This window comes from Panicum virgatum, chromosome 2N, assembly GCF_016808335.1.
Source record: "Panicum virgatum strain AP13 chromosome 2N, P.virgatum_v5, whole genome shotgun sequence".
In the NCBI taxonomy this organism is placed as follows: Eukaryota; Viridiplantae; Streptophyta; class Magnoliopsida; order Poales; family Poaceae; genus Panicum; species Panicum virgatum.
This window is the reverse complement of record NC_053146.1, coordinates 8422030-8554170: the sequence shown is the minus strand read 5'-3', so window position 1 is coordinate 8554170 and position 132141 is coordinate 8422030. Positions and strand designations below refer to the sequence as shown.

The following is a 132141-nucleotide window of genomic DNA, read 5'->3' as shown; positions in this document are numbered from 1 at the left end:
TGAGAAAGATTTCCTAAAAAGAAATATACTTTCTCAAATGGTATGCTTTAGTAAATATGTGTTAATTATAGATTAATTAAACTTGATAGATTCAACTCTAATACATTCATTCCGTGAATTAGCTTTGATTTATGCAATTAATTTATTATTAACTCATAATTAATCCTCTTAATTAACATCCAAACACATACATATTAAAATTTTTTTGAAGCCTCTCATTTAGGTATACTACAGTTGTTCATACATACACGCACACCTACTCACTCTATAGTCTACACACGCACACCTTACTCACATCAAATATGTACAAACCTATAACTACACACAGGTTTAGTAATCCGTCGCAATCGTTTTGTGACTTCACGTGTGAGAGGCTGCAGATTTCATCTGAGAATTAATGAAGGGAACACTATTCCCGTGTGTAGCCCCGGAATGCTGAGTTTAAGGTCGACCGTAACTCCAGCAACTTACGGTCGATTCTTTTTCCTCCCCCTTCCCCTTCCCCGCACCTTTCCCCTTCCTTTCCTCCCCATTCTCTCACGACGGATCGGGATCTCGCGCCTCCCCGCTGCCGACTCCCCGCCGACCGCCGCTCTCCTTCCTCCCCCGGAGCCGCGCTCTCTTCCCTCCCCCTGAGTCCGCTCCCCTTCCTCCCTGGAGCCGCCGCACCTCTCCCGCGGCCGCCGCCGCCTCCATCGTTGGACCGCCTCCATGGGACGCCGCGCGCTCCCTCGCCGGCGGCGGCGCCGGATCCGCCTCCCTGGGCCGCCGCGCGCTTGCCCGCCGTCGCCGCCGCCGGATCCCGGCTCCTTGCGCTGTGCGGCGGGGGATGGGCGGCGTGGTGGGCTGCTGCGCGCTCGCCCGCCGCCACCACCGCCGGATCCGGCTCCCTGCGCTGTGCGGCGGGGGATGGGTGGCGCGGTGCACCGCCGACGGGCCGGCGGCGTCGGCGGGGAGGTAGTTTTTTTTTATTTTACAAATTTTTTTACCGACCAAAATTTTACCCAATTTTTTTCTTTTTGATTTTGATTCAAATTTTTTATTCTAAGTATTTTTTTTCGGATGCAAAATTTTTTCTATTCTGGATACAAATTTTCTCAATTTTTTGTCTCTCAAATTTTTGTTTCTAACTTTTTCTCGTCAAAAAATTTTCTCTCTCCAAAATTTCTCTTAGAAAAAAATTTCTGAAATTGGAAAACGACAAAAAAATTACTAAAAATGGAAAGAAAAAAAAAACCGTCGGAGATCGACCGTAGAGAGTCCCTCGCTACGGTTAACCTTAAACCCGTGTAGCCCTACCCGTGTGCGTGAACCCGCATCGAGCGAACGCGGGCGGCAGGCGCTCCTCCGAGCCGCCTTACCAACACGCTACGCGCGCGCTCGCATGCGGATTAAAAATTAATCCCTGGATCGCTGGATCAAACACATCCGGATTAAAATTAGTGCCTGATCGGCGGATCCGATCACAGCCTAGAGATCGCACCACCATCACCATTGACAATACACAACACCCAACCAAAAGCCGCGACCACGCGCTCGAACGGAAACGGAAAAGCTTCCGCATCCCCTTGCTTCGCGCCGCTCGCATGGAGTCCACGGCGGCTGCTGCGATGGCGCTGGCGCCGGTGCTGCTGGTGACGAACGACGACGGCATCGACGCGCCGGGGCTCCGTTTCCTCGTCGAGCAGCTCGTCGCCGCGCGGCGCTACCGCGTCCTCGTCTGCGCGCCCGACTCGTAAGTGTCCCCCCCCCCCCTCTCGCGATCCATCCCAGCTCTTCTTGCTCGCTACCTTTCGAATTCTTGCTTGCTTGGTTAGTGCTCTTGGAGATTGTGTGGTTGGATCACGGGATTTGGTCAGTGACTTGGGTGGAAGTAGTATGCGAGGAAAAGAACAAGGATTTAGAGGGTAAAATTTTGTTTTTATCCCTTCTCCTTTGGCATTCTCTTTTCTTTTTTTTGAAAGTTTACCTTTGGCATTCTCACCCATGAAGACGAAGAAGAGGAATGGTCACAGAAAAAAACTTTTTTTTTTTTTGTAAATTTCTGGATTTGCAGGTTACAGCAGTTGGTGCAGTTAGTTACTGTTCTCCCTGTTGACCATTGGTGTCAAATTGCGGGTGCTACAAGTAGAGTAAACAAGTTACTTGTACTTGGCCAGCTGGGATTGGTGGGAGGGTGGAGAGAAAAGTTAAAAAAAAAACGCGCCTGCGGAACGGACCCACCGTTTTTCATTAAGAGGAAGCGACTTTGGCTTCTCCCGGCCGCGGAAAAACAACCGAACCCTGGCCCATGGCCGAGAGGGCCAAGCCTTGCGGCGAGCACAGCGAGAGGATTTTTTTAACCCACGAGTGGAAATTCGTCCCAGCTGGGATTCGAACTCACGACCTCGTGGGAGCGACGCTACCGGGCTGGGCTAGCCAACTCGGCCGCCTAACCTTTCGCTGTGGAGAGAAAAGTTAGATGATGATTTTTTTATTTAGCTGGGCACCAGGCTAGGGGAGGCTTCACGCTGGAGCAGAACAACTTAAACTTTACCTTCGTGACATGTCCTTGGTGCTACTTAGCCAAACGGATATACGCTGCTGCTCTTATACTGTAGAAGAAATAAAAAGAAATCCTGATATTGAGAAGTATTTTTTTCAACCAATCTTGTTTTCTGTGAAGGTTATAGTTGTTTCCGCTGTGGTTAGAATCTTTTTTTATATATAAAAAGAACGGAATAGTGAGCTTGCCCTTGCATGATGAATCTAGAAAAGCAGTTTGGAAGACAACAAATAATAAATTTAATCACTAGTGTACGGAAGCATCAGCTTTGCAAGATGCTATGTGCATAACACGGAATCGGGTCTGTTGTGGAATAATTTTCACTCATTAGCTGCAGATGCAGTGAATCAGTGATGCACCATCCAAGTGGCCAAGTTGCTTTCAGTGGAAAATGTCTGTTAGTATACTGTGATGTGAAAGTTATGATACGGACATCCCTAAGAGAAAAGATAAAAAAGAAACAAGAAGCAACTATATATCATTTAATCAATGGTTTTCTTAACAAAATTGTGGTTTGTCATTGATCTTACCTATACACATGGTTGTTGAGAATGAATCTGAAAAAAATATGGGTGTTTTATGTATTCATGTCAAGGAAAGAAAAACTGTCATGTAGTCTTTAATTAGTTGTAGTTGGCCAAGGGTTCTTCAGTTTTTATGGCACCAGTCCTCTTCCAGTCTTCCTAACTGTTTTTATATTCGTCTACTTTTCATCGAAAATTCAGAGACAAATCGGGCGTTAGCCACTGCATCACATGGCAGCGTGCACTCTTCTGTAAACGTGTTGATATAAGTGGTGCTACAGCATTTGGAGTTTCAGGTTTGTCTGCTATTGATTCCTCAACTTTTTCATATGAACTTTCCTATATAAGATATTTGGATTCATATTAAAATTTTGAAGATATTGCATGCTGAGTGCTCTTATTTTCTCCTACTAATGCCAGGAACTCCTGCCGACTGCACCTCTTTAGGCATCTCCGGGAAGCTCTTTGATGGGTGGTTCCTGATCTGGTGGGTTGTGAAGTATCTTGATAGATATACGGTTTTATTCTAAATTCTAGTTACGAACAATTTCTCTATTTACCTGTCCTCTTGTCATAAACAGTACTTTATTTCCATTCCTGCATGATCCTTAATGCAGGTACTTAGTGGAATCAACATTGGAAGCAATTGTGGATACCACGTGTAAGTGTGTCTGTCTCGGTCAATACATATGTATTGATGATCTTAAACATATTGCTGGAGTTTAAATTATCTGTTGGAAATTGTAACAACTGATTAGTATTAGATGTCTTGTAATTCTAGGTTAAAAGAAATATATGTATGTACCAGTGAATCATGAGTGTTTTCTGCTTTAATTTGCAGCATTTATTCTGGAACAGTTGCTGGTGCTAGGGAGGCATTTTTATATGGGATTCCTGCAATAGCTATGTCATATGATTGGTATGGAAAGATTCTTCTTCTTGCTGTACTAAACCACATTTTTCACATTCAGCAGCTATTGGTGACCAAAAAATATGATGTATGTTTGTATAAAATGTTATAGAGCTGTGCATTTCATGTGAATGATATGTTGATGGGCTCTCCGGTTTTACTGCTGATCAAACCATAAGAATACTGGCTTCAGTGATGGTTATATCCATCCTTCAGTACATGCTGCATGCTGTCATTGTATAACATGTCTGAATCAAATCCTGTTAGACAAAATGAACTGTAATGTTGAACAAGGTGGTTCCAATACATTGTCTGCGAAGAAACAGTCGTTGCCTACTCTGTTGTGTCCTTTCAGTTTTAATTGAATCCTATGAAGCGTCCAACAAATGGTATGATACAGTCTAAAGTATGAAAACATAGAAGTAGTTGACTAATATTTGGCGACACCAACTGCATTATAGCTTTTGCCTTTCAGGAAGCCTGTTGTTCAGCCAGTGGTTGATCTAGAAAATTATTGACCAATGCCTCTAAGAAACATTTTTGTGTGTATGCGTGTGTGGAATAACTATATTTCTTCTTTGGGAAGTTGAAATAATTCCAGTTTCATATAGAACCTTATAATCCTATGTTCAGATTATTTGAGCATTTCTGACTCTTCTGAAATTTCAATAGATCTCAGAACCCCAGATTCCAGACAACTACTGCTATTCATTGATGAATATGCTCCATATTTGCATATTCCAGCTCTCAGCCATGACATCCTGTCTGCTGAATCTATGCAAGTCAGTCAAAACTGAGAACTCTATTTGATCTCCCAATTGTTCAGGGTTAAGGGTCAGAGCAGTGTCAATGACCTCAAGGTGTTCGCAGAGGTCTGTATGCCTCTGATAAATACCATCTTGACTGAGATCAAGAATGGAACATATCCACAAGGATCATTCTTGAATGTAGATGTACCAACAGATGCTGCACACCACAAGGTAAATCACCAACAGTGATCTGAAGTAAAGTATTGCACTGTTGGCCCAAATGAGTAGTTTTCCATTTCTCTCTCTCAAGCCCAATCGATGGCAGTCTTAGGTACATATATAGGCCAAACATGAGTAGGTGGCTTAGAAGCTAAGCAAAGCAGCTAAAGAGCATCTAAGGTGCACATAGGCAAAGCATAATTGGTGATAAGGTGCATGTAGGCACTACTAACAGATTATTCTTATTTACCATCAGTAGTTAATTCTATCATGCACTGCGATTTTTAGAGTTGTATGGAGAAGCAGACCTAAACACGTTAAGCTATACATGTACATCTCGACAAACTATAGAGCATGGCCCTGGACATGCCAAAGTGCTAAGAATTGTTATATTTCTGCTGAGTTTCACTTAATGTTCAATATTAATGGATTTCACTTCAGAGCATTTCTGAAACATTTATGTTTGAATCTTTGTTTATGAACAGATGGGAACCTAATTTTTTTTACTGTCCTGTTCTTGGCAATAGGGGTATAAAATTACAAAACAAGGAAAATATATGGCGGCCAGAATTAGTTGGGAGCAAACTGTTTACAAGAAGCCTGCTGTAGAAAGGTACCAGACTGCAAACATAGATGTTGATGGTGAAAAGGACAGTGAACTAGTTACTCCAGCAGAGAATGACCTACTTTTTAAGGCAGCGGTAAGTTAGCATTTCTATACTTCATGCTAATCTCTCAATCACATTTGAACTGGATCTCATAGGTATCTTTGAAGAAAAATAGTTTTCTAAGATTAAACCATCAAATGTGTACCAGAGAATTAGAACCTAATCTCATCTCTTGAGGTCATTCTATTCTACTTTTCTCACTTTCTGTGGTTCAATAGTGGTCTGATGCAGCCAGCTTCTAAGTTATTAAGTTTAAATGGTGTTGCATTATTGATATTCAGCAGTTTTAAATAGGGAGTAGCTATACAAATGATAACTGTTTGTCTGTGTCATTGTGGATCTTTGGACATTTTGTTCTCACATTTTGTTATTTCTGTTTATGGTAGCTAAACTAAAACATGTCACTTTGTGAATCAAAATTGATGAGTTAATGTGTATTAATGGTTTTCGTTGATGGAATTCCAAACAGATTGTAGCGAGAAGTTCTGATGAAGTGGAAGAAGAGGAGGACATGGACCGCAAGTCCCTAGTTGATGGATATGTAAGGATGACCTAGCTATAATACAACTTCCATCATTCATATAGAAAAATATTTATAATAAATGTCTTGTTTACTACTTTATTCCAGATTACTGTTACTCCTTTGGGCGCTCTTTCCCACACAGATCCAGAGGCCATACCCTACTTCAAAGCTTGTGTCACGCCTGGTTAGCAATTTCTCTTCTCTCGGTTCTTCATTTTCTAGAAGCAGAGTAGCATGAGCCAACGAAATTTCTAAATCTTTATATTCACCACCTTGATCAAATTTCATGTTGCCTTTTCTAATAAATAAACTTTGTTACCCTGGTAGCACGTTTACCACTCTTACTGTTTGGCATAATGCAACAATCACTATGCATTTACAAAGAGATGCCCTGCTTCTTCACCATCATTTGACTCTTCTTTCATGTGATGCTTCTCAGTGACCAGGATGCTTAGCAGGCCGGCCGGACAGAACCTGCTGATGCAATCGCCCGCGGTGCCGTGAATAAATCCACATTGATTTCAGGCATTCTGTTTATTGCTAATGATGCACTGCCACACTATGTAGTACAGTATTTGTGGCGTACGTATCACATAGCTCCATGTTTTCGTAACTGTGGTTCAATAATTCATTGTTCTTGTAATTCTATGGTTCCTCTTTGCAGTGATCATAATATCTTGCCATTATACTCTGCGGTGAAGTTATTGTCAGTTTTTACCAATCCTGGATGCGTAGCTCGGGAATAATTTTCTTGGGGGAAAATAATATTACCAAAATACCCCTACAAGTTATAGCTAAGGACATCATGGGAAACATGCATCAGTACATGTTTCGAGCAGAAGTTTTGATTAAACATGTCTAGAATTTAAATAGAAGGAACTTATATTATGTTCTGCAGTTGCATATCTGTTTGTGGCCATATTATTGGAGATTTATGATTCATAAAGGCACCAAAAAAATGTCTCGTTCAACAGTATATTGTTACTAAAAGGTGAATTTACACTAGACAGTTTGCTTTTGCACCAAAGGTGTGGTGTCCGGCAGTGGGTCCACCTGCCAGGAGGCCAGGTCTAACCAACCCGAATTGCTACTGATGCAAATTATAGTGGACCATATAAACATGTTAGAAAAATCCGTCGGTAGGTGAAAGTATAGTTAAACAAGACATCCTTTTGAAACAAGAAAAATCTGGTGTCTGTTTAAAACTAGTTTCAAGATATGCTTATATAATTTGATTCAACACACATATTTGCTTCAAAATTTGCTCAACAACTCCTGTAGAGGTAACCCCATCCCAGAGTACACCTTTGCCTCCACGACACCCTCTCACACAAGTGTCGGCAATGCCTGCTTTCGCTGAAAGATATTTGCTCCTATTCTTGCAATTTCTGATAAATAAATAAATAAATACAAGCCATAAAGCCAAGTTGTCCTCTACGACTTTGGATCCCATGCGTTGAGAAACAATTGATAGATACACTTTGAACACACACATATTCTAGTCGAAAATGAATGGGCATCACCACTTGGCAGCCATTCTTGCGAGAGAGAACGAGAGCAAGGGACACCTCAGGATACACCAAGAAACTGACAGGCGGTTTAATACAAAAAAAAGCAGGGACAGATACACCCTAACAACCAGCCTCCCATACAAACAAGTACAATACTCCACAACCAAATCCAAGGTAAGGCACTTGAGCAAATCATGTGTCTATGTACAGAGAGCTCAACCTCACACTCATTTTTCAAGCTCAAACACACACAGTACAGGTGGGAGGCATCTCAACCTCACTGGGACATTTCAAACCAAACACAAAGGGGGGGAAAATCATACAAACCTCTCACTCTCTCTCTCTCTTCTTCTTCTTCAACCTCTGGATTTTTTCGGTTCTTCGGGTTTCGGAAGGCGAAGGCGGTAATGGCCAGTGGGGACCCTCGTCGAAGCCAAACAATACCATAGGATGAGAACTCTAGGGAGGCCTAGGCAAGGGAATGGTGCTGCCCTCACACATAAATACACGCCATTGCTGGCTGCTCCTCCAGAGTTTCAGAGCTTGAGCTTGAGGAGCGCCGGGTGGCGGTGCGAGTCGATGAGGATCGACCACAGGACCTGCACGTCCTCGTCCTGGCAGGATTGCACGTCCTTGTACAGGAGGTGCATTCCCCTCCCTGCCAAAGAAAAGCATCAGATACAGCACCACCACTGAACCATGTCACCGAATGCAAGAGAGTTCAGAGACAAGTTCTCAAAAAAAAAAGTTCAGAGAGAAGGAAGACAATATTCTAGGAATGAAGAAGAAACATGTTTGCAGTGCACCGACACCATGACAAAGATCAAATGCCGGATGCGGTGGTAGGAAGGTGATCACAAGCAGAGATGGACAGAGGACTTACGGTTCCGGCGCTCGGAATGCGCCCGAACCCACATCCTCCTGAGAGGGGAGAAGAGGGAGTGGAGCCACCCCATTGAGCAATGACAACGAGGAACGCTGTGGCTGCCGGGCTCTTGCGCCAGAACGCCCGGAGGAAATAGGCAGGTGGAGGAGGAGGACGGGTAGAGAGGGGGTACCCATCAGGTGGCGTTGCTTTTGGCACGGGGTAGGGGTGAAGTCCATTGCACTGTACCGTCACCCCGGCCACATTGTGGTTGCTTCGTTCCTTGCAGCCCAATGGTGGTGTCCCCTGCAATGTATTCTGGTATCTTGTCCCTTTCTGCTCCTCACTCCTTCCTACCTCCCCCTCGCTTTCCCCATTGGAACTCTGATTTCGCACCCTTTAACCTAACCTCCAAAAAAGAATTCTAATTTTGCAAGTAAGGTAGTACCACACAGGAATGTTATATATGTGGTTATGTGTGTGTGATTCTGATTTTATTATTGTGTGATCTTCTGCAGGCTACACACTTTATAATTTTGGTACTTTGAAGGTGGGTGCCGTTTGATCAGTCTTTGCCGCCATCCTTGTGTTTTATGCGGTATCTTGGTCTCCCCTTTGTTAAAGGAAAGAACAATGTCTTTGAACAAGCACTTGTGGTCATAGCTTTTGGTTTAATATTCGCAACACTACGGGTTTTGGTGTGATTTGGGACTATTATACAAGCTAGTGCCCGAAAACAATGCGTTAACAAATTAAATACTACATGTCAGTAGTGACTTATTTGTTTTATGTGATCATTAATGTTTTGAATAGATATTGTACTCTCATACCTTTGTGATGCTGTCTGTTGTGTTGTTGGTATGCTGCTCTTGTCAGTGTGTATTTGTACAGCCCTTGACGAAGACTTGCAGTGGCTTCTTCGTACTGCAAAGAAGAATGCATGAGGTGGTGCTCTGAATGCTTGTTGATGAGATACAAACAAGTGAATGGCCGTCCCAAATTACATAAACAAATTTTTTTGAAGCCATGAGTTAGAATATACATGTAAGATCAGGAAGGTAAAACAAAATTGAGCTAGTGAGATTTTAAAAATTGTTTGAATAGGGTAGGAACACAAGGGAAACCGAGGAGAACAGTAAAAAGGTTCGATCAGGTTCATCAATCAAAAAAGGAAAAGGTCTAGATGTCGACTAGCAGGGGTCTCTGTTCTGTGTTTCAGTGTTTGCTTGTTCTTCTAGAATGTCGTGTAATAGCAACGAAATGCAAACTACTCGACTTAGCATGTAAGCAAATGCAGTTCACTCGTTACAATTACTGATTGGGTTAAACTCAACCTTACCAATTACAGTTCTTGTCCATTGGTGTTCTTGTTTTTGAACTTATTGGGCACGTGTGCTGTTGATGGTTAATCTGAACAGGCACACAGCAGTACCATCAGTTTACGTCTGTCTGGTCCAGACTAGTGCAAAAATTTCAAGGATTTTGTGTTCCATCACCATCCCAGTACATGAAACTTCGTGAACAGCAGTAACAACTAGTAACAACCAAAAAGAAAGAAAAGAAAAGAAAAGGAAATGACTGTGTTTTCAATGGGGAGTCAGTACTGTTCTTAGAGCATCTCAGCATTCTCCCAGTAAACATCTCCCAATATGGTGTTATTGGGATGTTCCAATATCATTGTCATGAATTATTGTGGGAGATGCTTTTACAGTTCTCTCCCAATACAACTAACATATTGGGAGAGTAAAATTTCTCCCTTTATTTGAGGAGTGCTGGGATAAAATATTGGAATAACCCAATAATTATTGGGGAAAGGGAGAAGTATTGGAGAACTAATGGAGCATATTTTTTTCCCTGATATTGATAGTTTATTGGAAAAATGGAGACTGCTGGAGATGCCATTAGGGAGGTGACAGGGGAGGCTTCTTTGTGGTCTGGGCTTAGGCTGTTAGCCTTGTGTTAACATGGCTGGGTTTGAATTAGTACGTGGTGCGTACTACGTAATTTTTATAATGGCTTCTATTGGTTCTGCATCATATTTTTCTTCTTTACTGATATTGTTACAGGCATAAAGCAGCTCTGTTGCGTATTAGAGAAAAACAAAGAAAAGGCACGGTAATTTCTTTTATCTTTCAATATCATTCTGAACAAATGAGAACAGGTCCAGCAAAATCATGATATCCAATGTCGTAATTATAGTAATTCTTCTTGCTGCACATGAAAATCAACAGCAGGGATTGATTTGGCACTGGCAAATTATGCTTGAAAAATGAAGTGTGCATTAGTGGAAAAATGCCAATATTATCACTCCTTAGTGTTTTGTTGACAAATTAGGAGCTGATCCCTGGCTCATATGAAAAATACATTGTTTATCCAAACAGAAATTTGAAATTATAGTGCAACTTGAAGATATATTTTGCTGCTGATAAGTGAGAACATGGGCTCAGGGTTCATCAAACAAACTGTTACAAAACCAGTTATTTGATTTCATCAAATGCAGGTTTCAAAGCCATTGTAACAGCCATGTTTATGGCATTAATTATCTTTATTTCTGCCATTAGAAAGAAGAAACTGATGTACTTATGGCTAAGAGTTACACATTCTTGCAATCTCCCTATATATGGGAAACTTGAGATCAATGAGAAATTACACAGAATTCACAATCCATTTGTCTTCACAAATTCTGTTACAACACGTTATCAGCACCTGACAACTGAGCAAGAAGAGAGGATTACCAGTTTGACAAGGGTAAGAATGGCTCCTCATTCATCTTCTTTTGAAGCTGGTTCATCTCTGCCAAGAAACCTCCGTGCTCGTCTCCTCCGTTGCCTGCTGGACGCACTCCTCCAGGCTCCGGTGTGTCAACCTCGCCGCAGCAGGGGCTTCTTCACTCGTGGAGGAAGATGCCGCAATGGCAACGCCACTGCCCAGAGAGCTGCCAACAGCAGCAACTCCATCATTGCCGCAACTCATCGCGGACAGGAAGGACCCGTCATGGTGACGGCGTACTGCCCTCGCCATGGCCCCTCGTCCTATCCATGCGGCAACGATGGTTCTTCTTCACCGGAGCACACGCCGGCAACGCCACCAAATTCTCCAACTCCGGACATGCCGCCGGAATTCCTCCTCAGAGGAATGATCACCGCACACCGTGGAGCTCCGCACTTCTCAATGACTGCGGGTAGCTCCAGCGCGATAGCCCCGGCAACGCCGCCTCCACCTCCACCACCGGCACTCTCGACTGCCGGATTGCGGAGCTCCACGGCATGCGGCGATCATTCCTCTGAGGAGGAATTCCGGCGGCGTGTATTCCGGTGAAGAAGAACCGTCGTTGCCGCAGGGATAGGATGAGGGGCCATGGAGAGGGAAGTACGCCGTCACCATGATGGGTCCTTTCTGTCCGCGATGAGTCACGACAGTGCTGGAGTTGCTGCTGTTGGCAGCTCTCTGGGCAGTGGCATTGCCATTGCGGCGTCTTCCTCCACGAGCGAAGAAGCCCCTGCTGCGGCGAGGTTGACGCACCGAAGCCTGGAAGAGTGCGTCCAGCAGACGACGGAGGAGACGAGCACGGAGTTTTCTTGGCTGAGATGAACCAGCTTCCAAAGAAGATGAACGAGGAGCCATTCTTACCCTTGTCAAACTGGTAATCCTCTCTTCTTGCTCAGTTGTGTCAGGTGCTGATAACGTGTTGTAACAGAATTTGTGAAGATTACAACACAAACCTTAACATTTGCATATTGAATAGGCACTCTATAGTGCCGACATCATTGGTAACTCGACTGCTTGCCAGTAAGTAGTAACAAGATCCTGAGATAACAACTGCATGGGCAGAATCATTCTTATATGCTACCATCTGGTAGTCGCTTCTCTGGAAAATGATGTCTAGAATCTAGATACAACTACTGAGACAGTATGATCTATGAAGAATTCTGTACTTCAGGCTAGCGCTACCAAAAACTTTACAAACATTATTGGATTTGAATCCTGTTCCATGGCAACCATTATATAATCACTGCAGTCAGTTAGCCTGTCCGTTTCAAATGTCAGGATCCGAGATGGTCATACAGTTTCTTCAGTGACTTAATCATGAACTTGATCAGAACTTTTAAATATAAGAAGCTAACTGAATTTTAGGATGTCTAGTTACATGAATGAAAAACAGGTCAGACACATCAAACAGACTAATTAGAATTTAAGAAAATCCATCTTCAGGCAGCTCCGCAGCTGATTATGTAGCCAAACTTTGCTCTGGCCATATTAGCAGTGATAACAACGATCCTATTGTGTATGAATTTAGCATGTTTCAAATATGCTTTAAGATGATCTGACGAAGAATATGTAGGATACACATTCAATCAAACAACTTCAACCTTAATTCAGTGACTCCAAGGTAGATACTCCAACCGAGCAGATTGAGCGTTTGGTTATGCAAGAGGCTCAATTCTTGATTTGCCTGTGAAGTAAGATCTGAGATTCAACAAACAAAACAAATGAGTTATAATGCAGCTCATACGTTTCCAAAGATGTTGAAAACTTAATAATTATTCTGTCACCCACTGACTTGATCGACTAGTTTCAACTAATGTTTATATACCTCAATATGTTGTCTTTCACTGAAACATGTCAATTGAAATATCAACCTAGAGAAGTATATACAAAAGGACACAATGCAAAATATAAGACCAAAAAAAAAAACAGAGAACAGTACAGTACCGTATCAGGAAGGGCAACTAGTGGTCAGAAGAAGTCATCTTTGATTATGCAAAGGTAACACCTTAGGTCCTCAGCTATCCTCCACAGGAATAAACCGCCAGTGAGAAATTAGTGGAGCATTCTGAATACGTTTTTAAATTCTGTTGCCATTTGTCGACTGAAGCATGATGTATGTCCATCATACCCTCTGTCTGAATGAATAGCCAAGCAAAATAGAAAATTAGTAGAAAAGAAGAGAACAATGAAGCCACCAAGCAGAGTAGTTGTGTGAGGAAGGAAAAGTTTCGTGACAAAATATTTACCTTGTAGAAGATCTACTTGATATATATCCACACAGTATGTTGCAATTGGTCCAATCAATTGGACATACCCTGATTTGGACTTACTCCTGCAAGGAGTTGGCATATTCAGATTCAGGGATTGTTAGGAGTATGGAGTCCTTCATGTATACATTAGCAGAGTCATTTTCTGTACGCACTCATACACTCATGCTATTCGTAAATCATAACATGGTACAAAAGAGATAAAAACACATGAAAGAGATAATGTGTGTAGCTATAGGCCTATATGCAAAGTAACAGCTCTTACAATACTGAGTATTGCCCTCCAAAAATAATGTAAACAAGCTAGTACCTCCAATCTATAAGGAACCTAAAAACAGTTTGGTGAAACTTCTTGCCGCTTTTCATCATTACAGTATTATGATGCCAGCGAGTAGCATGCTTATAAACTTTGAGCACAGAGACAGACAATCCCCTCCAGGACATGGGAGAAGGGATTAACAACATTAACAAAAAATCATATAATCTTGAGAAAATAGCCAACAGAGTTCATAGGGGGTGGCAACACGCACTACTAAATCATCTTACTAACACTTGGAAGTTGAATATATGTGGCAGCCAATTCGAACCTGCACACTCCTACTCAACCTTCCATGCATGTATTATCAAGGAGAAACCATGCCCTTGCAACTGATGCTCCTTAAAAATCTGCAAGTACGCCCACGGCATGGACTTCTCAGGCGCTTGGCATGTCTGGAACATGAACACCGCGCTGGTCGCCGCCGCCGGGCCAAAGAGCCAGCCATGGACATCCCAGAGCACCTCCACAGGCAACCCGTCCACCAGAATCGTCTGGTTCCCTCTGAACTTCCATGGCAGCCGCCTCACCCGCATGACCGGCCGCCTGTCGATGTGGATCACAAGACAAGGGTCGTTCGCCCTGGCAGTGTCGCACTCTATCACGATGTCATGGCACCGGCCATGGTGGCAGAATTGAGCCTTGGCGGAGAAGACCTTCTTGCCGACAACGTGCTCCCGCCTGGCCACGAGCAGCGCGTCGCCGGCCGGCCGGCCGGCGCCCGTCTTGCGGTACGCCTCCTTCCTCATGTCGCCGAGCAGGAGCACCATCTCGCCGCCGCACACCACCGCGACGTAGAAGCCTTCCAGCGGCTCGGGCGCGGGGCCGAACCTGGCGCCGGACAGGTCCCAGAGCACGTCGACTTTGGTGCTGCCGGCGGCGGCGACGTCGAGGCTCTTGGAGCCCTTGCGCTTGGCGAAGAGCCACGGCTTGATGTCGGCCCGGCACAGGCGGTCCCCGGACGCGGCGTCGACGGCGACGACGCTGACCGCCGCTGCCTGCCCCGCGAGCCCGCCGGCCCTGGTCCACGTGACCGAGAGCTCGCAGGGCCGGCCGGCGAGCCGCGCGTGGTAGAGGCACGTGACCCGGCTCCGCGCCGCCGCGGGGGCCTTGCCGCGGCCGCCGCCGCCGGTGCCCGAGGACGAGGACGCCGCGTCGGCGATCTGGACGCTGGCGTCCCCGAAGCAGCCCAGGTCCCGCATCATCGTCTTCCCTCCCGGGCCTTTCCACGAACACCTCGCGCGCAATGCGCCACGCAACGCAATGGGGGCGCGCTGATGGGCCCGGCGTCTCCTCTCCCGTCACTCAGGGATCCTTCCTTCGTCGCCGGCGCGCGCGCGTGTGCAATGGCAGCGGCGGGGCGGTTGCAATGGCAGTGGCATGGTGGCAGTGGCGAGTGGAGACAGAGCTGCGCGTGAGGCGTGAGGGAGCGTGCCGGAACGAGAATGCCAGCTCGAGAGCGAGACAAAGGCGAGCAGCAAAAGCGACGCAACGGCACCGGCACCGGCACGGCGGCGCGTGAGGAGAGAGAAAGGAATTTGCTGGCGCTGTTACCTGCTGTCCCCTTGTCGTCGCCTCGCTCTTGCTCGCTCGTCGCCATCCTTGGCAGCTTGCCTCGCCGCCGGGGGTACAGACTACAGGGAGAGGAGAAGGAACACCGCGGTACACGAAAATTATTTATCAGAGTGAAAAAAATACCACGTATACAACTATACAAGCCGCGGCTTGGCCTATCCGCAGGGTGTCGTTGCGTATACTACTGCCCTCAAACTTTTTGTAAATATAAATAGAATCGTTTTAGATATCGACGGAGTACACACGGAAATTCGACAATTGGACTAGCGATTTCTGTGAAAATATCTTGCATTTTTTAATTACACGGTACAACTCAGACAATTATAATGCGTGTACACTAACCTCTATGAATGCACGAGCATAAACTATATTTGTATGAGCATCTTCAAAGACTGAGCTGGAACATTCTCGAGATTGACGAACTCAAAAGAACTCATCGTAAAAGCATTGGACATGACGAATCTATCAACATGATTTGCACTGCCGTATGGCGATAATTCAACAAGGATTTTGTATGGTAACATGACATCTTGAATAAAATGAGTTGCGCACAATGAAACCTCTGTAAATGAGGATTGAGGAATGTAGGAAGATCAAGTTTACCTTGCCATTTGTTGTATTCGTCAATTTGAACTTTCTTTTTTTTAATATAATCGGCATCTCTCTTGCCCTGTCCATTAGTTTTTTAAAAAAAATTACTTTGCCAGTATAACATATAACATGATCTATTTTCCGTGACGCGTGATGGTTAGAAAGAATAGATCCGTGGGCGATGCATGGGCGCGAAGGAGGGCAGACAGACCAATTTGTGCGGTTGGGACTTGGTTTTCAGTTTCGCTGGCAGGCTTTGGCTCTCTCTCCTGCGTAGGGTTGAAAACGGTCGGAAACGGTAATTATTCGGTAATCAGTTTTTTGGTCGTTTTTCTTTGATTGCGAATAAATAGGATATAGAATCTTGTATACAAATTTGTATTCTTGTTTTGAGTATTGAGCTTGTAAAGATTCATAAAAGGTAAACCTCAAATTCATCCTATATTTTCTCAAATGATAGATATAAAATTCGGTATGGATTCGGAAATAAATTCGGTATTTTTTTCACTTTTTGTTGTTGTAGGGAGCAAATAATGCATAAAATAATTTATGCAAAATTTTATTCTTATTTGTAATAATGTGCTTGATAATATAAGAAATGATCACCATCCAATTTTATACATATCTATTTTAAAATATTAAATTTGTTCTAACAGTTTAGATTACCACTTTCATCCCTACTCCTGCGCATGCTGCGCAGGGTTGGGCAACCATCGCCTCACCGGGCTCAGATTGTAGCTTTGGGCCACTGCCTACTCTTCAAACAAACCTGACAATAAACTCCAAAATTTATGGTCCGTTTTGGAGTGTTCAGCCCAAAATTAAAGAGCTGTTCGTTGCAGGTCCAGCCTAAATACTCTTACCACACGTTTTCACTAGCCAGTCTCTTGTCACACCCGGTCTTAAGAAGAAAACCGAATGCATAACTATATGTATGCCAGGATCGAGTTTCATACATATAAAAACATTATAAATGAATAATCAGTAACAATATCACGTAAAAGAGAAAATAAAACAATTAAAAGACTATCAGAGTTATACAGCTTATCCTGGAAATGATGGCTTCAAATTCACATGCAATCGACTGGGGGTTGCGCACGCCTAGAACTCAGCATCATCTTCAAATACTTCAACTTTCTCTTCTGAGCAGCAGTAAGTAAGGGTGAATACACTTATGGTTGTTACTCAACAAGACCACAAGAAATAACTAGAAAATGATTTAATTCCATCTTTAAGTTAAATTAATCATGTGAGGGTCCAAGCCGCTCTTGACCGTGAGCACGGCTAACCGGTTAGTTTTAACTCTGCAGAGGTTGTACATTTTCACCACAATTCGCGTAAAAATTCCGAAGAACTTTGAACCCAACCATGCAAGTGCGGGCCAAGCACCATATCACACTTCCTTAGGTATGACTGTATAGGGACGCTACGAGCCTTTTCCAAAAAATCACTATATGTACGCACTGGTCCCTTGCTTTCTGCGGTACCTCAGAAGACGAAGCTTCCTTTACCCGCTCCTCAAAGCTTGATAACCCAAAAAAATCCACCAATCAAACGCCCCAGGCACGACATATAGATCATCTAGTTACTTAGCCAAGACCAGAGCCATATAGTATTGTGGTTGTACTGTTTTCCTGTGTGGTTCTCCATGTTCCGATTAAATCATATAATCTTGTAAAAAGCATAGATAGAAGTATGGTTAGGGTCACTTGCCTTTATCCAACGATAAGCTACTCTTACTGCTCTTCAGCTCTTGCTTATACAAAACTTCTTGATTCTTCAAGCTTCGAACAACGATCCTTCTACTCGAAGCAATCATCGAGTAAACATACAAAGCAAACAATAAACACAACTAAGAATAATACACCAAAACAAAAAGAAGGTCTAGAAGAGCATATGGGAGGATAGGGCTCTTTGCTATGGTTACGGGAACGCAAGAAACACAGAAAATGAAGCTACGGTTGAAAAGAAACAGCTATCAGAAGATTTGTATTATTATTGAACAAAAGAACTATTAACTTCATTTATTTTAATTAGAAACCATATGCAAAAGATATTTTTAAAAAATATCTTTGGTTCTAAGTAACTCATATTATGTTTTTATTTGCAAAGCGAAATAGAACTTAGTCCAATTTTATTCAATTATCTATGTACAATTTACTAATTAAACAATTAACTAAAAAGAAACTTGTGAGAGCATCTAAGCGCACAACCTTATATGATTCTTATTGAACTAACAAATTATAATTGAAAACATATTTAAGTTGGTGTTAATCAAATTAACAATGATTACGAAAAATAGAGTAAACATCTTATTAGCTTTTAATTAGGAAAACTAGATGAGAGGATATTAATCAAATTAAATCTATACTTAATTTTAAAACAGGAATCTATGGTGCAACAACACTACTAAACGATAGCTTATGTGAAAAGGAAACTAACGCAACAAGAATGGACTGAAACGGAGCTAAAACGCAGAAACTATGGAAGAAACAAGGTTGTAGGGACCTAAATGTGATTAAACAAGGAGTTAAGGGCTAGCAGAGAAGATTTGCAGAGGATAACAAGGTGATAAAGCTATTTCACACGTTGCAAGGATCACGTGAGCGCAAGAATTGATGAAAACAGAGTTAAAACGGAGAAGTTATGGCTAGAACAAGGTTCCAAGGACTTGTTTGCAATAGATTTAAACTTCCAGGGGCTAGCTCTAAAGAAACTAGGGACTAAAATGAGATTAAACCTAAGCTACAGGGGTTAGCTAGCAAAACTACAGGCTAAGGACGGTGGGTTCTATTTTAGAAAAGTCCAGGGGTTAAAACAGAAAAGAAAGGACTGTCTTGTAAATAGTTTTCAACTGGCTCGGATGGCGGGTAAATTTTGATAAAACCGAGGGGCTCTTTTGCAAAAGTATCATAGTTGACCGGTAAGGGTTAGGTTTGACTTGAGTTGAATCTAATCTGGGCCACCCGATCTCGATCGGACGGCTGGGACGAGGCGGGCGGCGCTAGCGGCGGCGCAGAGCGCCGGCGGCGAGGTCGGGGCAGCGGCGCTTCGCCGGCGCAGGCCAAAAACGGCCATCCGGCTAGGATTTGACGCGCGGCTTGGACGAGGAGCATGCGCGCGACGCGGTGAACGCAACGGCGGGGCTTTCGCGTGGCGCAGACATGGCGGAGAGCGGGCGCAGCGGCGGAGCAGCGACGCGGCGCTCCGTCGAGCATCTCCGGGCGGAGCAGAGCGAAAGAGAGGGCGAGAACGGGTTGAAGAGAATCCGCACCTCAACGCGAAACTCTGGGCGGGCTCGAATTCGTGAGGGGAGTGACGAAACAGCGGTGCGGCGGCGACTCCGAGCTCCAAGCTCAACAATGACGCGGCTATGGCTCGGGCTAGGATTTTGGCGAGCGGAAAAAGGCGGCGGCGTCGATGGAGGTCAAGGGGGCACGTGAGGCGCCCTTTATAGGCTGGGCCGATGCCCTTGGCGTGCGGGCCACGCCGAGACGGTGCGGGCGACGCGAGGTCGAGGCGGACTCGGCAGAGTCCTGCCCGCGCACGAGGAAGGGGATGACCCGGACATGCGGGCCTCGTGCGGCAGTGGAGGGGAGAGAGAGGGAGGCGGAGCGGGTCGGGCTGCTGGTTGGGCCGGGGAAGGAAGAAGAAAAGGGAAGTGTGGGCTGAAAACGTGTAGGGAAAGAGAAAAGATTTTCCATTTTCTTGAGAAGAAACAAACACATTCAATTAAAATTCGAATTCAAGGAATTCAAATTCAAATTGAAACTAAAACAAATAAACAATGCACTGCAGCATGAATGCAACACAAACAAAAAGACCTTATTTAATTTTGAAAAGCAACCACTATATTTTCTTTTACACTAAATTCCCTGTGAAGAAAAAAATGTTGGGAAAAATTTAAAATTATGAGAAAATTATTGTTTTATTTTTAATTTTAATCACATCCTGAAATTCAAAAATTTCAGGGTGCGACATCTCTTGTGACAACGCTCTGTTCAGCTGGTTTGTCAGCTAGCTAGTTAGCAATATTTTTTTTCATATCAAACCAGCATTAGCCGTCAGCCAGCAGCCATCACGAGCCCCTTTTCTCTTACAACAAAGTAGAGTTGGAAATGAATCTGATAGAAATGTTTGCTCTATTTTTTGTGACACTGCCCCCGACAGTAGTACGGCTAGCTACTTTGATGATGAAAATGTTGAGGGTGTGTTTAGATCACTTTGCATTTTGTATTTTTATGTTTTTGGAAGAGAATCTTCAATATTTGAAGTATTAAATGTAGACTAATAACAAAACTAATTACAGATCTCGTCTGTAAACTACGAGGCGAATCTAATGAGCCTAATTAATCCATCATTAGAGCATATTTACTGTAGAATTACTGTAGCAATTTAGCGTCCAATCACGTCATAATTAGGCTCATTAGATTCGTCTCGCGATTTACAGTCCATTTGTGTAATGCAATTTATTTTTTGACTATATTTAGTACATCATGCAAGTGATTTACAAGAGTTTTATATTTTGCATTTCGGGATCTAAACAAAACCTGAAGCACGCTGATGTGTTCAGTACTTCAGTGTTCTCATCAAAGACAAGGATGGAACAAACTCACGTGCACTGGCCACAGTGATTCCTGGGCCTGGCTGGGCGCGCGCGTGGATTGGATTCCCAGGACAGAGCTGCGAGCGTGTAGTATTTGCTGACAGAAAAAGAACAGCCGGCAAGGTAGAAAGGGACAAAACGGGCACTGGAATCTAGTACTCATGACGCAGGTGATCGATAACGGATCGGTCGTGTAGCGGCCTCGGTGCGTGTGGCGACAAGATCTCGGGACTAAAATGTGTATGGTACATGTAACGACACCACCTTGGGACTAACATGTATGTACGTACGTACACGGTATATAGGTACCGAACATACTCCGTACAAGACATTCAGCAGGATGTGGTGCCAACCAAGGAGAGGTTCGGAGCTTACACTTTCTATGGTGCCAACATGGTCATCCCACTTGATGAATCTGATCCGATTCGCTTGAATAAAATTTGACCCGATCCCTTTCAAATAAAACATCAACAATCGGAACTTAAGTTTCGATTGTTGTTTCTTAAATTCTGGTTGGAGTTTCTTAAGTTTTGATTGGAATTGAACTTTTGTGTTAATTGAGAAATATGTCTATTTTTTCTGTGTCTAAGACCAGTAATTATTGAAATTGATTGGGCTTGAAATTGAAATATCGGACCAGACATGGGTTAATTTTTTTTAACATGAAATCTGACTCAAACCGATCCTCCCTAAAAATTATACACGAAAAAATTAGATTTTACCCGAACCAACCACGTGCCAACAGAGAGGGGATCCGGCAAAAAATCCAGCCCGATAGTTGGATCAGATCGGATTCAGGTCTAAAAAAAACACACCAACTTTTATGACTCACCTCGACAAATGGTCATATCTATTTGTAAGTTTCATCCATGAGATTTCCATCCTACACAAAAGCTATGTTATCTTTGCACTAAAATATTAAAAGAAAAATTTTAGCGGAATAGCATCACTAAACTCTGCACTGATGGTCAATTTCATCCTCGACTTTAACATAGGCCATTTTAGTCCTATGGAACCTCGTCTTTATTAGATTTCCAGGTTCAATCTGCTCCCTCATTCTTACTGGCCATCCACACTAGTGTGCCGTGTCACCTAAGGCGTACTTATGGAAAATGTATCCCTTGTCTTGTGCATGCTTCATGCAATACAATCGAAGGATGGTTACTCCGTACGGACAACCAAAGGTAATTAAAAATCACAATTTTGTAGTCACTTTTTTGGCTGAAGCAGGTGACGCCACGTGAACAGCAAGTTAACACCCAAAAAAAACTTGCAAAATTTTTCCTGAGGAAACTGGCTCCTGTTCGCCAAATTTTATAGTCCGTTTCAATCCTGTGTGCACAAGCGTGACGGTCGCACCGCACCACAGCAGGCACGCACTGATGGAAAGAGTACCGGCAGGTGCTGGTACTCAGCATCTCGTCTCTGCTCAAACGCTCCTAGTCTCCAGCAGCGAGGTCTTGTTTAGTTCGTTTTGTATTTTGTATTTTTATATTTTTAAAAGAGAATTTTTAACATTTGAAGTATTAAATGTAGACTAATTATAAAATTAATTACAGATTTTGTCTGTAAACTACGAGACGAATCTAATGAGACTAATTAATCCATCATTACACTACAACCAAAGGTGTGGTCCATGACGGATTCTGGGTGACGGTTCTAAGAAACGTCACTATATGATATAATCTGTGACGATTCTCTAGTTACTGTCATGGATTAGGGATAGGCTCATTTTGCCTCCACCAATGGGCCCTTGTTTTGTGACAGAATTTTTGTGACCGTCGTAACATGCAGCATAAAACGTCATGAATTGGCTGAAATAATTGTGATGAATATAATTCGTCATTTTGTAGTGCTGTCATGCAAAAAATCGGGCCCAATAATCAGTTATGGGCCAACCAGGACAACCTTGGCCCATGTATGCTGAGTATAAATCTCAAAAAAACTGGCTATAGTGCGCCAAGGATGGTTCGAACCCAGAACCTTGAGGTTCTAGCACTCACTTTTTACCACTACGCTACTGCTTCAGTTTTGATTGAAGTGGATACATTTTTATAATAACTAATACGTAGGTTTTTGTACTCAACTCGGGGCTGGGCAAAAATCTATTGCACCCCCAAATCATCCCGTGCGTCCGCCACTATTCCGTCGTCCGAGCAGCCACCCCCGATGGCGAATCGAGCTGCGCCGCTGGCCGCCCCCGACGGTGAATCGAGCTTCGCCGCTGGCCGCCCTCGACGGTGAATCGAGCTGCGCCCCCGACGGCGAATCGGCTGCGCCGCTGGCCGCCCCCGACGGCGAATCGAGCTGCGCCGCTAGCCGCCCCCGACGGCGAATCGAGTTGCGCCGCTGGCCGCCCCAGCATCTAGATCTATGGATTAGGTCGGTGCAGCGGGATTGTCTGGTGCCCTCCATCGTCGCCCGCCATTGCCATGGCAAATCGGTGATGGGGAAGAGTGTTGAACTTCCTCCCGCAGCTTCAATCGCCCTCCTTCAGTTGTGCATTGCCAGCCTCCCATCTCCACCATTGGCACCCGACACCTCGTGGGACTTGCCCTGAGGCTCCTCCCCACCCGAGAATCACGGTATGCATGTAATCTTTGATTTTATTCAGTGTCGCATATGAACTGTGTGCAGGTTATTGATTCTTTTTTCTTCAATTCATGATTAGATGGATAGGAGCTGGTTGCACGGCACACTATTTTCCAATGAATATGTCAGTGGTGTCAAGGAATTTATGGACTTCATTAAAGAAAAATTTGGTGAGAATGATGAGATTCTCTGCCCATGTGCTAGATGCCTAAATCAAAAGTACCTAGATCAGGCCAATGTCAAGAACCACATATTGATGAATGGTATGGACTGTACATATACTCGATGGATATATCATGGAGAGGACCTTAATCTAGATGCTAATGAACTTCCTGTGCATGACAATGATGCTGGTTCCCTACATGGGTTGGGTTTCCCTGAGGATGATAGCAATGGTGACGATCGGCTTGAGGGGATCCTAAGGGACTTACAAAGTGCAGAAGAACAAGGTAGACCTGATGGTGAAAATCCAGATGGAAACAATGACGATGGAAACCTGATGGATAAAGACTCATTTTTGGATCATGTGATGAAGGAGGCAAAGCGTCAGCTTTATCCGGGCTGCAGCAAATTTTCAAGGTTCTCTTTTGTAGTAAAGCTACTTCATATGAAGTCATTTTATAGAATTACAAATACTGCATTTTCTGCAATTTTAAAGATATTGGCTGAAGCATTTCCGGATTTCAATACACTCCCAAAGTCATATAATGAAGCAAAGAAACTTCTAAAGGATTTAGGACTTGGATATGAATCAATCCATGTGTGCTATAACAACTGTGTTCTGTTTCGGAAGAATTATGCTAAGCATGACAATTGTCCAATTTGTGTTTTTTCGAGATGGAAAGACCCTGAAAGAAAGAAGGTTCCACAGAAAGTACTGCGTTATTTTCCATTGGCACCTAGGCTAAAGAGAATATTTGCTTCCAAGCAAGGTGTAGAAGATGCACAATGGCACAAGTTAAAGAGGGAGTCTAGTGAAAAGGAAATGAGTCATCCAGCTGATGGTGAGGCGTGGCAAGATTTTGATAGAGAATATCCAGATTTTGCCAAAGATCCAAGAAACCTCAGACTTGGCCTTGCTACAGATGGATTCAATCCCTTTGGCAATTTTAATACAAAGTACAGCATGTGGCCTGTATTTGTTGTTCCCTACAACTTTCCACCTTGGGTATGCATGGATGAGTCAAATTTAATGATGGCTTTGTTGATCCCAGGTCCAACATGCCCAGGGAAAGACTTTGATTTATTTCTAGAACCTCTTGTAGAAGATTTGATTAAGCTTTGGAAGGGTGTGTCCACTTATGATGCTGTTAGTGGCAAGAAGTTCAATCTCCGGGCTGCAGTTTTATGGTGTATTCATGACTATCCTGCTCTAAGTACTCTTTCTGGGCGGACTACGAAAGGCTATTTTGCATGTACTCACTGCGACAAGAATCCTCTTTCATATGCCCTAAGGAATAAAATTGCATATATTGGTCACTATCGTTTCTTGCCAAAGGGACATCGTCTGCGGAGAAACAATGAATTTGTTGGCCTTCATGGAACCAATGATCCACCAGGTAAATTTTCTAAAGAAGAGCTGCTAGCAGAATTAGAGAAGGTAAGCCATGTTAGGCCTGGGATCAAGCAACCAAGAAGCAATAAAAGGAAGCGTTCTGAAAAGGACAGGGGCAGCAGTGCTCATGTGAGAATTTGGAGCCGGAGGGTCTGTTTGTGGGACTTGGAATATTGGAAAAATTTGAAGCTGAGACATAATCTTGATGTCATGCACATTGAGAAGAACATATGTGAGAGCTTGATTTCCACAATTCTCAATATACTTGGGAAGACAAAGGACACAGTGAATGCTAGGCTTGACCTAAGCGATTTGGGAATCAAAGATGAGCTGCAGTTTAGAGAGGAAGGAAATTGTTCTGAGATGCCTCATGCTCGATATACCTTATCCAAAGAACACAAGATTGCCTTTTGTAAGTTTTTAGGGGAGGTAAAGTTTCCAGATGGCTATGCTTCAAACATCTCAAGATGTATAAATGCCGATGGTACCAAGGTACAGGGCCTAAAAACACATGACTGCCACATTCTTTTGCAAAGAATCTTACCTGCTGCCTTGAGAGGATTTGTGGACAAGGATATTTATGAAGCAATTGCTGAGTTAGGAAAGTTCTTTAGGGAATTGTGCAGCAAAACTGTTAACAAGGATGTGTTGGCTGAAATGAAAAAAGAAATCCCTATAATAGTGTGCAAGCTTGAGAAAATTTTCCCCCCAGCATTTTTTGATGTGATGCTGCACCTTTCTATACATTTGCCTGAAGAGGCCTTGCTCCGAGGTCCTGTGCAATATGGGTGGATGTATCCAATTGAAAGGCGGTTGTACACTTTGAAGCGCTATGTGAGGAATAGAGCACGACCAGAAGGTTCCATTGCTGAGGCATATATTGCGGATGAGTGCCTAACATTTTTATCTAAATACATGGATGGTGTTGAAACAAGATTTAATCGAGAACCAAGAAATGTAGGATTTTCAAACGAAGAAGCCTATGGTGTTGATGTTTTTGGGCATGGAGTTACTTTGACTTCAGCAGCGGATGTAGTATACGACGAAAATGAAATTGATCAAATGGTGTGGTATGTGTTGAACAACTCTAGTCAAGTTGAGGAATATATCAAGTATGTTCTGACCTCTATACTTCTGTGTCCTACCTTCCTCTTGTTCATTTGAGGCCTCTTGACCAAACTTTTATTTTTTTTATAGAATGTTCAGAGCTGAATTAGAGAGGGAAGGGGTGCCTAACATTGATAGAGCGCTTCGACAAGGATTTCAGACATGGTTCAGGAACCATGTTAGTTTTCATTCAGCCTCTTTTACAAATGGTTTGTAATTAATATTTCACTAAAGATTCTAATGTATATTATTGTGTGTGTGTTTTCAGATGATGACGCGACGATATACAAATCAAGAAGAGATAGATGATGATTTATTTTCCTTGGGCTGTGGTCCTGATTTTAGAGTGAGAAAATACAAATCATGCATAGTGAATGGGGTGCGATTTAATACTATTGACCGTGATATGAACAAGAAAACACAGAATAGTGGAGTAATGACACAAGGTACACATAATAATGAGGTTATGGATTTTTATGGAACACTAAAAGAGATCATCCAGTTAGATTACAATGGTGATGACATGTCAGTAGTTTTGTTCAAGTGTGATTGGTTTAAATTGGATGGAAAGATGACTCAAATGAAAGATGATGGGTTTTTTAAAAGCATCAATGTTGGCAGTCTATGGTACAAAGATGATTCTTTAATTCTAGCTACTCAGGCTAGAAAAGTGTTTTATTTGCCAGATACAAAGTTTGGTAAAAATTGGCAAGTTGTCCAAACGTTTGACCATCGACATCTATATAATGTACGTGAAACAACTGTGCCATTTAATGGACCTGCATATCAAGAGGATGAGTATTGTGAAGATGAGGGTAGGCGGCAAGTAGTTTCTGACTTTACATCTGAGCAGCCATTAAATAGAGATGATGAACCTGGAACCAGGTTTCAAGCTGCTGAGATTTCCCGTTTGAGGAATGAAAGGGCAAACTATGTGTATGAAAGTGACAGCGAAGACGACGAAGATGACACATATCTAGAGTACTGCAGTGAAGATGGAGGAGGTGCCACAATCGAAGTCGACAGTGATGATGAGTAGTTGTTTTTCTTAAATTTTTTTAGGACTATGATGAGTCATTGTTGTAAAGCGCCCAGACATTGAAACACTGTTATGTTTTGTAAGGGCCACAATATTTGAGATCATGTTGCCTTATGACTTATTTTTTGCTCCTGAACTGTTGTCCTTCTGAAACAAAACTGAAACCAACTTGCAGAGGAAATTGTGAACTAAATTTCCTTGCAGAGGTGCTGGATAAGGCGACCAGCTGAGGTGCTGACTGATGGGCCGTGGCACCCTTTTTCTTTTTCTTTTACAAATTTTCATCCTTTTTGGATAAATTTCGTGGAAAAACAAATTCATATCCATTTAAAATCTCTAATAATTAAGTTGATCAAATTAAAAGTAAATGCAATTCAACCATATATAGTTTGTGGCATAATGTTTGAAAATATCTTATACTTACAATGCAAGTAGGGTTGAAAACGGTCGGAAAAAATCCCGTCCCGTCCCATACCGTATTCCCATATAGTCCCGTTCATTTTTGTATTTCTCAATATTTCCGGAAAAATATAGTAACGGTATGGAAAACGGGACCGGGTTTCCGGGAACGGGAACAGAAACTGCTGAGCTATAAAGAAATATTGTAATATCAGTATGCACAAGCCATGGAGCTTGGTGATCGAACTTTGAAATTGTGCTTGTCAGCTTGTGTCATTGTGTGACTTGTGTGATTTTATCTTAAATTGTATTGTGAATTGTGATTGATATTCTGGTTAACTTTTCGGTTACCGCCCGTTTCCGTTGAGTTTCCGGTAAACTATAATGGTAACGGAAACAGTTTAGGGTGTTTCCCGCCCGTTCCCGTTCGTTTTCATCCCTAAATGCAAGAGAAATTGATGGTGTAAAAAAGTATTAGTATTTCAACTTTTATAATATAGATAGATATAGATATGCCCATTATAACGAAGTATTGAATTATACATATACAAATACTGTGAACAAAATGTACCCATGTACAAGTATTTTTTTTACCAATTTACGGTGTCACAAATAATATTATGTAGTCTAGCACAATGCTGTTCTAGAAGTTTCAGATGTGCCCCACAATGCAAAACATGCGCGGCAAGCCAAAACATTCGCAACCGCGCGTCTAACCCCAATTTTCGACCCACTGGCGCGAAGCCTAAAAAAGCCCATGGTAAACTTGACCAAACTACCTAGCCACGATTCTCATATTCACGATCCTGCTGCATATCGACATGCACCCTTGCGAAGGTTACCTTAGTACTTTTCCATGGTAGCCACCAAATATCAGGGTCTCCCCCCCGCCACCCCCTGCATAGAGCCAGCAAATCCCCCAAATCCATCTCAAACCCTAGGCTTGTCCTCCATTCGGCCGCCACCTCCTTCCTCATCTCCTCTGCCTTCCGCGGCGCCGTCGAACCTCTACTGCACCAGCGCACCACATCATCACCGAATCACATCGAGCAGACGCAAGTTCTCGTGATGCCAATTACAGGTGGACCGAGGAATGGCCACAGACGCAAGTTTGTAGGTACTGGGCTTCCTAACCTTTCTAGCTTTTGACTATTACTTATTGCTGCGCATGTGCTTCTTGGTAAAATATTCCGTGATTCTGTGCATGTGCGTCAGTAAGTCCAGTCTAGAGAGCATGAGTTCTCGAATATTCCTGTGTCAATTTGGTATTATCTGTCAATTTGCTAAGCTTCCTGTGTTGTTTGACAGATTATTTGTAAGCTTGTGGTTGCACAACATTAAATCGTGTGATGTTAATTTATTTTGCTAAGAACTGAAGTCCTGTTCAACGAATAGTAATTTGTCTATCATATTTTCACTTCACTTAGAAATGAATCCGTATGAAGCGTTGCGTCTACAACAATGCATGCGGAATGGTTCAAGGCTGCAACAGCTTGGACTTCCTGTTCCAGCCACCATGCTTGGAAAAAATGGAGGCATTCCTCCTTACAAGAATTTGCCAAAGCATAGTAATGGCCAAGACTCTGATTCTGATTACGATCCTGACCAGTGTGAAGGCGATTTGTGTGCTGCTAACAAAGCTAAGGTGCTAATTCCTCTATCTTGTGAGGGCTTAACATGTTACTTGTTTGCTAATGCAATTTAATTCTGTGCAAGCCTTGTTGATCGATCTATGTTTGCATTTATTTGTAGGAAGCATTGAAGGTCTCAAACAAGACTTGCAAGGAAACCAGTAGCAAAAGTTCTGCTGACATGGCTCCTGGTGGGGTGAAGCCTCGGCCTAAGAAGACAGTTGTTGCAGATCAGCAAACAACTAGAACTAAAAGGCCTAAGAGAAGCTTGGCAGCAAGTGACATTCCTGTGCCAACTCCAACTCCATCCGTTTCTCGTACCAGGCAAGATGAAGAAAATGTTGGCAACTTTGATGACCACCTACAGCCCTTTGTTCAAGGCAAGTTCTACAACCATGCTTGTTACCAATTTTATGTTTGCCTTGACTGGATGATTAGCACATTTTTACTGTCTGCCTATTTTTAGATGATAGTTTTGACCAGCTTAACAGCAACATCTCTGTTGCCAATGGAAGTGATGGCATTGACAACCAGCAATGTAATAGTACTTCCCTACCTGATGGGCACAACCTGGTGGCTATCGAAGTAGATCATTCTGCCCAACCTGATGCCAATGACATTGAAGGCATGTTTTTGCACTCCATTCCTGTTATCCATATTCTTTGAGTTCCATAGTGTTTGTTTGATGCATCCAAAATATGTCATGTTAATTGAATGTGCTGTGCTATATAGTAATAGTGTCTTTTCACTTTAATAACCTGATTATCTTGTCAAGTAGCCTTTTCATTATCACCATGGATCCAAGTTGTTTTCATCTGACTAGTTCCTATTTTGTGTACATGCACAACCAGAAGAGGAGACATGCATAAGGGGGTCTAATATGGGAAAAGCTCTCGAAAGGTTGTCACGGGCTCGGCGTGGCAAACTGGCAGTAGTCATTACTGAAGGGAAGAAAAGGCCAGTAGTACCTCTTGTTGCGGCAAAGTTTGCAACTGAATGCAATATTGCAGTGAGGAACGATATTCCTATATTGAAGAACTGGAAGGAATACAAGAAGCAACCTGGGCTCCTAAGAATATTGATGGGGAGACTTAAGGTAAGTGCATACTCAATTCCTTTGCACCTTGAATGTTTCTTTATTTAAAAATATTGAAGTTCATGTGAATGCTCTTTCATTTGAATAGATAAAGTTTGATATCGACATTAATGCTGCTCCTGTTAAAAAGGCTTGCTATGAGATGATGAAATCCGCAGTTCGCCAACAACGTTACAAGCTGAAGAAAAAGTACTTTAATCCTTACCCACTCCACTTAGTCACCAAAACTTCTCCTGTCAAGTCTATGACTGATACACAGTGGAATGATCTTGTGGAATTCTGGAAGACTCCCCAAAAAATTGTATGTTCTATGCTGAAAGCCTGAAAGTCAATATATTGCCTTCAAAGTTTATTTGACATGTATGCTGTTCTTGGTGTAGGAAGCTTGCGAAACAAACAAAACCAACCGAGGCAACGTTAAGTACCATCAAACAACTGGCTCTCGCAGCTACGAGGTCCACTTGGAAAATTTGGTAAGTTACATATGTCATTGTGCAACCATATAGTGTGATGAAGTAGTCAATATTTCAGTTGCACATGTTTTTTCAAATTTTAGCAAATGAAAAAATCAATATGATCATAAGGCCATGATCTGCTTCCAATTTATGCAGAATATTACTACATCTTGCACATATAATGAATGCCCTTTATGATGAAGTGCACGTGCATGTTGTTTCTTCATTTTCTCTTCTATGAAGTGTTGTGAACATGTGAGTTAACTGCACCTATGTATTGTTTCCAGGGAGACAAGTACAAAGATCAGGAACTTGATGCACTGGATTTATTCAAGGAGTGCCACTACAGCAACAAAAAAAATGGCTATACAGTTGTTGTCCAGTCTGCTATTGTAAGAAAGTTTTCAAACAAAGCTTATTGCAATGCTAACTTTTTACTATATCTAATAAACTGTATTTGTTGCCTACACTGCTAGACTCAAATGGAAACCAGGATCGCCGAACCTGCAGAAGAACAAGAAACAAGGTCTGTGACAGAGGTCGTGGCAGGCGTGCTTGCTCAGAACACTAAGAAGAACACATTTTTGCAAAATGTGGGGATCCACAACAACCAACCTATATCTGGTGGACAAAACCTTCAAGCTGAACTATTGGCACAAAGGGAAAATGCTGAGCTTCGATTGCTGGTCAACTCTCAGCGAGAACAGATGCATGAGTTGTCCACGAAGCTACAAGAAACAGAGCAAGCAAGGACTAGGGACCGTGAAGAGATGGCAAAGAAGCAAGCAGAGACTAATGCAAAACTTGAACTTGTGTTAAGTATGCTTCAGCGGCATTAGTCTACGGGGTAAGCTGGTCTCGGTCTCTTAGAAATATAGTTTCTGTGAAGCTATGTTAGCTAAGATGGAACCTATCTTTTGCGACTTCATTTGTTTTGCGGTTGCTGCCCTGTTGAGGTCATCCTTTTGCTGCTGCAAACTGCATGCATTCTGTGTTTCAACAGAATGCAAGCATTTTGCTGTTACTCCAGGGCTGGAGGGGTTGAAGTGTCTAGTGCAAACTGTGATTTGCTTGTGGACAAGAACTTGTGTTGTATCTGATGTGCAATTTGAAATCTGATGTGCTATTTGATCAGAACATATGTTTATGTTTATTTGCTGAATGTTGTATTTGAATCTGTCATGTTGACAAATCTGGGATGATTGTGCTTTTCTACTGTGGGTTGGGCTTCGTAGATGGGCTGTATTTATTTTCCTGGGCTGAAATGATCAGGCGAAAAATTATGGGCCATTTATTTTTGGCTGAATATTAAAGGCTGTTGTTATATGGATCCAAAAATTAATATGCCAAATTTAGCCTGCTACATTCTTGGGTTGGATTTGCTTTTATTGCTTGCATTAACTTGGCCCAAAGGAATAAAGACCGAAAGCTGTAGATAGGCCATATTTGGGCTGCCATGTAAATGGGCTCCATCTTAGTTGGCAAACACATCAGCAGGTTGTGACAATCAATTTCGTCACAAACCATTGGGCTTGAGTTGGGCCTGGGTCATGCTAAGTGGGCTTGAAGGATTTTATGACGATAGAAGAACATCATAGATAGCTGTGAATCTATGACATTTTTAGAGATTCGTCATCCCAGTTGATCTATGACGCGAGATACATGACAGTTTCAAATTTCGTCATAGATTCTGTTTTATGACAGTTTTTGGGATATTGTGACGAATTGTTTCTGTCATGTATCTCAACTATTCTTGTAGTGTTAGAGCATGCTTACTGTAGTAATTTAGTGTCTAATCACGTCCTAATTAGGCTTATTAGATTCGTCTCGCGATTTACAATCTATTTTTGTAATGCGGTTTATTTTTCGACTACATTTAATACACTATGCAAGCGATTTACAAAAATTTTGCATTTTGCGTTTTAGATCTAAACAGAGCCTAAGCGTGGAAGCATGGGTGCGCACTAGCTTGCAAAAGTTAACTGACCAAGCGACCATCGAGATGCTGAATTGCTGATGCACGCATTGATCGGAGCAAGAGGAAAAGACTTGCAACTTCGTTGCTTTTCCTCAAGCCTCTTTTTTGGTCTCCTCTTTATCCTGCTCGTTGCAGCCCTCTCCCAACCTCAATGTTGCTTTCAAGTGGCAGTGTGGCACCCTCCGCAAAGCAGCCAACTTTTGTGCTTCGCCTTGCCTGACATGAGGGCAGCAGCCAGCATTTGCTTCTTCCTATGAAAAACAGATGGAACGCCGCCTTGCATGAGGGCAGCAGCTAGCCTTTGCTTCTTTCTGTAAAAGAGATATTCTAAACTGAATACCTGATAAAAGAGATATTTTCAAACCCCCCCCCCCCCCCACACACACACACACAAAAAGAAATGGAAAATTGAAGGAGTAAAGCACAATGTGCTGACATCCCTCCATTATGGAGACTTGAATTCAAAAGCGACATTTTATCTTCGCGTTAGTTTCGAAATCGGAGTTCCACAAACCTGGCGGCCTTGTTTGCCGACCCGTGACTGATGCTAAGCAAAGCAATGAAGTAAATTAGAAAACAAAAAAAAATTGTTATGCGTTGTTAGCAAATATGGATACTCGGAGTATCCCTAAGTGGGGTTGACAGCTAAACACCGATAGATACTGAACTTTGTTCTATATACGGGTGTTCGAACTTTGAACTGCCTTTTATTTTTGTAATTTTGAATGGAAATATAAAAAAGAACATATCAGGTACAAACCAACATGTCTGTGCAAACTCTAGTCTGGACCACCGGATCAACATCCAAAGAAGGGTGCAGGGGGAGTGGGAGGGAGGATTTGCAAAAATATAATTACCTAATCCAAGAGCGGGCGGTTAATTGCAACATTATTCATTCCTTCCATGCCCCTTAGATGTAGATCCGGTGGTCCAGATGCACGGTTTGCACAGACATGCTGGTTTGCACCTGATATGTTCCCAATACAAAAAAAACATTTCCACTCCACTCAATAGTCATCAAGAACATATTTACAGGGCAGACTCAGAGACCAGAAATAACCAAATTACGTTATATAAGTATGGGAAAAGGCTATGTGAAACACTTCATCTCGATAAGAACTGACTAGTTTTACAAATGCACCGTGCACGCAACTATATGCAAGGTGCAGAAAAGAACAAATTTAAAATGTAACTAAACACGCAACAAACTAATAAACAATCTTTTCTTCTTCTTTTCACATGGCCTTCTTCCTTGTGTCGGCTTCACCGGAGCAACGATGCCGCTTGCCAAGTTCGTCTCCCTGGCTCGCTACAGCCCATTCACAGAGACTTGCTGGAGTTGGCTTCTTTTGACCACCTAATAGGGACGGCAGGTTTTTAACCCATGGTATACGTTGCATTACAAGTGAGATATTTCTTTTTTTTTCCTTGAGTTTTTTTTGCAATAAGTTGGGTTATTAGCAGTGGTAAGAAACCAGTGTGCCTTTGTTTGACAACAAGTTAACAATGATCCGGGAAATGGATTACTACTTTAAACTTGGGAAATGGATTACTACTTTAGTTTATCTGGCCTATGCCAGAAGCCAATTAGAAGCTCTACTTGTATATATATTGAGCAATTTTTGTTGAGATCTTCAATTTACACATATTATTTTTCTTCTCAAATATTGTCTTGTTTCATTTCTCGTAATCATTATTAGCATCCAAATTACCCCCTCCGTATAGGAAAAGAATGTCGTTTTAGACAAGGTTTGTGTTAAACATTGGAAATATAAATTATGAATAACTTTTAAGTTATTGAGTTTGAAAAAGTGAAAGTCATATGAATAGATTTGTCTTAAAAACACTTTCATAAAAATATACATATATCACTTTTCAACAAATATTTTATAAAAATAAACAGTCAAGTTATACTTTTGGAGACTATGTCACTATCCTAAACGTCTTTTATTTTCTATATGGAGTGAGTACGTCTAACCATCCAGTACCAAGAACGGATCCAGCGTGGGAGAATGGGGTTGGAGCCCCTTGTATCCCATGGAGCTCCCTAAAGCCCCCCATCATTTTTTAGCCATGGATGAAGTAGGGGAAGAGAAAAAGGAGTTGGAAGAAGGAAAAGAGAGGAAGGAGGAAGAAGAAGGAGAAATAAGCTCCCAATGTTTAATTCTTGAATCCGTCACTGTCCAGTACCAGTACAAGCTGGGTTACTCAACAGTGAAACGTGTCTCTTTGTAGATCCAGTGAACCTTTCACAAACGCTAGAAAAGTTTGTGATGTTCAGAACGGTAACGTTCCCGGTTAGCTTAATTTGCCGGCCGGGTGGTCGGACGCTTGCACGTTCGCATCACCTTGCACAATAGTGGCCAGATTGATGGCATGTCACAATGTGCTCCACGACACACAGTTGGCAGGCAGCGCCAAGAATTTCAGCTGAGGAGGAATTTTTGGGCAGATGTTGACTTTTGAATAGAAACTTCTTTGAGAAAAAGATGGCTAGGGCCAAACTGATTAGGTTACACTGTTAAAATATAGTGCCACGAGGCTCAGCGCCCTACTAATTTAATACTTTGTGTGTTAGTATATAATGTTTAGGACAAGCTAATTAGTTTATTTTAAACTGAATCGCATTGTACTAAATTTTATGAATTTAAAAATGAGGGAGAAACTGAAAAGAAATTCTTTTAATTTAGGTAATAGAAAACTACTCCTAGCCTGTTCACAAATCATTTGTTGAGTAAAATAAAAGTGTCATCCACATAGAAATCCCCTCTTGGAAAACCAAGGTCAAGAGGAGGAATTATTCATGTTCAGTTACTAACTTCTCCACTAAGCATTTCCTATTTCGGCATAAGTCAAATAATCTTTCTCTTATCTATCAGCTTGAACAAACCTAGCAATAATCCATCCTTATCTGTATGTAATAAACCAAGGTCTAAGAACCCAATTATTTACAACCAATACAAACTATGTGCAGGTACGTGGTAGTGTACATTCAGAGTTTCAGACCACTTGGCCGTACGCCGTAGCATATCTAATAAGTTGCTACCTATTACCATGGCAATTGGCAACTTGTGCTTGACGATGATACTCCACTCTGATGAGATCAGAACCCATCGTAGAAGCCACCAAATGAGATGTTGGCCCTTGTTGATGCTCCTCCTGCCCCCATCACGGATGACATGGCCTGGTTCAGCCTTGAGGTCTGCTGCACAACCTGCTGGATTCTCTGCACATCAAAGCATCTTCATCAGCCAAACTTCTCAGGGATAAGACGAATCGGCTACAGCTGCAACTTTCTGAATTTCTAAGAACAAATAGCTTAATAAGCCGGCGCAAGAATCTCCTAGTTCTTATTTTTAGCATAAGGCCAAGATTGGATGGCCGGCGAGTCCATTTAAAATGACAGGAAGGCCAAAGTTGGGCCATCATAGTTAATCCAAGTATACAGAGAACCACAAGTAAGATAAGTCTAGTAGCCTGTCAAGCTCAAACCTTGAATATTTTGCATTAATTAGGTCAAAAGACTCATTCTAGAAACAAAAGGGATTGTGGATTAGGTATACAAGGACAATACTGAATGAGTCATCGAACCTTACCTTATCATCGCCATAGAACTGCAGCTGGATCTTCTGTTGCTGCTGCCTGTGGTGGTGCTGCAGCCTGCCGCCGATCAGGAAGATGCAGACGGTGGCGGCGGCGAACCCGAACGAGCACAGCGCGCCGATCCCGTTCACCTTCAGCTTCCCCACGCTGAACACCACGCATTCCGGCCGCGCCTTTTTGTTTTCCTTCTTGACATCCTCTTCTTCCTCGGCAAATTTGTCATCGTCGGCCTCCTTGGCGTCAGAGCTCTCGAACGCCTTCTCTTCCTCGTCCTTGTCAGAGACCATCAGATCGGCAACACTAGGCACTGGCTTGGTCTCATCCAGCACGACGCCGATGTCCTTGCACTCGACGTCAGGCTCGTCGGCCACAGCAGCATCTCCTGACGGAGGCAGAACAATTTCCTCTGTCTCTTGAGCTGGCATGCAATCAATCACAAGAATAAGAGTCACTGCTGATCATGATCAGGATTAAGCAGATCAAGTGCTGAAGATTCTTTTTTTTTTTGAAAAGAAAGCTGAAGATTCTTACCATTAGGATGCATGCTGCCATGGCCCATGGAGAAGCTCCTGCGGTCAGGCAGGACCTCCCAGTCCCACAAATCCTGGCCTGCATCCATGGGAACACCTGCTCCTACTCTGTCCATGGCAAGCCGATGCAAGAACAAAAACTGCAGGATCTAGCAGTTACACAACAGAACGAGCTTAGGCAGCAAAGAGTAGAAGTATCAAGGGCCTATATATAACAGTTGCTTTCCAAGCATCAACCTTCAAATAGGATTGCTGTCTTTCCCCCTTTCTCTTCCTTCACTGCAGGGAAACAGGGTGCCAGTGGGAGAGAGGTATAGACGAGTGCAGGCACACGTCAGCATCACACTCACACGGCTTGGAGCTCCTTGCAGCAAGGGAGACGGCAGAGAGAGAGGAGCTTGTGTGTGGGCTTGTCCTTCCTGCTAGGTGACAAGGGTGAAAACAATGGCCTTTGGGGCCTACCACTCTGGACTTCTTCCTCCTTGTCACTCAAGCTCCTGCTAGAGGCGAACGAGCCGTAGCTCGGTTGGCTGGGTCCGCTCGGTGGAGCGCCCGCCGTCCGCGTTCGAGCGCCGCTCGACGCAGATTTCGCACCCGGAAACAGTAGGTTCCCTAAATAATCTCAGATGAGCCTCTCAACGCGTGGAGCCACAAAGGGACTGCGATGCGCCCGTCGCCGGAGCCTCGATGACTCTAGTGATCTCTCTAAGGACGTGTCTTGATATCTGTGTATAGTTGTAGGTCTGGTTGTATACTTGTGGTGTGTGTGAGGTGTGCGTGTGTGTGGTTGTAGGTGCGTGTCTGTATACGAACAGATGCTACAGCTGTATCCAGATGAGAGGTTTCAAAAAAAGCTCCTGCTAGAGCGTTCTAGCAGAGCTGTGTTGTGCATTATTCAAAGCAAATCCGTAACAGGAAAAGTAAATCTTGCATGGGATGAAAACAATGGGCGAATATCTAAACTCACTCAAGCTGATAAATTAGCTAAAAGGGAAAAGATACGAGGCCAAATTGTGTTTACCATAATAATCCATCACTGATTATTCTCAGTAGGAACGATTTTCTATGATGTTTTGGCATCTAATTCACATCAGAGTTACGTTCAATTCATCTGATGAGGAGTAGCTCAGAAGAACTATGCTGCCTTAGGTTGTTTCCTGTATCATAAAGCTCCCGTGTTTATCCCTTTTTAAGGGGACATGGCTAACCTTTGGCACAAAATTCAAGAACATTCCCAGAAAGTAAATCACAACTAGATGCTAACTTTAAACAATAAATTGAAATATTGAATACATGCCAATTTGATATGAAACAAAGTGTGGTTTACTGGTTAACCAATAGGCAGATCTGACGTTTTTTTTTTTGAGGGCATAGGCAGATCTGACGTTACGACACTACACTTTTTCCTTTAACGTAATTTCACACAACACATCATCACGAAGGAGTTGTGAAAAGGAAATAAATCCTAAAGAAAACAAAGACAGACCGGAGTACAAACCAGAGCACAGGCTATGACAACGAGAGGCACGGTCAGAAGCTTCTGTAGAAAACCACCTCAAAAAGTTGAGATCAAATCCTAGATAGAGATGGACATTGGACAATCATGCTGGAGTCAAAATCACAAACTGAAAATTTTAAGCCAGAGAGAGCGATTTTGTTCCTATCATGAGAGTTAGAGCTGCAATTCATTCCACTCTGAAGAATTTTTCTTTTTCAACAGTACATGTATTTCACAAGAATGGAAAAATCATGACAATATTTTGATAACAGGCAGGGAAGAAAAAAAACCAATTTAAAACTAGATTGGCATAATTTCTGACGTGGCTTGGCAAAACTACATTTTGATCCTTTTTAAGTATGAATAAGAGCGCAGCTGAACACGGTAAAGCTTCTGACATGGTTTGGCAAAACACGGTATTTTACCCCCACGGGATAGTGTTTTTCAAGTTTCAGAAAACTGAAACCTTACATTCCATGCAAGTTTCATAAACAGCAAATCAGATGTTCAAGAAAATATTCAGGATTCAAAGTAGGCATTCAAATTTGAAACATTTTTTTAAAAAAGAATACTTGGCAGGAGCTCTGTCTAATCACTTGAGGTAGTAAATCAATGTTTCAAACAATTTTCATCAAAAGTTTCACGGTATTTTGCCCAAAATCCAAAGGGATTTTATGAAGAAATGGTGAAGCTTCAGTCAAAGAAGAGTTAAATGAGACAGATTCAGACACCAATATGCAAGATATGGAAGACGTGCTAAGATAGCTCGTAATCGGAGGCGATTACTAGTCCTAGTTACCAGGTACTGTTGTACAAAGATGTATTTCTATTGTGGTAATGATTATAAACATGAAAAGAATACATTGATCTGAAGAAATCGAGGTATGCACGCACTGCGGATGAGCCCCCGGGATCAATGTGACCTAGAGGCTTGAATCCCGGCGACACTTGCTTCCGCCAGAGACGGACTTCGGGCACGCCGTGGCTGGCAGACCAGCTGCCAGTTGCGGAGGCGGCAGCGGCTGACGTCTTTTTTATTTTTATATTTTCAAAAAAAATTTTATAGAAATATATTTTTGATTTTAGATTTTGCAGTTCTATACCCCTACCGCCCGGCAGGGGGCGGTAAGGATCTATATATAAATAAAAATAATTTTTTTTATAATATATAGGCACCCGCCAAGGACCTCTACGCAAAAAAATATTTTTATTTATATATAAGTCCCTGCCGCCCCCTGCCAGGCGGTAGGGGTATAGAACTGTAAAATTTAAAATTAAAAATATATTTCTGTAATTTTTTTTTGAAAAATATAAAAATAAAAAAGACGCGCAGCGGCGGCTGGAAGGCGACGGCGAGTAGCGGAAGCAGGCCAACCTGGGCCTGTGGCTGCGGCTGTGTGTGGCGTAGCAGGCCAAGATAGGTCAGAAGCGGCCCACCAGCGTTCAATTCTCCGGCCCACCAGAGCGCACTTTTTTTTTTCTGTTCGCCTCCCCTCCCCGTCCGGGCCTCCTCCAGTGGCGCGCCGCCGCGGGGCCCGGCCGCGGCTGGCGCTGGGGCCGCCGCCCGGCCGCCTCGCCCCGCTCGCCGGCAGGGTGCGTGCCGGTTGCTGCTCGGAAGCCGGCAGGTCGTGGCGGCTCGACTCCCCTCGCTCGGCCATCCGTGGCAACTGTAGCCCGGGAATCCATCCAGCGACAGGCCAACGAGTTCTTCTCCGCGGGCGCACGCAAAGGTCCGGTGATCGAATTGAACCCCTTGCTAATCTTGTTCCTGCTGGTTCATCCTTCCCGACAGCCCCTGCTGCTCCTTTGCTTTTACAGTTACAGCGCAAACAGAGAAGAGATTACGCTTTAGCTTTGCTCGTCAGGTAGCTTTGGTGAAATCAAAGCTAGGAACGCAGCGTCCCGTGCGCCTCCTGTCTTTCCTTTTCTTTTATGCAAGGGCCAAAGTGATCACAAGGATCAGTAAGCTTTGTCACAAATGTACAGAGAAGATAGTTTTCTTTCTTTTTTTTTCTTTACCTCATCACTTGCAGCTGCTAATAGTATTGCCGACATTTCTTTAGAGCCCGAGTCACTTTCTTTTGGCCTGAGCCTTCAGCTCAGTGAGAAATCGAGAGGGCACAGGCGTGGATGTACATGTGCTTCTCTGCATTCGGTCATGTTATACCTGTGCTCAAGAGATGCCTCGCTGAGTCGCTGTCGCTAGTATGTCTTGGCACCCGGACACCGACCAATGTTTGGTTGCATCCTCTCCCAAACTTTCTACAGAATTTGGTGTACTTTTCGTGATTTGGTTATGCTGCAGGGTACTAGTAAAGGAGTGAGTTTTAAGATAAAAAGGAAAAGAAATTCACAGAACTATGAACTTTTTTTGGTCTTTATTGCTATAAACCCAAGGGTAACTTAATGCGTGGAAGATTGATCCCAAATAATATTGGGGCTCAATGTGGCTGAAATTTTAAGTGGCATAGTAACATAAAGATAAAGATTCAACTTCTCTTTGGTATATATCCTTTGAGTGTGCTAGCAAAGCAAGCTAGGATGGCGATGCATCTTCTCATCCGTTCTTTCCATCTCTCAGCCAAAGATATGAACTGATTCAGTTCTCGCCTGCAAACCAGAGTATATCTTCTCTTGCGTGCCTTGATATGATGGAAACGTCGTCAAGCTTGGTATCTATTAAAGACCATTGTCTCCAACCTATATAATCATTCTGACCGTTAGCTGTTCCATGCTCATTGAGCTCTTACGACATCCTCAACCTCAACTAGTTTGTCATAAGCACATTGTGTGTGAGAGAAGAAAAGGGTGGTCATGGAAGCAACATGATTGAGTCTGGGCAAGTCTGTGCTGGATGGAGCGCTTGGCTACGCCACATCCGCTAACGCGGAGGAGGTAGCTCTGCAGCTAGGTGTCCAGCGTGATCAGGCTTTCATTAGCGATGAGCTCGAAATGATGCTCGCTTTCCTGATGGCTGCGCATGAGGAGCGAGATGAGAACAAGGTAGTCAAGACGTGGGTCAAGCAGGTCCGCAATGTGGCCTATGATGTTGAAGACTATGATGTTGAAGACTGAGGGACCGAAAGGGCGACCAGAGGGGGGAGGAATGGGAGCCGATTCAAATTTCTTGCAATCGGAAAGAACGGCTTAGTCCCAAAGTACATGCCCAACCCTAGAGTCCTAAGCACAGTGTGGAGAAGCTATGGTGGAGCTACACCAACACAAGAAAGCCCTAGGAACAAACAAGATCCAACGCGGAAGCAAACACCGAAAAGCAGCACAAGAACCAGCACGGTATAACACACCAGTTGATCTGACGCACAATTTGAACAGCGTCGGTTCAACCAATGAGCAAAGCCGGCAACAGAGAGAAACGAGCACCGGTTGATCCGACGTGGAGAATGACACGGTGTCGATTCAACCGGTGTTAGCACACACCGGATGATCCGACAAAATCAAATCCTATCGCCGGTGCAGTTGTCCAGAGGGACTGCAAAACGTGCTTAACGAGCACCGGTTTAACCGACGTCTAGGAAAATCTATACGCCGGTCCAAGGAGCGAAAACGCAAATCCAGTAGTAGCACCGGTTGATCCGATGCATGTTGATTTTGATGCACCGGTGCAACCACATAAAACTCTAAAAACCCTAATACATGAAAACTTCACTCACCGGATGATCCGACGAAAAAGAATGTGATCGTCGGTTCAACCGGCGATAACGAAAAATCCTGCCCGAGCAGAACAGGGTTTTTCCAGCCCGCGATCTTTGAAAAACTTGACGATTGGACGATCAAATCAAGTCCAAAGGAGCTCAAATTTTGGGGTGATGAAGATGATGACTTCGAGAACACATCCCCAAAAGATTTCGACAAAAGTCCTCACGGATTGAGAGGAATCGAAAGAAATCGGAGCAAAAACGGGGTTTTCTCTGGAACGCAAAAACTTCGATTCGTGGAGACTCGTGATTCCGGGGGTTGTAGCACTAGGCTAGATGGATTAGGATCACTCCAAGGAGTTACGAAGTCATCAAGAAGTAGCCCATCATCTCGTGCTCAAGAATTGACAAAGGAAAATCGAATTTCAACCAAAATAAGCAAAAGATGAACGAAATTAAATCGAAGTCAAAACCCCGGAGGGCACAAGGAGGGAAGGGCCTCCTTTCCCATCAAATCTCAGTACAACAATCTCAACAATCCATACCTCTATTTCCTAGAGAGGAGAACGGAGGAGGAAGAGAGAAGGAGACAGGGAGAGGGCGCCAGGGAGAGGAGCGCCTGCTCTGTTCTTGCGCCCAGGGAAAAGGGGAAAAAAAGGGAGGGAGAAGAGAGAGGGTGAGGGGGTAGATATTTAAGCCCACTAACTCTCTAGACTAAAGACTAAAATACCCTTAGACTCAATTAGACACTAGAAAGCCCGTAGGGGCAAAACCGGAAAAAGATACAAGGACTTATCCGACGGTCGAGGTTCTTTCTTCGAGTCGAAGTCTTCTCCGCGATGCCGCCGTGTGGATGAAGATCCAGTTCGTGGTTTTGGGGGGTCCGCGAAACCCGGGTAGGTGGCCGGTTTTGAGAAAACCGCCAAAACTCCACGCGCGATAAGATTCCCGCCTCCACGCCGTGGCCCTGGACGCCGTTCCTGCCTCGGCCTTCTGACGGCCCTAGACGCTGCCCGACGCCCATCACCTCCTCGCCCGCAGCAAGGCCCTAGACGCCGTCGACGCCCGTCGCCTCCGTCAGTCCCGAAACCGACGCCCGTGCTTCTACGACTTGGCGTCTTCAACCGCCGTCCGCCTCCTTGGTTTTGTGGCGCAAACCAAGAAACCCGTCTTCCGTCGCCGCTTGCGCCCTCGATCCAGGAGTGGACGCCACAGCTGCCACCCGGCACAAGCTCCGGTCCCGGCTGCCATTCGCCGCCGTCCACCGCACGGTCCATCGGCCACAGCACCTCCACGGCAGCTCTCCGTCGACACTTGACGCCCGTGTACCTGCAATCCAAAGACCAAGCGCACAATCACACCGCACGGTTGACAATTCACTCATCACAAGCAGGATAGAGTACTGCACGTTCCTCAAAGGCTGCCTCCAAGATCTAGCCATTCGACTTGGGAAGCCGTCTCAGTGGTGCATCCTCCGGATGTTGGTTGATCGGCGCAAAGTGGCCACACGAATGAAGGAACTTAGGGCAAAGGTTGAGGGTGTCAGCCAAAGGAACATACGGTACCGTCTCATCAAGGGCACTGGCCCCAAGCCTGCAACTGGTGCTGGGCCATCAAGCATTTCTGTTGCAACAATGTTTGGCATTGAGGAAGCAAGGAGGCAGAAGGACAAGGTTAAAGTAGATCTTTCCCAACTGATCAACGAGGGTGACAAGGATCTTAGAGTGATTGTGTGTGGGGAACAAGTGGTCTTCTTGGTCAAAGCGTCATCATCAAAGGAGAGTACGATAATCTGAAGAGAAGCGAGAAGTTTGAACTATATGCTTGGATCAGGATTGTGCATCCTTTCAGCCCCCTTGAGTTCCTCCAGTGCATTATGAGTCAATTCTACCGAACTTCTTTTGAAAAAGCAGGGAAGGTACAAGAAGAAACAAACATTGGGACTCAAGTTCTTAAGAAGATGGCGGTGATGAAGCAAGATGATTTGGTTGATGCATTCAGTAAGCATGTGAATAAAAAGAGCTATCTGATTGTGCTTAATGACCTGTCCACCATTGAAGAATGGGATGTGATCAAGGAATACTTTCCAAACAAGAAGAAAGGAAGCCGAATCATCGTATCCACAGAGCACGGTGAAGTTGCAAGCCTATGTGCCGGCCAAGAAAGTGTAGTGTCAGAGCTCAAGCAATCGTCTGTTGATCAGAGTATTTTTGCTTCCTACAATAAGGTAATATCTATTGGAGGCTATAATCATCTAATTAATTTACCTCTTCATGTTCTTTTAAATCATTATTATATCTGTTATAAATAAAATCATTGGTAATTTCTGTTGCCAATATTCTTTAAACCATATTATCACAGTCAAGTCAAATAAAATATAATGTATTAATATTTAATCTACATTTGAAGAAGGATTCTGAAGACAAGTTCGATTGCACCGTAAGCATATTTGCACATGTATACGATAGTGCTTTCAGCTGGTCATGATTCTTGTCTAATTTCTCATTCATAATTGGGTCAGGTTTCTATTTTCTAAAAAATAGCAAATAGGCGATATATTTAGCTTAATTTATTTCTTTATGTATGTATTTGAGAAATTCTCAACAGGCGTAGTTGAACATGAACCCTACAACTGTTTGGAATGGATTGGAATGCTGAAAGAATTTGTAAAAGAGATGAGCGTATGAGAAAGACCATAAGTTTTGCATTATTTTGTGACATTATGCATTGATCCAAATGAGGGGAAAATGGACTATATGTCCACTACATCTCGTTGATCTATTTGGATCCGCCCTTGTGTCAATGTGGGCATTTGTACAAAAAAATATATTTTTAAATATAACTATGTTGTATATGTTCCAGCGATGTAGTTAAATTATAAGTATGAGACTACTAGAAAACCTGCTATTAATATCTGTTGAACTACCATTAGTAACGAATTCCTAACCGATACTATAAAATCGAGAATAGAAGTCTCAATCTTTAATACCGGATTGCTCACCCGGTAAAGCTACCTCTAACCGGTACTAAAGGGTAAGACATCCAAACAATTTCACACTTAGAAAAAGGACGCCACGCCCGAACCGTCGCAGGTGAAAAGTTATGCGAAATATACAAGCGGGCGGTGCATAGTCTTCGAACCCATGCATCTTGCTTTATACGAAGCTTTCTTACCATCTCACCTACACAACAGATCTATCCTTACCACGTCACCTACATAGTAGATCTAACTTGTAGATGCTTTCCTTTTGAATTAACACATCCAGTATTAAATGCCTCTAGAATCTTCTGTCCACCACAAATAAACCGCTAAGAATTGGACCCAGTACTAAATATAGCATTAGTACCAAGTCAGATCTCCATCGATATATTTATGTGGATGGAAGACACTTTCTCCAGTAGTGTTAGATCCTTGTAGAGAATGTAATTATATTGTTCAGACTTATCTGAGTAATTGTGCTTGTCTCCCTATTCTACACTATTCTTATTTAAAATTTCCCATATTCATTAGATACAAAGCATAAACTTGCTATGTAGCAAACTGAGTTATGTCTTGGCTCAAATTGAGAACAAGATTGCTCGTCCGATATAATTAATTGACTAAATATAATCACATAAATATATTGAATACGATGAAAGATCTTATTCTAGCAAGATGGTTTTACATTAATTTGGATATAAATTTTTGATATAAACATTGCAGGTACACAATTCTAAGAAGTTTGCTGCATGTTGCTATTTTTGTTTACAAACATTATGCTTTAAGGATTCCATGAAAAATGCTCATGCCAAATAGAAAATTGATGTCTATTGGATATGAAATCATTTGCAATAAATCTACAGCAAATACAAAACTAGGACCAAAATTGACTGTATATTAGTGTTGATAAAATCTAATCGGAAAAAATCAAGAACATTAAAGTTATATTGAAAAGAACATGAAATTTTAATTCATAATCCTCGGATAAAGAAACCCTTCACATTTAGATACGGCATGATTTCTAATGTGTACCTTGATAATTATTGTGATGATGTATGTAAAATCCAATGTAATATTGAAATTACAAAAAAGAAGTAAGACATATATGCAAACATATGATTTTGATGTTTCCAAATTAAATAGTTGAAAGATGTTGATAGCCAACTTGTCAAAAGTTCAACCGAGTCCTATCCATGATGTCAAGAATTTGTGATAAGCTAGAGGATATTCAAATTTCTAGCTATTTGTCTCAATTTTGTAATTATTAGGATTTAAACATATAGAAAGGGCGCCATGTCAAATAGGATTCTAAACTTTTGTTTGTTGGTGGGTACCTATATCTACTTAGAAACATTTTTAGTTAAAATGTGTAAAAACAATAATGTGATACATAAATATTTTTTTAGGAAAGTACTTAGCTAATTATGTTTACAAATACCTAGATTCAAAATATTAGAAAAATATTCCATGCAAAAAAGTTCTAGCATATTTTCTTCATATATGGATGACTAGAACAAATAGTAAAATTGGATTGATACACACAAAATAATTTCCCGTTGTTGTGTATCTGCATGTGAATTCATGTTTCAATTTAGAAATAAAATATAGGACTACATGTCTAGCGTAGGCTTAAAAGAATGATCTTAGGCAATAAGATCTAGATCGATTGCCTTAATAATTTGCATTTCATGTTTGTTTGATTGAGATGGTTAGGTAGGTTGTGATCTGAAAGATGTTTGCATCAAGATCATATAATTAGTAGTATATGAACATTTATGGATTGCATGCATCAATTCGGCATGCATCTAAATTTGTCAGGTTTTGCCTAGCCACTGCGCCATATCATGCAATACTCAAGAGCGATTAGATGAAGGACCAATGGTTCATAACAATGATTGAGAACTACTAAGCTCTCGGGAAATCCGCTTGAGTTGCGCACACACATACACTTGAACGAAATGTTTTGAGGAAGCTTTTCAATGTGAAAAAAGGATGAAGTCTACTATAAAAAAATGTTTTGAGAAAGCTTTTCAATGTGAACAAGGATGAAGTCTACCATAACTATTACCGAACAAAAAAAATGAAGTTTTCTCTATAATTCAAGAGAAAAAATAATCCAAGCCCTTCAGTCTATAGTTCTAGTAGTAATGGCTTAACCAAAATAAACATTCCATAACGGCAACTGGGTTTGGTTCTACAAAAGTAACCAGGCAAAAAACCTTAATTAGTTCATCCCTTAGAATGATAATTAGAATACTACTATGTCTTAATAGTTTGGTATTTGTGGTGTTGGACCTCTCCTTGTGATCAGGATGAAGTAGATGCCTCCCAGCAAGATGACGGATCAAATCTGAGTTTCCTTAGGTAGCCAGTGACCTATAGGTCTGCTTAAATTTTATGCTTGGTTTGTAAATTAAGGTATAATGTATGGGATATTAATTAAAGTGCATGCCATAATTTTCTTCCTGCTTTGTTATTCAATTGTCAAATGTTTGAGTTATTGAATCAGGAGCTTGCTATAGATTATGAGTAGATCCTATGGTCTGCTGGGATTCTCAGGAGCTTGCTATAGATTATGTGTATATCCTATGGTTTGCTGAGACTCTCATTTTTATAAAGAGCTACAAATTCATGTAAACATGTACAAGACTCATGACATTGTTTATTTGTGTCAGGTTCTTCAAAGTCAAACCACATTAATGAAGCTAGGCTCTGGCTCAATTGTAGTCACACATGGTGCTAGCAACATTGCGATGCCGACAATTGAGATTCTTCAGAATCAATTTGTAGGCAACAATGAGAAGATGGTTAGAAAGAGCCTTACTCGTATTGGGACAATCTCCTGTGCTTTGGTGGAATCTCAACTTGTGGGTCGTGAGAAAGAGAAGTCTGATCTTATCAATCTAATTTCAAAGCAAGACAACCAGCAATGTACAGTGATCTCAGTTTGGGGAATGGGAGGTCTCGGAAAAACGACTCTAGTCAAAGAGGTCTACCAAAGCCAAGAGCTAAGTGGTTTGTTTGAGAAGCGTGCTTGCATCACAGTCATGCGTCCGTTTGTTCTCGAGAAGGTCCTTGAGAGCTTATTTATGCAGCTAGATGAAAAATCCTCTAACAGGGCTGGCACAAGAAATGTAAAGGAAGCGTTGTGTAAGCTTTTGGAAAGAAAGAGGTGTCTAATTGTTCTGGATGATTTGTCTTCTGCTGCTGAATGGGACACGATAATACAAAGTCTACCCAAAATGGAGAATGCGAGCAAGATCGTAATCACCACAAGAGAAGAGAATATTGCAAAGCATTGTTCACCAAAACAAAAAGACATTTACAAGCTTGAGGTTCTTGATAATAGGGGCGCTCTTGATCTCTTCACCAAAAAGGTATACCATATGATCTTACTCAATTTTCTTAATTAATTACTTTTAGATTAAAAGTGCAACACTAACTAATATCTGAAAAATGATCTCGGCGGTGGGTGTGACCAAACACTAGAGACAATCAAGTGTGGAATACACTACATAGAAATGATGAAACGAGACACCTAATTAGTGATGCGAAAACAAAACATGTCACTGATTTAAGATTAGTGACGTGGTTGTACTGGACGCATCACCAATAGAGTGATCTTGCCCTAGTGCAAACATATCAGAGATGGGCCTAAATACAACGTGTCACTTATTACAATAACAAAATCATTGGAGACGGGTCATTTTGAGATGAATCACTAATAATGGGACATAATAGTGACGCATTGTTATACCTGCGTCACCAATGTGCTACATTATAACTATTTGCTATAATATAGGTCGTCGTTCATCCACTTGTTCATTCACATGCTCATCCACCGCTCATCCACGCACTTCGGCTGCCGCCGGCCCTGATGTGCTCTGGCCACCAGCCCCAACACGCCCCGGCCTCCAACCCCCAAGCGCTCCATCGTCATCGGCGCAGGCATGTAACAAAACTATGACGGGTCAAAAGGATGTGTCACCAGTATAGATGTCACCAGTGACACTGATGAACTTGGAGACGCCACTGATACACAACATTAGTAACGCGGACAGGTTAAAGCTGTCACCTTTGTGGTGTCATTAGTGATGGTGGTAAACATGTACCCGCCACAAATCAACTACATTAGTGACGTATATAGTCTTGATCCGTCACCTTTCTAGTGTCATTAGTGATGGTTTTTTCGCGGCACCGATGTGATTCACATGAACGATGAAAATTTAGTGACGCGGGATTCTGCCACCACTAATGTGTGCCTAGATCCATCTCTAAGTAGGGCTTTTTGACGTAGTGATATGCTGTGACTAGCATTGCACTCGGGTTGAACCCGTTGTACTATAGCCTTTTTTTTTGCTTAAGATGCACACATGGGGGCAACAATTCTATAGTGGCACAGTGATCATTATCTCCTCGCATTGCAATGAAACTAGTCATCAGAGCTGGATCAACAGTTCCGGTGGCCTCCGCTCATTTAAGGTAGGTCAGCACAGCCTCGCACACGGAGGATACGAAGTACACATCCCGCGCTATCAGCTTGTGGTGGCGCTTTGACTCGTAGGCAGCTAGCCCCCCAAGATCATGGGGCACCCCTCTGATCTGGGGAACTCAACCTCCTCCTTGTTTCCCTCCTCGGTCTCTGCTCACTTGCCCTTAGGGGCGGATGCAAGCTTGCCCTTGAGATACCGCAGGTGTGGTGCTGAACTCTCTCTAGCTAAAGTGCATATGTGGGGCATTCAATAACCGTATATAATTTCCTTTTTTCAGTTGGGCACCACCGATTCATTATACGTGCATGAGATTCTATATCACTACTACAAAACAGGCCTTTGTTCCTGGCCATTTGTCCCGGCAGCCTTTGGGCCCGGGACAATAGGTGGCTTTTGTCCCGGGTCCAACGGCTAGCCGGGCCAGCGGGGGGACGGGGGCCTTTTGTCCCGGTTGGAGACACCAACCGGGACAAAATGGGAGACTTTTGTCCCGGTTGGTGGTTCCAACCGGGACAAAAGGCCCGCGTAGCCTTTTGTCCCGGTTGGAACCACCAACCGGGACAAAAGTCTCCCCTTTTGTCCCGGTTCGTGCCTCCAACCGGGACAAAAGGCCTTCCCTTATCCCCTTCCCTCTCCCCCCGCCCGAGCCATTCAGCTCACTTGTTTTCTCTGTTCTTGGCTCGGGATAGAGGAGTTCTTGCTCATTTCTTCACCACATTTGTGAAGATCTTTGATTCCCCGTCCATCCATCTGCTCTAAAGGTTTGGGGCTTGTTTTTCTCTTCTTCCTTGGCTTGTATAGCTCATTTCATACTTTAGAAATAGAGAAAATGTGTAGCTAGCTCATTTGTTGGACATTATTTTGCTAGCTAGATTGCATATATATGTAGGCGTAATTTTCTTTTAGATTTAGATGAGTATATGGATAGTAGAAATTTTTAGAATGAGTGTAGATACTTCATGTGATGTACTTGTATATATGACCATATTGTGGATAGTTGATTTTTTTATTCGTGAATGAATTAATGAAATGAGTATATTATAGAATTTTTTGTATTATGAATGGATTATTTTGACACTCTAGTGATGTATTTAATCAGGCTCACATTGAAACCATCTAGAAGCTAAAAAAATCTTTATTTCGAAACAAGTATACGTCGTTAATCTCCATCCAACGGTGATGGCACTACCTTTCAGGGATACACGATGCGCTATAAGGACGTCGCAAATCGGTTGGTCGCATCACCAGCACTTCCGATTGATAAGAAGACAGCATTTGACGCAGTCAGCATGCCGTTGTTGTACTGAGAGCATATGAACGAGCATGCTGCCTGTGCCAAGTGCTGTGCCTATTAATCGTAAATGTTGGTGCTGCGACTAGCCGATTGGTGACATCCTTGTACCGCACCGTGTCCCCCCGAAAGGCAGTGTCATCACCGCAGGGTTGAGGTTACTGACATATACATTTTCAGAAATAAAGGTTTATTTTTCTTCTAGAGGGTTTCTGGATATTGAAAAGAGTGTACTCCTGGAACTGAAGGGTGTCAAAGTAATTAGAAGTTATAGAGATTTCTTTCAATTAATTAGAGATTTCTTGAGGATTAATGATACATTTCGTCTTTTTTTATATAATTTCATTGTTATTTGCAAGAGTTATTAATCTGATCATTGTAATTGTAATAGTAAATAATTTTTGCTTTGTAATGGTAAGAATTTATAATTTTGTGGAAAATAAAGGTATTTTTCAGTAAAATATGGCTTCAACAGCTGGAGGGAGTGGCGCCGGTGGGGGTGATCGTTGTCCTTCTGGAGAGAAGGGCACAACTCGAGTAGGTCGTCGGTCCAAAAAACCTAGTGCTTTTCATAGGGCAGCGCTCCGTTATTTGGAAAAAGAATATAGAGAATGCATGGCAAGGGGCGAGGAACCTCCGTTTGATCTTGAGGATTTATTGCGGCGTTACGGTTCGTCACCACCAAACTCGGAGGTTTCAGCTCCGCCATCTTATTCTGCGCCAGCAAGAAATCCGTTAGAACATTCTGCGTTCCAACGCAAGGACGGTTGAAAACCTATGTGTTGTTGACCGAATTTTTAAATTTCATGTATAGTACTCCTTTGTTAAGTTCTGTAATGGATTAAGTACCCCTTTTAATTAATCAAGATGTATGATAGATATTGCATATCTTTTAATTATTCATGTTATGTTACATTTAGTTTAATTTAGGTTTGATATATTTTATTTATTCGATACGTGTAAAGAATTCAAATCGATTTATTTAAAATGCAGATGGACCGGCAATGGATGTACAATGCTGACCGACGTTCGAAAGAATTCATTGATGGCCTGCATTATTTTTTGTCTGTGGCTGAGGCAAACAAGCAGAATGGTTTTATGTGCTGCCCGTGTGTTCATTGCAACAATAACAAGGATTACTCATCTTCAAGAATCCTACACAGCCACATTTTCGCAAATGGTTTCATGAAAAAGTATGTTTGTTGGACGAAGCACGGAGAACAGGGGGTTACCATGGAAGACAATGAAGAAGAAGATTTTGACGACCACTTTCCCGGGAATGCTGGAATCGGTGCATTCGATGACGATATTCCCATGGAAGAGCCCGAAGTAGATGTAGCAGAAAATGATCCCAGCGACGATCTGGGGCAAGCATTGCACAATGTGCAGGCAGACTGTGAGAGTGAAACAGAGAGGTTGAAGTTCCAGAAGTTGTTAGAGGACCACCATAAGTTGTTGTACCCAGATTGTCAAAATGGATTTAAGAAACTTGGCACCACCTTGGAGTTGCTGCAATGGAAGGCGACAAATGGTGTATCCGACAAGGGATTTGGTGAATTACTCAAACTTGTTAAAAAAATGCTTCCTAAGGACAATGAATTGCCTGCCACAACGTATGAAGCCAAACAACTTGTTTGCCCTTTGGGACTGGAAGTGCAAAAGATACATGCATGCCCCAACGACTGCATCCTCTACCGAGGCGAGTACGAGAATTTGGATGCATGTCCCGTATGCAGTGCATTGCGTTACAAGATTAGAAAAGATGATCCTGGAGATGTCGAGGGAGAGCCTCCCGGAAGAGAGTTCCTGCGAAGGTCATGTGGTATTTGCCTATAATACCACGTTTGAAGCGTCTGTTTAGAAATAAAGATAATGCTAAGTTGATGCGATGGCACAAAGAGGAACGCAAGAAAGACTCGATGTTGAGACACCCCGCTGATGGGTCGCAGTGGAGAAAAATAGATAGAACGTACCCTAAATTTGATTTGGATGCGAGAAACATAAGGTTCGGTTTGAGTACGGATGGCATGAATCCTTTTGGTGAGATGAGCAGTGGTCATAGCACTTGGCCTGTGACTCTTTGTCTGTACAATCTTCCACCATGGCTCTGCATGAAACGAAAGTTCATCATGATGCCAGTGCTTATCCCGGGTCCAAAGCAGCCCGGAAATGACATTGATGTGTACCTAAGACCATTGGTCGAAGAACTTTTATTATATATGTACTGTACAATTATATTTTATGTGTTCTTTATATTATTTTATATATTTTTCACTTAATTACTAGACTCAATTATAATTTTCATTCAATAATGGATTACTCAACTAATTTTATTTATTTCATGAAATTACATTCACATTAACACACTATACTCTTTCACTAACACACACAATCTCACTAACACACACTATCTCTCAAACTCACACACACTACTCATTAATATCATGAAATTGCTTAATTTTATCTAAAATTCACTTTTTAAACGTTAATATCGTGATAGAATCCACTTTCTATCGAAAAGCAACAGTTTGAAAAAAAATTTCACCTAATATATTTTTGCATGGTCAAAATAACAAATATGATTTCAAAAAAGTTAGATATTTCATTGACCCAATCACTTGAATGAAAATTAATTATTTTTGTTGCGTGTATCAAGTTTATATAGAGATAATAAGAAATTTTGTTCCATAATTTTTGGAATCATAATTTTATTATCTGAATTAACATATGAAAGCCAATTTTAAATGAGAAGTAAAAAAGAAACAAAAACAAACATAACATTAGGCGGGAACGAGGGAAAACGGGCCCCTTTTGTCCCGGGTGGTAGATCCACCCGGGACTAAAGGTGGGCCGCGGGCTGGGAATTTTCCCGGCCCGCCCAAAAACCCCTTTTGTCCCGGGTGAAGCCACCACCCGGGACAAAAGGTCCTTTTGTCCCGGGTGGTGGCTTCACCCGGGACAAAAGGGGGGGCCTTTTGTCCCGGGTGAAGCCACGACCCGGGACAAAAGGACCTTTTGTCCCGGGTCGTGGCTTCACCCGGGACAAAAGGCCCCCCCCCCCATATATTTCCTTCCTCCTTCGCCCTTCTCCTAACACTTGGTTTCTCATCTCTGCGCCCGTCCTGCTCCCCCCACCGCGCGAGCCGATCGAGCACCGCCGCCATCGACGTCGCCGCCGCCCAGAGCCCCGACCTCACGCCGCCGCCCAGAGCCACCGCCGCCGCCGTCCTGCTCCCCCCACCGCGCGAGCCGAGCACCGCCGCCATCGACGTCGCCGCCGCCCAGAGCCCGCCCCGACCTCACGCCGCCGCCCAGAGCCCGCCCCGACCTCACGCCGCCGCCAAGGTGCTCAAATTTAGTGCAAAGAAGTAGTAAAACTTTTGCATCGTTAAGGGAGTTAGAGGTTCAATTTCGGCACCTCATATTTTTGTACAACAATATTCTTATGCAAAAATTTTATTGTGATTTGAGCAAGATATTAAATTCGTGACGATTTCTACTTTCATTTTGTGATGTTTTCAGATGTTTGCCACAGAAACTGGGCCCAAACTAGAGTCCATATGGATTATTTGCAAATATATAATGAAAATTTATAAATTGTCATAGATCCTGTCTATTTATGGCAGTTTTCGTAAATTTCACCAAAAATCTATCATACATTTAAGGATTTCTTGTAGCAGTAGAAATGAGTTATTTTTTGATTCGCTCCTTAAAAAAAAGGGGTGTTCCTACAAATTATTTTTGTAGTAGTGATAAAAGGGTACACTAATAAGTCTTTAGATAGATGAAGTTTGAACAGGGGTGAAAAGACATATACTTAGGGTTCCACAAATTACTACAGAATATCAACAACGGTATTATGTAAAAAAATGAATAAATTAAAAGAGAGAAACAGTAAAGATATCAGCAGAAGCAGTGATTTGACGACTAAAGTACTAATTAACCCAGTAACGGAGACTAAAGAAATACAATTATTTTGTTGCAATTGGGTTCTCCAACGGAGAGTTAAAGAAGATGATTCATTATGTCGATTCACAAAGCAAATAGCCTTCTCTCAATCTTGAGGGGAATTTCAAAATAGCATCCGTACGAGATCAATACAAACACAGGTACATCATAAACTGGCCCAGCTTAGCTGGCACATGCATGACTCTTCAACAAACGCGCACACATGCAAACAATTCTCCGTTACTTAGTCAAATGCTCGCAAATATGTGGATTATTTAGATAATTTTTTAAGGGTTTTATTTGTATTCATATTTTAGTTACGATGGACCCGCGACACACAGACGCGGAAGACGAACAGTTCTTGTTGAATATGATTGGCGAAGGTCAAGGAGATGTCGCTGAACAAGCTGATGATGGCAGCAATACCGACATATATTTGAATATGTCCGGTGATGGAATTGAGGCACCATCTATTCAGGATGACGCTGCTGCTGAACAAAGTGCTAATGTACATATCACAACTATAATTATTTGTAGTGACAATCATATTTTCATCTGAATCTATATGAATACTATGAATGTTTTTTTATAGCCGTCTGGATCATCGTCGCAGCAGAAAAAGACGAAGCGAGGCCCAACAAAAAAACTGGAAGGGCGGTTCATTATAACGGAAGTTGGTCCAGATGGCGAACCGATCGCTCCAGAAGCTGCCGCCAAAAAATTCATAAGACAATCCGGATGTATTGTCAGGGACCACATCCCGATCAGCTTCAAGCTCTGGAAAGCTTCCAATCCAAGCGAGGAACGGGATGCGGTACCCGAAAGAGAAAAAGAATGGTGCTGGCGGGAGCTTAAGAAAAACTTCACGGTTCCAGCTGAATCCGAAGAGATATGCAAGCGCTGGACCCTGAGTAAGATGGCCGAACAACTGCGATCATTCAAGAAAATTTTGACGAAGAAATATATCAAGACCGGGACCACACCCGTATTTACCGGCGAGCTCGAAAAGCTCAGGGGTCACTGGGATGCATTTGTGGAATACAAGTCTTCAGAGCTTGGGCTTCAAAAGGTGCAGAAGGCCAAAGACAACGCCTCGAAGAAAGTGTACCATCACACTCTAGGCCAAGGAGGCTACAAGCTTGCAGTACCCAAATGGGAGAAGATGGAGCAGGATCTGCTTGACAGAGGCATCCGACCTGCGACCATGAACTGGCCTGAAAGGTCAAGGACCTGGTTTTATGGTCACGGGGGAAGCTTGGACCCAATGACTGGTGACTGCATCTATGGGCCAAACATCCAGCGAGCAGCCCAGAGACTACAGGAGGCCATACAAGCAGCGGCCGAGGGAACATTCCAGCCAGATAGAGAGAGGGACGAGCTGACTTACGCCCTTGGGAATCCAGAGCATCCGGGCCGCACAAGAGGCAAAGGCGTGGTTCCGTGGAAGTATGGGTTCAGGGATTACATTGATTCATATAGAAGCCGGCAAAGAAGAAAGAATGATGAGCGGGAGCACCTGCGAAGGCTAGAGGAACGGCTCATGTCACACGATCAAAGACTGGAGGAAGAGGTACAACGCCAAGTGGCCGTAGCAATGAGCCAGCAACAGCAAGCGCAAACGTTGCCTCCAGAGCCTAGTGTCGCAGCCGATCACCTGTCTCAGCGGAAAAGTAGCTGCGCTTCCACAGACGTCGCCGCTGCCGAGCCCACGGGGATCCAGGCCGCAGTTGAAGCGTCGGCCCCGCAGCGATTTCCAGTGGATGAGATCACCCACCGGACACCTTGTGACCTGCAGACTGCCGTTAAGAACTTAATGTTCACTGTTGCGTACGGTACCGCCATGCCAACCGAACCAGGCGACGTGTACCACGGGCAGCAAATTCCGCCTAGATACACAAGAGTTGGCGTGGAGCAGGTGTGCCAGGGTTGGGAGACGCTCGAGCTTGATATTCCTGGAGGCGATGGGGAGAGGACACTAGCAGAAGCCATTCATGGCTACATCCTATGGGATAAGCGCTACATTGTCCTAAAGTCGGATGATCAAACACCAAGACCGGCATCTCAGCATGCCTCTCCAAGACCGGCATCTCCGCAAAACTCCCCAAGGGCAGCACTGTCTCGGCAAGGTTCACCGGCACATTCTCCATCACCATCATCTCATGCGCCGATGAACACTCAAGCGTCACCGTCGCCTCCATGGTCACCCCCTCCGCCGCCGGCAAAGAAGCAGAAACGGCCGCCGGCAAAGAAGGTAGCTGCACCGGCTAGGGAGCCTCCAAAGAAGAAGGAAAAGAAGAAGAAAACCAAGGAGGCTCCTATTAAACCCTGGGACATGAGCCTTGAAGAATGCGATCGGATAACTCAAGAAAGAGTTAAAGAGCACTTCAAGCCGAAGCCGAAGCCGGAGCCCGAGAAAGTGATAAATCCGATAGATTTGAAATTTTTTAAGGGAATGTGCGAAGCAAATAAGAGAAAATTCATTCCGAGAGACCCCCCTTCAGACTACGAACGCACAATTATCAAAACTACTGAGAAAAAGAAGAGACAATCAAAGTCGTCGTCGTCCGACGTTCCACAGCTCGGAGCCCAAAAGAAACAATCAATAGAGCCTCTCGTAGTGGGACAGACGACGCAAGAACAAGACTTTGTTACATTTCTGAAAGAATCAAACCTGACGGCCGCTCAGATTGCAGGGGGAGAAGATATTCCAAAGGCCGATGTGGTCGTCAAATGGACGTTTGAGATCGGCAAAACTCTTGTACCCCCCGAAGTAGTGTCTGTGCTTCCAACGCAAATGTATAAGCTGCACCAGCACTACATGCGTGCGATGGCCGATTGCATCTTCATGCAGGGCGCAAAGATTAAAGATGATGATTTCTTACGGGGGGAGGCCATTCTATGGATAAACTGGGAAGAAATTTACCAACTATTACATCAGGAGGCCCTCGACATCTCTATGGTCGCCTTGTGGGTTCTGTAAGTATTTTACTCTCCTTACGTATTGTTTTGCATGATCTCAACATACTGATCTCTTGATTTATTCGGTATCATGTAGAATGGAGATACATACTTGCAGAAGAAAGGGATACTCTCACCTCGGCTTCATCGACCCAATTACTTGTAATTGGAGGCTTCTACGCGACAATACCGATGAGATATTCCAAATGTTGTTCAAGTACATAAGCGTTTATCACAACAAGCAAATGATATTGTTTCCTTACAACTTTGCGTGAGTGATTCCTTCCGTCTAACTCTTTCTATTCTGTAATCGAATTGTTTAAACCTTAACTACCAAGAACTGCCTCCGTATAATCTTGCAGTGAACACTGGATCCTAATTGTCATAATTCCCGAGAAGAGCCTACTCGTGGTTATGGACTCATTGAGGAGACCTCCAGAACAATACGAAAATCTTCTTAACATGATGAAAAAGTAAATCTACCACTACTCCGTCGGTGACTGATAATTTGAATCACTTTGTTACTTGACTATAATTGTTCTAATCATGCACAGGGTTTGGAAAGAATTCGCTAAAAATCATCCAGGCAAATTTGACAAGGAATTGAAGATCAAGACAGATTTTCCGGTACGCGCTTGGATGATTCGTTGCACGATTCATTAGTTTTATTATATATTCATGTAAATACCTGATAATTTCTTCTCTCTTAAAGTGTATGAGGCAGAAACCAGGCACTGTATTGTGCGCATACTATGTATGCGAGAACATCCATGGTCTGGTAGGTCCTCCAAAGGGCTGGACAGATTGGGAGGAGGAAGTAAGTAAAAAAACTTGTTAATATTTGAACTCGTATTTTAATTAGTCGAAATTAATTATCCCCTTTTTCCATAGGTCGGGGAGATGCGCGATAAACTCATACCGGAGGAAAAGGTTATGGCGATTCAAGAACAATTCTCCGGATTTATTGTTGAGCAAGTCCTCGATCCAAAAGGCGAATTCTACTATGATGGAATATCTAATATTGACAATCACAGTAAATATGACAATATACGCGTATATATGTAATTAAGAACGAATATAACTATGTAAATATATATGTGTGTCTATGTATTAAATTTCTATTTATGAGTATGTATGTATGTATTAAATTTCCAAAAGGCAAATTCTACTATGTAATTAAGAACGAATATACCTATGCAAATATGATGGAGTATGTATGTATTATATATATAAGCACTCCAATAATATATATGTGTATATATATATATTTATATAATATTGGTCCTAGACATTTTCATATGTAAAGGAATTCACATGTATAGATATGTGTATACATATATATATAAGTGAATTAATTTATATATGAAAACTATCTAGGACAAATATTATATAAGTAACTATATATATATGTATATATTAGTGGAGATCATACACACTGAATTCCAATACATAAGTTTAATTGAAATGCAAAAGTATAATTGAAATAGAAAAAGAATCGAGAAAAGAAAAACATGAAAAAAAAAAGAGACCTTTTGTCCCGGTTGGTAACACCAACCGGGACAAAAGGGTGCGCCAGCCACGTGGGCGCTGGCTGCACCTTTTGTCCCGGTTGGTGTTACCAACCGGGACAAAAGGTCCTCTTTTGTCCCGGTTGCCACAACCGGGACAAAAGGGCACCCCCTTTTGTCCCGGACAGGCGTTCCCGGTTGGGAAACCGGGACAACAGCGGTTTCCCAACCGGGACAAATCAACGTTTTTGTAGTAGTGTATGTAAAAAAGGGTTAAGATAATATTTGTACCATATATAGATACTCCAACACAAATTAGGAACTTTAATTTATTTATACATCATTTAGTATTACAATACTTAAGCATCTTGATTCAACTAATTGCAGGTATTTAAGGAAGCCATAGATTTGAATGAACATCCTGCACTGATTGAAGAGGCAAGAACAATTCTGAAGAAGTGCAATGGACTTCCCCTTGCAATAGTCACCATATGTGGCTTCTTGGCAAAGCAACCGAAGACTCCCATGGAGTGGAGAAAATTGAATGAGCATATTAGTGCTGAGTTGCAGATGAATCCAGAGCTTGGAATAATTAAAACTATCCTTATGAAAAGCTACGATGGTTTACCATATCATCTCAAGTCTTGTTTCTTGTATCTATCTGTCTTTCCTGAAGACTACAACATTACCCGAAGACGCTTGGTGCACCGGTGGAGTGCAGAGGGTTACTCAAGTGAGGTGCGTGGCAAGTCTATGGGGGATGTAGCTGATAGCTACTTCATGGAACTCATTGACCGTAGCATGATCCTACCTATCAAAGAACCAAATAGTAGTGGGAAAGGTATTTCCTCTTGCAAACTCCACGATCTCAAGCGTGAAATCAGCATCTCAAAGGCAATTGAGGAGAATCTTGTCTTTAGAATGGAAGAAGGCTGCAGCATTAACACCCAAGGCACCATACGTCACCTTGCTATAAGCAGCAATTGGGAGGGTGACCAAAGCGAGTTTGAGAGCACAGTGGACTTGTCACGGATAAGGTCTTTAACTGTGTTTGGGAAGTGGAAGCCATTTTATGTTTCTGACAAGATGAGGTTGCTGCGTGTGCTAGACTTGGAAAGCACCACGGGTCTTGTGGATCACCACCTCAAGTCAATTGGGAAGCTCGTGCACCTGAAATACCTTTCTTTAAGAAGCTGCAGAGGTATATTTCACCTACCAGATTCATTGGGTAACTTGAAGCAACTCCAGGCACTAGATATTACTGATACATTCATAAACAAGCTGCCGCAGGCCATTATCAAGCTTAGAAAGCTGCAATACATTCGTGCCAGCAAATATAATCCACGTGGCGCGGCAGTTCCAAGGGGGCTCAGGAAGTTAAAAGACCTGCACACTCTGGGTGCTGTGGACATCTCACGAGGGAAGGACATCCTACAGGACATTAAAAGGCTCACCCGATTGCACAAGTTAGCAGTGACAGGCATCAGCAAGAAGAACTGCCAAGAGTTTTGTTCCACCCTTGAACATCTCAACCACCTGGAATCACTGTCAGTGGATTCAATAATGGAGGAGGCAGATCTACGTGACTTCTTGGATGGTCTGCGCTCGCCTCCAAAAAACCTCCAGAGCCTCCAGCTGCTGGGCGCTCTGGGCAAATTGCCAGACTGGGTCGCAGGCCTCCAGAACCTTGTGAAGTTGATGCTAACATTCACCAGGCTAACGGAGGTGGATGGCACCATACAAGTCCTTGGCAAGCTACCAAACCTGGCCATCCTGCGTCTACGGTACAAGTCTTTCGAGGCTGAAGAGTCCGGAGGCATCATTCCCGAGTTTGACAGTGCTTGACCTGCTAGCTGGAGGGTCAGGCATCAGGTCGTTGGAGTTTCAGGAAGGAGCAGCACCCAAGCTTGAGCTGCTATGTCCCAGAGATGACGTCTATTTTTCTGGGCTATCATCTCTCCGCAGCCTCAAGGAAGTCATGATTAATGAGCGCAGTTTCTACAGCCCGAAGTGGTTGGAAGACGTGCGGGGCCAGCTTACCAGGAATCCAAACAAACCTGTTTTGAAGCGCGGAGTACCTCGGTGAGCTCCGTACACAGCCAGCAGTCGGTCCCCGGTGGTTTCCTTCACTTTGCTTGTTCCCTGCTGTCCCCTTTTCCATTATGTGTGTGTCTATATAAACGGTGAACGAGGTTACAATGTTTGTTTGGTGTATGTTTGCATTGTATTTCCATTTCTACCTCCTATCACCTGTGTGTCGATCTGATGGTTCCGGCATGCTGACTGACTGGGGCACCCTGCCGTTTTTTATTTCCTTTGTGTTATGTTATATATGAATCAGAATAACTGACAGGCATGCATGCTTCATCCTGCAGTACCAATTGCCAGATGTAACTAATAAGTGAAACGACATGTTCAGTCCAGAAATCGTCCTCAAGAGACTCAGAGGCAATAGCATGTAGTACTATTATTACGAGCTGTGCTTGTGTTGGCGTGCCGCATGCACACTGCACACAGGCGTCGGACATGACTTTTTGTTGCCGGTTTTTTTTTCCTACCCCAATGATCCTTGCATCTACGACTTGCAGTCTCCTTTTCTATGTAAACGTACTGATGATAATAGTTTCTCTTCTGACGAGATTTGCGAGTTGCGACGGATGTCCCCGTTGGGTGCCGTTCGTCATCTTCACAAGCAATTCGTCGGCGCCTCACCGGGGCACAGGTCATTTTTCTTTTCCCCTCTCCCGAGCGCTCCCTAGGGTTTCGTCGGGGATTTGCTTCGTGGTTCAGCCATTGGGATGCCTGCTACCTCATTGTCCGCCTGCGAATTCAGCCCGGGAATAGCGCGCCATGCAGGATGCCATTAGCCCGTCCGTATGTGGCACCGATGCCTCGAGGAGGCGCGATCACCAGTAAGCGATGCGGAATCTGGATCATCCGGTATGTCACTGCTCTGCTCCAGCATGGCCCTCTGGGAGCTCTGCCAAACAGGGCGTCACTGCTCCCCATATTAGAGAGCTTCACGTTGTAAGGGTAGTGTTTGTGAAAATGGTGGCTTAAAAATGACGGTATCATGAGTTAAGTAATAATTCTATTTAATTTAATAATAATAGAAGGTTAGATTTTTTCTCTAATGCATATGAGCTTTTTGGCAAATAACATAAAGGAAAAGGTCCATTTTACTCCCCACACAAATTCACTTTGTCCGCTTAACCCCCTAAACAAAACATATGCTCATTTACTTTCCTAAACTATTTCATTTAGTCCAATCCACCCCTAATGATATTTCTCTTTTTTATTTCGTTGTGTACAAGTGGAATTTTACTTCAAATTTCGCAAGGTGACTTATAGTATGATGCCCTATGCTAGAAAAATACATTATGGATTTTGTATAATTACTTTTCATGTAGAAATGTATCTCCAAGATCAATTTTGTATTAAATATTTCTAACCTATGAAAATAACTATGAAACATGTTTAATATAATTTTGTAACATATGGAATCATGTCCTCTATCCACTCACAAAATCTGAACTTAAAATTCATCTTGTACAAGGAGAAACAAAAAAAATCTCATTAGGGGTACATTGGACCTATTAAAATTGTTCAAGTGAACTGAGCCTAAATTTTACTCAGGGGGTTAAGTGGACAAATTGGATTGACGAGGGTAGTAAAATGGACATTTTCCTAGTATAAAATCAGTATCTTCATAAGTATTTCCACTAAACTTACCATCAAAGGAACCTTCGTTTGGTTGGTTGATAAATACTTGCAAATATCATTCAATATAAATTTGGCCTATCAAATCATAATTATTCCCCTCAGAACCAATATTCTGTAAAAAAAAGCTACTTTAAAGTCTGCAGATGTACCATGAAAATATCTCATACCTAATTTCTTTAAAAATCCACCACAAAATTTTACATTTATTGTTGCACATAGGAATGATAAAAACTCTCTGGTGGCTCTATGCCGTCCGGAGGTAACTTAAAAAAAACCTAAGTCTGTTCCCTGAAGAAAAGCAAAAGGAAAAAAAAAACAATTCTGTAAATGTCATTCATCTAGATGAAAACATATCTATCACATTGCTCTGCTCATAGTCACAAAGTTCCTGGGTCGACCGGGTCGAGGAACGGGGTCGAGGGTCGTCACTTTATAAAATTGTGGTACGAAGGGGGTATACCTCTATAGAACAATAAATTATTATGTGGAACGCGACCCTGATTCATCGGGGCCGATATCTTCGGGTCCATGTGTCTTTATAAAAATAAAAACTATATATGTGCTACTAATGAAGAAATTAATCTGTCCAAGCATATAAAAAACATATAAAAGAGTACATTTAGACCATGCTACACCTATTCAGCTCATTTTCTAACAAAAACCACATCAATTCACTGTCCTTAACCTCCTTATCCCAATTAAATCTGCAAACAATGGGGCTGCGACCCCTTTCAAACCGGGACGCAATCCAACCTTGAATGAGACACTGATTCCCTTCGACCCCGACCCTCAAATCGGAACATCGAATCCTGTACCGAATCCAAACTGCTGGCCATCATTTCTCGTACACTCTTTTTTTGTACGGAATTGGCTCCTAAGAGCAGAAAACGGACCCAAAAGGTAGGGACACCGAGATACGAAGCTGCAAAAATCTTCATCTAGTTTAATACATCAAAGACCTGCAAGACAGAGGGCAAATAGGTGGCAGATCCCACAAGGAGTCGGATCATTTCCGGTGTCAAACAACTCCTTCTCCTGAACTCTGTCCATGCCACCATTTGGGACTCTGTCTGTGTCAAACAACTCCTTCTCCAGCTTAATCTTGCCCAGCTCTGCATCTGCGACCGCCGAGCAAGCATTGTTGTTAGCCATGGCACATCCATCTGTTAGATAGCAGGCCGGTGTTGAGTGCCCAAGATTGTTCGTAGTGCTGTGAGGCCAGCTGCTGGAGCTCTTCGCTTCCACTGATAGTATGGTTCAGGATGCCGCGGATCCTATCTGCGAGCGGCAGTCCGGCGACGAGGCGTGCTCGGCGGCGAAGAGTCTACAGGTTAAACAAATACAAGCAGATCTGACGTTACGACGCTACACCATTTTTTTTCTTTAACGTAATTTGACACAACACATCATCACGAAGAGTCGTGAAAAGGAAATAAAGCCTAACAGAGTACAAACCAGAGCAGTAGTGGGCTGTGACAACGAGAGGCAGGGTCAGAAGCTTCTGTAGAAAACCACCTCAAAAAGCTGGGATGCAACCCCAGACAGAGATGGACGTTGGACAATTATGCTGGGCGTCGAAATCGCAAACTGAACAATTTGAAACCAGAGAGACTCAGCGAGCGATTTCGTTCCCATCACGAGAGTAATAAGAAGCAGCAATTCGTTTATCTCCAAAGGCCCTGTTTGGATCGCACTAGGATCCTACCACTTATATTTTCCAAAAAAAAAATCTCGCATGCATGAAATACTATATGAAATCTATTTGCAAAAATTTTTTAGGGATGGATGTAACTTTTCACGATGAATCTAATGACGGTAATTAATTGATAATTGGCTATAATGATGCTACAGTAACCATTCTCTAATCACGCGGTCAAAGGCCTCATTAGATTCTTCAGGTTTCCTAGCGCGGAGGTTCTGGAGTTAGTTTTGCAAATTGACTTTATTTAATACTCTTAGTTAATGGTCAAAATGCCTAGTATGAACTTTCTAGCACGAACCAAACAAGGCCAAATAATTTTGCATTCTCAACTGTACCTGAATTTCACAGGCTCTCCAACATCGTCGTGAGAACAGGGCGAGGAAAAAGAATCGATAATCAATTTAAAACTACTCCGGCGTGAGAAGTAGTAGACTGGAATAGCTTCTGTTCATAAACCATTCTTAAAAAAACAGTCGGCACGTGGAGCGCCGTCGTGGGCCAATTGCGGTTGTGCGGCGAAGCCCCGGGCCCGCGATCAGGACGGGCGGCCGTGGCGGGCGGGTGAGTGGCCTGGCCCTGCTCTGCTCATGGGTAGCAAGTCAACGTGGGCCACAGAAGAAGGTGGGGGCAGCACCACGGCCCACCGACGGCAGCTCTGAGTCTCCGATGAGGTCGTGGCGCCTTTGCGGCTCGATGCCTCAACCCCCTCCCTCCTCGGTCGTGCGCCGCGCACCTTGTTGCCTCCAACGCGGTCATGACGGCCCGCCTCATTTCCTCACGCTGATAAGCTCCGATTGGTCCCCCCGGCCCCCGCCCGCACCCCCCCCAGGCCATGGATGCTGAACAGAAGATGCGCTTCTGTTTAGCATACATCCTTTGATGAGCGTGCTAGCAAAGCAATCGTCGGTGGCACTACCTTATTATTCTTCTTCTCATCATCTTTAAGCAGAAGATATATAAGAACTGATTCTGCTGTAGCTAGCAAACCAAAGTATGTATCTTTTTCTTTTTTCATAACGAAAACTTTATTAATACAAAAAACTTGAACATTCCCGACCTCTGCATTATGAGGATGCACACAGCCTAAAATGGAAGTGACAAAAAAGTGATGAACTGAGATGCTAATGACTGTCAATCAGTAGGTAGACCGCCACTCATGTGTCCGGGTAAAAAAATCCTGAATTTTGTAGTATAATCCATAAACGAAGCCAATGGATAACTGAAAAGATAACATGTAAAGAAGAAGGGTTAATTTTTCTTTCAAAAACTAAATCATTCCTGCAAAGTCAAAACGACCAACAAGTAGTAGCCGCCCCTAGCAGGACTAGCGGTTTCATTTCTTTGCTTATACCCTGTAACCAGTTACTAAACATATGTGATATACTATGAGGCTGCGGAAGACCTGAAGCTGCATTTGTGATTGACCATACTGCACGTGCAAAATGACAATAAAAAAATATGTTGAATCGTCTTGTCCCTGGAGCAAAAGCAACACTGCAACACTTCTTGTCACATTTTCAGTTGCGCTTAATTAGATTATCTTTTGTCAACACCATACCTCTACGTAAATAGCAAAGAAAAATCTTGACTTTTAGTAGAGCTTTTAGTTTTCATAGACGTTTATTCAAGTTGGGGACATCAGCATGAATCGTGGCTAAATAATGAGATTTTACTGAGAACTGTCCAAAAGGATGGAGATTCCAGTAAAATTCATCTTGTTCTTGACTCAACGCTATGTCAGCGATATGCGGAATGCTTGCCTTTTTGTTCTTTTGAGGGGTTTCCCGAGGTGGTTTGATAGGGGGCATCTATTCATCGCAACTGCGATTGGAACTCATCCAATCGTAGCTGCGCCCCATTCTTATCCTCCGCCACGCCCCATGATCCCCCGCCTCCCTCGGCTCCGGCGGCGCCTCCACCGCCACCCACGCTAACCTTGCTCACCGCCGACTCCTTCTCCTCGCCCCCGCCGCCGGCCACCGCCCACCAAGGTTCCTGCCCTGCCCGGTCGGCACCCTCCTCTGGGGTCGGTGGAGCCCGCCCCACCCCAGCAACCTGAAACTCTAAGGTTCGCCGCCTCGACCACCACCCCGGCCGCTGGCACCGGCGACCTCATATGTGCGGCCGCTCCGCCCACCTCCCGCCCCTCCCTCTCCCTTAGATCACCGGCAGTCGCTCCACCCTCTTCCATCCCCCACTCCCGTAGCTCGCCGGCAGCCGCGCCCTTCTGTGACACGTCGCTTGCCACTCGCGCGATAAATAGAATCGGCGGCTTTGATATGCATGAAAGCGTCAAGTTGTGTATCTTTTAACGACTATCTTCAACCAAGATAATCATTCTGATGAACATGGCAAGTCTGTGCTGGATGAATTAAAGTGGCATGGCAGCATAAAGATTGAGGTCCTCGCATTTGGCATATATTCTTCACTACTAGACTCAAAGCAATTGCCGACGCAACTTTTTAAGTGGCCGGGGGATTAACTAATTAGCGTTTCCCCTCTTAATGGGGACAGTGTCTATAGTGTAGTGTGGAGAAAGTCTAAATTACTCCCCTCAACTATAGTCAAAGTCTGGATAACCCTCTAAACTATTATTGTTTGGTTCATTATTTTACCCCCAAACTATGCTTTTGGTTCAAATTACCCCTAATACAATTTTTTTTATTTCTCTGTGCATAGGTGGAGTTTTAAGTAAAATTTTACAAGATGATAGTACACGCTATAATACATGTTAGAAAAAAATACATCATAATTTTTTATCATTATTTTGATAGGTTAGGATATTTAATAATAAATTAATCATTAGAGTTCAAAATTATATGAAAAATTATGATGAAAAAAATATATCAATTTTTTAATATGCATTGTGATGTCTACTACTATGCTGCAAAATTTGAAATTAAAATTCAATTAGTGTATGGATAAACAAAAAAAGATAAATTTTATTATGCGGTGAAATGAATTAAATGACATAGTTTAGGGGATTATTTAGACTTTGACTATACTTGATGGGGTAAATTGGACTTTTTCCTAGTGTAATTGAACCATTTACTATGAGTGAAGATGAATTCCTGATAAACTATTTACCCACCAAAAAAATCAGACCAGGTGCACAAATCAAGAAAGGCTCTATCAGCCACCTGGTTGATATATATCTCTCAGCAAATGTTGCAAATCTTTTCGAGATATTATGATCTGTTCCATGCACACAGTGCGCTTCTGCGTCATCCTCAACCTCGACCGTTCTGTTCATGAAGGCAGTGTGTGTGTGTGTGTGTGTGTGTGTGTGTGTGTGTGTGTGTGTGTGAGAGAGAGAGAGAGAGAGAGAGAGAGAGAGAGAGAGAGAGAGAGAGAGAGAGAGAGAGGTAAGGGTCGTGATGGTCTGGTGGAAGCCAGGGGCTTGGGTTTGGACAAGTCTGTATTGGATGGTGAATCAAGAAAAAAAAAGTCTGTATTGGATGGAGGGCTCGGCTATGCCAAGTTAGCGGTCGTAGAGAGGAGGTGGCTTCTGTAGGAATGTGATCAGACCAGCTAGAGAGTGGGCAGATCTGACTTACGACAGAATACATTATCAGCAAAGATGTGGTGATAATGCAAGAGAGGTTGAGCATAGCCTTGGTGGAAATTGCTGTTGCTATAGCCATGGGTCGGTTGGTTTTTGAGAAGGCAGGATTCAGGACTGCGTGGCCCATCTAGAATAAAGAGCGGAACAATAGAGTTTTTGAGGGGGGAAAAACTGAGACCAGATCAAGTCCCTCAGTTACTCCAAGATGTTCAATTTTCTTAATTTTTTCAATTTTAAGTTCCATATCAATTTTCTTAATTTAAGGCAGTTTACATAATATCTTAAAAATCTATTATAAGAAATCAATTTTCTTAATTTAAGGCCTATACGTATCCTTATTTAGTGGTTGGAAATGCAAGTAAGATAGCACAACAGGGAGTTGCAGTAAAAAAGAGAGAGAGAGAACACCGGGATGACAATTCTTTTTTTAGATTAAGGAAATAAATCCGGTCTCAGCCATCAGAGTTCCGAATGCTTACAACCGAACCAGGATGACAATTCAGATTAAAGAAAAATCCCACACAAACAATTCATGATGAACAATATATAAAAAGTAACCGAAAAGGCAAGCTGTGCTGCTGGAATCAACCGAAGAGTCGAGGCCAGTCGCGGTCGTGTCTAGCAGCACGATCAAGAACCTTTGTAATAGGCAAGTGCACTGTATACAGTCTGAATAAATGTCAGCACGAACAAAGTGATGGCGGCGAGGACCGATATGATCACCCATCGGTTGGGGCAGAACTGGCTCTTGAACTCCGAGTACGCTACACTGACATCTCTTTCATGATGCTCGATCACCTTTTCCGCTAGGCTGTCGAGGTCATCAGGTATGCAGGCTCTTACTTTCATCCACCAAGAAATGCCCTACCTACTGTCAAAAAAAAAGAAAAAGAAATGCCCTACCTCGTGTAGAAAGCTCAGAACATCCTCTTCCCCCTTATTCATCGTGTTCTGCACGATGCCCTTCTTCTGCAGTAGTTTAACATCTGCTTTGGTCTGTAATAGGCTTTTCTTACATGCGAAATGGGCTGTCACGGGAAGCCCGTACGCCGGATACCTCTGTTCAAAGTTCAGAAGCTGGTAGAAAATTTCGTAGCTGTATGGGAACAAGTGCAGGGGTGTTACTTGCATCAGTGCTGATATTCTCTTGTTAGAGTATGCCACATCGATCGAGCTACTGTCGAGCCGTTTAAAACTAGTTGCGGATTCAAGCAAGTTTGTTGCATTAGGAATGTAAAACTCGGCAAACCGTTTTGCAGGCTGCTCTTGGTCGGATTTTGTATGCACCAGCCACTTGCCTTCTTCGGGTGTCCGGGTCCAATGGAAGATGTGCAGTAGATGTTTGAAGCCGCCGGATGGGAGGTTGCCGCCCTTAACCTTGGATTTGTTCACTCTAGGGTAGAGATCATCAAAACACGACATTGCTAGTCTGTCGATGCGGGTGCCAAACAGCTCGCTTAAGCTTGAATTTGTAAATACAGCCTCGACGACAAACCACGGAATCTGGTTTCTGATGCGCAACATGTCGATTTTGGTCTTTATCTGATCTTTCATTATTCTTTGGTATAGAATTGAAAATTGCAGGGACCTTTGATCTGCCGAATCACTATTGTTACCTCCGGACCCTCGTAAAATTTCGGCACCATTCTGGACCTTCTGCAGCAAGAGAATCGCAATAGCTAAAAAGCAACCCGCGATCAGCAATGATTCCTGGAGAGCATTGCTTTCTCTAAAAACAAAGTACCTCTGATAATCCTCACCGCCTTCTTTTGTTTCGCATTTCTTAAAAGTGAACTGTATTCCCCCACTAACTACTGCTTTCTTCATTTCAGTTGGGTAATTCGACCGTCCACCTTCCATACAACTTGAGTTGGTGTCCGCGTCTCGTCGCAAGGCTCGTTTTGAGTTTTGGGTCATAGGGCGGGCAGTGCAGTCCGGGGCACAAGGGTCCTGGTACTACCCAGGTGCGAAGAACCCCGGAGGTGACTGCAATGAGCAAAAATGTCACTCACCGGCCTAAACGACGAGCAAACACTCGAACGTGAGAGCAAGGGATCACCCAACGAATGGACGAGCTCCAAGGAGGGAGGAGAGAGGGAGGCAAGAACCATGCTCTTAGTTACGCTGTGCCCCGACCCGAGTCCCCACGTCCGCTTTTATCCGCCCGCAACCCGGCCAACACAACATTAGGGCCGTCTCCCCCCCCCCCCCCCCCCCCTTCTATGCTGACCCGAGCCGGGGCTCCAAAACTAGTAGCTCTTGACTAAATCTTCCCTATCCTTCATGTATCTAAGGAATAAAGTCACGTCGAGACCGAGCCATCTGGTCATAAACGCAACATATTCCCACATGTGGTCCTTTTCAGCCACATTGCCCGAGCTCTTGAGGAGGAGGATACCGATACGAAACCTTTCGGGATGGCTACCAGTCCAGTATATCGATGGCTTGTCCTTGCTGGTGTCTAGAGCCGCTAATGCGGGCTTTAGTTTAGTTAGATCGGTGAACTGTTCATCTAGTCGATTTCTTATGTTGACAATCCATTCCTCACGAGCGTGGTCTACCTGTACGTATAAGGTTTAGAAGTATTTATTAGCTAAAGGAAAATTAAACATTGGCTTAGAAAAAAAGGTGATTCATGCCTTCAACAAGAACATCTAGCTACTACACAGTTCGGAATGGGACATCAACATTATATTCTTTGCTAGGATGAGTTGAAAACTTGAAATATCGAGATTTGACAGTAGGAATACTTCATTTTCAATTTTGTGTTTTTGAATTCTGCCTCCAATTATTTAACAATTTTAATTAATTAGTCGCTATTATGAAATAATTTCAAACGTAATTAAATTTATAATAACTTGTCATGCACGACAAAGTAACCATCTTAATTTGTCAACAGGTGCGGATCTGTTATGCACCAAGAGATCCGGTAAAGCTGTTGCAGGAGTGGTTCTTTGAACAGCTCGCAGAAACATCAATTAGCAAGCTGGCAGTCGGGCAGAAAGGAAGCAGAACCGGTGCTTTGACGGCCGGCGGCACTTTGTGGATGTATATTTCAAATAATATTTGTTGCAGAAACCTGAAATTGAACAAGGGGCAGAAAGATGCAGTGTGATTGAAACATTGCAAATTTTCAATAGGATTCTGGTTGCATGTCAGAAAGCAGGAAGACCTCAGTACAGGTGGTTGTAACTGTACAATTAAAAACTTTTTTTCCTTAAGAACCAGTCTTTGGTCTAGTGGCTAAGGGCAAAGCTCTCCGTGTGGGGGGTCACAGGCTAGAAACCCGGATTGGGGAGGTCTTTTATAGTCATTTAAATTTGAGTGGCTTGACCCCATCTTTATTTTTTAAAAAAGAACTTTTTTCCTTGTGCATGAATATAGATGAGTAGAGGAGGATATTTGATTGATGTTTGATCTGTCTTTTGTTGGAATAATTAAATTTCACGACTGATTGATGTGATGAAATTTTCTTAGTTTCCAACTTTCAATAAATTACTTGACAGCCAATGTCAAGCTTTCAGAAAGAAAAGAGGGGCAAAAAGAAAAAAAACCAAACCTGTATTTGCGGGGTGGAAGGCAACAAATAAAGGACTGCTTCAAGGGACTCTGCTAGGTGGATAAAGGCTGTTCGGCTTATCTAGGCTTGGCTTGTCTCGGCTTATTTCCTCTCACAGAATACTATTCATTCTATCAGCCCTAAACTATTCACACGGTCAGCCGAACAGGGCCAAAATATCTTCAGAAGCTTCGTCGCCATGACCGGAGGTTCTTAGAGCTGTGAAGGAGAGAATAAGTGAAGGCAAAGGAGACGCTGACAAAGATATAACAAGCAGAATAGCACATCGGTGACTGCTGTGTGGTGCGAGAAAACATTGTGCGTGAATATATATGAGTAGAGGAGGATATTTAATTGATGTTTGATCTGTTTTTTGTTGGAATAATTAAATTTGACGACTGATCTATGTTATGTAATTTTTCTTAGTTTCAAACTTTCAATAAATTACTTGATAGACACTGTCAAGCTTTCAGAAAGAAAATAGGGGCAAAAAGAAAAAAAAAGCCGGATTAGTTATTGCAAACCTGTATTTGCGGGGAGGAAGGCAAAAAGAACTGGTTCAAGGGACTCTGCTAGGAGGATAAAATATCTTCAGAAGCTTGGTCGCCATGACCAGAGGTTCTTGGAGCTGTGAAGGAGAGAATAAGTGAAGGTGAAGGATCGAAGCCGGCAACCAGAGGGGGGTGAATGGGAGCCGATCAAAATTTCTTCGAAATTTCAAAACCGTCGGCCGATGTCCCAAAGTCACCGCAAACCCTCAAATCGAGATCAGTGAGAACAGCTATGAACAAGCTATCTCAACTCCGAAAACTCGGATTGCAATGTGGAAGCAAAAGCGTGAGAACCAACTCAAAACGAAGCAGCTCAGGCACAGACCGGTCTGACCGGTATAGAAGGCCGGTCTGACCGGTCAAGCAGTTCAAAAACAGGCAGACCGGTCTCTCCTACCGGTCTGACCGGTGGCGTCCAGAAAACCTCGAAAATTTAGTTCCAAACCGTGAATTGAGAGCAAATCGCGTCCAAATCGGATAAAACTTGGAGGATAGCTTCGTTCCTACCCCAAGAGTGAATCCCCAAAAAATTTCACCCTAAAGATATCCATAGCACGAGAATTTCGGGATGAGATCAAAGGGGGTGGGGTTTTCTCTAGTCTCCAAGAAATCGAATTTGGACGGGCTAGTGATTCCAGAGGGTTCAAGAGCAAAATAGAGGCATGGGAATCACGGCAAAGAACTCGTGGACTCCTCGCAATCAAGTGCACCAAAAATGAAATCGAAATTTCATCAAACAAGGCACAAAACGAGGAGATGGATTGATTCAAACCGCCCAGAGGGCACGAGGAGGTTAGGGCCTCCTTTCCCAATCAAATCCATAAGAGTTCTCACACAAACAACATTCAAATCTACCCTAAAGAGATGAACAGGGGGAGAGGAACACAGAGGCGGCGGCCTGGGAGTAGAGACAATTCACGGACACAATTACAAAAACCGCACTTAACCTAACACAAGTGAAGGGGTATTTATACCCGCGGGACCGGTCAAACCGGTTGGTTGGACCGGTCAGACCGGTGCCAGGGACCGGTCAGACCGGTTGGCCTGCAGCACCCCCTGTACACGATCTCATCCGACGGCCGAGGTTCTTTCTTCAAAATGAAGTCTTCTCCGCGATGCCGCCGTCTTGATGAAGATCCAGTCCACGGTTTTGGAGGGTCCGCGAAACCCGGGTAGGTGGCCGGTTTTGAGAAAACCGCCAAAACCTCACGCGCGGGAATATTCCCGCCTCCACGCCGTGGCCCTAGACGCCGTTCCCGCCTCGGCCTTCTGACGGCCCTAGACTCCGCCCGACGCCTGTCACCTCCTCGCCCGCAGCGAGGCCCTAGACGCCGTCGACGCCCGTCGCCTCCGTCAGTCCCGAGACCGACGCCCGTGCCTCCACGACTTGGCGTCTTCAACCGCTGTCCGTCTCCTTGGTTTTGTGGCGCAAACCAAGAAACCCGCCTTCCGTCGCCGCTTGCGCCCTCGATCCAGGAGTGGACGCCACAGCTGCCGCCCGGTCCGAGCTCCGGTCCCGGCTGCCGTTCACCGCCGTCCACCGCACGGTCCATCGGCCACATCACCTCCACTGCAGCTCCCCGTCGACACTCGACGCCCGTGTACCTACAATCCAAAGACCAAGCACACGATCACACTGCACGGTTGACAATTCACTCATCACAAGCAGGATAGAGTACTCAACATTCCTCAATCTCCCCCTTGATGAGTGCATTGTCAACACACCACAAACGAACCAAGAGAAGTGAAACCAGAGAAGAACAAAGAAGCACGAAGGAAAAGAACTCAAGCAAGTGACGAAAAGCTCAGAAAGGCAAGAACAGTCACTTACTCAAGCAAAGATCGATTCCCTAAGACAAGGGCAACAGCTCGACGCAATCGATCAAAATCCAAAACATGACTCCTCAAAGACAGAGGTAACGCTCGACGCAGTCATGCAAGAAACAGAGGGAAAACGAGAAAACTAGGAGCCAAATCAAAGCAGAAACTCCCCAAGTAAAGCTTTTCCCTCTCACAAGTGCAACTCTCCCAAAATGACGCACTCTCAAAGCCCTGTGCACAACAAGTTTTTCAAAAATCAAACAAGTCTCCCCCTTGTTCGATCAAGTCTCCCCCTTGTTCGATCACTTCTCCCAAAATTCTCCCCCTTGTTGGCACATGCACACATCAAGGCTAAAAAGACCTAAAGCTCCCCCTAAAGCTAAGACTCCCCCTGAATAGATGCTATGCCATGAATGCAATGCAGGAGGTGTAAGTGAAAGCATTCAGGGATACAAGGATATGAGCAACATCTAGTCACAAACACGTGTGCATCCATAAACAAGACCTGCATCTAGCTCAACATGGTATATCAAATCAGTCTAGAGCTAGGCAAGTTCAGTTTAAGAGAAATAAAAGCATCACCCATGATCTAGCACTAACAAGTAGGAAATGGAAAGCAGTGCTACTCAAACTCATACAGGTGAGCCAAACCAGCCAAAACAAGTTGCCAACATTCATTTTTCAATCAAATTTATCTCAATCAATTCTAAATGCCAGGGTTGAAAGCTTGTCATGCTTTACTTAGCAACGAGGCCAAGCCTATGCCAAAAGACAATCAGAAGCTTAAAGCACTCGTTTCAGTCATGCACAGCCTTGCCCGGGTTCGCACAAGTGCAAAGTGAGCCGTCCCGAAAGCTCGGTCAGTGCAACAAGCAATCCCACCTGGATCTTTTCAATCCATTTCAAGAACAGTTCAAGCAATTTTATTAGATTTAGATCATTTCTAGTATGAATTGCTGAACAAAAGGCTATACTAGCATGAATAAGATAGCAAAGCATATCAACACGCCCTAACATGCTAGTAGCCAAGACAGGGTGATCATGTTTTCATATTTTCAAATCAAAATAGCTTAACTCAGATGATGTCATATACACAATGGAGCAAGCTATACATGATCAAGTTTATCAACCCACACTAGCAGGCACTAGATGATCATAGCAATGTATACAAGAATGCTAGTGCAAGTGAGACAATGCAAAATGCAAAAATGTACAATGCATATGCACAATGCAACTACCAAACCTAGAAAACAAAGAGAAGCAAATAAAATCTACAAAACTAACCACAGAAAAGTTAGCAATCAAAAGGGGTAACAAACCCCAAGCTCCCCTCGCAAGCGAGCAAAAGTGTCCTGCTCAAGCGGCTTGGTGAGAATATCTGCGGTTTGCCTCTCTGAAGAGACATAGATCAGGTCTATGTGTCCTCTCTCAGGGTTGTCTCGCAGGAAATGGAATCAGATGTCTATGTGCTTGGTTCTGGAGTGTAGGACAGGGTTCTTTGCAATGCTAATGGCTGACATGTTGTCTACAAAGATGGGAACCCTACCAAAACTCAAGCCATAATCATGCAAGGTTTGTTTCATCCAAAATATCTGGGAGCAGCAGCTAGCAGCGGCAACATACTCAGCTTCTGTGGAAGAAAGCGCTACGCTAGCCTGCTTGCGAGAGGACCAAGACACCAAAGATGTACCGAGAAATTGACAAGTGCCGGATGTCGACTTGCGATCCAACCGACACCCACCAAAATCGGCATCAGAAAAGCCCACCAAAACCAGAGAAGAATCCGCAGAATACCAAAGACCAAATTCAAGGGTGAATTTCAGATACCCGAAGATGCGTTTCACCACCTGCCTGTGGGAGGTGCGCGGCGAAGCCTGATACCGCGCGCAGAGGCAGACGCCGAACTGGATGTCCGGTCGCGTCGCCGTCAGGTACAGGAGAGAGCCGATCATGCTCCTGTACTCCTTCTGGTCCACCGCCTCACCGTCCAAGTCCTCATCAAGCGCCGTCGATGTGATGATCGGAGTCGGCTGAGGAGACAAGTCGCTCATGTCGAACTTCAGCAGCAAGTCTCTAGTGTACTTGGCTTGATGGACAAAGGTGCCCTGAGGAGTTTGCTTGATCTGCAGCCCGAGGAAGAAATGCAGCTCACCCATCATGCTCATCTCGAACTCCCTGGACATCTGCTCAGAAAACTTGGAGACAAGAGCGTGAGAAGAGCCACCAATGATAATATCATCCACGTATATCTGAACCAAAAGGAAATCAGTGCCAGATCGCATGAGGAACAAAGTTTTATCCACACATCCCATTTTAAAGCCCTGAGCCAGCAAAAAGGTTTTCAATCTATCATACCAAGCTCTAGGTGCCTGTTTCAAACCGTAAAGAGCTTTCTGAAGTTTATAAACACGGTTTGGAAACTTGGGATTTTCGAAACCAGGGGGTTGCTTCACATAAACCTCTTCTTCGATAAAGCCATTCAAGAAGGCAGATTTAACATCCATTTGGAAAACCTTAAAACCCTTGGAAGCAGCAAATGCAAAAAAGATTCGAATAGCTTCCAAACGAGCAACAGGGGCAAAAGTTTCCTCAAAATCAATATCCTCTTTTTGGCAAAACCCCTGGGCAACAAGACGAGCCTTGTTTCGAACAACCAAACCATCTTCACCCTGCTTGTTTTTGAAAACCCACTTCGTTCCGATGGAATTACAAGCAGGTGGAGGCTCGACTAAGACCCAAACTTGGTTTCTCATGCATGGCATTGACCCAATTAGAATCAGAAAGAGCGTGTCCAATATCTTTGGGCTCAAAAGAGGCAACAAACGCTGAATGCGCAAAGCCAGCGATACTTGTTACCTTGGACCTGGTGACTCGCTCGTTGAGATCACCTAGCATCTGTTGAGGGGGATGGCGACGCTGAATGTGTCGCGGTGCCTCCCGTGTCGAAGTCGCCTCCTCCTCAACCAAAGCTGGTGCCTCCTCAGGTGCAGCTGGTGAAGCCTGAGTCACCTCCTCGATCAGCCCCCGGGAAGTAGACGTAGTCGGATCGGGGCCGTCGTCATCGTCCGAGCTCGTGGCAGAAATAGCTGGGTCCACAGCACGCGTGGTAGCCTCAGCATCGCCCTCTGCAGCTTCTTCCTCCTCATCTTCAAAGATGGAGGTGCCGAGCTCATCATCTCCTGCAACTTCAAAGACAGAAGAATTGCACGGTGCAGTCTCGTCGAAAGTGACTTCACAAGTCTCTCTGACGATGTTAGTATCAATAATCAGCACACGGTACGCTCTAGAGTGAAAAGCATAACCGAGAAAAATACCGTCAGACGAGCAAGACTCAAACTTATCAAGATTTCCATCTTTCGGCACAAAGCACCGGCAACCGAAAACTCTGAGATGGTCAACACGGGGCTGGCGTCCAAACCGCAACTCATAAGAAGTCATGTGCATGAAGGCACGCAAGAAAATGCAGTTGGACACGTAACAAGCGGTGTTAACCGCCTCAGCCCAGTATTTGCGAAGAGTCCTATGCTCATCGAGCATCGTCCTCGCCATCTCAACCAGCGTCCGATTCTTCCGGTTTACAACTCCATTTTGCTGTGGAGTGTAGGGAGAAGAATACTGGTGTCCAAGCCCTTGATCAGTGCAAAAGGCGTCAAAATGAGCGTTTTTGAATTCTGTGCCATTGTCACTGCGGATCGCTCTCATGGCCTGGGGTAACTCGTTTCTCAACCTCAAGATCAAGTCTCGAACAAACTCGAAAGTCTCATCCTTGGTTCTCATGAAAAAGACCCAAGAATAGCGAGAAAAGTCATCCACAATCACAAGCACGTACCACTTCCAACCAACAGACATCACCCTAGAAGGACCAACTGTGTCCATGTGTAACAACTCTCCAGGGTGAGCGGTCATCACCTGATTAACAGGTGGATGAGAAGCGGCAATCATCTTCCCGTGGTGACACGGATGGCAAACAAGGTCCTTTTCAAACTTCAATTTGGGCAATCCTCGGATCAGGCTAAGTGAGCTTAGTCTCGACAACAAATCGAAGCTCAAATGTCCAAGTCTCCTATGCCACTTCCACAAATCAGAAGAAGGACCAGCCATCAAGCAATGAGAAGGGCCAAAAGGAGTTCCAGAGAAGTCAACCAAGAAAACCCGATCGCGAGGTGTAATCTGGCAAACCAAATCTCCCCTGGAATCCAAAACACGCGAACAGCCCTCCTTGAAGCGAACCTCAAACCCCTCATCAAGAAGTTGCGAGACAGAGAGCAAATTAAAACCAAGATTCGAAACCAAAGCAATTTCTCTCAGGGTAAAGCGATCAGAAACTCGAACAGCGCCAAGTCCGCATACCTTTCCTCTTCCATTATCCCCGAACACAATGTACTCCTTTGAGCGCATTGGGGTGAGGCTGGAGAACCATTTGTCATTTCCGGTCATGTGGCGCGAACAACCAGAGTCCATGATCCACCTGTTCTCCAAGCCTCCGACCTGCACATCAGTAGTGAGACAAAGGGTGAGCAAATGTCTCAACACTAGGGTTAGCAAAGTGAGAAGCAAACCAGTGTCGAGCCATTTGCTCTACAGAAGGGTTAGCAAAACCAGACAAAGCGTATCCCCCGTCCTGTCTACCGCATGACTGACGAACACCACCGCGAGGAAAGCGTGGAGCTTCAAAACCTCCTCCAAAGCCTCGGTCCCGTGGTCCATAGCCGTACTGAAAACGACCAGGAGCACGGCCGGCAAAGCGACCACCCGCTGGAGCACGGTAACCACCACCGTCTCCCTGAACTCCACCTACATGGCGTGCCCTAGCATCTCGCCTATCACCACGCCGAGGAGGACCATGCACCCGAGCAGAGTACATGTCCGCGTTCCGTCTCTCCTGCTCTCTCCTCACATCCCGATTCCTCCTGAAGCAAAATTCCTCCAGGTGACCTTCCCTATCACAGAACTCGCAGTGATACCTCACCTCACGCTTGGGAGGTGGAGGCCTAGCCTGCGGACGGGGAGGAGCAGCCCTCTTCTTCTGGGCAACCTGGGCTGTGGCAGTAGGGAGCACATCGAGGGGATTCCTCAGCACATTGGGCTTTGGAACCCAAACCTGCTTCTGCGGAGGTGCTTTCGGTGGTTCTTTAAGCACACCTTCCGCGGGGTCAACAAGTGAAGGCTGCGTGCTCGTGCTAGCAGTGTTTCCAGCAGCCTTGCCAATCTTACCATACAACCTGTCAAAGTCTGACTTCGTATATGTGTAACCGACCCCAAACCCATCACCACGCTTGAACTGCTTAATCATCATGCCCAACTGCGGCTCACTGCTAGAAACCCAACTCAGAATCACCCTAAGATAGGTATTCTCATTCTCCAGGTTGGCTTTATCTACCGCAAGATTATCCAAATCAGATATCAAACCAGGGCAAACAGAGTAGTCAATAGGTGGGCTAGACTCCACGACCTTAGTCTTTCCAAAAGACTTGATCAAAGCGTTCTTCTCCTCTATCTCCGACCTAAGTATGGGACAAAGCTTACAAGCACCAAGCAAAACAGGACTGGATCTAAGCTCCTCTAGTTCACAAATAACAGTAGCAAACTTGGACTGCAAAGAAGCTAGATCAGACTTGAAGATAGGACACTCATCGCATTCAAGCACATCACTAACAATGGGAGCGTCCTTGACAAGTTCAAGCTCATGCTTGGCCTTGGCTAGCTCGTGAGACACGTCAGAAAGTGAAGTCTTAGCAACATCTAAGTTCGCGACGTTCTCATCATGCTTGGCACAGAGAGCAACAAGATCATTTATGTGAGATATGCAGCTAGCGCACTCATCCTCACTAGATTTCTCCCTAGCACAAGCCAGCTCAGCCATAAGCTTTCTACGCTCTCTAGCTGCTTCCTTAAGCAGCCTCTTCTGGTTGTCGAGAGCGGCGTAAAACTCCCTAACCTCTGTATCAAGCAGGTCGATCGTGGAGTTTACCTATGAATCGCTCTCGGATCCAGGAGAAGAGCCGGAGTGCATCGGTGTAGCATGTCCACCCAAAGACACACGAGCACCATCAGCTTCGCCCGCCATGGTGCAGAAGCTCTTGCGCCGACCGGCCGCCAAGCAAAGGCCGATGAAGCCGGTGGCTTCCTTGTCCCGCTTCTTCTTCTTCTTGTCGTCGTCGTCGGAGGTCGGTGAAGAAGAGCGGTCGGTGTCGGAGCTCTTGTCGAGGTCGCTGAGCTGCGCCAGGAAGGCCTTTTTCCCGCTTCTTGGCCTTGTACTCGAAGCGCTTCTTGAGCGACTCCTTGTCGAAGCGTCCTCCCCGGTCACGACTGCGGTGCTTGTGGCGCCGACGCTCCTTGTTGGAGCCTCCCTCGTCGCGGTCGCGGTGGCGGTAGTAGTCGAAGGAGTTGTTCTGGCCACCGCCGGACTTCTTGGGACAATCGGCGATGAAGTGGTTCAGATCGCCGCAGTTGTAGCACCCGAGGTTCTTCTTCCTCTGCCTGTTGTGGTAGACGCGCTGGAACTTGCTGATGAGGAGGCACAAGTCGTCGTCGCCCAGCGTCTCCAGCTGCTCACCTAAAACAGAAGACAAAGAGGCAAGAGAAAAGCCAAGAGCAGTGTTAGCGTTAGAGCTCGATCCACCTAGGCCAGTCACAAGAGCAACGCTCTTGGAAGGAGGGGCACCATTGAGCTTGGCTCGTGTCTGGTTATCCACCTCCGTGGCCTTGAGCTTGCTGAAAAGCTCGTTCACGGTCAGAGTCTCATAGCATGCAGACTCAATGATCATGTTCACCTTGAGATCCCACACAGAGCGGTCAAGTGCATAGAGCAACTTGAGAGCCTTCTCGTGCTCTGTGTACTCAAGAGCACCAGCAGATCTGTTCGCATTGACCTTGTTCACAATCGACTGAAAACCACTGAACATCAGGTCAATGCTCTCACCCGGCTCCTGTGTGAAGTTCTCATACTCACGCCGGTGAGTCTCGAACAGTCTGGCCTTCACCTGAGGTGTACCCTCGTGGTAGTTCTCAAGGCACGTCCAAATCTTGTGGGCTTCCTGAAAACCCTGGACGCGTGAGAACTCCGCACGAGAAACGCCAACGAACAAGGCATTGACAACCTTGGCGTTAGCCTCGTGCTGGGTCACCTGAAGAGGCGTGGTCCGAACAGCCAGCACCTCGTAAAGCTGGTTCGTGGTAATCTCCCAGACATCGGCTCCCATGCTCTGCTGGAAGGCTCTCATGCGAACCTTCCAGTAGGCATAATCCTCACCGGAAAACACCGGGATCTTACCAAGACTCGCCATGGTCGCCGAGTGGTTTTCGAACCGGTTAAGGTACTGAAAACCTCAACCAAGCTCTGATACCAATTGAAGGACCGAAGCCGGCGACCAGAGGGGGGGTGAATGGGAGCCGATCAAAATTTCTTCGAAATTTCAAAACCGTCGGCCGATGTCCCAAAGTCACCGCAAACCCTCAAACCGAGATCAGTGAGAATAGCTATGAACAAGCTATCTCAACTCTGAAAACTCGAATTGCAACGTGGAAGCAAAAGCGTGAGAACCAACTCAAAACGAAGTAGCTCAGGCACAGACCAGTCTGACCGGTATAGAAGGCCGGTCTGACCGGTCAAGCAGTTCAAAAACAGGCAGATCGGTCTGACCGGTCTCTCCTACCGGTCTGACTGGTGGCGTCCAAAAAACCCCGAAAATTTAGTTCCAAACCGTGAATCGAGAGCAAATCGCGTCCAAATCGGATGAAACTTGGAGGATAGCTTCGTCCCTACCCCAAGAGTGAATCCCCAAGAAATCTCATCCTAAAGATATCCATAGCACGAGAATTTCGGGATGAGATCAAAGGGGGTGGGGTTTTCTCTAGTCTCCAAGAAATCGAATTTGGACGGGCTAGTGATTCCAGAGGGTTCAAGAGCAAAATAGAGGCATGGGAATCACGGCAAAGAACTCGTGGACTCCTCGCAATCAAGTGCACCAAAAATGAAATCGAAATTTCATCAAACAAGGCACAAAACGAGGAGATGGATTGATTCAAACCGCTCAGAGGGCACGATGAGGTTAGGGCCTCCTTTCCCAATCAAATCCACAAGAGTTCTCACACAAACAACATTCAAATCTACCCTAAAGAGATGAACAGGGGGAGAGGAACACAGAGGCGGCGGCCTGGGAGTAGAGACAATTCACGGACACAATTACAAAAGCCGCACTTAACCAAACACAAGTGAAGGGGTATTTATACCTGCGGGACCGGTCAGACCGGTATGCTGGACTGGTCAGACTGGTTGGTTAGACCGGTCAGACCGGTGCCAGGGACCGGTCAGACCGGTTGGCCTGCAGCACCCCCTGTACACGATCTCATCTGACGGCCGAGGTTCTTTCTTCGAAACGAAGTCTTCTCCGCGATGCCTCCGTCTTGATGAAGATCCAGTCCGCAGTTTTGGAGGGTCCGCGAAACCCGGGTAGGTGGCCAGTTTTGAGAAAACCGCCAAAACCTCACGCGCGGGAAGATTCCCACCTCCGCGCCGTGGCCCTAGACGCCGTTCCCGCCTCAGCCTTCTGACGGCCCTAGACGCCGCCCGACGCCCGTCACCTCCTCGCCCGCAGCGAGGCCCTAGACGCCGTCGACGCCCGTCGCCTTCGTCAGTCCCGAGACCGACGCCCGTGGCTCCACGACTTGGCGTCTTCAACCGCCATCCGCCTCCTTGGTTTTGTGGCGCAAACCAAGAAACCCGCCTTCCGTCGCCGCTTGCGCCCTCGATCTAGGAGTGGACACCACAGCTGCCGCTCGGTCCGAGCTCTGGTCCCGTCTGCCCTTCACTGCCGTCCACCGCACGGTCCATCGGCCACAGCACCTCCACGGCAGCTCCCCGTCGACACTCGACGCCCGTGTACCTGCAATCCAAAGACCAAGCGCACGATCACACCGCACGGTTGACAATCCACTCATCACAAGCAGGATAGAGTACTCAACATTCCTCAGAAGGCAAAGGAGAAGCTGGCTGAGATATAACAAGCAGAATAGGGAATCGGTGATTGCGTGGTGCGAGAAGAACATTGTGCAGTAAGGATGTTTATTAGCTTTCAGAGCAGATAAAGTTAGTGGGCCTAAAGGAATCTGTATTTTCTGATAGCTTAAATTTTGAATTAGTACCGGAAACATGAGCATTTTTCTGAACTCAAAATTATGTATACATGGACAGAAGAATTGCAGGATTAGTCCTGTCATGTTTCATGAATATATATCCATCATTTGTGAAAGTTTTTCAGGAGTTGTCACCCCTAAAATTTTTGGATTTCAGGATGTGATTAAAATTAAAAATAAAACAATAATTTTCTCATAATTTTTAAAAGTTTGCCAACATTTATTTTCTTTTCAGGGAATTTTGTACAAAAAATAATAATAATTGGTTGTCTTCTAAATTAAATGAGGTCGTTTTGGTTGTTATGCATTCATGCTGAATTGCATTTATTTTATTGTTTGGGTTCAGTTGAATTTAAATTCTCCTAATTTAAATTCAAATGAATGTGTTTGAGTTCTTTTCAGGAAATGAAAAACATTTTCCTTTTCTCCTAAACCATTTCAGCCCTGGAGGCCCAACCCCTCTTCCTTTTCCTTTCTTTTTCCCGGCCCAGAACCCCCCCTGCGGGCCCATCTTCTTTTCCAGCCCAACCCGGCCACTCCCCTCTCACTCTCACTGCCGTGTGGGACCCGCACGTCAGGGCCGTCCCATTCCCCGATACGAGCGGACTCTCGCAGAGTCCGGCCACCGCACGCCACGCGCCGTCCGAGCTTGGCGTGGCCCGCACGCCGAGGCCCATCCCCGCCCCTATAAAGGCGCCGCGCGGACCACCCCCTTGACCCGCATCAAGTCGCAGCCGCCGCCTTCGCCTTGAAACCCTAGCTCGCGCCGCCCTCTCTGCTCGGGCTCGGCCGCCGCTCGCGTTCCGCCGCTTCGCCACCTCCCCGTCGTGTTCGAGCTGCTCCAGAGCTTCGCGCCAGGGTGAGACAAGTCGCCGAATCCTTTTCTCTCTCTCTCTTGCTCTTTCTCGCCCGGATTTGCTCGTCGGAGCAAGCTCCTACGGTCGCGCCGCCCCTCACCGTCGTGAGCCCTGCTCCGCTCGCCTATACCCCGCGCAGAGCACCCAGTCGAGTTCGCCATGCCGCTCTCTCGCTTTCTGTACCAAACCCGAGTCGAATCAAAGCCTGGACGGCCGTTTCAACCAACGCCAGTGAGCTCCGCCGCCGCGCAGTGTCACCGCCGGTGCCTTGCGCCGCCGCTACCCGCCCGATCCAATCCTAGCCGTTCGATCGAAATCCAGCGGCCCAGATCCAATCTAGCCCGAGTCAAACCAGCTATATAACGGTCAACTGATGAAATTTTGCAAAAGAGCCCCTCAGTTTTCTTGAAATCAACCCTTGGTCCAATCTAGTTCAAAAATAATTGCAAAAAGGTCCTTTCTTTTCTGTTTTAGCCCCTGTCTTTCCCAGAAATAGGACCCTCCATCCCTGGACCTTGTTTTTGCTTGTTAGCCCCTGCGTATAGGGTTTAATTAGGTGTTTAGCCCTGATTTCTTTGATGCTAGCCCCTGGAAGTTCAAAACTCTCACAAACATGTCCCTGGTGCACCGTTTTAGCCATAACTTCTTCGTTTTATCTCCGTTTTCTTCAATTCTCGCGCTCACGTGATCCTTGCAACGTGTGCGATAGCTTTATGACCTTGTTATCCTCTGTGAGCACAGTTTGCTATGACTTGCAAATCTTTCCCGCTAGTCTTCAACTCTATAGTTAATTGCGACTAGATCGTTGAAGCACCGTTTAGTCTATAGAATCGCCGTTTTAGTTCCGTTTTCTGTGTTTCTTGCGCTTTCGTAACCGTAGCAATGACCCCTATCCTTTAGTACGCTCTTTTAAAGCCTTTCTTTTGTTTTGGTGTATTGTTCTTAGATGTATCTTCTTGTTTGCTTTATATGTTTGCTCGATGATTGTTCCGAGTCGAAGGATCATTGTTCAAAGATTGAAGATCAAGTTTTACAAGCGAGCAAGAATTGAAGAGCAGTGAAGAGCAGTAAGAGTAGCTTTTGTTGATGAAAGGCAAGTGACCCTAACCATACTTCTATCTATACTTTATTTACAAGAATATTATGTTTAATTGGAACATGGGAACCACCCAGGAAAACAGTACAACCACAATACTATATGGCTCTGGTCTTGGCTGATTAATTAGATGAACTATATGTGGTGTTGGGGTGGCTCGTTTGGTGGTGTTTGGGCTTGAGTCGTGGAGCAGGTGAAGGAAGCTGTGTCTTCTGAGGGACTGCAATTGTTGGGACCAACACTTACATATAGGAATTCTTTGTAAAGGCCTCGTAGCGTCCCTATGCAGTCATACCTAAGGAAGTGTGATATGGTGCTTGGCCCGCACTTGCATGGTTGGGTTCAAAGTTCTTCGGAACTTTTACGCGAATTGTGGTGAAAGTGTACAACCTCTGCATAGTTAAAACTAACCGGTTAGCCGTGCTCACGGTCAAGAGCGGCTTGGACCCTCACATGATTAATAAACTTAAAGATGGATTTAAATCACTTTCTGGTTATTTCTTGTGGCCTTGTTGAGTACCAACCATAAGTGTACTCACCCTTGCTTATTGCTGCTCAGAAGGAGAAAGTTGTGGTGAAGTTTTTTTTGAAGATGTTGCTGAGTTCTAGGCGCACGCAACTCCCAGTCGATTGCCTGTGAAGTTTGGAGCCTTCGTTTGCAGGATAAGCTATATAACTCTGATAGTCTTTTAATTGTTTTAATTTTCTTTTACGTGATACTGTTACTGATTATTTACTTATAATATCTCTATATGTATAAAACTTGATCCTGACATACATATAGATATGCATTCGGTTTTGTCCTTAAAACCGGGTGTGACAGGAGTAGAACTTCAAATTTTAAAGAACTACTTCTGATCAGCTAAAGGTTTTGTGTTTGAAACTTTGAATGCATCCTGCTTAGTTTTATTTTGAATACAGTTCCTATTTTAAATTTGATTTCCTGTGCATCTAAAGTCCCCAGACACATCCATAAATACAATTTACACTGGATGCCAACTTCAGTACTGAATTGCCAGCACGAAGGGGCCAATCCATATTATTTCAGGAGTAAAATGCACTGGGGGTCCTTAAACTAGTTGACCTATTCTGTTTAGGTCTATGAACTTTGAAAGTGCATTTTTAGGTCCACAATCTATTCAAGTGTGTCACTTGAGGTCCAAAACACCTCTTACCGGCGTTGACCGCCTATGTGGACCGCCACGTAGATCCACGTCAGCCCCTCCCTCCTCTCTCTCTCTCCCCCCCCCACCCGCGTCGGCCCTTCCCTGCTCTGCCGTCCTCCAGCGCGTTGTGCTCCCTTCGCCTGCGCGGACGGGGTGGCCGGATGCGCGCCCGTCCTCCCATGGCGGCGGCGGCTAGCCTCCCCCCCGCAAGCCTCCTCCCCGGCACTTGCGCGCGCGCCGGCAGGGCGGAGCAGCCACGGACACGGTAGGGCCGCACGCAGCGACGGCGGCCAACGCCGGAGCAAGCAGAGCGCGCGAAGCTGCGGCGGCCTCGCGGCTTCTCGGCGTGATAGGGGCCTGTCTGTGCTGGTCACCGGCGCCGTGGGGTTCGTGGGAGCGGCGCCGCGGATTTCTCTCTCTCTTGGCGACGGCAACGGCACCGCCACCCTCCCGCCAGTGGAGGCCGCGGCGGTGGAGTACGCGCGGAACAGAGGAGGCGGCTCCTCCTCGGTCTTCTCCAGGCGGCCCAATGAAGGCGCGCAAGGGAGGCGGAGGAGGGCGGCGGTGCGGGGGCGAAGGACCCGAGGGCAGCTCTCGCGTCGACTTCGAGCGGCCTCCGCCGTCCCTGCCTCATCTCCGGCGTTGTGCCTCCGACGGTGACGCGGGCGTTCCTCTTCTCCAACAGCGGTGGCGAGCAGGGCCGGGCGGCCCTCTGTTCCCCCGATCCCCTCTCCCATGGCGGCGTCCAGATCCTTCCTCGCGGCGGCGCCACTCCCTGCAGCGGCGTATCCTCCCTTCCCGAGCTCGCCGGCGGCCAGCTTCGCGCGGATCTGCGGCTCTCCTCCCTCCTCTATCCGGGTGGAGCTCCCTCCCGCGCCGCCGGCCATAGCGCTGCTCCACGGCCACGACCCGTAGATCTACCTGCGCCACGGCGGCGGCGGCGGCGGGGGGGCCGGCCTGCGCGGCCGGCACACGGCGGCGGGCGTAGAGCTCGGATCTCCCCAGGCCGGCGGATGGCGGTGCGCGGCGGGGCGGCGCGAGGCTGGCCGCGGGACGAACACGCACGCGGGGCCGGCCCTCCTTCTTCCGCGCCATCCCTCTCCCCAGTGGCCGCGGCGGCGGCATGCGCGCAGGCGGGGTGCGTGCGTCCGCGACGACTGCGGCGCGCGGCCACGGCGGACGAATGCGCGCGGAGAGCTCTGCTTGCTCCGGCGCTGGCCGCCGCCGCTGCGCGCTGCCCTACCGCGTCCGCAGCCGCTCCGCCCTGCCGGCGCGCGCGCAAGCGCCGGGGAGGAGGCTTGCGGGGGGAGGCGAGCCGCCGCCATGGGAGGACGGGCGCGCATCCGGCTACCCCGTCCGCGCCGGCGAAGGGAGCACAACGCGCTGGAGGACGGCGGAGGAGGGAGGGGCCGACGCGGGTGGGGGGAGAGAGAGAGGAGGGAGGGAGGAGAGAGAGAGAGGAGGCAGAGAGAGAGGAGGGAGGGGCCGACGTGGATCTACGTGGCGGTCCACGTAGGCGGTCAACGCCGGTAAGAGGTGTTTTGGACCTCAAGTGACACACTTGAATAGATTGTGGACCTAAAAATACACTTTCAAAATTCATGGATGTAAACAGAATATGTCAACTAGTTTAAGGACCCCCAGTGCATTTTACTCTTATTTCAGTTACAACTCAGGGCTACGGAATAACCTTTGCAGGTTCCTCGTCTCAAGTTTTCTTTTTTTTCAGAAAAGTTTGTAGCTGCTGCAACAAAGTTAGGTTGTGTTTAGATTCCAAAATTTTACGCCCAAAAGTATCATATCGAATGTTTGGACACATACATGAAATATTAAATAAAATTTATTTATAAAACTTTTTACACGGACGGATTGTAAATCCCGAGATGAATCTAATGAGCCTACTTAATCTATGAGTTTGCAACAGTGATGCTACAGTGACCATCCGCTAATTATGATTTAATCATGAATTAATTAGGCTCATTAGATTCGTCTCGCGATTTACAATCCATTTTTGTAACAATTTTTGTAAATAAATTTTATTTAATACTTTAAATTAGTAAGATTATCTTTCAAATTTTTTTGACAAAATAACCTAAACACAACTTTATTGTGAGTGGGTAAGTCAGGTCGGGGTCGGGTTTGGTGCGGGTGATGGAGGCACGATGCAGCGGGTGGTAGGGCCAAACGAAAGTCGTAAGGACGGCGTGGCTGGTAACTGCGCAAGAAGCAGAGCGCAGCAGTAGTAGGGTAGGGCAGGCCAGCCAAGCGGTTAGCAGCCAACCAGGGGAGACCCCGTGAGCCAAGTCGTTCGCCATGGAGGACAGACTCTGCTGAACTATTATTCGACGACAGCCAGTGCAAAAGAAATTGATGGTCTGCCGGCGGAGACCGCGACTGGGCGCCGAGCCGCAACAGCTGTCAAAGTGATCGGGGTGCTTTAATTCAAGAGAGAGGATGAATTAGGTAAAAAGAAAATTTTAACCTAAGACTCCAACTAATTTGTACATAAATTTAAATTAAATCAAACGATTTAGATGTGTAACTATGGTTCTTCTAGTGTGAAACTCCCATCTCAAAAGATTTTAGCAACCTATAGTCAATCCTAACATGATACTACACTAAAAATGTAAGACACAAGATGTAAGTATAAAATGTGGAAATGTAAATAAGAGATGAGAGGAAGCAAACTCTCGACACGAGGATTTCTCCCGTGGTTCGGCTAACCACAAAAGCACACCTACATCTATGTTGTTGAAGCACTCACGAAGATTATTGCTTCCGGCAATTAAGTCTCTTCCGTGAACACAATCATGATCACCTTTATTCCGCTTTCCACTAAGGTGCTTCACCACAAAGGATGGGTCTCAACGTCTCCCGCACAATGTCGTCGACGCCGCTCCACACCAAGCCTGAGGGTCGTTGACTTGCCGGCGAGCCACCAATGCTCCAAGAGGCCAGCACACCAAGATACATTTGTTGGTTCACTTTAGAACCAGCCACAAAGCAGCAACACCTTGCTCTCTCACTCTCTAAGGAGCTAACCTAGCACTAACACTCATAAATGTGTGCTTAGGGCTAAAGATGTGATCACTAAGCTCTTGGATAGCTTGGAGGTGTTCTTGGGTGTGGGTGTGATGTCTTGGAACTCCAGCAAGGTTCAAATGACCGGGGTGAGACATATATATAGGCCACCAAGACTTAGAGCCGTTGCTCCAACGGCTAGCAGAAATCAGCCAAGCATCGGTTGAACCGATGGTTGCCGTCGGTTCAACCGGTCACTCATAGGCTGAAACTATCCATTGGCTTCTCTAACACTTCTGCAGTTGGGTCGGCAACCATCAGTTAAACCGATGCAGTAGTGTCGGTTTAACCGGTGACATTGGATCGTCTTGTAGTCGTTGCCCTTGATCTTCTTTTACTGACGTCATTTGACCGATGGTATGCACCAATGATCATCAGTTCAACCGGTGCTGAATGCTTGGCTCCTATGCACTCATCGTCTCTGGGCAATAGTATATTGATTACACCGATGCCTTTCTTTACACTGTCGGTTCAACCGGTGCTATAGAGATTCATCACTTGATCTCCAAAACATACAGCAAGTTGCACCGATGCTGGCCCATCGGTGTATCTGATGCCTCCCAGTTTAATCGGTGCACTGTAATCGGTTAAACCGGTGCTACTGATATTTGCAGAACTCGTCCGATTTGACATTTCTTTGAGTTCTTTCTTCGTGTTTTGTTTTGCTTGGCCTTTTTACTATATCTATGGCATCTAGAAATGTTCACTCAACAAAAATATTAGTCCCATTAATTACATTGTCATACGATCACCAAAATCACTCGAAATGGTCTAAATTAGGCCATGTTCGTTACAACCTGCTGCCCTTTAATTTCGACGGCCATATGCATGTATATTTCCTCCGCCCACATAAGAATATAATTATAGGATCCGTGCCAATCAAATTAATTTAAGTTGATCAAATTTATAATAAATATTATTAATACTTATCTCTAAATAAATTTTATATAATGAATGTTATTATTTTTTATATAATAACTTCAGTCAAAATTCAAATTATTTGATTTATCGAAAAGCAAGAACTACATTCTTTTATGAACGAAGAGAATAATTCACTAGCTGAGGTACGGATACTTAACTGTGTTGCTACGGTTCTCAAATAATTGAATCTATTCCGGGAGAACCAAAGGAAAATCAAAGTGAAGTTTACTTTTTTCCAAAATTTAAGTTAGGTTAATATGTCTAACTTCGATCTAGTTTATAAAACTACTAGCCTATTAACCCGTACTCCAGCACGGACTAATAAGAATTAATATAGGTCAACATACTGTTCCAGAGACAAAACAAAGACAAACTGCTCTGACGCACGCTAGCATAGCTGGATCCGCGTTCCGCGGCCAGCTCCGATCCTCCTAGACCTACTTCATCAGCTTCCTCCGCAGTTCCCCGGAGGAAGTAATGTAGGTTTCATTTCTTTTTTAGTCTTTTTTCTTCGAACGTAATCATTTCGATTATTAACTGTTCCATATTTATGTATTGCTCTTCTTCCTCAACTCAGCTGATCTATTACACTGTTCACAGACCCAGTGCGTTTGGGAGAGAAAAAAAAAGGTGGGCTATGGAACCAGCGTTTGAATTTTGAATCCCGGCTTTCCCGGTCTGGCGATCGCGAGGCGATCCCGAGCGGGCGGCTCTCCGGCCGGCAATGGCTACCTGGCCCAAGAGTGTCCTCTCACCCCACCGACGGCAGCGCCCTTCTCGCAGCCGTGGCCGCAGCCCTCATCGACGGAGGTTTCTTTGCTGGAAAGGTTGCAGCACCGTCCAGTGGGCCGTCGCCGCCGGCGCCTCACACTAGCACCCGTCTCCAGCGAGGTCTGCTCTCCTTCGCCCCCCCCCCCCCCCTCCCCTACTCATCCCTTGCTTCAGGATCCGATCCTGAGGTGCTGAGTCTGAATCAAGGGCTTCCATCGTCAGTTCATGGCGCTCCTGAAGATGCTGCCTACCATGATTGTCTCATGGCTGGATACACTTCAGAGGAAGCACGCATTCTAATCAACAATTTAGACCAACTCACTTAGGATTCCACAGACCAATCGCATATGGTCGAGAATTTCTGGGTTGAAGTTGGTTTTCCCAAAGGTACGAGATGGTGGGAAACTGAAAAAGAATCAGAAGGAAGTATGCCGGATCACTGTCAGTGCATCCCCTCGACTTCCTCTTCATCTGACAAGTTAGTGAAGCAACCGATAAAAGCCGAGCAAATTCGTTCAGCTAACAAACCACTCTCAAAAAAAGGATTTGTTGTCCGACCGTGGAGAGGTCCGCTACCTAAAAGGCAGCCATCGGAGATCACCTTGGAGGCTTTCTTTCCAAAGAAAAGTGAGAAGTTTATCCCAGAGAAGTCTGCAAGTCCGACGCGACCATGCAGAGACATCCTAATCGAGAGGGCCAGAAATTTTGGCCGGTCCTGGTGGGATGTTTTCCCGACTGGGCCTAGGCTCGTCAAAATTTCAGGTGCCACCAAACCATCTCAAGGAAATACGGTTCCCTCATCCAACCCTAGTCCGTGTCCTGCGCCGTCAACGAGAGTGCCGACGCCCCGGCCTTCCTTCGCCGACGTCGTGCGCCGCACAGCTGCTACGATGCCTCCCTACCCTAGGGATTCTGATCGGGGTCGGCGGGCGCCGTTTCCGGGGCGTGGTCGCGGGGACGACGGTCGTGGCGACGGGCCTGGACGCGGGGCGGCACCTGGTCGTGGGTTCTATGGCACCGCGCGTGGCGACGCCCAGGGTCGGGGCCGCGATGCCCTCGATCGTGGACGTGGTGATGGTTTCGGCCGGCATAATGGGCAGCATTTTGGAAGAAGTGAGCCGCAAGGGCGCGGCAAGGGTGCTGGTCGAGGTTGGAATACACAGAGACAGTATGTGCCAGTGCCTAGAAGGTCGCGAGTTAGCAGAAACCAGTCAGCAAGGAGCACAAAAGAATTTACAGCAACACCAACAACCTCAGCAGCAAACCGATCAAGGTAATTTGAAGAAAAGAAGACCTTTTTGTTTCAGATGCAAATGAGTGGGCATGTTAATGAAGCGTGCAAGGCAGATCTTGATTGTATTATTTGCAATAAGAAGAATTCACATCTATCATCCAAGTGTCCGATATTAAAAATTCCAAAGCCTAGCGCATCTTTTTTTGGGTCTGGGAAAAAGGAACTGGCATTTGTGCAGATTACTGAGGCGGACTACAAGTTAGAAGCCCCTGAACCAGCAGCTCCTACGGGGCTAATCACGGTTACTGGAGCACAGATTACAGCTGACATTGTCCAAAGTGAGCTTGCTAGAATTACTAGGTCTGATTGGCGGTGGGAGGCTTTACCACATGGCGCTGATTCTTTCTTGGTTGCGGTCCTGAGCGATGAAGCGTTGCAGAGCATGGTCGACATCGGATATCATCTGAAAAATCATGGTGTCACTCTTACTGTTTCCGTGTGGCAGCACAATCAAGATATTATTCCAACTTATGAATTGGAAGAAGTGTGGGTTCATATTACCAAAGTGCCGCATGCGTATAGAAACTATTTGGTTTTCTGGGCCCTAGGAACAGTAATAGGAACTACTCGGGGAAGTGGACATGTACACGCACAGAAAGATGGGAATCATAAGAGTGAAAGTTGGGATATTAGACAAGAGTCAGTTACCCCTCACTACTGACCTAGTGTTTGGCACAGAAGGCTATCATATCACTTATACACTACTGACCTAGTTGTAGCTCTAGCTGAAGATGTTGACCACATGGATCAGGATGATTTTGGGGCAGGGAATGGTGGTTCTGAGGATTCCGACAGGGAGACAGCAGCCAAGAAAATGAAAAGTGACATCAAAACAGATACCTCACCACCACAAGCTGGGAACACTGGTCCTACACCTATGCAGCATTTTATCGCTGTAACACCTTTGGGGAAAATTGCCCATATCTAGGGTTCAAACCGATAGTGTTGATGAATGGTACTGATAAGTTGCCTCAGATCGCAGTGACAAAACCTAAGATGGGTTTTGCTTCGGATCTTGGACGCACAACTAGTAAGTATCATACTTTTTTTCCCTCCAATTCTGGTGATGTTTCCTCGGATATGCAGTCTCATTTTCCCTGTTCTCATAAAGATATTGTGCAAATAATGAGTGCAGCTGAAGGGTCAGTAGTGAAGGCACCTGACCACCACCAGCAGTTTGCGGAGGCCGGCATGGATACACCAAGCAGCAATGTAGGGGTGAATTGGTCCTTCTGTCCTTTCGACATGCCCTGACAGTGAGTCAATCTCGATCTTGCAAATGACAAATATTTGTTTTGATGATCTGAATAAGACATCACTTGATTCATTTGCAGCAGACTTGCATGATCATACTCAAAGAGAGACAACATCTCCGGTTACAAAGGAGTGTATGTCGGCGCAACTTCTACAAACGGAGTCTGGACAGTCGGATGCCACTGATAACTCCATCACAGAAGTATCACCTTTGTTGACAGTGGTACCTAGTCAAGAGGCGCCTAGTCAGACCGTGACATCAACTGGATTCATGACGCCAGTCACTAAAGTCTCAGGTACGGTCTTGTCTGCTTCAGAAAGTGGGTCTGTCTATATGGAGGGAAAACGTCGCAGTGCGAGAGCTAATCTTCCGAATACTGCTGATGGAATCCCTGCAGCGGACGAGTTGATGATGGAGAGAGCTATGAGGTGTACTGCGGAACGAAACTTGGATGGCCCGATAGTGCATCAGCACAGGGGTTCGGCTCAACCCACTCCGACACATTTCTCTGCGGGTAAGTCTTGCCAAGATACTCGTATTACAAAGTTAAATTCTATTGGTATATATCTGGAAAATAATGCCAATGAGATTAGTGTGTCGTATAATGCTCTTAAACGAATTGAGGTAGATATGTTCTCTTTTCGACCTAAGCTAAAGGGTGATGCACGGGCTAGTACTAAACCTAACCCTTTTGATCTAAGTGATGGGGAAGACCATGAGACAGACAATGATCTTCTTTCCCACTTGGTCAAAGATATAACGGAAGTAGATTTAGATGACCTGGACCTGGACACAAGGATTTGTGATCTAAAGGTATCTGGCCGCAAAACTAAGTCATCGTCCAAAAAAGACAAGGTGCGCCGAAAGCACCACAAACAAAATAAAAGTGTTTCCTCATGAAAGGCATATTTTGGAATATCAGAGGTCTTTCGGACTTGGCTAAATACCGACATGTTTCTGATGCCATTAGGGATAATAAGCTCGACTTCGTCGCTGTGATGGAGACTGGGAAACAAGATATGTCTAGAGCAAATCTTAATCGCCTCTCTGGAGGTGCGGATTTTGTCTGGCATTGTCTCCCACCCAGAGGGCGGTCGGGGGGTATACTTCTTGGTATAAATGCAATTGCTCTTGATGTGTCCTTAATTGTGGAAGGGGAATTTTTTTATTAAATTCCATCTCCGTAATAAAAATGATAACTTCAAATGGATTTTAATGGCAGTCTATGGACCGGCACAGGATGATTTTAAATCAGCTTTTCTGTCAGAACTCGTACGTACATGCCATCAGAACCCAATGCCAACTCTAATAGGGGGCGAATTTAACATCATGAGACATAGCAAAGAGAAGAATAAAGTTAACTTTAACCCTCGTTGGCCTTTCCTTTTCAACACTGTCATAGACAGTTTCGATCTTCATGAGATTGAGTTGACAGGTAGACAATTCACCTTGGCAAATACTCTTACCGATCCAACTTATGAAAAACTTGACAGAGCACTGATGACATCGGAATGGGAATTCAAATACCCGATGGTCACGGTCCATGCACTGGATAGAGGGGTATCTGATCATTCTCCTCTCTTATTGGACACTGGGGATCCATCTTTCACAGGGACTGCTAAACAGTTCAAAATGGAACTCAGTTGGCTAACCCATAATGAGTTCAAAGAGCGCGTCATCGAAATTTGGAATAAACCGGTGGGTGGACATAACTCAGTGCAACGTTGGAATAGGAAAATGGGAGCACTCAGAAAACACCTGCGGGGATGGGCTCGCCATCACCATGGGGTGTATAAAGCTCAAAAGGAGCAGCTCCAATCTGTTGTAACAAATCTTGACACTATGGCTGAAACTAGAACGCTCTCGGATGGAGAAAGGGAAACTCTGGAATCGGCTCGTGATGATTTGGTTAAGCTCCTCAGGGAAGAGGAGCTCATGTTCTATCAACGGGCCAAAGCAACTGATGTTCTTCTTGGAGATAACAACACTAGATACTTCTAGATGGTTGCCAATGGCAAGCATCGCAAGAAGCGTATCTTTTATTTGGAACATGAAGGGGGGGAAATTGAAGGGCAACAAAACCTTAAAGGTTATATCACACAATTCTACAAGGAGCTCTTCGGTCCTGCGGAGGAAAATCTTTTTCCTTGTGTGATAGGACAGATGACATTCCCCAAGTAAGTTCACCTGAAAATGAATTCCTCATGGCTCCATTCACAGAACAGGAGATTCGGGATGCCATTTTCAGTATGGAACATAACAAGGCGCCTGGCCCAGATGGCTTCCCAGCGGAGTTCTACCAGCATTTTTGGGATGTCATCAAAGGAGACCTAATGTCAATGTTCCAGGACTTACATCAAGGTGACCTTCCTATATTCATCCTAAACTTTGGTGTCATCACGTTACTGCCCAAAACCCAAGAAGCCAGCAAAATTCAGCAATACCGACCTATTTGCTTACTCAATGTAAGTTTCAAGATCTTCACAAAGGTGGCAACCTCCCGAATTAATTCAGTGGCCGACCATCTTATCAACCCAACACAGACTGCCTTTATGCGAGGTCGAAACATTCTAGAGGGAGTGATAATATTTCATGAAACCATACATGAACTCCATCGCAAAAACCAGAACGGGGTTATCATTAAGATAGATTTCGAAAAGGCTTAGACAAGGTGAGGTGGGATTTTTTATTGCAAACGCTCCAGATGAAAGGATTTTCACCCAAATGGATTGGGTGGATTAAGTCCTTCATATCGGGGGGTAGCGTAGTGGTAAATGTAAACGATTAGGTGGGTCCTTACTTTCAAACAAGAAAAGGACTTCGCCAAGGCGACCCACGGTCACCTATTTTGTTCAATATAGTAGCCGATATGCTCACACTTTTTTATCAAGAGAGCCAAAGCAGACAATCAACTGGGAGGAGTTGTACCTCATCTAATTGAGGGGGGTCTCTCTATCTTATAGTATGCTGACGATACAATCCTCTTTTTGGAACACAACCTGGAGTATGCTCAGAATCTGAGGACAATTCTTTGTGCCTTTGAACAGCTGTCGGGGTTGAAAATAAACTTCCATAAGAGCAAAATTTATTGCTTTGGGGAAGCTAAGAATATGGAAAATGAGTACATGGAACTGTTTGGATGCAATACGGGAACCTTCCCAATACGGTATTTTGGAATCCCGATTCATTACCGGAGGCTATCAAATAATGATTGGCTGAGGGTACAAGAGAGATTTGAAAAATGTCTCAGTAGTTGGAAAAGGGAAAAATCTTTCAACTAGAGGCCATTTAACATTAATCAATTTGGTCCTTAGCAGCCTACCCATGTACATGATGTCCTTCTTTGAGATACCAAAGGGTGTTCGTAAAAAGTTGGACTATTTTCGTTCCAGATTCTTTTGGCAAAGCGATGAGCACAAGAGAAAATATCGCTTAGCAAAGTGGGATATCCTGTGTCAACTGAAAGAACAAGGAGGACTAGGGATATATAATCTTGAATTAAAGAATATAGCGCTGCTAAGCAAATGGCTGTATCGATTGTTGACGACGGAAGGTACCTGGCAACATATCATTAAAAATAAGTATCTAGGGAGTAAACCCATTGTCCAAGCTCAATGGAAGAGTGGTGATTCTCATTTTTGGGCTAGCCTGATGAAAGTTAAAAACGACTTCCTAAAGTTCGGCTCTTTCATCATCAAAGATGGGTCTCAAATATGATTCTGGGAAGACGTATGGCTAGGAAACAGATCTCTACGTGAACAATATCCTCAGCTCTATAATATCACTCGGAAAAAATAAGACACAGTTGCTGATGTAATCAGCACATCTATACCCAATATATCATGGCGTAGAGACTTAATTGGCAACAAACTTGTGATGTGGAACAACCTTGTTTCACGTCTTGCAACTGTTGAACTAAGTCAAGAGGAGGAGGATGAGTTCTAATGGAAATTAGACCGGTCAGGTGTTTTTTATGTAAAATCACATTACTTAGGTCTAATTAACCAGAATACTCCCAACTTAAAGAAGGTTCTATGGAAAATAAAAACCCCTCTCAAGATAAAAATCTTTCTCTAGTACTTTAGGCGTGGAGTTGTATTAACAAAAGATAATTTAGCTAAACGAAACTGGCACAGAAATTAATAGTGTTGTTTCTGTCATGAATGAAACAATACAACATCTGTTTTTTGACTGTCGGTTTACAAGGCTGGTATGGGCTACTATTTATGCGGCATGGGGTCTCCCACAGCCTCGCGATGTATCAAGTATGTTTAGAAATTGGACGATTGGTGTACCTAAAGAGTATAAACAATTAGTCCATGTGGGCGCAGCAGCCTTGTGTTGGTCTGTTTGGCGCTGCAAAAACTCTGTGATTTTTTATAACAAACAACCATCCTTTTTGTAGGTGATCTACTCTACAACACACTGGCTACGCACGTGGGCTATCCTTCAGCTGTCTACCTCGCAGGACGTCCTTGTAGCGGTGTCTCATTTTTTGGAGCAGGTGGCCAAGTATTTTTTTGCCCGGGCACATGGGTGGCGGTCTAGTCTTAGGATTGATAGTCATTAGTTTGTCCGGTTTTGTAAGACTTTTGTAGGCTGTGTGCTTTTTCGGCAGAGGTCGGGAAAATTTTAAAACGATGTATCACCTTGATGTATCACTTTGAAATTAATAAAGTTCCCTTTTCAAAAAAAAAAGGAAGCGACGGCATTGAGCGTGGGCAAGTCCGTGCTGAATGGAGCGGTTAGCTACGCCAAGTCCACCATCGCGCAGGAGGTGGCTTTGCAGCTGGGTGGCCAGCGTGATCAGGCTTTCATCAGGGATGAGCTGGAGATCAGTGGCGGAGCCTGAACAACGAATCAGGGGTGTCAGCCTTGTTAATTAAACTGCTAATCTAATGAACAGTACCAAAATTACTGTTCAATTAGTGGAGATTTTCTATGGCACGGGAGGCCGGAGCCCCATATGGCCCCAACGACGCTCCGCCACTGCTAGAGATGATGCTCGTTTTCTTGATGGCTGCGCACGAGGAGCGAGATGAGCACAAGGTGGTCAAGACCTGGGTGAAGCAGGTTCGCAATGTGTCATATGATGTTGAAGACTGCCTTCAAGATCTAGCTGTTCGACTTGGGAAGCCATCTTGGTGGTTCTTCCTCCAAACACTGATTGATCGGCACCGAGTGGCCACACGGATGAAGGAACTTAGAGCCAAGGTTGAGGATGTTAGCCAGAGGAACATACGGTACCGTCTCATCAAGGGCACTACTGGCCCCAAGCCTGCAACTGGTGCTGGGCCATCAAGCACTTCTGATGCAACAATGTTTGGCATTGAGGAAGCAAGGAGGCAGAAGGACAAAGCAAAAGTCGACCTGTCTTTCCAGTACACCAATGTATACAATGGGAGTTTACCTGCTTTATGAAGGAAACTATCAAGCCCTAGACTCAATCAGAAATACTTTCTTTTGGCAAGGTACAAACAAGAAACGAAAATATCATATGGTAAAGTGGGAAGCTCTTATTAGACCCAAAGAGTTTGGAGGTGTGGATTTCTTAGATATTAGAGTTATGAATATTTGCTTGCTGGTTAAGTGGATTGAGAGACTAGAGAAGAGAGATGACAGTATCTGTATCCAGCTTCTGTGTAGGAAATACTTGGGGGACAAAAGTATTTTTCAGCTAAATCGGAATGCTGGGTCACAATTCTGGAAAAGGATCTTGTCAGTTCGACAGTGGTGTCAATGGGGCAGGAGAGTGCAAGTTCATAGTAGGAAACAAACCAGGTTTTGGCTAGATCTTTGGACTGGTGAATGCCCTTTGAGTGTAGAGTTTCATCAACTTTTCTCTTACTGTCGACACCCTAACATTTATGTCAGTGACGCTTGTGCCAATGGAACTGTGCAAATTGATTTCAGAAGATCCTTGAATGATGAAGAAATGGCCGAATGGGCACGGTTGGTGGAGCTTGTGAATCAAACTACTCTTACAGAAGGAAGAGATGTGATGAAATGGGTACTAGAGAAGAGAGGCAACTATACAACCAGGTCGCTGTATAAGGCGATGACCTTTGGTGGAGTGAAAGACCCGGTTCTGATGAGAATCTGGAGATGTCGTATCCCTCTAAAAATCAAGTTCTTCCTTTGGATGGCTTTCAATGATAGAATACAAGCAGCTGTTCAACTTAAAAAGAAGAAATGGTCGGGCCCGGAGGAATGTAAGCTATGTGGAGAGCGTGAACTGTTGACCACATTCTGTTCCTATGCCCTGTGGCGCTTTTTATGTGGACCCTCATCAGAGAGACTTGTGGCTTGACCCGTGCCCCAACTTCTTGTGCAGAGTTAGCTGACATTTTATTACTTGTGAGAGTGTTGAATTTTGGGCCTATTTTCTTTTTCTTTGTGCAAGTGCTTTGTGGGCGATCTGGAAGACGAGGAATGCGATGGTGTTTGAGGACAAACATTTGAAGAACCCTTTGGAACTAATTCACAAGACTCGAGCTCATCTGCTGAACTGGAAGCCGCTTCTGAAGCAAAGGGATCGTGCTACTTTGGATGAGCTTCTCCAAATCCTACTGGATGCGTGTGCTGATGTTCAGCCTTAATTGTCGGCCTTTGTAATCTGGTCTTTTGAGTAGAGTTAGTTTCTCGCTACCGACCCTATGTGTTGAGTTCTCCTGAGCTCTAGGCTCTTTTCAGTTCTTTTGGTACTCTAACGTTTGCTGGTAACCCCAGTCGCGCGACCAAATGTTTGAACGCTTGTTACGCTTTCAATAAAGCTGGGCGTAATGCCTTTGGTCGAAAAAAAAGTCGACCTGTCCCAACTGATCAACGATGGTAATGAGAATCTTACAGTGATAGCCGTGTGGGGAACAGGTGGTGTTCTTGGTCAGACCGTCGTCATCAAAGGAGAGTATGACAATCTTAAGAGAAGCAAGAAGTTCGAGCTCTACGCTTGGATCAGGATTATGCATCCTTTCAATCCACTGGAGTTCCTGCATTGCATTATGAGGCAGTTCTATGAAACTTCTTTTGAACAAGTGAAGAAGACACAAGAAAAGGCAAACATCGGAGCTCAAGTTCTTAAGAAGATTTTTTTTAAAGGGAAATTTTATTGATTTCAAGCACAATACATCAAGTGATACATCGTCTTGAAATTTTCCCGACCTAAATTCTTAAGAAGATGGGGGCCATGAAGCAAGATGAGTTGCTTGATGCATTTACTGAGCATGTGAATGAGAAGAGCTATCTGATTGTGCTTGATGACCTGTCCACCATTGACGAGTGGGATGCGATTAAGGAATATTTTCCAAACAACAAGAAAGGACGATAAGGAATATCCACAGAGCACGGTGAAGTTGCAAGCTTATGTGCTGGCCAAGAAAGTATAGTGTCAGAGCTCAAGCAATCATGTGTTGATCAGAGTATATTTGCTTCCTACAATAAGGTAATATGTATTGAAGGCTATAATCATCTAATTAATTTGCCTCTTCATGTTCTTTTAGATCAATCACATTCATGTCAAATAAATGGTCTGATCTTTTAGTCTACATCTGGAAGAACTATGAGGACGAGTTAGAAGCTCCTTAATAATCTTTGCACTTGTATATGATATTATCTCAATGTCTGCTGGTTATATATGTTTCTTATCTGATTTCTCAACGCAATTGGGCCATGTTTCCATTACCAAAAGAATAACAGTTAGGCCATATAATAGTCTCAGTTTATTTCTTTATGTACGTATTTGAGAAAAATCAACCACAATAAGCAAATATGAACCATAAATAACAATCTTACTTTTACTAATTGGATTCACATGGGTCATCCTAAATGTTCTTCAAATTCTCGCAATAACATAAGCAACCTTCCCATCGATTCTATAAACTACTTATAGTTTGAAATAATAGCCAATAGAACTAATGTGCTGCTAAAGTACACACATTTGCAATTATGAAAACAACCTTAAGTAACCCCTTAAATCTACATCTAAATTACCCACATGCACCATTATGAAACATAATCTAAAACAACCCTTAAGCTTATGTTGAAATTATTAACCACATAAGTCATTATGAAAGATAATTTAAATTAAAGTAATCCTCAAAAATTGCATCCAAATTACCCACTTGTACCATTTTAGAAATAAACTAAATTACCCTACACCTAAATTTATGAACACCTGCTATTATGAAAAATATCATAAAGTACCCAAACATATTATTCTAAAATACAACTTCTACCAACGCCTGATATATAAAAAACTAACTCAAAGTGAACATTCATGTTGTATGCCAAAACGCAGACCAATAATACATACAAACATGAGAAATAAGTATATATTTCGATACTTCAGCAACCATGGAAAAAAGTTTCCTTAATGAATTACATACCAATCACACTAACAATATTTTTTTAAAAAATACTCCATGTCGATAAATAAGTTATTCGCTAGTTTAGCAAAATTTACGCATTACGACTGAAAACATTATTATAACATTTCTGTTGACACAGTTTTTTGACACGTGCCAAGGAAGGTGATTTCGGTGAAGGAAAGATGGCCGATTCAAAAGAAACCAAAAGATGTACAGAGTAGGAATTGGCCGATGGGAGTCCGTCCGATGGGCCAGGGGAATATTCTGCGAAGATGTTAATCCACAGCTCTGGTGCTCGGCTGATAGAAAAGTTGCCGATGAAGTCAAGGAAGGAGAAGAGGATCCGGACTCTACAAAAATCTTGATGATTCGGTTGTAATATTTTAAGTAGTTTATCTTTTAGATAGTCTTTTCTTTAGGGTCAAGTAACGTTTGCCGTAATCGGCTAGGACTTGATAGCGCTAGGCTATAAATATGAGATGTAAGGGACCGTAAAAACTTGATACACATCCAATACAACAAACTTTACAATTCCTTTGCACTTTTTCGGCGACTTCGCCTTTTCTTTTCTTTTTTTTCGACGAGTTCTTTCAAGTTGATCAAGGACGCCACACATTCGAGCGACTTGATTTGCTGGTGACTTTTCATTTTACCGAGTATATTTGAGCTTTAGTTACCGGACGCATCGCGGTGGCTTCGTTCAAATCTATTCAAAAGTTATCGAGTTCATCTAGGCTTTGACTTCCGTGCGCATCGCTGTCGTCTCGTCTAGATTTATTCACCAATTATCGATATCGGCTAGATTTATAGGTCTTCCTATACTTTTTGGCCATTATCACATCTAAAAACACATTAGATCGGCTTTAGGTTTTGGAGTGACACTTTTTGTTATGTCAAGAGCCGGTTCAGATCTGTTTTTAGCTTCGCATCATCTAAGTTACACATTCATAGCTTAGATCTTGCTATACATACACAATCGGCTGCCCAAAAAGCCAATTTTGTCGCCTAGTGTATCGGCTGACCCTGCCGATACGTTCATCCACTACGCGCTCGCATTTAATATCTTTTTGTCGTCTAGAGTATCGGCAAAGCTTGCCGATGCGCCCACCTGAGAGATATTCGGAATCCCAGCCGATATGCTCTCGAATTTGATTTTGTTTTCTCCCTTGTCAATTACAGGTCAAATTGACTGGCACGCTTGGTTGACTTTTCCGTGACTCGGCGAACACTTGCCCTCGGATTTCAGTGTGTTGATTTTTGCGTCAACACATCTTTTGGCACGCTTGGTGGGACACGAAAGCTTCAACATGGTGGAACTCACAGATAAATCTGCAGTTAGTGAAGAAAACCAAATTCCTGTTCCTGAAGATAAGCTCAAAGAAGAACAAAAGAAGGAATTTGAAGAGCTGGTGGAGAAATTCAAGCGTGAATGCCTCAAGTCGTACAACATCAACAGATATGGTGAGGTGATCAAGAAGTTTAATCTTCCATCTTTCCAGCCATTAACAGAGGCTCAACATAAAAGCAAGATGATAGATGTAGTTGGCCAGGCTGTGGCACAAGCCTTCATCAAGAGTGCAACAGTCATGGGCAACACGGTGCACAATGCAATGGTCAAGACTTTTGCTGAAGGCACGTTACCAGGGTGCATGGGTCCTTGCTATATACAACCAAATCAGATGCAATATACTCCCTTGGAGGTGTCTATGGTAGCAACCCTGTCGGCTCAAGATGACTACTGCAGCATCGGCGGGTACGACAAATCATATCTACTCAACCACACCGCCGATTGCTACAAATGTGCAAGGTGGATCTACGTCTGTTTTTCCTAAGGGATGGGATCCTGCTACTGGGTATGGTATGCATCCGGATTTCTTTTCTACGCCACCCAAAATGCAGTTTAATGTACCATCTTCTCAGCCGATAGCCTCTCAGCCTGATCCATCGGTCGTTCAGTCGATGAGTACACAGCAGGACGCATTGGCAACACAGCCAAATGCACAAGGCGCATGGAGCCCACAACAGATGACACAAGCTAATGTATCGGCGCCACCGCCGATGACCCCACAGCAGCGTCTTGCTATCCTGCTCCAACCCCAGTCTCCTTCAGAAGTGTTATTGTCACAATGTCCGCATCATAAGGGAATAAATTGGGTATTCCACAATCAAGCGACTGGACAGATACGGTGTGTTAATGTGTCGTACATGGATATTGCTGGTCAACAATCGGCTAACCCATCAGCTACATAGCCGATGATGACACAGCAAACACCCAATCGGATAGCTCAGCAAGCCCAACAGATGCAATCGGTTGGACAGCCGATGAACCATGTAGCTCAACAACTTGCGCTGATGACCAATGCAGCGAACATGGTTTCTCCTCAGCAGATGCCAATAGTTGAGCCACAAGTTGATTGGAACACAAAGATATCTGAAGTGATGAGGGAGCAGTTTGGTTTGAGGCCAAAACAACAATCTGTTATGTACAAGACTCCTTATCCTCCGGCTTATGATCAGATTCCTCTCCCACACAAGTACAAGATGCCTGATTTCACAAAGTTCTCAGGGCATGGAGAAGTTTCTACGATGGAACATGTTAATAGGTTCCTTCTACAGTTGGGAGAAGCAGGCAACCAGGATGCACTCAGAGTCTGTTTGTTCTCCTTGTCTTTATCTGGATCGACCTTTGCTTGGTTCACCACTTTGCCAGCAAACTCCATATTATATTGGGCCGATCTAGAAAGACAATTTCATCAGTTCTTCTTCTCTGGGATTACTGAATTAAAGTTGACCGATTTAATCGGCTTAAGACAAAGAAATGATGAATCGGTTGCTGCTTTTATCCAGAGGTTCAGAGATGTCAAGAACCGATGTTACAGTTTGGTTCTGTCCGATCAGCAGTTGGCCGATGCAGCATTTAATGTACTCTTGCCACACATTAAAGATAAATATGCATCACAGGAGTTTAAAAGTATTAGCCAGATTGCAAGTCGGATGACAGGAGAGACTCAATCCTATGAGTCCAAGAAGCCTTTTCAGAAGAAGGTCAACTATGTGGAGTATTCTGCTAATGATGAGTCTGAAGAGGAGCAAGAAACGGTCGCATCCGCAGAGTGGATACAGAACAGTAAAAAGCCGGTGACGTGTCCGTTTGGGAAGAAAGAGCCTGAGTCGTATGGGTTCGACATCACCAAAGCTGACAAAATCTTTGACTTATTATTGTCGGAAGGGTTGATCAAGTTGAAGCCACATCACAAGATTCCATCGGAGGACGAGCTCAAAAATATAAAGTATTGCAAGTGGCACAATGCCACATCGCATGATACAAATGAGTGCAAGGTCTTCCGACAGCAGATTCAGATGGCTTTCGAACAAGGGAGATTGAAATTTGAGGCTCCCAAGAAGACGATGAAGATCGACGGACATCCTTTCGCCACAAACATGATTGATGTGGCTAGAGATGAAGGTTCTTCTCAAGCTAAGATTCTGACATCATCATCGGCCAAGAAATCTGGAGCTGTTGATCCTAAAGCGCAAATAGCAGCCTATGAGGTCAAAGGAAAGGGTCCGACGAGGGATGCTGAACGTTCATCGGCACCACGTAGACGTGTAACGTCTCAAATGCTGTTAAATAAGTTTCAACATGATCGTGAAAGGCGACAGCGTAGAGAAGAAGAGGAACGACGCGAACAAGATCATTGGAGGTGTCCTTTCTTTGTCTACTGCTGGGAAGAAGGGTTGACATTGCCATCGGCATATGATTGTCCCGAATGCAATGGTCAAGACAACCGATCATATGAGAGGCCACGTCATGAACCCTATCGGCGTGAGCGCACCCCTGTGCATGATCGGCTAGGAAAAAGGGTATCAGTGCATGATCGACTGGGGGGCAGGACAATGCTACGTGATCCTGCAGGGAGAAGAGTGCATGTACACGATCGGCTAGAATAGATGGCCGATGACAGAGTACAAGATGATCAGCCGATTCGAAGAGATTCAGAACGTGAACCTAATCGCATGGATCAATCTCAATGGTGCCCAGGGGGTTTGACCAGATCTTAGAAGCGGCGTGTTCGGAGGTTACGCCAGCTGGAGATCATTGAGGAAGAACAAGAATAGATTCTACGCAAGAAAGGGATCAGGTCACAAGTTTGGCGTGCTAAGCCCAGGGCCGATGATGATCAAGATTCTGGATCATCGGCTGCACCAATTAATATGGTTTTCATAATGCCAAAAGAGTTTATGGCACCAGATGATGAAGATCATGAACCAGAATTAGAGGAAGCCATGGCACAGTTAAATTTGGAACCATTGCCAGCAACATTTGAGAAGCCAGAAGATGATAAGAGGCAGCATCTTAAGGCATTGTTCACGAAGGGATTCGTTGATGGCAAGCCTGTTACAAAGATGTTGGTTGATGGAGGTGCAGCCGTGAATATAATGCCCTATGTTATGCTACGCAAGCTTGGGAAGAATCAAGATGATCTGACAAAAACTGATATGATGCTCAAGGATTTCGAAGGAGTCGTATCTCCTGCTTTAGGGGCATTATGTGTCGATCTTACAATTGGCAGTAAGACCCTTCCCACTACTTTCTTCGTTATTAATGGCAAAGGTTCGTATAGTTTGCTGTTGGGTTGGGATTGGATACATGTCAATTGTTGCATTCCATCTACTATGCATCAATGTTTGATTCAGTGGGTTGACGATACTGTTGAAATAATGTTAGCCGATTCGTCATTTAGTGTGGCATCGGCTAAGGCCCATATAGTGAGTTATGATCGGATGAATTGTCTTTCTGGTCAAGCATGGGAAAAAGATTTCTTTCGGATGGCTGATTATGAAGTTACATCAGAAAAGTCAGGAGATTCTTCGGAAGAGTCTTGATCAAAGAGGGGTAAGGCCGATTGTAGTATCGGCCGGATTTTGTAAGTTATAGCCAATACTAGGAATTATTGCCTTTAGTGCAAAAAATATATGAAAACCGATTCGCAAGTTGGATGCATCGGTTGTAATATGGCCGACGCGATATGAGTCGCCCTTAGAGCAATAAATCATAAAGCCAAATTTATGGATTAAGATCAAGTTGTCTGCTAATTCTGGAGGTTACATTACATGAGGTGTTCTTACAGTAATCCTAAAGCTTCCTGGATTACTTTCATCGCACGCAGGCGAATTTGGTCAATGTTTTCTATTACTTGGTTGATGTCTACTGATGAGCCAGAAATCGGCCATAAACTCTTGTGAAGTTGATAGGCTTGACGAGCATGCTGGCCGGTGGAATCTGAGAAAGATCGTGATCTGCGATGTCTATTGCTTGATTTACCCGATTAAGTTCTTGCAGAAGACGACCCCGTTCAGCTTCCAATGCTGCCTTATTTCTCAGAATGCTGGCTTGGGTATCATTCAGAGATTTGATCTCACCAATGGCCGATTCTGCTAGAGCTTTGAAGTTATCCCTTTGCTTGATAATTTGTTCCTGCTGAAGACGATCGACGAGTTGTTTCTGGGCCTTGTTGAATTCTGCACGATGACTCTCGATAAAGGCTGCAGGAATTAACGCCTCTTCGATCGGTTCTGGAAGCTTATCCTCCAGTTCTTCCAAGATGGCTCGGATCGGCTGTGCATTCTTGATTAATTGGCCGATGTCTTGATTCAGAAACTGAAGGGATTCTTGGAGTTTGGCCCTGATTTCATCCGACAATACAACTGGATCGGCTGATGTTGCTTCTTCTTCTTCCTGGGGAGTGGCTCTAATTTGAAAAGAAAACAGACTATTGTTTGGAGATTCTTGTGCCTAATAGGGAGATATGGTTAGGATGGCCGATGAAGACAGAGGGATGATGAAATTGGCCAAGGGGAAGGATGCTTACTTGCTTCAGGCATATTTCCTCTATGTTGGAGCCAACAGGGACGAGGGGTTGTGATGAAGAGCTCGGGATTGCAGTGTTTGGCTGGCCAAGTAATTCATATAGTGCATGGTCGGCAAGCTGAAGGATGATTGTCAGAAATATATAGAATATGTTCATAAGCAAGTTCTGAAATCGTACCTATATCAATGGAGATTCTGCCCTGAGTTTTCTAGGAGTTGGAGGTGAATGTTGTGCCTGATGAAACCAAAAGGAAACAATACCAGATTCAGGATCATGAAAAGATTTAAAATACTTACTGAGTAAGGAGGATCATACTTGGATAATGGGTAATGTATGAGGGGATGTATTATGAGAGTCTTCTTCTCCTCTAGATTGGTGTTCAGGAACATCTTAATTATAAAGTCAGGGTATGATCAGCATTCAGATAAAGTGAAGACATGGGATTCAAGCTTTTACCTTCTGAAGAAGAGGAAGGAAGGTCGATCGGAGTGTCTGTTTGGGGTGCTGCTGCTGCTGAAGATTGGCTTGGAGATTTCTTTTTCTTACGGGTTGTCACCTTGGTGTAAGATACCTTACGTTTTCTCCCAGTGGCCACATCTGCCAAAGTAGGAGCACCATAGCCGATATTTGGTTTATCGGCTGGCAGGGCGTAGTTGATCAGCTGCCCACTCCTACTGATTGTTGGAGGATCCCGATGATCATCCTGCAAAGAGTAGAGGTTAAAGGCTGCAAGCAAAAGATGTTAAGAGATATTATGGGAGGTATTTTAATTTTTACCTCATTTTCGCCTGATGGATAATTGTTATCCAGAGCCATGCAGTATAGATTGGCCGATTTGCAGAAGATATGTTCTTGCCATTCAGACCACCATTGGGTAAAAGGGGTTGTCGCAAAAGGTGCAATCTGCCAATCGGCTAGAAGTGTCATATCTACGTCAGGCTCCAGATCTTTCAGCCGACTGTAAGAGAGAGCTATTGTCAAGGGTTCCTCTAAACTGAACTTTACTGGCAAAGAAGGAAAAAGGGGGCACTTGGCCAAATCCTAATTGTCTGGCTGCCACTGATGGATTATAAAACTCATAGCTAGGAGTATCTTTGCCAGCTGTGAAGTTAATTGGCAGAATTCTTGGAGAAATTATTTCCTTCATGATCTTGGTGGCTTCTTCATCGGTCTTCCATGAATCGAGCTGAAGCTTGAAGGGGTTTTTATACATGACTTTTTCATCCTGATATGCAAACTAGATAGTGGAGGTTTCTGGAAACCCATTGTAGAAGGACTTGAAAAAGTTAGTAATGCCAAGGGTCTTGGGATCATTGGCAATCATGATAGCTGCTTCACCAAATGATGTGCATCGGCGAGTGACGGTCTCTTCTTCTTCAGAAAAGTTATCTGATGGGAATTCTATCTCTGACAATTCGACTATCATAGTTTTGTGCATATACATGTGCAGCCACAACTGAATAAACCACCAGGGGCCTCCCAAATTGGTGATTGGCTGGTTCTTTCTAAGTCTGGATGATACTTGATGAAGCAGGTGGTAAATTGACCCCAGAAGATGTTTACTGAGAGGAACAGGATTGCCAGTAGCCAGATTTTCTGCTAGCTTGAGATTATTATTTGTTGGACCAACTGTTTTGCCACAGAAGATGAATTTCTCGAGCCACATGTTGAGAAAGGCAGTATGCTCTCTGACAGACATTGATCCAGTCTTCATGTTCTTGCGGAAATATCCTTTCCACCCGCCAATTCTTTTGGTTTCAATTTTGAAAGATGCTTTTTCTAGCAAACGAAAAGGTCTATCGGCAGCATGAACATTCAGGCCAGTAAGCATCACAACATCCATCAGGGTTGGTGTCACTGGTCCATGGTTAAACATAAATGTGTTGAGTGCATCAGACCAAAAGTAAGAAGCCGATATAAGCATTGGCTCGTTCCTGATCATCTCCGATAAAGATAGGTCCAGGCATTGGCTAATATCGTACTGTTCCCAATTGGTCCTTTGGGAACTTGCTTTTCTGCGGAATCAATTTCTTCATCTGGTTGTAACATTCGGCCAAGATCTAAAGGCTGGAGTCCAATCTAGATTCATGTTGGAAGACTTAAGAGGGATCCTGCTGGTTTCCAGGTTAATTACACTAGTTGGATCTGGATCTCCCATGGGACCTAAGCAAACCATGCCGGATTGGTTTTATAGTGGGATAATTGCATTACCCCTAAGATTCTGAAAAATAAATGCATAAATAAGAAATGTGATTGAAGGGATCAGAAAAAAGAATGGGGGGCAAAGATGCAGATGGAGGAAAAAGACGTACCTCTGGGACTCGGAGATGGAAGCCATTGCCGGAGGAAGAGTTCTTGGACTTGGATCCTTGAAACCCTAGGAAGCTGCAGTGGCGGCGGCAGAGCGAGTGTGTTCTTGAACAAAGAAGGAAGCAGAGGTGCTACAGGAAAGATGCCAGCGGAGAAGAAGATGGAGATATTTATAACCTTTGCTCGAGGGCAAAATGGGGATTTGACACTATGTTTGTTTGGAAGACAGAGATTCATTTAAACATTGGCTGGAGTTAATTTCGGAGCAAAACAAATTACTCCGAAACTGGGGGGCATGTGTTGACACCGTTTTTTGACACGTGCCAAGGAAGGTGATTTCGGTGAAGGAAAGATGGCCGATTCAAAAGAAACCAAAAGATGTACAGAGTAGGAATCGGCCGATGGGAGTCCGTCCGATGGGCCAGGGGAATATTCTGCGAAGATGCTAATCCGCCAGCTCTGGTGCTCGGCCGATGGAAAAGTTGCCGATGAAGCCAAGGAAGGAGAAGAGGATCCGGACTCTACGAAAATTTTGATGATTCGGTTGTAATATTTTAAGTAGTTTATCTTTTAGATAGTCTTTTTTTAGGGTCAAGTAACGTTTGCCGTAATCGGCTAGGACTTGATAGCGCTAGGCTATAAATATGAGTTGTAAGGGACCGGAAAAAACTTGATACACATCCAATACAACAAACTTTAAATTCATGTTATCGCCATAAATTAACAGGGTTAATTTATGGGCCGAAAGCAAGATGGGCTTAAAGCAGAAGATCAAGAAGACTTGTGAATCGGCTCCTGCGTGAGCATCTGGGCCACATGGGCCGTGTATCCTTAGATTTAGTTTAAGATTAGAGATAGAGTCCGATCGGGACAAGATTAGTTTAGATTGTTTCCCAAGTCTCCGGACTATAAATATGTATCATTTGTTATTCGTAAGGGAGCGTCATCACGACTCGCAAACAACAACTCTCAGCGCATCGCCACCCCTAATTCTAGGGTTCCATCCAAGTAAGTGCCATGCTGCCCTGATCGCTTCTTGCGATCAGGGCAATATTGTTATTGCTTTTACCTTGGTATTACTCGTACTGAGCGTTTTTGATGGCGAGTAGTACTAGTTATCATGATGTTCGTAGCATGGCTTTTAGTAGATCTGTTGTGCTTCGTTGCTTATCATCTGCGAATATCATGTTGTCTCTGTGCAGTCACGTTTCAATCTCTTGCTAGTTCTTATCGCATAGAATTAGTCGCACAGGGGCAATACCCTGCTTCTTTCATGTTTAGTAGATCTGATCTGTTATGGTTTGCTCTTATCTTAAGAGTTGGCATAATATCTGCTAGGTTAGGCCTTGCAAACGGATTGGATGATCCGGTGGCGTAGTAGATGCTTTATCTTAGCCTTGATAGGGATTGTTCCGGGAATCGGCACTTGCTAGTTCTTAGGCCTCTGTTTTGGGTTGTGGTTTAGTTGTCTGTTATGTTCGCTAGGCCTAGTCACGTGTAGGATGTTCCGATCTAGCAGTGAAGCTGTTACTATCGTGGATTAGATCAATTAGATTTAACTGAAGCAGTTTTATAGTGATCTGCTCTATTTATCATATCTGGATACAATCAGATCCCATCTGACACCGGGACTCGATCGGCCCTTCAAAGCCGATGCAAGAGTTGTCCCGGGGAGCCGACCACGGCTCGGACTTACGTTTACACGTGTCTTTGTATGCAGGAAACTGTTCGGAGCACGTCTGCACCCTCCTGATCGGGTATAGGTCAGGTGGCACGCCCGGTTTTCATACATCCTCCGGGCGCGTGACGGAAATTGCGGGCCGTCGACGAGGTAGCAGTGCCTCTAGCGCCCTAGCAACCTCCCGGCTCTTCGTGTTGCCCGTCATTGCTCGCCGGTGGGTTTCGGTCGACAACAATTCCTTTGCATTTTTTCGGCGATTTCGCCTTTTCTTTTTTTCGACGAGTTTTTTCAAGTTGATCAAGGACGCCTCACATTCGAGCGACTTGATTTGCTGGTGAATTTTCGTTTTACCGAGTATATTTGAGCATTAGCTACCGTACACATCACTGTGGCTTCGTTCAAATCTATTCAAAAGTTATCGAGTTCATCTAGGCTTTGACTTCCGGACGCATCGCTGTCGTCTCGTCTAGATTTATTCACTAATTATCGATATCGGCTAGATTTATAAGTCTTCCTATGCTTTTTGGCCATTATCACATCTAAAAACACATTAGATCGGCTTTAGGTTTTGGAGTGACACTTTTTGTTATCTCAAGAGCCGGTTCAGATCTGTTTTTTGCTTCGCATCATCTAAGTTACACCTTCGTAGCTTAGATCTTGCTATACATACACAATCGGCTGCCCAAAAAGCCGATTTTGTCGCCTAGTGTATCGGCTGACCCTGCCGATACGCTTGTCCACTACGCGCTCGTATTTAATATCTTTTTGTCGTCTATAGTATCGGCAAAGCTTGCCGATGCGCTCACCTAAGAGATAATCGGAATCCCAGCCGATACGCTCTCGAATTTGATTTTGTTCTCTCTTGTCAATTACTGGTCAAATTGACTGGCAGGCTTGGTTGACTTTTCCGTGACTCGGCGAACACTTGCCCTCGGATTCCAGTGTGTTGATTTTTGCGTCAACAATTTCTATGGTAATATTTAAATCTAAGCACTCTATTTTTATATTTTATAATAGGATTTTTCTTAAAAATAAACATTCCATAATGATGCATAGTAACTAGTTCTAGTTATATAACATTGTCCACGAAAATACCCTTAATTGCTTCACCCCATAGAATCGCTTATAGATGATATTTAATACTACCAAGTCTTACAGTTTGATTTTTCTGCTGTAAATCAAGAAAAATGTATGGCTCATTTAGTCAAGTGCATGCTATAATTCTCTTTCTACTTTTGTATTGAACTTTTAGAATTTTGATATATTGAATATGTTGCATGATGGCTATAGATTATATGTATGGAGGCTCTCATATATATTATGAGTTAGGAATATCACCTAAATTGCATGGCTAAAAATGTATCTAATCTTTGTTTGCTTGCCTCAGGTTTCTCAAACATTAATGAAGCCAGGGTCGAGCTCAAGTGAAGATAAACTCAGTACTAACATCTCTGCGATGCCAACAGATGCGGTTCTTGAAAATCAATTTGTAGGGAATAGTAAGATGGTTGGAAAGGGCCTTACTCGCATTGGGACGATCACAGGTGCTTTGGAGGAATCTCAATTTGTGGGACGAGAGAAAGAGAAGTCTGATCTTATAGATCTAATTGCACAGAAAGAAGACCATCAACCTACAGTGATCTCAGCGTGGGGAATGGAAGGTCATGGAAAAACTACTCTAGTCGAAGAGGTCTACCAAAGTCCAAAGCTAAGTGGTTTATTTGATTATCGTGCTTGCATCACAATCATTCATCCATTTATTCTCGAGAAGGTCCTCATGAGCTTAGTTATTCAGCTAAATGCGCAATCCTCCAATAGGAACGGCAGTAGCTTTGGGGTAGGCACTAAAGTAACAGGAGTTGAAGCATTGATTGAATATTTGGGTAATATTTTTAGAAGCAACAAGTGTCTAATTGTTCTAAATGATTTGTTTTCTACTGCCGAATGGGACATGATAATACAAAGTTTCCACAACATGAAGAATGGAAGCTGGATTGTAATCACTACAAGGGAAGAAAATATTGCAAAGCATTGCTCGTCAAAGAAAGGAAGCATATACAAGCTAAAGGTTCTAGAAAATAAAGATGCTCTTGACCTCTTCACCAAAAAGGTATTGGTGCAGTATAATCTTGCTCCATTTTTTCATTTGTAGGTTATGCTCACAACACTACTTACTAGTCTATAAAAAAATTAGGAATAGACTGTAAACAGGCTCTGAACACTCCTCTGAACACTCAATCCCTCAATTTTAAGTTGTACCAATCATGATGGTAGCTGGTCTATGATGCATGACTAAACCAAATATTAGAAACTGCAGTTAACTTGAAACATTGATTTAGGATATTACAAGGTAACAGCAGCATAGACTGCAAATTAAAGGTTAGACCTCAAAATTATTGAGACAATTACATACTATATAGCCGAGACCTGCTAGGTTCTATACTGTAGTGCAAGGTTGGCAGGAATAAGCAGGGCCAGATGTTATGGAGTAACTAGGGATAGCACGAAGAACCTGTTCGTCGCCCTCCCTCTGGAGGCTCTGACTACTTTTAGGGTTCTTCTTGCTTGCCTTTCATTGATACAATAGGGTCTCTTTTATAGAGACGACCGACTTGACCCTTAAGCAAATATCCTAACTAAATCCATCTAACTTATCTCTTTCCTAACAAACCAACTAACCCCATTCACGGCACTGTTCACGCGCTACAGTATTCGTGGGCCTAGGCCCATGGCCGGCCCACTTGCCATAACACTTCACCACCCCTCGAAGACAGCTCGTCCTCGAGCTGTGGCAATGCTCAGAGCAACAGACCTGGGCACCCGATTATGCCTTTGACTTTGACATCTCGACTGAACCTGAGCGCAACAGGGAACACATTGGTCCTTCTGAATCCCTCGGAAAATAGCAGCTTGGCTATTGGCTTCAAATGGGCTGAAAAATGACGGATGGAGCAGCCCACCAGCCACCCACCGGACCTACCCACGGCAGCCAACTGAACAAAGGCAGCCCAGCACAGGCCTTCCTTGGTTGCCAGAACAGATAAGCTGGCCGCCGCAGTTCTTGCCGAAAATTGTGCCATCTGTGGAGGCGACGGTGGCGTGGGCAACGGCAGTGGCATCACCGGCGGGGGGCCCCGGTGAAGATGGGGCCGGTGCTGACGGCGTGGGCGCCATCGGTGCAGGCGGAGAAGGCGCTGGCGGCGCAGCTGGTGTCGTCGGAGGCTGCGGCGTGGGAGGAGACGCCGGCGAAGCGTGGCGCCACTGGTGGCTGCGGGGGCGGCAAAGACGGCGGTGGGGCAGCAGGTGCTCCAATCCTAGTCGCAGGAGCAGGACGAGCGGACGAGGCGGCGGAGAGCCGCGACAACAGGCCGCGATGGGCGATGAAGAGCCGTCGATGGGCGGCAGCAGGTGGACGGACGGCCGTGGACGGGCGGAGCCGTGTGTGGACGCACGGGCGGCCGCGGATGGGCGGAGGCGCGCGCGGACGACGGGCGGGCGGCCCCGGACGGAGGTGCGAGGACGGTGATGGATCCGCCGTGACGGATGACGGACGCCGCAACGGATGGGGTAACTGGATCCGCGACGGGCGGAGATGCCGCCACCGAGGATCCGCGCCGACAAGGAAGGCCTCGACAGGTGGCGACAGGCTGGCGGCGATGGATCCTTGACAGGTAGGGTCTGATGTTCCCCTCCCACGAGCGGATCGACGACGGCGGGCGGCGCAGCTGGTGTCGTCGGTGGCTGGGCCGGCTGCGGCGTTGGTGCTACTGACGAGGTGGTCGGCGGTGAAGGTGCCGCGGCCGTCGAGGTGATGGATGATGTTGCTGCCGCAATCGTTGGGGCCGAAGTCGAGGTAGAGGATGTTGCTGCTGCAAATGCAGATGTAGCCAACGCTGTCTCCGTCGCCAGTGAACGTGCCGATGCAGGAAGTGGTGTAGGCGCCTGAGATTGCGCTGATGCTGGTGCAGCTGTCGCTGGTGCCGTCGTCGTGGGTGACGTCGAGATGGATGCGATGACGGACTCGATCGCAGCGAGGATCTTGTCAACCCCGGCTTGAAGGTCAGCTCTGGTGATGGGTTCACCCATGATCGGCAAGAGATGGGCGAACAAATGTAATCTGGGGTGGGATTGGGTGGGATTTTTTTTGTGTGGAGTGAAATCAATCTAATGCGCAGGGGGAAAAAATTGGTGATGGCAGGGGTCACAGGATCTAAGGCTCTGAATACCAAATGTTATGGAGTAACTAGGGATAGCACGAAGAACCTGTTCGTCGCCCTCCCTCTGGAGCCTCTGACTACTTTTAGGGTTCTTCTTGCTTGCCTTTCATTGATACAATAGGGTCTCTTTTATAGAGACGACCGACTTGACCCTTAAGCAAATATCCTAACTAAATCCATCTAACTTATCTCTTTCATAACAAACCAACTAACCCCATTCGCGGCACTGTTCACGCGCTACAGTATTCGTGGGCCTAGGCCCATGGCCGGCCCACTTGCCATAACACCAGAAGATGGAAACTTTAAGTTACTTTAGTTACATCTAAAATGTTGTGCACAAGCAAGTCAACCATGCTCTGATTTATGCTGTTTCTCTGAAGGAAGGTGATGTAGTTTATTACTGTGTAGAGTACAATGTATCTACATTTTATTTCTTTTTTTTACTCTGCTCATTACTCAAACGTTTGGTTAGAATCCAAAAATTAGCCCATCGAACTCAGTATTATTCTAAAACTGCTAAGATTTAAGTAAAAAGGATTGGCATGCCCATATTTTTGTAGCCAACCAAGCAGGCTCAAAATAAACATCCACCACGTACCCAATCTTGAAGGATCCCACTGATCAAAATTCAGCTTTTCTGGAAAAAAAATGTATGTGTTTATATATACAAGAGTAAAATATATGACTTGTCAGTCAGTTCGGCCATATACTCAAGGGAGTGTAAATCATGGCTATTAAGTTTGCCCGACTATGTCGGTATGGTCATTGGCTCGTTAACGGTTAACCACTCATATTTAGATGATATAGAGTAGAATTTTGTGTTTTAACATGCAGTGTGCTAGATGACAGCTCACACATTTCTGTTTGTAATCTGTTTTTTATTGTTAGCAAGGCAATTAGGGTTATGAGTAGCCGGCGCGTTGGGCCTTGGGTGGCCAGCGCCCAGCCTTCCTGGCTGGGGGCGCCGCCCCCTGCTGATTGGTAGATGGCGACGGGATCCCCCTAATGGTGGTATTTCTATAAACCAATCTAGGGTATCCCGTCTATATATGTACACCCATGTGCACCTCTATCAATCCATCCATTCATTTCCCGCAATGTACATTGGTTACATTTATGTCATCCTCTTCCCTACTTCTTTTTAATTTCCTTCTATAACATTTCTCTGTAGCTCCATGTAGTGATTGTGGAGGGAGGCTACACTAAAAATGTGTCAAATCTTTGTTTGCTTGCCTCAGGTTTCTCAAACATTGATGCAGACAGGGTCTAGCTCAGGTGAAGCCAGACTCAGTACTAACATCTCTGCGATGCCAACATATGAGATTCTTGAAAATCAATTTGTAGGTGATAGTTTTTTTTTGAATGAACAACACTCGACGAGTGCGTTTCTATTGATATAGCAGAGAAATACAAGGTTATGTCCCTAGGAGGTCATAACCAGGCACAAAGAAAAAAGAGAAAGGAAAAAACACACCGGCGGGTTGGACTGAGACATCAACACGCGCCAAACTCAACTCTACTCAACAACTCAGACTGGTCGGATTGGGACATCGACGCAAGCCACATAACTCATCTGCGCGAGACCACTCAGGCCGATCGAAAAAGCACCGTACGACAAACGCACCAAAACCAAAGTTTTTCCCGACACCCACCAAACATCCACACTCGTGTAGTTGCCGAGAACCTTCAGATGTGACCCTGCATTGACAGGGAACCAAAAGAGCCAGACGGTATTACACCAGGAAGACCACCGCCATGCGAGAACCTCTGCAACCATACCGCTGCAACAGCACCCTCCACCTGACGGAGTGAAACCACTGAAACCGAACCTCTCGTAGGCTGCCTCGCAGTCGCTACCACGAAACACAACGCGCGGGAGCCTCGCATCCGCCATTGGACCTCACTCTCATCGCCTCGAAGAATCACCACGCGTGGGGCCTCGCCACACCCGCCACAATACTCCACACCATGGTTCTGTTTCTTTTGTCACCATCAAAGGCGAAGAGCAAAGTTGCCCCACTTCCCCGGGTCTCCAACAACGCCGAGCCGCCATCACAGGCCGACCTCATCTCCTTGCTTTACCTGTGAAACATAACCTCCGCCGCCGTGGCTGCAAGCCGAAGATGTCGCTTGCGCCATCTTCCGACGATGTAACGCACCGGATAGCTCAGCCAAGCTAAATGACACGCCGCGGTCCGCTACAAGCCAAGTCGTCCCCTGGTGTCGTTGCCGCAAGCGCCGTCCTTTGACGTCGTCCCACGCCGCACTGACAGTTGCCATGCAACGTCAGCCGCCGCGATCCGCTGCAAGCAGCCACAACGATAACCAAGAGACAACCTTCGGCCGCCACCAAAGCTGCGAACACCACCACGAGGGCTCAGCAACACCCATTCACCTTGCCACGTAGCGGAGATGCCAACCCCGTCTGTTGCCGCCCACGCAATGGACCAAGAATGCCACTAGCCTAAATGGGTCTCTAGAGACAACACCTCCAAGGAGGTCACGACGCCAGGGCGCCGCCGGCGCTAGTCCAGAATCTGGACAGGGTTTTCACCCAGAGCCCCGTGCAGACAAGGGTAGCTCCAAGATGACGCCCCCAACAGGGAAAACGATGCTCAGAGGCGCCGCCGTCATCTGTGCCAGCAGGAACGCCGGCAAGGACTTTCGCCCGGAGCATCAACCCCTCGCTACACGCTCACGGCTTGGCACTCTCGGACCATAGCCACAGCAGCATACCCGAGGCGGCGCCACCGCTGCGCCTCCACGCACCATGTCGTTGCCAAACCTCCGCCTCTGCTGCGCCATCCACGAGCCTTATGAGCAACCACGGCCACCGCTGCCTCCTCGCGCCGCGCAGCAATTCCTCCGTGAAGCGCAGAACATTTCTCGGCAGCACTCTCCCAGCACCACTACGTCGCCAGGTGTGAGCTTGACGGCGCCACACGACGCCGCGCACAACGGCGTCGACGAGGGGTCCGACAACATCCTCCGCCCCGATGACGCGCCGCTGTCCTCCACCACCGCAGCTGGGGCTCCGCGCACCCTGTCGTAACGGGCCGTGCGTATGATGGTTGGAAAGGGTCTTACTCCCATTGGGACGATCACAGGTGCTTTGGAGGAATCTCAACTTGTGGGACGAGAGAAAGAGAAGTCTGATCTTATAAATCTAATTGCACAGAAAGGAGACCATCAACCTACAGTGATCTCAGTGTGGGGAATGGGAGGTCTTGGAAAAACTATTCTAGCTAAAGAGGTCTACCAAAGTCCAAAGCTAAGTGGCTTATTTGATTTTTGTGCTTTTATCACAATCATGCGTCCATTTGTTCTTGAGGAGGTCCTTAAGAGCTTAGTTATTCAGCTAGATGCGCAATCCACTAATAGGAACGGCACTAACTTTGGGGTAGGCACGAAAGTAACAGGAGTTGAAGCATTGATTGAATATTTGGGCAATATTTTTAGAAGCAACAAGTGTCTAATTGTTCTAGATGATTTGTTTTCAATTGCCGTATGGGACATGATAATACAAAGTTTCCGCAACATAAACAACGGAAGCTGGATTGTAATCACTACAAGGGAAGAAAATATTGCAAAGCATTGCTCGTCAAAGAAAGGAAGCATATACAAGCTAAAGTTTCTAGAAAATAGAGATGGTCTTGACCTCTTCGCCAAAAAGGTATTGGTTCACTATAATCTTGCTCTATTTTCTTTTCATATGTAGGTTATGCACACAACACTACTTACTAGTCCATAGAAATTTTTGGAATAGGCTGTAAATGAAACTCAAAACAACACCGAAAACAACAAAGTAAGAGCAAGTATTATGACTGATGTTGAGCCGGCTGAGAGCTGATGTGGCGGAAAGAAAAAAATAGGAGAGAGAACGAAGCGGACGGCTCCCGAAACGCCAGCTCCCAGCCGGCGCATACGCAAAACGGAGCTCTCATCGGCTGACAATCGTTGTTGAGCATTAAAATCCTGTGGAGCCCACTACCACTGCGCACTCCTTGCAGCCCGCTACTGACAAAATTACTAGTCTAGCTTTAAGTGAGACCCATCTTTACCCATAAACCCGGTAAACACAAAAAAAACATCACATCGAATATTGGGACACATGCATGGAGTACTAAATGAAGTCTATTTATAAAACTTTTTACATAAATGGCCTGTAAATCACGAGACGAATCTAATGAGTCTACTTAATCTATGATTTGCAACAGCGATGCTAGAGTAACCATCCACTAATTATGAATTAATCATAGATTAATTAGCATCATTAGATTCATCTCGCGATTTACAATCCATCTATGCAAAAAGTTTTGTAAATAGACTTCATTTAGTACTTCAAATTAATAAGATTTCAACACAAAAATTTTACATGTAAAAAACTAAACACGGCCTGATAGTATCCCAAGCTGCCACTTGTTGTTATAACGCAAGGATAGTGGGTACACATGTCACGTATTAACTAATCCTTTGGCCCACACTTGACCCCATGTCGGGCGTGCCTGGCCACATGAATGCGGTGGGCCATCGGCACTAGTGCCTATTTTGGTTTTTTAGTTAAGGTTAAAACCTGCCTTTTTTATATCCACGTGGTGGATACATAGAGCCAAAGATTACTAGAGCTCTTAAATGAGGGTTAGAAACACAAGAAAGAAAGCTATAAAATGAAGAAAGAAAGCTAAAAGACGACACTTTAATCTTCTTTAATCTTCTACTTCACGTAACAATGTGCCCTGTGGAGAGGTGGGTTTCTGGTGCAATGGCCCCCGTGGAGATGTGGGTTCCTGCTGTAGCACTTTTCAACACGTAACAATGTCATATTATCTAATCCTTTCATGTACAGTGGGGTGTTTAATGAGTAGATTATTAGATATTTTGTTTTTCTGATGGGGTTGCCACTAGTTTGTTATATATGCAAGAGTTCTTTCAAAAAGATACTATGGACAAATATTTTACCATAGTCAGGTCATTTTATATTTCTGACAAGATGAGATTGCTGCGTGTGCTGGACTTGGAAAGCACGTCAGGTCTTGTGGATCATCACCTTGAGTTTGTTGCAAAGCTCCTTCACTTAAAATACCTTTCCTTAAGAGGATGTAAAGGTATTGTTCACCTGCCAGAGTCACTGGGTAACCTAAAGCAACTACAGACACTAGATATTGCTGGTACACGAATAATCAAGCTGCCGCGGGCCATCACCAAGCTTAGGAAGGTACAAAGTACAATAAATTCGTGCTGGGGGATATCGTAGCATTCCTTATTGTGACTCGTATGACCAATTTATGGAAGGTTTCCCAGAGTTACTGCAGAACAAGCTATGCATGTGGACTTTCATGTTGCTGGTTTTTTGTTTTTCATCAAGTTGTTGCCTCAACTTTGGAAAGTCTATAATTGGCAGGGAGGGTGATGACTCAAACAGGCGTGATATTTGCGCTTTCTACTGCTGTGGGATGTTCCCCTTTTTAGCTAGGCTTGCTGATTCAGATGGCATTGTAGTGCCAAGAGGGATGAGGAAGTTGAAAGCCCTGCATACACTGGGCATTGTGAACATCGCACATGGGAAGGCCATCCTACAGGAAATTAAAAGGCTCACCCGACTGCGCAAGCTAGCAGTGACAGGCATCAACAAGAAGAACTGCCAAGAGTTTTGTTCCACCCTTGTTCATCTCAGCAGCCTGGAATCACTACTAGTGGACTCACGGGAGGAGGGAGGTCTTCATGGCTGCTTGGATGGCCTGCGCTCGCCTCCGAAAACCCTCCGGAGCCTCAAGCTGCGCGGCGCCCTGATCAAATTGCCAGAATGGGTCGCGCACCTCCAGAATCTTGTGAAGTTGAGGCTAGAGTGGACCAAGCTAACGGAGGTGGATGGCACCGTAGAAATGCTTGGCAATCTACCAAACCTGGCCAACCTTCGTCTACTGAATTGGTCTTTCCTGACTGAACAGCGTCATCTGACTTTCCATCGGGGGGCATTCCCGAGTTTGACGACACTGGAGCTGGGAATGGGACACCTATTTGGCATCACGTCGGTGGAGTTTGAAGAAAGAACAGCAGCGCCTAGGCTTGAGCTGCTGACGTGCTCCGTACACAGACCCTCTTTATCTGGGCTGTCATCCCTCCCCAGCCTCAAGGAAGTTCTGATTGTTGATAAGGATCGTCGTTACAGCAAGCAGTTGGTGGAAGATGTGCGGGCCCAGCTTACCAGGAATCCAAATAATCATAAGCCCGTTTTGAAGTATATTGTCTGATGAGCCGCTGAGCTTCGTAAGCAGTCAGTCGATCCAGTGTGTCTCCTTTCATTTCCTTTCCTGCTTTCTTGTCCCCTCCTTTTTTTTGTATCTGAATGAACAACGTTTCGATGTGCTTGTGACGTGTTAATTTCCGGTTTCTACTTACTGCTTGTCTCTGATGGTGTTGATCACTTGATCTGATGGTGCCGGCCAGCGTCCTTATCAATTGGGGGTTGGGGCACCCCGTCGTTGGGTCGCCCCAATGCTTTTTCCTATGTGTGTTATTATGTACTATGAATCAGAACGATGTAACTGGCATGCCAGCTTCATCCTGCAGTACCAATTGGCAGATGTAACCAAGTGAAACGACATGTTCATCAGTCCAGTAATTGTCCTCAAAGACTCAGAGGGGCAGTGGCATGTATTATTATTTTATTATTTCGAGCTGTGCATGTGCAAGAAAGTACCTTTTGTTGGTAGTGTGTCGCATGCACAGTCGTTAGACATGATTGGGTTGCCAATTTGTTTCTTTGATTTCCTAGCTCCATGATCCTCACAGCTACGACTTGCAGTCTCTTTCTATGTACTGATCATAAGTTTTGCTTCTGACGAAATTTGCAGTCTCTTTCTATGTACTGATTCACATCTACGGATGATGCCATTCGGTCAAGAAATTTGAAACCTAATTGAGACGTGCAGTGCAGTAGGCCAACTTCACGTTGTAAGGAGAGTGTTTCTGGAAATGGTGGCTTAAAAGTGCACTACATCATGGATTAAGTAATATTTGTACTCGATAATAAAAGGCTAGTTTTTCTAATACATACGAGCTTATTGGCAAAGAACATACTGTAGCATCCCGTGTTTTTCATGAAATATTGTATGTCAAAAGTGTGGAATTTTTAAAAGTTTTTGTGTGCGATTGAAAATAGTTAGGGGCCGTTTAGTTCCCAAAAATTTTCATCCAAAAATTTTCGCCTTCTCTTTGAACACATCTATGAAGCACTAAATGTAATTAAATAATAAAACTAATTACACAGTTAGGATGTACACGACGAGACGAATCTTTCGAGCATAATTAGTGCATGATTAGCCATAAGTGCTACAGTAACCCGCGTGTGCTAATGATGCGGTCAAAGGCCTCAAAAGATTCGTCTCGCGGTTTCCAAGTGAGTTCTGAAATTAGTTTTTTAATTAGTGTCCGAAAAATCCTCCCGACATCTGGTCAAAGTGTCGATTTGACATCCAAAAATTTTTGTTTTTGGAACTAAACGGTGCCTTAGAATAAACCGTACTATAGACCGCTCTGGGTTTTCTCCCTTCTGCCGCTGCCACAAAACTGTGAGAGAGGGCCAAGGGAAGGAGGGAGGAAAAGGAGGAGAAAGACCTCCGTCGCCGCCTGCGCCCCATCACGCCTGCGCCCCAGCCGTACGCCTTCACTGACATAGCTGCGCTGTACGACACAGCCTCGACTCATCTCTGCTCCACCTCTCTGCTGCGTCATGCCTATCCCTTGACCTCACCTCTCACCAGTAGGCTGCCGCCCTTCCTCACCAACCATCCACCTGCTGCTGACCATGGTCGATGGACCTTCCGGTAGAGGAGCCCCGGGAACCCCCATCCTATCTTGCGTTTGCAGGGACCCTTCACCACGCCGCCGCTTAACCCGCATATAGCCGCCACCCTGCCCATGCTGCCATGGTGCACAAGCTTGGAACGGCCACGCCACAGCCCTGGAAACCAGGTGTGCACTAAACCCAAGTTTAGGCAAGCCAAGGTGATGCCTTTCGACTCGCTCAGGGCCGGCCCTGACATTTTTGTGGCCTGGTGCGGAACAAAAAATGAAAGCCTCCCATTCACCATAAAAATACAAGATAATATTAAAACATTCAGTGTCATTAACCAATCTCACACTAACAAGTTTAAAATACAAAAGAGAAATATCTCTAGATCATTTAAAATAATTTCTTCTAACAGTTCTAGATGCAAAATCAGTGATGATAGTGTCAATATCAATCTCATCCAGCTGCCCCTTCTCAATGCCGGATGCGAACTTTCTACTGGAAGACATGTGATTTGATTGGGTGACCCTACAAACTGAAAAGAAAACTACCATTGATACAAAAATCGAAATTAGTTTGAGTATATCTAACCCTACTGTTAGGAACAAAAAAAAATAGACAAGGGAATGTGTCTGAGGAAGATTTTGAACCTTGACCGGTAATGGCAAATTGGCAATCGGGAACAAGCTAGCAGCAGCGGTGATCTGCAGATTGCGCGGCGGCCGGCCGGCGACCCGCGTCTCGCGAGTCGCGACGCGAAGAAGTCAAGGAGGGCAGGAGGCGCAACGAGGCGGGCAGCCGGACGGACGGCGGAGTCGTCGAGTCGATCGATTGGTCTTCCTCTTTAACAGGCCTGCTATTTGTGACTTGTGACTAACTGGACTTTGTTGATACTTGTGAGGCCTATTAGCACACTAATTTTTGGAGGCCCCCTAATTCCGGAGGCCCAGTGCGGTCGCACCGCTGGCATTGGCCCAGGGCCGGCCCTGGACTCGCTGCAGCGAACCCCGCTGCCTGGTGTCTCACCGTCGCCGCGCCTGACCTCGCCACAGGCGGTGACATGCAGCAGAGCCTTGCACACCCTCCGGACCGGCCTAAGGCCACGCCTTTGGTCGTTCCCGAGTCAAACCCGAGCCATTCCGCCGTGTTCATCGCGTTGCTGCCATATGGTGACCACACCCGCGACATCGCGTTCGCGGCGTGAGAGCCCTTTCGGACATTCCATCGAACGCCCTGGGCTGGGCGCATGATGCGCGCACACACACCGGTGCACCTCCACACACACAGCCACCCACACCGGATCTGGGGGCAGCCGCACCTGATCACACCGTGACTGACCCGATCCTCGCCCCAAGCTGGCCCATCGAGCTGCAGACCGAGCTGGCCTTCATAGCCATGGACCAAGCCAGCTCGACAGCCGAGCTGGCCTGCAGAGCCGTAGGACGAGCTACCAACTTGAGCCGAACCAACTGGGTCGAGCAAGCTAGCCCAGCCACTTTTAGCCAATACCCCAGTCATGTTTTCCCTTTTTTCCTTTTTTGTTTTAACCCGACTGACATATGGGTCCCACCTGTCGGTGAGACCTAATCACTATGGACTTGTTGACCTACTCAACGTTTACCAAGTCAACACTGATGTCAGCATGGGCCATGCTGATGTCAGCATAGCCGCACACATAGATGAAGTCATGCTTACATCATCATGCCATGTGGCATGCCCAAAGGCTGCCATGTGTCTTTGATTTGTTATTTGATTTTTCTAAAAATCATATATTAATTCCAAAATTTGTTTTGAGCCTAGAAAATTTATAATAAATTAACTGGACCTTCGAAAATTATGAAATCAGTTTCGTAATTCTTTTAAAATCATGGTCTACCTGATAGAGTAGGTTTTTATGTGATTTGAATCTTATTTGGATACTTTTGTGCACTTTTCAGTTTGACCCCTATACTTAATCATAATTACAAATAGGACCTGTCACCAAGGAATTGACCAATGACCAAGACTACCCGGAGATCCAAGAGTTCTACAAGGAGCCATCAAGTTCACACCCATCTATGATCTGAATTCTCATTAGGCATAGCATGCTAGTTACGCTATTGCTTTGTCTACTGTTATGTTGAGATGAACCTGCATAGCCTATTGTTATACATGGATTCCTTGTACTCCTATTTTGCCATGTTGAATGGTTGAAATGCCTTGCTATGCTTTGCATGTGTATGTGTGCGGAAGTCATGTACAACTCTCGATCCAGCTTCACTAACTAGAGTAGGGTTACTTGATTTCTACCTCCCTCTAGTGGTTACTTCCTGCTTGGGGCAGCTGAGGTGCGAGGAGTGGAAGTTCTCACACCGACTTGATGGATTTTGGAAAGTGTGCATGGACCGAGAGTCTGGCGATGTCAGATTTGCCCGAGTCTAGTGGAATGAATGATATACTTACATTGTTGCTATGCATAGGAACTCTAGCTTTTCTTGAAATACCTTTATACTAGTATAGTCCACTTAAAGCTTGCATACGGATGGTGACGTGAACTTATCCCATTCCTTGGGGATAGCTTGGCTAGATGCAGGATCCGACCTAGAGTTCGACGCCAACGACGATGGGCGGTACGATTGAGGGTCGTGCTACACTCAAGTCTGTCTGTGGAGTTGAGGATTCCAGATGGAGAAGCCCCGAAGCTTATAGCTACCGCTATCTTTCCCTATTTGATCCTATTTAGCCCAACGAGCTTGTAATGGGAGATTCGTACTACAAATCCTCGGGATTTATATTACAATTAAACACATGTTTGCACTGTTTAAGTGATATGACTATAAATACTGCCTGAGATGAGTTTTGTATGTGATAGCGTTTGATCCAGAGACTACCACGATAATACAGGGAGTCGGATTCTCATTTCGAGAACCCAGTTCGTTTCACATACAATCATTATTGTTCAGCATTTACGTATCTATCTCCACTAAACTTTTCATCAAATGAACCTTCGGTTGTTTGGTTGATGAACACTTGCAAATATTACTCAATATAAATTCTGCCTTTCAAATCATAATTATTCCCTGCAGGACCAGTATTCTGTGAAAAAAAAACTACTTTAAAGTCTACAGATATACCATGTAAATATCTGATACCTAATTTCTTTAACAATACACAACAAAATTTTACATTATTGTTGTACATAGGAATGATATGACTCTCTGGTGGCTCTATGTCGGCCGGATGTAAATTAAATAAGAAGCTATTTCTGTTTCCTGAAAAAAAAACGCAAAAGGAAAAAACCAAGCAGAGTTCTGTAAAAGGCTTTCGTCTAGATAAAAACTATATCCGTCACATTACTCTGCTTGCTGGCCATCATTCCTCATACACTCTTTTTTGGTACGGAATTGGCTCCTAGGAGCAGAAAACGGACCCAAAAGGTAGGGACTCTGAGATACGAAGCTGCAAAATCTTTGTCTAGTCTAATACATCAAAGACCTGCAAGACAGAGGGCAAATCGGTGGCAGATCCCACAAGGAGTCTGATGGATCATTTCCCGTGTCAAACAACTCCTTGTCCTGAACTCTGTCCATGCCGCCATTGGGGACTCTGCCCGTGTCAAGCAACTCCTTCTCCAGCTTGATCTTGCCCAGCTCTGCATCTGCGACCGCCGAGCAAGCATTGTTGTCAGCCATGGCGCATCCGTCTGAAGATGGCAGGCTGGTGTTGAGTGCCCAAGATTGTTCGTACTGCTGTGAGGACAGCTGCAGCTCTTCGCTTCCGCTGATCATGTATGACCTGAAGACCTCCTCAGCTATGCTCTGAGCAGGGAGGATGGGAGTGCGAACGCCATTGCTGCTCATGGAGAAGCTGATGCTGGAGCTAGGACTGCTGCTAGGGCTGATGCTGCTGGTGGTCGTGGTGATGGTGCTCGTGCTCGTGCTGCTAGCTGCGGCGGCTGTGCCGATGGCGCCAGCACGATGGTACGCCGCGGGGAAGAAATTGACGGTAGGAGGGGACGCGTTCTTCTTCAGCTTCTTGTGGTTGAGGATGCCGCGGATCCTCGCCGCGAGCGGCGAGTCCGGTGACGAGGCGTGCGCGCCGGCGGCAAAGTTGGTGCGCGTGTTCGCGCCCCTGAGGAGGCAGGCGGCCTCATCGTAGGCCCGCGCCGCCTCCTCGGCGGTCTCGAACGTGCCAAGCCACATCCGTATCTTCTGGGTGGTGTCCTTGATCTCGGCCACCCACCTCCCCGACGGCCTCTGCCTGACGCCCACGAACTTGCCGCCGCCGCCACCACCGCATTTGCTTCTCACTTTGGGGCTGGGCTTGGTCTCCTTTGTGACTGGCAGCTGGTAGCTGCATTGCTGCTGGGGATGGCTTTGTGGCTGCTGCTGGAACTGGAGCTCCATTGGGAAGAAGAGATCGAGAGGCAATGTGCTTTTGCAGGTGTTCTGAACTTTGGTCTGAACTTGGGGGAGGAGCTGGTGTCTGAATATAAGGGGAGGCGTGATGTCGAGATGTTGGGTTTAGTGGGGGCCTTGTCATGTTCCCCTTGTCTCTGATGTCCAAATCTTCCTAGTGCGTTAAGAGGATGGCTGAGTTTTCTAAGAGGCATTGAGGGCATGATGCTGTATTCCGTAGCTTATTTCAATGTGTTGATGTGGTCTTAGTGGCTGACATGTTTGTCCGTTATCCCGGCTGACAAAACCAACCTTTGTTTCCCGGCCGTGAAACTAGCAAGGGTGACACGTTTGATGCTTCCTTGGTGTGGTTTACTGAACCATGAGCTCGAAATTAACTTCACCCCATGGTCAGTGTTGTGGTTTACTATCTCTGAACTGTGGGCTGGCATGGAATCCCAAAGAATTACTGTGGTGTGGGCCTGAACTCTCGAATAATTTACCATGCATAGAAGTTTTCATCTTCTTCAACAAATCCTTATGTTGTTGGGTTCTAGACTTCAATCCCTTCTACGGATCCATTTTAAGGGAGAGTGGTGGAAAATAGATCGAAATGCTTTGACTTCTATTGAATGTAGCTTATTGTTGCAATGAATTATCTGATATATCTTTTTTTCTGCAGGCCTTTGACACCTGCTGGTCCCATGAATATTGTATGGGATCCACAGGTTGCTGATTTTTTTTTTTTTTTTTTTGCATACTGCAATTGTGAACAAAAAAACAACTCTGTTTACCTTTTTTGAATAACTAAAACTCTGTTTACTTGTTCTCATGAGCCGGTCGCAAATTATAGAAGTTTCTATCTTGCCGGCACTGCATTAGATTAACTGGAACTGTGAGTTCTGTTTAAATGCTAATAGCGTAGTCAATCTGCCGCTTTGTCCTTAACTCCCTGCTTGCAGATATTTTACATGCCACACCATCTTCCCCAAGGAAACCGAGGCAGGTCATGGTGGCACGACCGTTTGCCACTTGGCGACACCATTGGATGGTTCATGTCGCTACTGACGACATGGGTGCCTGTCATATAGAAGTAAACAAGAAAGACACCACCATATAAGAGATGGAATTAAACAATGGGCGGTGTGGTTAGCCACAACACACTGCAATGGCCGAGGCATGGTGCTTTGTTTAGCAGTCAGGTGCATCAGGGAGAGACCAGAGGCGTGGCTTCCATGTCTGAAGAAACATTCCTGGAGGTTTGGTTCACCTGGAACGCCTCTAAGAACGTTTGACCCGGGTTGTCGCGATGTTGTTGTAGACTTTGTTGAGTGTTGTTTCGTTCAGGATACTTGTAAGAACTTGATTTGTCGAATGTGAGGTGAGGGTTTTTCAAGTAATTTTCATTCTTTACTGCAGCACTTTACTTGTTTCTGAAGTAGAAAGTTTCGTGGATGTAAGAGTGCATTCATGTGTTATACCATTAAAGATGACAGTCTGCAAGTCAATGGTAGATTTGGCATGTGGAGTAGTCAAGCTGCTGGTGACTTCATAATCCACTTAGAAAGAACTTTGGTTTACATGCCGATGTTTTGAGCATGGCTGGTCAAAGTTAGTGGGCTCCATCATCTCCACTTGAAATAACTTCATTGTTAAACTAGTACAATGCCGGCAAAGATTTTCTTCTTACAATTTCTATCTAGAAAAAAAAACTATTAGTTGCGCATAATTCACATAGAAAAGGAAGAAACTAGAAAGCTGCAGAACTTTCAGGCTTGCAATTGCAACTAAAATTTCAGTCCCTGTGGATCACATATAAAATTCTTGGAACCAACAAGCAATGACCAGTAGAAACAGTCTAATATATCGTTATAGGTAACCTACTAACCTCTGCTTCGCCTTCTCTGTTTCTCAGTAACGCATCTGTCCGGCCAAGACTTCAGCTTTTCTCTGTTTCTCAAGTACATAGGATGAAAGTTTCCTTTGGCAGAATTTAGAACGTAGATTGGATTTAAAATAAATCCTAGGTGACATGAGATCAGTTCCTCTATCCAAAAAAGAAACCTAACGAGTGACCATTTGGCCTGTAGCCGGCCTGCAATTTTATTAGCAATTTGGCAGGTATGTAGCACGTCCTAAGGCTATCAGAATGCCATGTGTGTTCACTTCGCACCTTTGCTTCACTTGCATTGCATCTCTGATGCATACCATTCAAATGGATGAACCACGCAGTAAGCCAGTAACCACTATCAGGTATCAGCAGCTGCTGCGACAAGGTTGCCACTCTCCCATCCAACCTATGATGCCCTGACATTATTGGTGGAGAACATGGGCCCTGTTTGGATCCTTCAGTACTAGGACTAATTTTAGTCCCTGAACTAAAAACTTTAGTTCATTCCTATTTGAAACCAGGGACTAAAAATCATTAAATGAACGGTACAAAAGACCATATTACCCTCCCTCTCGCTCTCCCCGCCCACACCATTGCCGCCCTCCTAGTTCATCCGCCTCCTCTCCTACCCACGTGGATGCGCGGGTCGTGGCGGCGGCTTGCGTGGGTACGAGCAGGTCGTGGCGGCGGCAAGATGAGGCGGCAGCGGCGGGTCGAGGCAGCGACTTGCTCGAGCAGCGGTGGGTGGAGCACGGGCGGCAGCGGGTGGCGGGTGGAGTGGATGGCGGCGGGTGCGGCGGGTGGAGCGGGGGTAGCGTGTGGAAATATAGATCTGTTGTAAGTTTTTAATCCCAATAAGTACCTCCAAGAGGAACTTCTGGATTTTAGCCCCAACTTGCACTTTTAGTCCTTTTTAATCCCTCAAGTTTGGTTTTTTAGGGACTAAAGTGCAGTAATGACTAAAAATAGGGTTTGCCTTAAGCCCTATTTGGTTTCTTTAGTCCCATGAACCAGGGACTAAAAGTCATTAAATGAATTGAACAAAAGACCATGTGTATCCCAACATGCATCCAGCTCCATGCACTTTAGTAGGCCTTAGTAAGGGGTTGTAGTAGGCCTTTAGCCCCAATAAGAACAAGTTTAGTAATAGACGTGGAGCAAGTGAAGTCTGACTTGTAGGAGAGAGAATAGAGGAGGGCGCAACGCTCTCGTGCAACAACTATTGACTGAGCAACGCTCTCAGGCAACAACCATTGGCTAAAACAGCAGCACAACATTAAATGCAGACAGGTCCACCACACGCTGCATGCTGCGCCTGCTGCGGGCGAAATTGCTAGACTTGCTCCACCAACAGGGCCGGCCCTGACTTTTTGGAGGCCCTGTGCGGAACAAAAAAATGAAGGCCCCATTCATCATAAAAATACAAGATACTCTCTCCATTTAGTTATGAAGCTATATTTCTAAAATTAAAAAAATTCAAAATTCATCGCTATATTAAGCCTTTGCCTCGAGAGTCCGCAAGTAGCTTGTTCGGCATCCCCCAGCAGCAAAGAAGAAAAACTTAATTTGTTGGTTTTCGACATAGACCGCGATAGTTAATAATCACTAGAAACGAGGAGTTTCGCCAAGAAAAGTTGTGGAAACGAGGAGAGGATGGTTAATATGATTAATGGATTGATAAGTATTGAGTTGCATGCACCGACCAGTTCAACCCAAAAGCTTAAGCTGATGGGGAGAGGTGGACAATTCACTTTATATTCCAACACTCCCCCTCACGTGGAGGCTCCCTCAGGCCTCAGATGTGGAATAGGAACGAGCAACAATTATTTTATTTAATTGCGTTAACCAGGATTCGAACTCGAGACCTCTGGCTTTGATACCACATTGAGTTGCATGCACCGACCAGTTCAACCCAAAAGCTTAAGCTGATGGGAAGAGGTGGACAATTCACTTTATATTCCAACAATAAGCATACTTGGTGTCTTGGTCACCGTGCCATGTAAAAATATAGCTATCATAACTAAATAGAGGGAGAAATATTGAAAAACTCATTGTCATTAATGAATTGAGTTATGTAGCTGCACACCCTAAACTATGTAGCTGCATGCACTAAGATTTATTGACACTTATAACTTGACAGGCCTGTTTGTGTAGCAATATTTGGAGGCCCCCAATTTTCTGTG

At 44.8% G+C, this 132141-nt stretch overlaps 10 protein-coding genes, 1 long non-coding RNA gene and 2 pseudogenes across 15 annotated transcripts; 8 read left to right on the top strand and 5 right to left on the bottom strand.

Annotated features, from left to right (window-relative positions):
• The first annotated feature begins 1361 nt into the window (after positions 1-1361).
• LOC120659661 lies at positions 1362-6838 on the top strand (annotated as a pseudogene).
• Positions 6839-12306: 5468 nt separating this feature from the next.
• LOC120659660 lies at positions 12307-15537 on the bottom strand. Of its 2 annotated transcripts, none has more exons than XR_005669127.1 (4): positions 15421-15537; positions 13530-13615; positions 13228-13418; positions 12307-12981 (listed from the first exon to the last, which is right to left on the bottom strand). XR_005669127.1 is itself a non-coding variant. In XM_039937872.1 (4 exons), the coding sequence occupies exon 1, from the start codon at positions 15069-15071 to the stop codon at positions 14148-14150; it is 924 nt and encodes a 307-aa protein (XP_039793806.1). In that variant the 5' UTR covers positions 15072-15411; the 3' UTR covers positions 12307-12981; positions 13228-13418; positions 13530-13615; positions 14138-14147. The 2 variants fall into 2 exon arrangements, 1 of the variants encoding a protein (XP_039793806.1); XM_039937872.1 differs by lacking the exon at positions 15421-15537 and adding an exon at positions 14138-15411.
• Positions 15538-23309: 7772 nt separating this feature from the next.
• On the top strand, positions 23310-26931 carry LOC120662357. Its single transcript, XM_039941521.1, has 3 exons — positions 23310-25897; positions 25983-26070; positions 26161-26931. The coding sequence occupies exons 1-3, from the start codon at positions 23310-23312 to the stop codon at positions 26929-26931; spliced, it is 3447 nt and encodes a 1148-aa protein (XP_039797455.1).
• Positions 26932-28795: 1864 nt separating this feature from the next.
• Positions 28796-31351, top strand: LOC120662356. Its single transcript, XM_039941520.1, has 8 exons — positions 28796-28975; positions 29083-29341; positions 29428-29586; positions 29813-30057; positions 30146-30358; positions 30438-30530; positions 30800-30904; positions 30989-31351. Exons 1-8 carry the CDS (start codon positions 28796-28798, stop codon positions 31349-31351), a joined length of 1617 nt encoding a protein of 538 aa, XP_039797454.1.
• A 3892-nt stretch (positions 31352-35243) lies between these two features.
• LOC120659658 lies at positions 35244-37030 on the bottom strand. 4 transcript variants are annotated; one of them, XM_039937869.1, is made up of 4 exons: positions 36861-37030; positions 36625-36772; positions 36087-36511; positions 35244-35716 (listed from the first exon to the last, which is right to left on the bottom strand). In XM_039937869.1, exons 2-4 carry the CDS (start codon positions 36737-36739, stop codon positions 35594-35596), a joined length of 663 nt encoding a protein of 220 aa, XP_039793803.1. In that variant the 5' UTR covers positions 36740-36772; positions 36861-37030; the 3' UTR covers positions 35244-35593. The 4 variants fall into 4 exon arrangements, with proteins under 4 accessions (XP_039793803.1, XP_039793805.1, XP_039793804.1 ...); XM_039937871.1 differs by having other exon boundaries at positions 36625-36766; positions 36867-37021; XM_039937870.1 differs by having other exon boundaries at positions 36625-36775; positions 36867-37018.
• A 6380-nt stretch (positions 37031-43410) lies between these two features.
• Positions 43411-61251, top strand: LOC120659654 (annotated as a pseudogene).
• Positions 61252-68355: 7104 nt separating this feature from the next.
• On the bottom strand, positions 68356-69886 carry LOC120659655. Its single transcript, XM_039937866.1, has 2 exons — positions 68849-69886; positions 68356-68756 (listed from the first exon to the last, which is right to left on the bottom strand). The coding sequence occupies exons 1-2, from the start codon at positions 69860-69862 to the stop codon at positions 68727-68729; spliced, it is 1044 nt and encodes a 347-aa protein (XP_039793800.1). The 5' UTR covers positions 69863-69886; the 3' UTR covers positions 68356-68726.
• A 299-nt stretch (positions 69887-70185) lies between these two features.
• On the bottom strand, positions 70186-72439 carry LOC120659657. Its single transcript, XR_005669126.1, has 3 exons — positions 72029-72439; positions 70826-71024; positions 70186-70506 (listed from the first exon to the last, which is right to left on the bottom strand). It is a non-coding gene; the product is annotated as an uncharacterized LOC120659657 (long non-coding RNA).
• Positions 72440-93431: 20992 nt separating this feature from the next.
• On the top strand, positions 93432-98138 carry LOC120659656. The gene is made up of 4 exons (XM_039937867.1): positions 93432-93453; positions 93535-93747; positions 93850-93966; positions 97858-98138. The coding sequence occupies exons 2-4, from the start codon at positions 93588-93590 to the stop codon at positions 97998-98000; spliced, it is 420 nt and encodes a 139-aa protein (XP_039793801.1). The 5' UTR covers positions 93432-93453; positions 93535-93587; the 3' UTR covers positions 98001-98138.
• LOC120662355 (disease resistance protein RPP13-like) lies at positions 98093-100779 on the top strand. The gene is made up of 5 exons (XM_039941519.1): positions 98093-98107; positions 98152-98290; positions 98449-98821; positions 100246-100525; positions 100630-100779. Exons 1-5 carry the CDS (start codon positions 98093-98095, stop codon positions 100777-100779), a joined length of 957 nt encoding a protein of 318 aa, XP_039797453.1.
• Positions 100780-113138: 12359 nt separating this feature from the next.
• Positions 113139-113834, top strand: LOC120662354 (probable disease resistance protein RXW24L). The gene has a single exon (XM_039941518.1). The coding sequence runs from the start codon at positions 113139-113141 to the stop codon at positions 113832-113834; it is 696 nt and encodes a 231-aa protein (XP_039797452.1).
• Positions 113835-120628: 6794 nt separating this feature from the next.
• LOC120662353 (disease resistance protein PIK6-NP-like) lies at positions 120629-122150 on the top strand. Its single transcript, XM_039941517.1, has 2 exons — positions 120629-120708; positions 121265-122150. The coding sequence occupies exons 1-2, from the start codon at positions 120629-120631 to the stop codon at positions 122148-122150; spliced, it is 966 nt and encodes a 321-aa protein (XP_039797451.1).
• Positions 122151-127097: 4947 nt separating this feature from the next.
• On the bottom strand, positions 127098-128107 carry LOC120658705 (ethylene-responsive transcription factor ERN1-like). Its single transcript, XM_039936939.1, has one exon. It carries the CDS (start codon positions 128074-128076, stop codon positions 127150-127152), a length of 927 nt encoding a protein of 308 aa, XP_039792873.1. The 5' UTR covers positions 128077-128107; the 3' UTR covers positions 127098-127149.
• Positions 128108-132141: the final 4034 nt, after the last annotated feature.

Bases quoted from the DNA above. Each gene is read 5' to 3' on its own strand.
- LOC120662354 (XM_039941518.1), top strand. From the start codon at position 113,139: ATGCCAACAGATGCGGTTCTTGAAAATCAATTTGTAGGGAATAGTAAG.
- LOC120659658 (XM_039937869.1), bottom strand. From the start codon at position 36,739: ATGGACAGAGTAGGAGCAGGTGTTCCCATGGATGCAGGCCAGGATTTG. The intron at 36,512-36,624 runs GTAAGAATCTTC...ATTGCATGCCAG, and splicing joins TGGCAGCATGCATCCTAATG to CTCAAGAGACAGAGGAAATT. The intron at 35,717-36,086 runs GTAAGGTTCGAT...TTTGATGTGCAG, and splicing joins AGTTCTATGGCGATGATAAG to AGAATCCAGCAGGTTGTGCA.
- LOC120659660 (XM_039937872.1), bottom strand. From the start codon at position 15,071: ATGATGCGGGACCTGGGCTGCTTCGGGGACGCCAGCGTCCAGATCGCC.
- LOC120659655 (XM_039937866.1), bottom strand. From the start codon at position 69,862: ATGACCCAAAACTCAAAACGAGCCTTGCGACGAGACGCGGACACCAAC. The intron at 68,757-68,848 runs GTAGGGCATTTC...TGACCTCGACAG, and splicing joins TTCTGAGCTTTCTACACGAG to CCTAGCGGAAAAGGTGATCG.
- LOC120662355 (XM_039941519.1), top strand. The intron at 98,822-100,245 runs CCTGTCTTTCCA...AATGCCTTTGGT, and splicing joins AAGGACAAAGCAAAAGTCGA to CGAAAAAAAAGTCGACCTGT. The intron at 100,526-100,629 runs GTTCTTAAGAAG...ATTCTTAAGAAG, and splicing joins AGGCAAACATCGGAGCTCAA to ATGGGGGCCATGAAGCAAGA.
- LOC120662357 (XM_039941521.1), top strand. From the start codon at position 23,310: ATGGATAGGAGCTGGTTGCACGGCACACTATTTTCCAATGAATATGTC. The intron at 25,898-25,982 runs GTATGTTCTGAC...TTTTTTTTATAG, and splicing joins CAAGTTGAGGAATATATCAA to AATGTTCAGAGCTGAATTAG. The intron at 26,071-26,160 runs GTTAGTTTTCAT...GTGTGTTTTCAG, and splicing joins AGACATGGTTCAGGAACCAT to ATGATGACGCGACGATATAC.
- LOC120662353 (XM_039941517.1), top strand. From the start codon at position 120,629: ATGTGCCCTGTGGAGAGGTGGGTTTCTGGTGCAATGGCCCCCGTGGAG. The intron at 120,709-121,264 runs GTAACAATGTCA...TTTTTCATCAAG, and splicing joins GCTGTAGCACTTTTCAACAC to TTGTTGCCTCAACTTTGGAA.
- LOC120658705 (XM_039936939.1), bottom strand. From the start codon at position 128,076: ATGGAGCTCCAGTTCCAGCAGCAGCCACAAAGCCATCCCCAGCAGCAA.
- LOC120662356 (XM_039941520.1), top strand. From the start codon at position 28,796: ATGCGGAATGGTTCAAGGCTGCAACAGCTTGGACTTCCTGTTCCAGCC. The intron at 30,359-30,437 runs GTATGTTCTATG...TTCTTGGTGTAG, and splicing joins GGAAGACTCCCCAAAAAATT to GAAGCTTGCGAAACAAACAA. The intron at 30,905-30,988 runs GTAAGAAAGTTT...CTACACTGCTAG, and splicing joins TTGTTGTCCAGTCTGCTATT to ACTCAAATGGAAACCAGGAT.
- LOC120659656 (XM_039937867.1), top strand. From the start codon at position 93,588: ATGTCGGCGCAACTTCTACAAACGGAGTCTGGACAGTCGGATGCCACT. The intron at 93,748-93,849 runs GTACGGTCTTGT...GAATCCCTGCAG, and splicing joins GCCAGTCACTAAAGTCTCAG to CGGACGAGTTGATGATGGAG. The intron at 93,967-97,857 runs GTAAGTCTTGCC...TCCTTTTTGTAG, and splicing joins TCCGACACATTTCTCTGCGG to GTGATCTACTCTACAACACA.